The sequence below is a fragment of the Muscardinus avellanarius genome (assembly GCF_963383645.1).
Source record: "Muscardinus avellanarius genome assembly, chromosome: 9".
Classification (NCBI taxonomy): domain Eukaryota; kingdom Metazoa; phylum Chordata; class Mammalia; order Rodentia; family Gliridae; genus Muscardinus; species Muscardinus avellanarius.
In genome coordinates, this window is record NC_137795.1 from 34,691,057 (window position 1) to 34,835,235 (window position 144,179).

Consider the following 144,179-nt stretch of genomic DNA (forward strand, 5'->3'; position numbering starts at 1 on the left):
TGCACATAGGATTAAACATACTGATAAACACTGATATCAAATTTTAGAGACATTTGTCACCAAGTAGAAAGTTTTATCTAAAATCAAAAGTGCAATTAGACTGTATAAAATTAAACATTCCCACAGTGTCTGAAACTAACAGATTTATTTCTACAGGTATAATATGAGATTTAAGGGGAGAAGTAGGGAAAAAAGAAATTTAGAACAAGTAAACTTTTCCTAATTTAGGATACCACAATAATTTATAGGAACAAAAAGACAAGGAAACAAATTTAAAAATGAAAAATTACTGGGTGAATTCGCTCGAACCACCTCCTCATGTTACCCTTGGGTACATGAAGCTGTAACTGTCTTCTGTATTTCTATCTTTTAATAAACTCCTTTTAAATCTTCAAAAAAAAAAAGAAAAATTACTAAAACTAAAATTGTCTAATTTTTTATGACTTGGAGAAAACAGTGGTATGATAAATTAGAGGAAAAAGCAAAATTCTGAATGTATGTGATCTTGGCTATGCAAAATATACTAGCACTCAATGAATAGAGGGCCAAGGGGCATTTAATTCCTATTATCCATACATGTAAATATATAGATCACTTTTATAATTCAAAACTTGTATGTATTTAAGTGAAAAACTTTCACCTCTTTTCAAATTCAAGCCAATTCCAAGGAGTTGAAAGCAACAATATTATTTGTGCACAATGAGAAATTATGTTTAAATAGGATCTAAACAACATTCTCTACTAAAAGCTGGGTGCAGCTGGGCATGGTGGCGCACACTTGTAATCCCAGAGCTTGGGAGGCTAAGACAGGAGGATCGCACAGGTTCAAAGCCAGCCTCAGCTACTTAGTGAGACTCTCAGCAACTTAGTGAGACCCTGTTTCCAAATATAATACAAAATAGGTCCGGGAGTATAGCCTGGAGGTAAAAGCCTCTGGGTTCCATCCCTAGTACCACCAAAAAATAAATAAAAATAAAAGCTGGGTGCAGTGGCTCATGCCTATAATACCAACTATTTGTGAGGCTAAGGCAGGAGAGTCTCAAGTTAAAGTCCGACCTGGGTATCATGGTTTGGGTATAGAATGTCTCCTGAAGAGCTCACGTATTGATTTCAGAAGTGATACAAATAAATCATGAAGGTTCTAATCTTATCAGTGGAGGAAACCATTGTAATGGGTTTACTGGATGGTAACCTCAGCATGTGGGGAGTTAGGTCACTGGGGGTGTGCCCTTAGGGAAATGTGCATGCATCCACAAAGCCCTTTTACTAGATCGCTTTTGCTCCTAGCCTTGAGGTCTTTCTGCTCCTTGTGCCATGCTCTGAGCTCCAGATTTCACATGGCCTAACATGAACCACACCCCTGAAATCTCCAGAACTACGAGCAAATAAATCTCCTTCCTCTACGTTGTTGTCATCAGGTGTGTTGTATCACAGCAATGAGGATGCTGACTGAAACCCTGGGTAACTTAGCAAGACCCTATCTCAAAATAAAAAATAAAGACAAGAAGTGCTTAAGGATGTGGCTTAGTGGTATCATGCGATTGAATGCAGTCCTCATGCTGTTAAGAAAGGAAGAAAGGAAACAGAAATTTCTTGGATAAATGGCTGACTCCAAAGTTGGAGGAGCAAAGATTTACTTCATTTCTGGGACATCTTGTGTCAGAAAATATGAGGTTTTTTTTTTTTTTTTTTAAATCAAGGATATTAGAACAACATGGGAACCAACTCGAGGACAATTTTACTAGCCTATCTTGGGACAATTTGATCATCTCAATAAATAAAGGACAACAATGATGAACTAATCAATTAAATAAAATAAGAACTCACGGGTCCATACTTAACACCTTTATGTTCCTTTGAAAGAAATCAAGTTAGTGCACAAGAAAAAGTGACTGGGGAGAAGGGAAAGTTTTTCTTTCAGCAGAATGTCAATTAATAAATAGAAAAGGAAAAACAGGGGTTGGGATTTAGCTCAGTAGTACAGCACTCACTCAGCATGCTTGAAGCCGTGGGTTTGATCCCCAGCAACACACACCCACACACACACAACCAAACCAAGCCAAACCAAACAGGACAAAAAGTAAAAAGCTCACATCACAACAAAAGGAATCACAGAATGGAATGAGAAAATTTACCAATTTTCAATCATACCAAAAATGGATTCATGCAAGATTCACCATTTTATGTTAAATCTAGATGAATAGGATATTTACGTAGCCTCAAAGCAACTTTTCAAAAGCTATAAAAAGAAAAACAGTAACTAGACATTGGACAAGAAAGAGAATACCTTAACCAAGTGACAATGGACAATCACCTATCTTTAGAAGATTTATAATGAAAAGCACATGATATTGTTTGTGTGGTTTTCTAGACAAAAGTATATGACCTGAATCTAATGAAGAAATGCATATCTAGGAACAGTCTTCAAAACTGGATTGTATTCTTCAAAAATATCAACACCTCAAAAGAACAAAGATAGGAAAACTGTTGCAGATTAAAGGAGAACCAAAAAAGATAGCTAGTGTAAGCATAGGAGTATCTATGTTAAATTAACTGAATTTTATTATTGTCCTTTGGTTTTGTAAGAAAATTTACCTTATTCTCAGGAAGTACATACTGAAGTAAGAGATACAAATTGGATTGCATACACCCTACTCTTGAATTGTACACAAATAATAATTATGTCTACATAGAACCATCGTGCAAAGGCAAAGAACCAATTAAATTTTAGGGAATGAAGTTTGTCAAGCAGAAAGATTCTGGGTGCTGAAAAAGCCTAGGAAGTTGAGTCACATGAGAATTTAGTATCTTCTGTGACTTCTTAGAAATAAAGCTTGCCATAAAGAAAAGCAGCAGAACTTTCCCAATCCTTCAGTATTTGCTCAGCTGAAAAGTAGGGGACAATTCAACTGTGTTGACTGATTATACACTCCAGGAAAAAAAACAAATTAATTCTTGACATGAAGATGTTCATAATAAAGATATTATTTGGGTTATATTTTCTTGTATGTGTCCTTTGCAAAAGGAGAAATTTTAAAAAGCATGTTTTTTTTTTTTGTTTTGTTTTTTTTGGTACTGGGGATTGAACCCAGGGGCATTCTACATCTGAGCTATACCACAGCCATTATTTTTATTTTTTATTTTCAAACAGGGTCTTGACAAGTTGCTGAAGGTCTCATTAAGTTGACCAGGCTGGTGTTTATCTGAGATCCTCCTTTGTCAGGCTCCTAAGTACTAGTATTACAGCCATGTCAGCTAAAGGTAATATTTATTAAAAAGTCCCCTTGTTTCCTATGTGCATTCCTTCAGAAAAGTGTGACTTCTTTGGAAGATAAATAGCTGAGAGAACTTTTATATGAGATTTACTTTCCACCTACAGGTATGAAGCTTATCGAGAGCATGCATAATAAAGGCCTCCCTAACAGAGCTGAGAAAATCCAGATGTCAGAGAGAACAGGTCAGCGTACACAGGCCCAATAAACACAAAACCGATGGGGGTGTCTGTGACTACTCACTCAAATGGGAAGCCAGAGAGAAGTTCTTAGGGCAAGAGTACTGAAGTACATCTCTCTTCAGAGGGATTTTATCAAGGAGGAAAGGAAAATGGAGTCTGTTAGGGAAAAAAATTAATGTCTTAGATTGGTGAGCACTGGAAGAATTTTGCTTTGTAGTAACTGCTTAAAACACATGGCAGTGATGGACCTTCAGGAAGCCTAGAGGTGGTGGCAGGAGTCCAAACATAAGCACTTGTCCCATCACCCAGCAGGGGACCTGCCTAAGCCTGTCTAGCAAGGGAGGCCTTACCTGAAGAACTACATATGCACACACATACACGTATGTATGCTTACTGTACACATGCCGATTACACAATGCACACGAGAACTACTAGGGCACAGCATGCCAATGCTATGGGGTTGTGTTCCCTACTACAATTCTACAGGAGCAGGCTACCATGAATTCAAATGAAAAGGAGAAAAGAAAGGAAGAGATGAATGCAATAGTAAAAACTCTTTCACCAACATTTTAAACACAGTTCAAATACATACAGAATCATTTAGTTATTTATTTGCTTGTGAAATATACCAGGTCTGGTACTTGGTTGATGAGGAAACAGCAAAGGTCAGATCTGACAAGCTTCACATCATGCTCACTTTCAAGTAGGTAAGGCTTTTTTTTTTTTTTTTAACAGTGCTGGGGATGGAACTTAGGGACATTCTACCTCCATGCTATACGCCTAGCCCTATTTTTTATCCTTTATTTTGAAACAGAGTCTCACTGAGTTGCAAAGGGCCTCACTAAGTAGCTGCTGAGGCTGTCCGTGAACCACGATCCTCCTGTCTCATCCTCACAAATGCTGGGATTACAAGCGTGCGCCACCACACTTGGCTTAGGCAAGGCTTTTTGTATCAGGCAGTACCAAAATAATCTTGCTGCATGAGGTATGAGCATTAATGGTCACAGGGTACACCAAGCATCTGAGTTGTAGTTGTGTGTATGAATGTTTTAATAACTGTCTGCCTTTTACTTTTGTAACTTATAACTGACAGCCACAAGGAATGGTGCACTTTAAAAACTGAGGCTTTGGGCTTAAGGTTTGGAGGTGGCTAATCACCTGGATGAGGTCATACACTTTGCGTCAACACTAGCGATGAGCTAGATCAAAACAGAAAGACCCTGGACCTTTGAGAGTAGACAGATGAATGAGCTGGGGCCAGAACCTGGTCAAACCTCTCCTCTCAGTGTACTTTCCAAACAGCCAGTATTATCGCAGTATCTCACAAAGTTATTTATATGACTCCTGAAGGCAGCCTTTTCGTTACTTGCTTCATAGATTTTATAGTCTAGAATTAGACAGAGTAGAATATAAATATTAATTTAAAGTCTAGTTCAGCACTTGGATAAATCAAATTAGCATATGTTATCTCCAAATGCCAAACGCTTCTCCATAGAGCCCTATTAAGGAAAAAAAAAATCATTTATCTTTAGAGAGAGAATTTAACAAAAATACTGCCTCTTAGGGACATATAAATATTTGGAAATTTATGGCACCATGATTCCTGTAACACTATAGGATCTGCTCTTTAAATTGTTTCCTGCAGAGGATCAACTAAGGAAAAAAAGATAATAATACAACTTTCACACTCCCAAACACCAATACTACATACTTTTCCTTTAACCAACAGTTTTCTCTGCACCAGCAGTTGGGGTTCTCCTTCCGGTTTATAATAGCTTCATTTGATTACCTTGTGCACTGAGAAAAACATGGTCATTTTTTTCCTTAGAAATGACCATAAATCTAGGAAGCTGTCCAAATTAGTTCAAAAAACATTAAAGTAAGTCCTCTGTGTGAATAGACAAAAAGGATGTCAGTAGTATACCATAAAACTGCACACCCCATAGTAGTTTATGATCCATTCTTTGCAGTGCTAGATATATTATCTTTTTATTATTACTTCTGTCTCATGGCTTTACTGGAGATTTATTTGAAGTCCTCAAAACAAAACAAAACAAAAAAAAGTCTACATTTTTTTTTTTAAGTCCTTACCCAGCTAGGCATGGTGGCACAAGTTTGAAATCACAGTACTTGGGAGGCTGAGACACGAGGATCACAGGTTCATTGCCAGCCTCAACTATTTAATGAGGCCCTCTGCAACTTAGTGAGACTCCATTTCAAAATAAAGAATTAAAAATAGGGCTGGGAGGGGTAGCTCAGAGGTGGAGGCAGATGCCACTAGGTTCATTCATTCCTTAGTACCGCAAAAAAAAAAAAAAAGTCTTCACCCTGCATAAAAATAAGTTGAAATACAAAAAGAGAAACAATGATTTCCCATCTTGCAAAAATTTATTGTCTTCCTACTAAATATTGGTATTTCCAGAACTAAGATAATTAAAGATAAAAGACAACTATACTATTCTTTTATATATGAATGTGGGACATTATTCTTTCTTATTCAGAGCATCATTATACTTTTTAATTGTTTTTGACATAAATAACAGTTAAAAACAACAACAACAAAAATAAAAATCAAAGGGAACACCTACTGCAGAAAATCAAGAAAGAATAATACTAGCATTGTCTCTCTGGCATTAAACAAAGAATGGTTCATTCAGTGAGCTACCGAAGCCTTTATTTTCAAAGCAGATAGTTTACAAATATGACTATCTGAGCATTTTTGGCGCTCTTTACTCAACCCATGCCAAGTTGAGATCAGGCCAAATCTTTCTGCTTGGCACCTAACTGTCCAAAAGATACTTACTAAAGAGATTCATGGCCTCAATGCACTGACATTAGGATGAGTTAAGAATGAAAAGCATTCTTGCCTATGAAGTACTCACACTGGTACAATTTGTGGCAATTAAATGTTCTCTAAAAGCTCATCAAACAATGCTTGGGAAGACATGTTAAAATTATATTTAATATATCCAAAATATAAAGGTTGATTTTTTTTCCCGGTGCTACTGGGAATTGAATCCAGGGTCTCACACACGGTAGGCAAGTTCTCTACCACTGAGCTATACCCTCAGCTCCGAAAAGAAATTTAAACATTGGTTAACAAGCTATAAAATTACAAGAGCCAGAAAGTAGGTGTCTAAGCATTCAGTTAAGCAAACCCTGAGTGAGAAACTAGCAGGCACACCCTATCCTGTGTCTGGTCCTGATTTTCTTATACCAAAATTGTTACTCTAACAACTGATGTTGCTCACAACAGTTTTGTACTCTATTTTTGGGGAAATGTCTTCTGAGTTAGCTTATGAGGTATAGAAGAAAATCAGTATCTTTACTTCATTCACGTCCTGATTTTCTCAGCTTATTATGTTCAACTTTTCTTTAGACTTGTCTGCAAATTACTTTGTCAGTTTCCAAAAAGGATGAAGAGTACTGCCAGCGAGATACTTATAAACCCGTAAAACAAGTACCAAGGAATGCTACCTACCTTCTAGTTTTGTTGAGAGCTTAAAATGTGCTATGATGTGTTTGTGGAAAAGCACTGTTCACATGACAGTTTTGAAGATTTAAGTGTAACTGTGATAGCACTTAAATGAATAATTGCATAAGCTTAACTCCAAACACAGAGAAATGACATTTGTATTCATATTACTTCATGTTGTGTGTGTAGGGAAAAAATAACAAAACAGTAATTTCTTAGAGGCTGTAATACTTCTGGATTTCCTTTCTAAAACTCTTATTATGGAAAGTGTGAACTTATCTAAAAGCAGAGAAAACGGCAGGATAAAGCCATCATCTAGCTTCAACCACTAACTACAAAGTTACGGTCTCACAATCTCCACTAGGTCCGTCTTCCCCAAAGTCACAAAAATTGTATTAAAGTAAACCCCAGGTGTCATGTCAGTCCACTCAGATAATTCGGTATGTATCTATGAAAGATAAGGGATCTCTTGAAAATAGAACCATAATATTGCTTTGAATCTAAAAATATTAAAATTTCATAATATTACTCAAAATCTGGCCAGTCAAGACAGTATCTAGTGTAAATCCAAAGAAAGCAGCTGTTGTAAAAGAAAACACCATCCTGAAAGGCCAGGTACTAAAAAACTGAACTATAATCCCGTAAAAAAGAAAGGAGAAGAAAAAACAAAACAAAAACCAACGTTTTCTTTAAGCAGAGAGCTAGAGACCAGGAGCTTTAATGGGAGAATCCAGGAATGTTATGACAAATTTGTAATATGGTGTATATGAATATTTTCCCCCTCAATTGACAGCATTTTCTGGGATGCTGGAGACTCAAAACCCATACTCTCTGCCCCTGGTTATGGTTGTGTGTGCCTAGTACCACATCACCTCACATCGCCAGGAATGATTAGTCAAGTAGGGAAACAAATCCACCTAAAATAACTTAGAGATCAAATGAATTCGACTCAGTGTATGCTACCTCAGTACAAGACACTGGGGTAGATCTTGAGAAACAGTAAAATTGACTTAGTTAATTTATAGTTCAGGACATGAAGGGACCAAGAAAATTGATAAAAACTCTAATATAACACGGTGAGAAAAGTGCTAGCTTTCTAGATTTTTTTTTTTTTTTTTTTTTTTTTTTTTGGTGGTACTGGGGTTCCTAGAAACCCTTCTACATCCGGGCTACACTCCCAGACCTATTTTATATTTTTATTTAGAAACAGGGTCTCCTAAACCAGAGAGGATGGCTTCAAACATGCCTGATCCTCCTATCTCCGCCTTTTCTAGATTTTTATGGGGATCCAGAAGCAGTGGTGTTAATTCAGGGGAGGTGAAGGGCTCGGGGTAGCTGGGGTTCATAAGAAAGGAGAATTAAAGGGCATTAATAATGGTACTAGTAAGCCGGGCATGGTGGCGCATGCTTGTAATCCCCACGCTTGGGAGGCTGAGACAGGAGGATCTCGTGCAGGTTCAAAGCCAGCCTCAGCCTCTTAGTGAGGTTCTCAGCAACTTAGTGGGACCTGTTTCCAAATAAAATATAAAATAGGGCTGGGGGTATAGCCCGGAGGTAGAAAGCCTCTGAGTTCCACACCCAGTACAACAACAACAACAACAACAACAACAAACAATAATAATAACGGTACTAATAACTATGTTGCATGTCAAAACCATCCTGGGCAAAGATTTTTCTTATCCCACTTGCTGAGAGAGAAATAAATGTGTTTATCAGTGTCTATAATCCACTCTATTCCACTCATAAGATAGGGTGGGAGAGGTCAACGAGAAGCTGGACAAAAGCAGTTTAAGTTATGTCTTCAAAGTTAAGTAAGTATTTTGGCTGATTTGGGGAGGAGGGACTGGGTGAAGAGGGAAGGGAGGTCATTCCAGGAAGAGAAAAGCAGGAACAAAGAGGTGGAAATTACTGGCAGGTTATGGAAGAGGCAGGGTGGTGGCCCAAGGGCAGGGTGTGTGGGAAGGCCTGGCTGACTGGAAATGCCTGCTGGGACCACAGGTTGGAGACTCCCTTTGTGGCCAGTGTAGAGCCCATAACAGGAAGATGAGCACTCACTGTGTATTGAACTGAGGGTTCTTAGAATTACCTGGATGGGGAAAGGCAAGACAGAAGTGGGCTGTTTAGGAATCTACTACAAATGATTATTTTAAAAAGATGAAGAAACAGAAGAGCATCATATAAGCCCTATTAGACAATATTGTGTTAGTATGTCCCCATTTCTTTAACACAACACAAAAACAATAGTGGAAATATACATATATGCTACAAATGCATATAATACCTCAGGAAGAACTTAAACATTTATGAGATGCCGTTGGTTGTGGGTAATGGAGAAGGGACTGGGGAAAGAGGTGGGGGTGGGCTTTTGTACTTTGGTTATCTTGAACTGTGTGGATATATTATCTATAAGATTATATATATATAATTTATTTTTTCCCCTTACTGCCAGGCACATAAAGAATAGTGAAAAGAAAAAAGGTCTCGCCGGCAGATCAACTAATCCAGGTACCAGCTGTGGTTTTGACACATCTTACCTAAATGTGCTATCTGTGAGGCTATGGGTAAATCAACTTTCTTTAATGTCTCTTCTCTTATTTGCACAAACAGAGATAGTACTGGCTAATTCTCAAGTTGTTGCAACAATGATTAAATTAATCCTATGCAAAGCATCTGGAAGAATGTCTGGAGGAGACTAAATGCTCAATGTGAGTAGCTTTCTTTTTTAATCAATAAAACTTCTTTGCTGTGAATACATTCTAATATACTCATTAGCTAATCTTATTCCTACATTAAATATTTATGTTGTACAAAACTAATGGAACTCATCTGATTACACTATTAGGTATCTGTTTCTAAACTGTCCATGATTTATCTGCATTTCTAGGTGATTGCTCGTTTTCCTTTGTCTTTAAATGTCATTGGCTCTAAACTGACCCAAGTCGTGCATTCACAGAAAACTAAATACCAACCAGGTGTCATAAAGCACCAAGAAAACAGATAACAAGTTGCTATCCTCGAGGAACCCCCAGTGAGACAAACAGGTGTGACCTTCAAGTAACCATGGCCCAGATTTGGCACAAGAGATGGAAATACTGGCAGTGAAATACTCAATTCTGCATCTGCATCTGCTGGTAAGAAGCGAAGTCACAGGTTGAGGCTATTCCTCAAGCATTTTCTTAGGTCCAGTGGGTTCCTTTTGCCTGATACATTATATATAAACTGACAGTAACTGTGGCAATTACAGCATTACTGTAAGTATTACAAAATACTGGTCACTCTCAAAAGCTCTACTACTTGTGTGAACAGCCACATCATTATTAGAGCATCATCAAACAAAAGTTTCTTTGTTACACATGGAGATGAATAATTTCAAACCATTTTTATGTGAGATGTTCTGGCTTGGAGCTGTCGCCCTTCCCCCAAAGCTGAAGCCTTATTGTTGATAGGGGCAGCTGGAATTTAGGAAAGATATTTGTTTAAAGGCAAGAAATAACGATAAATATCTTCCCTGGATTTCAAGAGTTAGTAAATGTTTGGAGCACTATGAAGACTATGGCTACAGGAAATACATATCACTCCCTATAAGGCACTGTGGAAAGAAAGAGTGGTCTCAGGGATGTTTAACAAAAACCACCTACATACTTCCTCAAACATTTCTCTTTGACACAGATGAGTCTTGGCAAAAACAACTAATATGTGCAAACACTGATTTCTAAAGAATCTTTCTCTGATGCTGTAAACAGGTTATGAACGTGCATCCTGGAGGAATATTTTAGAAAGCAAGTCTAGTTTCTGAGCCACAGAAGGGTACACCCTTGTAAATACCCGCTTTCTACCTATGGTCGAGGCCGAGGCTACATATTACAGTTGAATGAAGGTTGGATTAAGAGGCTAATCTTAGGTTATATTTAGACAGCAACACCAATTTAATCCCCGCCTTCTCCACTCTCTCCTCCCTATTTCCATAAATCTCAAAATCGGAGTTACAAAGAGCCTGGGAACTCTCGCAGAGCCGAGAGGCCCTTCCTTCCCCCTGCTCCAAGCAGTCTCTCACAAACGAAGTATCAGTGCGAGTGTAAATCGCTTCCAAACCTCCTTAGCCGGCAGGGGAGGGCGGTCAGGTCCGGATTTCTTCTACACCTTCCACAGAGGCCAAGAGGAGATGTCAGGTCGTGGGGAGGGCGAGGCTGGCCTCAGGAAAGCTACCTTTCCCCAGTCTTCCCTGGCCAAGTGCCCACCATCGCGGTGGGGGTCGGAGCCCCTTCCTCGGGCCCGGAGCCCCCAGCGCCGGCCTCCCGGGGCGGCCGGCGGTGCCCCGCTGCCGACCATGTGCACCGCCTCTTCCCACCGCGTGGTCGGCGGCGCCCGCTCGAGGCCGGGGTCTCCGGGGGCGCCCAAGCTTGGGGGTCGGGGGTCGCGGTCCGGGGGCTCGGGGCCGCCGATGGGTGGAGCGGGGCTCGAGCGGGGAGGCAGGGAGCCGCGGGAGGCACACGCTCGCTCCGGCCGGCGCCGGCGGGGTGCAGCCCGGCGGGGCGGCGATCGCGGACCCGCGGTCCTCCCGGGCCCCCGCGCGGCGCGGCCGCCCTTACCTGTCCGAGGGGGAGCGGCGACGCGCGAGGCCGGGGGCTGCGGCGGGTCCGGCGGCGGCGGCGGCGGCGGCGGCGGCAGACAATGGAGGAGTGAAGGACAGACACATTGACACAGACTCAAGGAGCCAGCGCGGCTCCGCCCCCGGCCCGCCCCCGGCCCGCCCCGCGCGGACCGCGCCACTGCCGGGGTCCCCCGGGGCGCGCGCCCGAGCCGAGCCTCCGCGCCCAAGGGTGCTGCGCGGGCGGGCGCCCGGGCCGGCGGCCCGCAGCTCCGGGTCCCGACGCCCCGCGGGCGCAGCGGCGGGGGGGGGGGCGCCCCGGGCCGCGGGTCCCCCTCTCCGGGTTTCTGCTTTGGGTTCGCCCTCCCCGGCCGCTCCAATCGGCGTCCCCGGCCGCGGCCTCCGGCGGCTCCTCCTCCCGGGCCCGCCAATGGCGCGAGGGGCCCGGAGCCCGCCCGCCCGGCCCGGGGAGGGGGCAGAGGAGGGAAGGAGACCCGGAGAGCGCCCAGGGGAGAGGGCTCCGGCGGCCGCGCCCGCTGCCCCCGCCTCCTCGCTGCTGACCCGCCGAACGCAGGGAAGCCGAGGAGCCGAGCAGCCTGCAAGCTGGCGGGAGCGATGGTTCACCTCAGGAGAGGCGAGCTGGCCCCGGAGGAGAAGGAGCTGCTGGAAGTGATCGGCCGAGGTGCGGGGCGGGGCGGGGCGCCCGGGCTGAGCGGGGTGGAGCCCCCGCCCCGGGCGGGCCGGGGCCGCAGGTGACGTCGCCCACGGCCCTTCTGGGCGACAGTGGCCGGCGGTTTCAGGTTCTTGCGCGAGTGTCCAGCGGCGCCTCTGGGCTTCCGGAGGCCGGGAGTCCTGCAGGCTCGCGGGCCCCCGCCCCTGCTGGCGTGGGGAGGGCGCTCTCGGCGCCGGGCGCTGTATTAGGGCGCCGCGCTGGCTCTGGAGTTTGCCGCGCGGAGGTCCCGGCAGCCCGGGCCTCGGGCGCAGGCTTGGGACACCCGGCCCCCGCGGGAACCTGCAGAGGGGCGAGGCCGGGCGTCCAGCCCGCAGCCCTCCCCGCGCCGGCCCTCCCATCTCAGCCTCCGTCCCGCCTCCCTGTGTGGGAAGGAGCCGCGGGACCGGCCTTCAGACACGTTTTCCCTCCGGCCCCGAGTGGACGTCCCGGAGAGTTCCCTGCCCGGTCCCGTTACCTGGCAGGGGACAGCGGAGTGACCGCGCTTCCCCTGCACCGTCTGGGCCCTGGGAGGAGGGTGCGTGGGCCTGCCGGCATGACTAATGGAGTAATTTAAAATTCAACAATAAGAAAGTCACTTCTGGCCTCGAATGGCAGAGAGGCCAAACATCACAGCATGGGGCTCTCCAGTTTCCAGTCTTCTGTGTAGCCACGCTCAGATTTAGAACCGCTCAGGGTACTGCACATTTATTCTTCATAGCAAGGAGAGTCTAAATGAAAGGAGGAAAAAATTCGGGTTTGAACTCAACAGGTGATGAGGAGCTGAGCCCGCTGCCATCTGGCCCCACAGTTCGAAGTCAGTGATATGGGTGTTGTTTGCCGGGAATCCTGGAACTTCAGGTTGGGTTCTTATTGCTTGTACCGCACAGTTCTCCATGACCCATTTGGCACTGCAGTCTTTCTGTTCTGCTTGTCTTTGGGTAATTTCTCTCTGTCTTTAGTGGCTGTGGTATTCAATTCAGAGAACATGTGAGAGTCACAGCTGTGTGTCAGGAACTACCATGCTGGGCAGAGGAGAGGATTGAGAGAGAGGGAGAGAGGTAGAGGTATAGATAGATATCAGCTCAGAAATCACCAGGGAAATTCTGATTTTATCACAGAATTATTCCGATTTTATCTATTTTTATCACACATTCTCTTAAAAGTGAAAAACAGCTGCGCGTGGTGGCACATGCTTGAAATCCCGGCGCTTCGGAGGCTCGCACAGGTTCGAAGCCAGCATCAGCTACTTAATGAGGCTCTTAGCAACTTAGTGAGACTCTGTTTCCAAATAAAATATAAAATAGGTCTGGGAGTATAGCCCGGAGGTAGGAAAAAAAAAAGTGAAAAACAGTGAGGACCTTTATAAAATAGGTTTCTGAAAGAGAAGATGGTATTCTTAGATATATTCTGAGATGTCCACCAGTTTTTATTCTGAAGATTATATAAAATAACGTACATTTGCTCTTTTGGGGGGAATAAGATTGAAATCAAGGGGATTCTACCTCTAAATCATACCCCTGGTCCCATTTTATTTTGCTTATCAAATTTGAAGCAGGGTCTTGCTAACTAGCAGAGGCTGTCCTTGAACCTGCAGTCCTGTCTCAGCCTCACAAGTTGGGGGTCACAAGTATGCTCCTCCACACCCTGCTTGCATTTATTCTTATTAGTACTGTGATGTTTCTGGGCTCAATGTGGTGCATGAAGTTTCCTGAGTGCCCAGTGTTGGCTGCATCGCTTTAACTGGGCCAGGCCAGTGAGAAAAAATGGAGGTGGATTTAGTATCTGATGTTTTCTTTTTAAATGAACGTCTATGAGACATCATTACCTTCTCAAGTAATGTGAGATATAGGAAGATAACAACTATTGCTAGCATTAATTGAATGTTATTGTGAGCCAAGCACTTTGTGTGGACTAATATATTTAATCTTAATGAGCTATAACATTAGGAGAGATGGCATGGGGTAAAGGCTAACCAAGCAGGTCTGGTTTGGAATCTTACCTCCATCGTTTACTGGTGATGTGGCCTTACCTGAGCTTCAAATTCTCCTTGTGAAAAATGGGAATAATAATGGTACCCACCTCAAATTGTCCTGAGGATAAAATGATCTGTGCAAATAAAGCACCTAGAACACTTTGTTACCTGTTGCTATGATAAGTATGGTGATCTCCACTCGATAGACAAGAAAACGGAAGTAAGAGAACTTTTAGAAACTTTACACTAATGCGGGCGTAATGGCGCACGCTTGCAATCCCAGCATTTGGGAGGCTGAGACGGAAGGACTGAGGTTCAAGGACAGCCTCAGCTACTACTTAGTGAGGCCCTTTGCAACTCAGTGAGGCCTTGTTTCAAAATAAAGAATAAAAATAGGGGTGGGAATGTAGCTCAGAGGTAGAATTCCCCTGGGCTACATCCCCAGAACCGAAAAAATAGAAAGAAAGGAAGGAAGGAACGAACGAACAAACTTACTTCACACTAGGTTAGATACATGCCAAAAATCTAAGTTTCTACTTTTAAACTTTTAAAATATACTTAGAGGGTGGGCATGGTGGAGCACACTTGTAATCCCAGCATTCAGGAGGCGGATCATGATTCACAGACAGCCTTAGCTACTTAGTGAGGCCCTTCACAACAAAGTGAGACTCTGTTTCAAAAAGATAAAAAGACTAAAGAATAGGGGTGGGGGTGTAGCTCAAAGGTACAATGCCCCTGGGTCCTATTCCCAGTACCGCTAAATAAATAAATAAATATAAAAAAATATGTGTGTGTGTGTGTGTGTACTTAGAACTTGATATCTATGTCAAAATTTATATTATTTTTAAAAGTTAACGCATTTTCAAATACTTTTGCACAGTTTGTGTGTGTGTGTGTGTGTGTGTGTGTGTGTGTGTGTGTGTGCTACTGGGGTTCCTGGAAACCCTTCTACCGCCAGGCTACATTCCCAGACCTATTTGAATTTTTTTTTTTTTTTTTTAATTTGGAAACAGGGTCTCTTAAGCCAGCGAGTCTGGCTTCGAACCTGCGTGATCCTCCTGTCTCCGCCTCCCAAGCACGGGGGATTACAAGCGTACGCCACCACGCCCGGCTTGCATAGTTTTATTTATGCATAAACATAATAGCAACTAACAAGCCAAATTATTATTTTATTTTTTAAAACATCCAATTTTGGAGAATTCCACTAAATAATTATTCAAATCCATATATGCCTAAAAGTCAAGGGTGTCGCTCAGTGTTAAGAGTACTTGCAAGGTCCTGGGTTAGATCCCAACACTGCAAAGAACAAAATCAAATGCAAACATGCTTGAATGGATTTTTTAATGAACTGTTGGCAACTGAATGTCACAAGTTTGCTTCTCCCTCTTGGGGTTCATCTGCACATCTTCAGCAATGACCTGTGGCCTCAATCTAAATATTAGAAATGTAACCGTGAATTGCACTGTGTTGCCCTGAATCTGAAATAAGAATAGTATTTAATATGCACAGAAGGCCTACAGTGTGCTCACAATTACAGCAAACCCTTGGGCCTCCTCAGAGCCCTGTGGGATGGATACTGTGCTCCTTGATACATATTTGAGAAAACTGAGGATTTTGTAGGTTAGGATGGATTTCTCAGTAGTCCTGAAAGGGCAGGGAGACTATCACGCTGCACCATCTCTCCTCTGACATGCTGGCTTAGCCAGATAGACTGATCAGTCCCACCCCTACTGACTCAGGTTGTCTTATTTTCTTCTTTAGTTTGAGAAACCTGGAGAAATTCTTAAAAGGAAACCAAACCAGTAATATCACTTTCATTAGTTTAGATCTGTTATTATTATTTTTTTCTTTTTGGTGCTAGGGGTTGAACCCAGAGATATTTCACCTCTGAGCTACACTCTCAGCTCTATTTTACTTTTTATTTTGAAATAGAGTCTCACTGAGTTGCTGAGAGTTTGCTAAGATGCTGAGGCTGGCCTTGAACGTACAGTCTTCCTGTCTCAGTCTCCAAAGTGCTGGGATTACAGATGTGTGCCACCACACCCAGCCTTATTTATTTATTTACTTTTTGTGGTACTGGGAATTGAACCCTGGGGAATTCTACATCCAAGCTACATCCCCAGTGCTGTTTTATTTATACTTATTTATTTATTTTTTGAAACGGGATCTCTCTAGGTTGACGAGAGTCTCACTACTTTCTGAGGCTGGCCTCAAACCTGCCATCCTCCTGTCTCAACCTCCATACTCCGCTTTAGACCTGTTAATGTTTGTCTCTCGTGGAGGTAAATGTTGACCATTGCACATCTCTTCTTACAGTGTTAATCACTCTATCTGAAGAGTTTCTTCGATCAGATTTAACGTAGTTTTTTTCCCACAGAGTAAAACAAATTGTATTTTTAAACTTCACTGAAAAATATTTGAGAGTCTGCTATGGCCTGTAATAATAAAACGTAAAACTCTTCTGTCTGAGCCATGCGTTACAAATTCCTGTGCTCTTCTGGAACTTCTAGGGTTTCTTCCTAGTGTCATTAAATTAGGAACACCAAATTAGAAACCATCAAAAGTTTTTCCCTTTGGGGTATTGTGCTCACCTCTCTTTCAAAATCTGTTTCTATTCGGTAGAAGCCCAAACTGCTTCAGGTATTTTCACATCTTGATCCCTGGATTTCAAAGAGCTAACCAGTAATTTTCCTGTTGAGTAGCTGGTGTGTGTGTGTGTGTGTGTGTGTGTGTGTGTGTGTGTGTGTGTATTAAATAATAAATGTTTTCTCTCTTCCCCCTGTTCCTGATGCAGAGCTCCTAAAACCCTTTTAAGCTTAGTGTTGCCAGTTCCTAAAAACAAAGTTCCTAATTCCTTGGATTACTCTGGATGACAGGAAGGAGTGTCTTCTCTTTTAATCAATTGGCTCTTGATAGGCTCCTCGAAAGCTTCAGAATGGGGGCTGGTCAGACTAAGTCATAATTAAAAGCCTGGATCTTTGTTTCACTCTTCTCCCATCCTCTAGGAAGGGAAGAGGGGGTAGAGATTGAGTTAATAATCAGTTCTGCCTGTGTTGACACCTTCATCCATATCTTTTTGGTGTTATTGTTTTGTTTTTGTTACTAGGGATTGAACCCAGGGACATACACCAGGGGCATTTGACCTCTGAGCTACACCCCCTGCCCTAGTATTTATTCTTTATTTTGAAACAGGGCCTCACTAAGTAGCTGAGGCTGTCCGCGAACCATGATTCTCTGGTCTCAGCCTCCCGAATGCTGGGATTACAAGCGTGTGCCACCATGCCCGGCTCCTTTTTATTATTGAAACAAGATCTCACTGAGTTGCTGAAATTCTCACTAAATTCCTAAGGCCGGCCTCACTAAATTTTAGGCTGGATCTGCAATCCTCCTGTCTCTGCTTCCCATGGACTGGATTGCAGGTATGCGCCACCATAAACTCATACATATCTTTGAACTGTGAGGTTCTGAATTTCCAGGCTGCTGGAGGATGGAGTGCCCAAAGAGGGCTCTGTGCCCCCTCCCAGACCCCTTGCTCTCACATCCATCGCCCAGGACGTGCCAGGGTAGTGGGTAAATTGCTAAAAGGCCAAGGAAAGTGCCTGGAGACTGTCCAATAATGGGAGACATTATTGGGAAAACATAGAAGAGAGCAGTGACTGCTCTAAAAAGAGCTCAGTGGGTACCATCGAACAGATAGCACCTCAGTCCCTCGAGGTGCTTGGTCAAGCTGGGCTTCTCTCTCCTTTTGTCCAGTGCTGGTCAGGTGGATGAGTGACAGATATCCTTTCCACTGTGCCTTTGGTTCTGCTCCCATACTCCACACAGAGGGGTTTAATGTGAGGCTGCAGGTGCAGTGACATCAGCATCACTTTGGTTAGTTTGCTTGTATGACCAGCATCCCTCGGAGGAGGAACTGTCCTGTGTTATACTCAAAGTCCGGGACCCCAGGGGGAGAGAGACCACCACCAAACACAATAATGCAAGAAAAACAGAAAAGGGTTTATTGGGGAACTAGCTCGAGCTAGGGTCCAAGTCCCTCCAATGCAATGGAGTCTTGACCAGGACCCCGAGTCTTTGTTCCAAGGCAGTTTTATACATTTCAGTCACTCAGGCTGTGATTTACAAAGGAGTTATCTTTAGACCAAAAGGAATTTTTACTGCTGTTATCACAAGCAAGGACAGGATACTTGGTGCTCCCATTTGGTTCGTGCCTCCTGGGGTTGGTTGGGAGTTTTTCATCCTGACCCAGGTGCCAAAACTGGCACTTGACTGTTAGTTGTATTCCTGGGAAACTGAAACTTAGGCCTAGCATGTTTGCTATATGGATGGAGCCTGTCATGGCCCCACTTCAGTCCTACACCTGCTGCACATGCAGAAAAGTAGCTTTCTTCAAATAACATGACCTTGCCCTAGTTCCCCATGTGCATAAGTGAAGGCCCGGGTCTTTTAAGATCATATGTATCCTGGCCCAGGCTTGTTCTCATTTTCCCCTTAACTTGGCTAGGTTTTGGGGAGTAGAAAGGAGGCACTCAGGGATAGGGCATTCACTATCTCTTCTCTCTTTAAGGATGATACAGCTGCCGGTGTGTCTCTTCCATTTGGGCTGTTCATCTGTGCCCTTCATAATGTCCTTCACAATTATTAGATAAATGTAAGTCACATGTTTAACCTGAGCTCTGCGAGCTGTCCTAGAAAGTTGTGAAGCCTGAGGAAGACACCCTATCGGTGTCTGCTGGAGAATTGTTTGCTACATGAAGAAAAACTTCTATACATCTGGTGTCAGAAGTGTTTAGACTGTTGACTAAGAGTTTAGCAGGAGAAAACTGTTTCCTGAATTACAACATGCCATATCTTTTTTTTTTTTTTTTTTTTGTAATTATTCCCTGATGGGACAGAATCACATAGCTTCTTGGCCACTGGGCAAACATTTCATAAAATTAGCGACCTATTCTCTAATGAAAGCCAAATGCCTATGATTGTAACCCCCCTGCTTCCCCTTCCATGCAGCTGACTTCGGCATGCTCATGGTCCCTGGAGTGTTCTCCCTTTACTGCATAAACATCTCCTGGTCAGAAGGAAAATAACCTCAGTTAGTTCTCCATGGAGAGAGGGCTTTAGCTGAAGTGTCTTCCTCTAGTGAAAGTGGGATGGAGGGGTTTTCTGTTTTCATCATTCTCCCTCTGAAGCTGTTGAGAAAGTCTCTGATGAGCAGCCACAGGTATGGATAAGATTTAGTGTAGAACTGGCTTCCTACTTGAAAGCTTTCTTCTCTCTTTTTTAAGCCATTCAACTAATGATGCCAACTGCCTTCAAATGGAGCTCAGGGTCAGAAAAATGTACTATTTATAAAAATAGCTTCTGTCACGCACCAGGAACATGTGGCTCATGCTCATGGCATTTTCCCAACAAAGCTGTGAGTGTGTATCCTGAGGAGACGGTTCTGTTCCTCCTCTGTTGGGGAGCACTCTGTGGACTTCCCCATGAAGCAGGCGGGGAAGGAAGAAGCACCTCCTCTTCACTCTGGATGAGAGCAGAACTTAGCTCATGCTCAAATGGCAGTTCAAAAGAGAAGAAATAACCAGTTTGGGAGATGCTCCGATTGATTCTTTGATGTTCTTTTTGAAGAGAGGCTTATCTCATCCTTTTGCCCTGAGAACATTCAATTTCATTGTTCCCTTCTCAGTCAAACCAGAAAGACTTGGCAGAACATGTGGTTTTCTTGTCTTAATGATGATAATAGTAAGATTCTCTCTTGCAACCACTTATTTCTGCCTTTATGCCTCCCTGATGACTGGGAAAACCTGAGAGTCATGGCCCAATGGCAGTTTGTTTCCAAATTTAGAGAGGACCGACCTTCAAGTTACAATTTGATCACTGTTAGCATGGTAGGCTGAATACTGACCATAGAGGCTTTAGAGATATGCTTCACGTAAGCATGTCCAAACCAACCATTCTATTATAAGCACGCCGTCCATTCACAAGACCTACTGCTGACAAATTTTATAAATACTGCTTTTTTAATTCCAAGTATTTCATTGAATGGAATTTGAGCTCTAGATGGTGATTCGGATTAGATGCAATTCAAGATTTGTTCCAGTATTAATTCTTATACTTTGAGGTTATTGTATTACTGTCAAAAGAAAATGTAACCAATTTAAGTTTTGTTTTTTGTTTTTTTTTGGTTTTTTTACTTTTAAAGTAAAACCAAAATGAACTGCATAAATCTATTCCTCTGGACAGTTACTTTGTGAAACAAGTATGCTTTCTTTTCTTGCAACTCAAGCTAACTCATCTTAATATTGCAGATAACCCTTTAAAGTTCATTACCTTGATGTTAGATATTTTTTAATTCTAGTGATAAGTAATCTTAGTTTTCATCTTTTTTTAGGCACTGTCCAGGAAGCTGGAACATTGTTATCCAGTAAGAATGTTCGCGTCAATTGTTTGGATGAGGTAAAATAAAGAATGTTATTAAGGTGTTTACTTCCTATGAGAATAGATAATATAGAAAACCTGTCAATAAAAGTTGTTTTTCCAGTATTTGTGCTCAGATGTACTAATAATCTCTCAATCACTGTAAGCCGACAGGTCACAAAAGATAAGCATTTGAAAGCATTTTTAATCTTATTAGTAGTCAAACAAGTGAAAATTAAAATATATATAGCTTCTTTTCAAGTGTGAAAAACATGATCTTTTAGATGCTCACAAATTATATATATCATATTTTCTTATGAGGGAAATTTTAGCTGATATCAAACAAATTCTCCTAGTACAATCTGACAATTCAAAAATAAAATATAATCAGAATAATTAAGCACATACCTTAAAATATGTTTTGACTCTAATTCGTAGGTTAATGAAAAATAGAAACTAGATTGAAATAGAATTGTATTAGGAGAAATATTGTACATTTTTCATATACTTTAAATCTTTGTGGTATTCTAAGCTTTCAACTCATGAAATTACATAAAAGGAATAAAATATTACAAGAAAGTAGAAGAGAAGAGATTAGTTAGGAAAAATATAATTAGAACAAAAATTTAAAAAGCAGAAAGAATTAAAATAAAGAATGGATTAGAAATCCTAAAAATTAAATGTTTTTGTGTTTCTTCTTTTTTCTTTTTCTTTTCTTTTCTTTTCTTTTCTTTTTTTTTTTTTTTTTTGGTGCTGGGGATGGAACTCAGGGGCATTCTACCTCTAAGATACACCCATAGCCCCATTTTTTATTCTTTATTTGGAAACAAGGTCTCACTGATTTGTGAAGGGCCTCACTAAATAGTGGAGGCTGGCCATGAATTTGTGGTCCTTTAGTCTCAGATTCCCAAGTACTGGGATTACAAGCATGTGCCACCATGCCCACCTGTCTTTGTGTTTAGCACACCATTAAGCAAGTGAAAATACAACCCATAAACAGGAGAGCATTTTTATAAATCATATACAATGAGGTCCTTGTAACAAAACATACATTAAGAACTTGTATAACTCAATAATAAAAGACATATAACCTACTTAAAACAATGAGCCAAGGATTCAGTTAGACAGTGTTCCAAAGAAGATAGATATATGATCAATAGAAACATGAAAAAATGTCCAGTATCATTAGCCACCAGGAGAATGCAAATCAAAGCCACAATGAGAAACTACTTTATGTTGACTTGGGCTACTTATAATCAAAGAAGTACATTTTAATAAGTAGTGGTGAGGATCTGAAGAAATTAGAGCTGTTCTGCATTGCTTGTGGGAATGTCAGATAGTGTGATACTTTGGGAAATAATCTAGCAGTTCCTCAGATGACTAAGATCAGCAATCCTAAGCATATACTCTAGAGCAGCATATATGAAAATATATGTGCACACAAAAGCTTTCATATGTGTGTTCAACACAAAATTATACATAATAGCTAATGGTAGGAAACAACCCAAATGTCCATCAGCTGATGAATGAGTAAACAAGAATGTGGTATATTTAAATAGTAGGATATTCAGCTAGAAAAAGAAATGAAATACTGACACCTGCTACAATACGAGTGAACCTTCAAATCCATCAGGACAGGAAGTGAATTAGTGGGCCATGAGAGAGTGGGTGGAAGTAGAGAAATGACTATGAATGCGTATGGGGGCAATGAGAATGTTCTAAAATCAATTGTGGTGATGTTTGTGCAAATTTTAAATAAACTAAAAATTATTTACTTGCACATATGAAATGAATGAATTGAATGGGTACATAAATTATATCAATAAAAATTTTCCTCTTTTTAAAATATAATTTTATCGGTGTGTTATAATTATATGTAATAGCGATGTTCACTTTAATACAAATATACATACACACTGCACTTAGAAATCAAAGTTACCAATTTAAAATGAAGAAACAAGCCAAAGAAATAGTGACAACAGCACATTCTGGGAAATACAAGCTAATAATGTATGTAACCACAAAGAAAAGAAAAAGAAAAGAAAAGAAAACCGCAGTTATAATGGGAATTATCATAACATTTTTGTTCAAACCAGTACACTTGAAAATTCATGTGAACTTTATAGAAAAATAAAAATGAACATACTCCTCTTATATAGAAACAGAAAATGTAGAACAATTAAGAAAGATTTGGGTAAATGTTGTAAAATATCTACCACCTTCAAAAGTTGCAAACCTGAGTAGTCTTTCAGCACCAAACCTTTAGGACTAGTTCATTTTCATTTAATACAAATTATATCAGTAGCTGATGAAAATACAGGAAGATACTCATTTGATAAGGCTGGTGCAATTTTGATGCAATGTAGGAAGACGCCCTCCCAAAAACCACGGAGTCATTTCACTTTTTAAGTACAGATACAAACATACCTAATGTAGTGTTAGGAAGCTAATTTAGCAGTGTATCTAAAGCATTACAAAACATCATAACTGAGTAAGGTTTTTCTAAGATTATTAGAATGGTTCAGTTTTAGAAAATCTCTTAGCATATTTCAGAATAAAAGAGAAGCATTATCTCAACAGATGCTTTAATGTGTTCTCTAAAATTTAACAAGTATTGATAGTTTAAAAAAAAAAAAAGGCCCTTTCCAAGCATTTTGGCTCATGCTTGTAATCCCAGTACTTGGGAGGCTGAGACAGGGGGATCAAGGTTCATGGACAGCCTCAGCTACTCAGTTGCCTTCTGCAACTTAGTGAGACCTTATTTCAAAATAAAGAATTAAAAAAAAAAAATAGGGCTGAGAGTGGACCTTGGAGGTAGAATGTCCCTGGGTTCCACCCCCAGTAGCAAAAGGAAAGAAAAAAAAACTCTTTAAGAAACTAGGATAGAATGACTCTTCTATAACTCTAGAAAAGCTTAGAAAACTACCACAAACATGGACATCACATTTAGTGTTAACATTTAGGAGCTCTAGGCGTGGAGATGCAAATCTGTAATACTAGTACTTGGGGTTCTGAGACAGGAGGATCAGGTTGAAGGCCTGCCCCAGCAACTTATTGAGACTCTCAGCAACTTAATAAGAACCTGTCACAACAAAAAAAGTAAACCGGGCTGGAGGTGTAGCTCAGGGTTAGCATTTCCTTGAGTTCAATCCTTAGTGCCCAAACCAAACCAAACAAACGTTAGAAGCACCGCAATGAAGACAAGGGGATTCTCAAGTGTTCCATGAGCTGCTGTGAGTGTCTGCAGACAGACTTGGTTGTCTTGGTGGTCCATGAACATGTGAGAGCAGAGAAGCAAAAGAGAGGGGAAAGAGCTGCTGTCCCCTGTGACCTCACTCCCTTTGGCTAGGCCCCCGAAAGGTTCTACTACCGCCCAGTAGCATCATAGCTGAGGAAAAAGCCTTTGAGAGACATTTAAAATCCAAACTGTAGCACCTACTAAAATTTAAGAACCAGAGAGTTAGAATTTAGAAGCATAGAATTTATTTACTTTTGCTACCCACAATGAACAGATATGTCTGACATATACTCTGTAAATATTTGCTAAAGGAATATATGATGTAAAGCTGGATGTGGTGGCACATACTTTACAATCCCAGCATTTGGGAGGCTAAAACAGGAGGATCGCGTTTCGTGGACATCCTCAGCTACTTAAGCCATTTGCAACTCAGTGAGACCCTGTTTTAAAGTAAAGAATAAAAAATAGGGCTGGAATTGTAGCTCAGAGGTAGAATGCCACTGGGTTCCATCCCCAATACTGCAAAAAAAATTAAAAAAATATATATATATTATGTATTTGATGATACAGAATTGCAAAATAATAACCTAGTGCTAGTGAATTTTTTAAGAATTATGAGAGATAGCCAGGCATGTTGGCACATGCTTGTAATCCCAGCACTTGGGGGGAGGCTGAGATAGGACAATCGCACAGGTTCGAAGCCAGTCTCAGCTACTTAGGCTCTCAGCAACTAATGAGACCCTGTTTCCAAATAAAATATATAAAAAAAAGATAGGTCTGGGAGTAATAGCCCAGAGGTAGAAAAGCCCCTGGGTTCCACCCCCAGTACCACACACACACAAAAGAAAGAATTCTGAGAGATACTTGTTAATAATTAGCTAGGCCTGGTTGTGCATACCTGTAATCTCAGTACTTGGGAGGCTGAGACAGGAGGATTGCAGATTCTAATCCATCCTCTGCAATTTAGCAAAGACCTTAGGACCTTCATGAAATCCTATTTTCCAAAAAAATATAAAAGTAAAGAATAGGGCTGCGGTTGTATCTCGGAGGTAGAGTAACCTCAGGTCCAGCCCTATCGTGTGCGTGCACACATACACGCAAACAAACACACACACTGTTGTTTTTTTTTTTTTTTTTTTTTTTGCAGGTCTAGGAATGGAACTCAGGGAAATTCGCCCTCCAACCTACACCCACTGCCCTATTTTTTATTCTTTATTTTGAAACAGGGTCTCACTAAGTTACAGAGGGCCTCACTAAGTAGCTGAGGCTGTCTGTGAGCAATCCTCCTGTCTCAGCCTCCCAAATGCTGGGATTACAAGCGTGCACCACCACGCCTGGTTTCACACACACAATTGTTTTTAAGGTTGCCTTTATAGAATAGTTAAAGCTCATTTTTCACACAATTCAATTAAACAGACTTCTTTCAAGTTTATCTTTGAGAAATGACAAAGAGATAAGAATTTTTACTCCATCATTTCATTGGGTCTAAGATGCCATAGACTTAAAAGCTCATCTGGACTTCAGAAATATTAAAAATGGAGGGGGGTAGAAACATTGTGGTTTCTAAGATATAAACTGAGATGATATAAACTATGATGATATAAACTAAGATGATATAAACTAAGATGATATAAACTGAGATGTTACATATAAAATGAAGTCCTTTGTGGGGCATGGTGGCGCACGATTGTAATCCCCGCATTTGGGAGGCTGAGATAGGAGGATTGTGGTTCGAGGACAGCTTCAGCTACTTAGGCCTTTTGCAATTCAGTGAGACCCTGTTTCAAAATAAAGAATAATAAATAGGGCTGGGGGTGTAGCTTGGAGGTAGAATGCCCCTTGGTTCCATCCCCAGTACTGAAAAAAAAAAGTGCTTCTTAGAAAACATAAATTGCATATGATAACATTACATGAGCCTTCATCAGTTCTTTTCTAATTTAAACAGAGATGGTCGTTCATTATTTTAATTTTCTCTCTGATACTAAGTTTTTCTGGGACATGCCATTTTAAATTTATTTGCCAAATTTATTTTTAGATTAGCTGTTTAGCAGTTTATTCACTTCCTTTTCTTGATATTTACACTGAAATAGTATACAAACACTGGAAAGACTAGAAAATTTATAGTGTGGTGGCTTTATATCTCTATGGAACATCAGAACTTATTAATATCACTGTTTTTCATGGTCCATTGAAATATTTCCATACAAAATAGCACTAGAACCAAAATAACACATAGTGATCATTGCCCTCAAGATGTATAACTTCCTGCCAGACTCTGTGGTACACACCTGTAATCCAAAACTACTCTTTAAGTTCGAGGCAGGAAGATTGCAAGTTTGAGGTCACCCTGGGCAGTTTGGTGAGACAGTGTCTCAAAATAAAAAAATGGGAAGGTCTGGTGTGGTAGCTCAGTAGCTGGCTGCTCCTGGGTTCAATTTGCAGTACTATAAAAAGTTAACTATTTTAGCCGAGCGTGGTGCCGCACGCTTGTAATCCCAGCATTCAGGAGGCTGAGACTGGAGGATCGCGGTTTGGGAACAGCCTCAGCTATATAGTGAGGCCTTCCATAACTTAGTGAGACCCGGTTTCAAAATAAAGAATAAAAAACAGGGCAGGGGGTGTAGCCTGGAGGTCGAATTTGCCCCTGGGTTCCATCCCCAGAACCCCCACACACACACACACACAAAAAAAAGTTAAATATTGTATTTAAAAAGTTAAATATTTCTATAATATCCTTTGTGCAATTCTAAATTGGTATAATGCAAAATTGAACTAAGATAAAGTATATGTGATAAACAAGTCTATGAAAACCTACTTTAAACTCATGATTTAACAAAAGTTTGTTCTATTTATTTATTTTTTGTGTGGTACTGGGGATGGAACCCAGGGGCTTTCTACCTCAGGGCTGCACTCCTAGACTTATTTTCTATTTTATTTGGAAACAGGGTCTCACTGAGTTGCTGAGAGCCTCACTAAGTAGCCAAGGCTGGCTTCGAACCTGCACGATCCTCCTGTCTCAGCCTCCCCAGCGCGGGGATTACACGCGTGCGCCACCACGCCCGGCGAAAGTTTGTTTTCTAATATGCAGAATGCCCAGCACAGGATTGAATTTGCTAGGGGAAAATATGCACTGCACAGATACAACAAACAGATTCAGAGATTGTGTAAGCATTGAGGTAACTCTTTACCTTTTCGGAAAGAAGCTCTTTGATTGGTTACCTCTAAAATAAAATTTCTGCTAAGGTGATAGTTGATAAACGAGAAGGAACAAGAGAGAAAATTTAAAACTAGAGGAAAAGGAGTCATGTGAAAGAGAGGGAGGCAGACAGGTAACACAGGCAGAAGTGACCAACAGAGAGACAAAAAAATGGGCAAGATTTGCAATGTAAGATACAAAAGCTTTGCTCGTCTCCTTTGCTCTTAAGCAAATTATTACATTATATCAAGAGCTTTTCAACTTTATTTAAAAATGTTCACTGGTGTATTATAGTTGTATATGGTAGTAAGATTCATAATGATGTATTCATATGTGCACTTAACCCTTTTTTAAGTGACAGGACGGTTCTGTAGTCTCATAATGATTCATTCTTAAGAGCTGTGGGTGCAGGATGGGATGGCAGAATGATGGCTGCCCACCTGTGCTGGATGAACAGAAAATGCTGAATGCTCCCATTGAAGTCTGAATCCCAAAGACTTGTAGAAGAAATAGCTGAGTGCTTCTTTGTGGTGACCCTGATAGTACTATGCCCTCCCCTCACACAAACACTGTGCTTTTATGTGCAGGGTGCTTCATCCACTGAGGCTGCCCTTTGCCCTTAACCCATGGTTGCCTCATTCAAGGACTATGACCATGCAGGACATTTCTTCTCCTTAAAACACTCCATTGGCTGCCTGTGTACAATGAGATTCCAGGCACCTCCACCAGCGTCCCTTCCCCTCTCAATATTTCATTCCTGTGAAAACACCCTATTAAAGAAGTCTTGTTATAATCTCCTTATTTTTTCATTCTTCCTTTCAAGAAACATTGATTACTTCCACTGAGTTGCCCCTTGTACAACACCTGAGAAGTCCTGGCCTCCCTATAACTCTCCTGTCAGCTACTCGCTAAGAATGGTGTGTCACTGTGTTAACAGGATGAGGGGGTAAGAATAGCAGCCTGGAATCATCAAGGACAATTCAAACTATGGTAGCATTCTAAGATTCTTTTTTAAAGTAAGGGATTATGTTTCAGGAAGGTTTTCATCCTAAACAACACTAGCATTCTAGCCCTTAGAGAGGTTTATCTGGATTACTGAGAAAATTCACTTATAATAAACAGCCTATTCATTTATCCTGGTAGGGCCGAGTACATATAAGGTTGACTGTTTCATTGGATATGTATAGAACATATGGAAGCCAAACAGTGTAGCCTCATGCAAATATTACTAACCATTTCTCCATTTGATATAGTCATATATGATCAAATGATAATATGATTAAAATATTATGTGATTTTGGGGGCTCCTTGTTTTAAAAAAGAAACCATATAGTAAATGTTCCCTATATCTTTTTCTCATTGGCAATAATTCATGGAAGTTTTTTTCAATTCAGTTGGCATATGTGAACTAATATATTTAATAGCTTTATAGTATTCCCTTTTATGGATATATTGTCTTTTTTCTGCTTTCTCCTTGATAGGCATTCTGTTTGCATCAAGGATTTCTTTCAGTTATAAATTACATGTTTTATCTATTTGCTAATTTGTTTCTTTAGGAGCTAAATGCGTATGATAGAGACCAGAGCCTTCCTGGGAAAACCTGGGCTCTGATCCTGGCCCCTCCGAAGGACTTGTCATGTGAGGTTAAGCACTTCTCTCTGAATTTGTATGGTAATCTGTAAAAAAAAAAAAAACTAAAAAAAACACTAAGCTGATAAAATCCTTTTTTGGAAGTTTATGAACGATCCAAGTGGAGAAATGAAAATAAAACTCACAGTTTGAAAAGATGATTTTATTAATTCATGTTCATGAGTCAGGAAAAGGTAAATATTTGACTACTTTTTTTCTATTAAAGAATGGAATGACTCCTCTAATGCATGCAGCCTATAAAGGAAAACTTGATATGTGCAAATTACTCCTGCGACATGGAGCTGACGTCAACTGCCATCAGCATGAACATGGGTACACAGCCCTCATGTTTGCTGCACTTTCTGGTGAACTTCCACATTTACTCTCTTAATATAAGTTACTATAAAAACTGGTTTTAGGTAGATGGATATTTAAGTTCAATGCATTTTTATTTTAGTAATACTATGATTGAGTGTTGTGGAAAGGAATGATGGGAATTGATTTTGAAAAGCTATAATGTATAAAATAAATAGATAATTTGATCATGTATTTCTTTTTTTTGTGGTACTAGGGTTTGAACCCAGGGGCATTCTACATCCAAGCAACACCCCGAGGCCTATTTTATTATTTCTTTTGAAATAGGGTCTCACTAAGTTACAGAGGGCCTCACTAAGTAGCTGAGGCTGGCCTTGAACCTGTGATCCTGTCTCAACCACCAAAGTACTGGGACTGCAAGTGTGCACCACTGTGCTTAGCTTGATCATATATTTCTGAAGAGACTAAAATCAATAGGTTCTTTATGTTGACAATATATTTTGGTAGAATGAGGACATGGAGCCTATTCAGTTGGTGGTTCCTTTGATGTTCTGTGACTTTATTTTGAAGTGAACACTTCTTTGTTCTCTTGATCAAATAGTTGCTATGATAAAGCTGTCTGTTTGCCTCATTGAAATTTATGTACTTACTGTGATCATCCATTTAGAAAGTACTTATTCATATTTTTTACGATTTGCTGGATAAAGACATATGAGTAATGTCATCCAAAATTAAGTGACGTTATCTGTGATTGTCACAGATTTTTAAGAAAATTAAGATGTAATATAATGAATTTATTATTTGTTTGTTTGCTTGTTCATTTCTTTTGTGGTATTGGTAATTAAAGCCAGAGGCATTCTACCTCTAAGCTACAACCCACAGCCCTGTTTTTTACTTTTATTTTGAAATAGGGTCTCACTAGGTTGATGAGAGTCTCACTATTTGCTGAGGCTGTCCTGGAATCTGCAATCCTCTTATCTCAGCCTCCTAAGTACTGCTGGGATTACATGCTTGTGCCACCACACCTGGCTACAAACTTGTATTTTAAAGGCAGTCATCTGGATTTTTGTAATCCTGGAACATTAAAACATTTCTAAGCATTATATAAAATACAGAATTCAAAAAGGACAATGTCCACTAGTTTGACTATATAAAATTTAAACATTATCATACACAGATTCTAACATAAATAGAATTAGGATAAAAATGAAAACTGAAGAAAAATGTTTATTGCATATATATATATATATATATATATATATATATATATATATATTTTTTGGTGGTACTGGGGTTCCTGGAAGCCCTTCTACCTCCAGGCTACACTCCCAAACCTATTTTTACATTTTTATTTGGAAACAGGGTCTCCTAAGCCAGTGAGCGCGGCTGGCTTCGAACCTGCGTGATCTTCCTGTCTCCGCCTCCCAAGCGCGGGGATTACAAGCGTGCGCCACCATGCCCGGCCTTATTGCATATTTTAAAAGGCCATGTTGCTATATATAAGCAGCTCTTATAAATCAATTTTAAAAAGATAAATATTGCAATAGAAAGTTGGACAGAACAAAAGAAACACAACTGGCTAATAAACATAAAATATTTTCAGCAACAAACAAATTCAAATTAGAACAATAAATTATCATTTTATACTTACACTGGCAAAGATTCAAAAAGTGATAATGCCCAGGAAAGTTTTGTATTGTTTTGGGAGTGCATTTCAGTCTGGCCTTGGCAGAAGGCAGCGTGGCATTTACAGTATGTTTAACCTTCAGTCCATCTATATTTTCCAAGAACCATTCCTAAGGAAATCATGGTTCAAACTTGCATAAAAGAATTGAAAATGATGTTCACTAACTGTAGTTAGTTTATTTATTTCTATATCACTGGAGATGGAAGCCAGTGGCATTCTACCCCTGAGCTATACTCTCAGCCCTATTTTTATTCTAATTTTCACAATGTCCTCACTAAGTACCTGAGGCTGGCCACAAACTGAGATCCTCCCTAAGCCTCCCAAGTACTCGGATTACAAGCGTGTGCCACCATACCCAGCACTAACTAGTTTATAATACTAAAATACCTGTAATGATTCCCTTAGTGAAAGATTGTAACTTGAGTAGGTATAGCTGTTTAGATAGAAAAACCTATAGAAAAATAGGTCCCCAGTAGTTTAAGTTATTTCAGAGCCTACATGCATGAAGGATAAAATGAGTTTATTGGATATTAAAGAAGGATTTTTATTTATTTTTCTCTTCTATTTTGAGTTTATACTTAGTATTATCTTTAAGAAAATGTATTTTGCTTTATTTTAAAGTGTTATCAATTGCAGGCCATTTTTTTGTCTGACTTATTTTCCAGAAAATATAGTCAGTTTTAAGTAGGTTCTATATGTAGCATTTTACTTATCATAATTTTGATAACTATTTTGGAAGAAATGAATATAGTCACATGATGGAAAGATAAAAGTAAGTAGAGGGGAGACATGCAGATATAGTTGAAGAAAGTGTTTAAATCATTAATTTCTTAATGTTAACAAATGTATTTCCTTTGACTCCAGGTAATAAAGACATCACGTGGGCGATGCTGGAAGCTGGTGCAGAGACAGATGTTGTCAATTCTGTGGGAAGAACAGCAGCACAGATGGCAGCTTTTGTGGGTAAGTTTTTGTTATAGTTTTCTATTACTTATTTTCAAATTTTCCTTTTTGGAAAAAAAATATCAGTCAGGAGTGGTAAGTGCATGCCTGTAATCCCACTACTCAGGAGGCTGAGACAGGAGGATTATGACCGGACTCAGCAACTTGGTGAGGGTTTCTAAAACTTAGTGAAACCCTGTTTCAAAATAAAAATTAGAAAATAGGGCTGGGGTGTAGCTCCTCGAGGTAGAATGCATCTGGGTTCAATTAACAGTACCATGTGTACCACACACACAAATTTATGTATGTCACTTTGCTTCTCAGAGTGAAAATTCTGTTGTGTTATTTTTTAAAAATTAAAATGTTAAGCTGGGCGTGGTGGCGCACTCTTGTAATCACAGCATTTGGGAGTTTGAGACAGGAGGATCAAGGTTGTTGGACAGCCTCAACTACTTAGTGAGGCCCTTTGCAACTCAGTGAGACCCCGTTTCAAAATAAAGAATAAAAAATAGGGCTGAGGGTGTCACTTAGGGGTAGAAAGCCCCTGGGTTTCATCCGCAGTACTGCAAAATACATACATACATACATACATGCATGCATCCATATATACATACATAAAATGTTTACAGTTTCCTCTATGTCATGTAATGAAATGTCTTTTGACATTTTGGGGAAAATAAACAGCATATTGAATTAATATTTTGTGAGATACAAATAGGGCTGTTTAACCTGAAGTGCTTTGAACAAATATATATTTCTCTAATGAAAATAACTTAATCTAATGTTTAAGAAGATGTTCTATTAAGTCAGCAATCCTAATTTAAATACCGACTGGACCATTTAATAACAAGGTCTTTAATGATTTTGATTTTGTTTCTTCAATGTAAAATTTCTGTTTTTCATGATAATGAGGAATTGAACCCAGGAGCATTCTACCTCTGAGCTACATCCCAGTCCAATTTTTTTTTTTTTTTTTTTTTTTTTTGGTGGTACTGGAGGTGGAACTCAGGGGCTTTCTACCTCCAGGATATACTCCCAACCCTATTTTATATTTTATTTGGTAACAGGGTCTCACTAAGTTGCTGAGAGCCTCATTAAGTAGCTGAGGCTGGCTTCGAACCTGTGTGATCCTCCTGTCTCAGCCTCCCAAGTGCTGGGATTACAAGCGTGCGCCACCACACCTGGCTCCCCAGTCCATTTTTAAAATTTTATCAGAGTCTAAGTTACTCAGGCTGGCCTTAAACTCATGGTTCTCTTTGCCTCAGCCTCCTTGGTATCTAAATCACAGGTTTGCACCACCTCACCTGGCAATTATAGGGTCACTTTAAGGATTTAAAAAAGCGACAGATTTAAAGGACTTTACATGTAGCACTAAACAAATAGTATCAGTTACTGTAATAATAATGACAACAATAAAACAATTCTTTCTTAGGAAGAAGTAACAGACAGTAATATCCAGCTGATTCATTATCATCTTCATCAGCCGCAAATAAATACTTTGTGCCTGCAGTGATTCTTGGCATGGGAATCCTGCTACTGGATATAATATAGGAGTTCAGGAGAGACTAAGAACAAAAGCTTGATCATTGGAATTCTGGGCCTCATTGAACTGGCAGTTAAGATAGTACACTGATAGAAAAGCAAAGATAGAAACATTTGGTTTATTGGGTACACAGTAATTGGCCTTGTGACCTATAATTCATTAAACAAATCCTTAATGTTTACAACCCATTTACCGAGTATCAGTGTAGGTGACCTGGTTATAGCAGTCAATAAGGCAGAGACAGTACGTGCTTTCAGGGCAGGCAAAGACAAAATCAGTGATAAACAGTGAGAAACTGTACTTGCAAGGGAGAAGATAAGAGTTTCATAGGAATACATGGACACTCGAGACCATCTATCCCATTCCAAGGGTATTTCAGAGAAATTACATTCAAGCTGAGATACAGTGGGAATTAGCCAGGCATCGATAATGGTAACTATATATCGTGTTACATTCTATTATTTAACTTTCTTAAAACAAATAGTAGCTTCCTTTAAGAAGGCGCTCACCCAGTTACCTTGACAGCTTTGTAAGAACAAATATTCTTCTTTTATTTTAATTTAATTTCAGGAGGACTTGAGAAAGATATGGTCTCGCTGTACACGTTTCTGAGAAATATTTTCTCTCTCAATTGGGAATACCAGAGTTGTTTTGAACTCACTTCTGAGCAAATTATCAGGGTGTCAATGCAGTAGGAAAACAATATTAAACTAAGAATCTGGAGAGTTGTATTTTAGTGCATGCCTGTTGCTAATTAGGTTTATGGACAAATCTCAGCACTTCCATGGACCTCAGGTTTCTGATCTATCAGTGTGATGAAGCAGAGGAATTAGGTGATCTCCAAAGTATTTTTTTTTTAAATTCTACAAGTTTTTACTATGCCCACGGTGAGACATGGTAAAATAAATAGAGCTCAGACAGTGGTTAACTGCCCCAAGGTCATGGGATTAGAAATGAAGGAGCCTGTCCTTTCTGCCATTAAAACAATATGCATATCCCTTTTTTTTTTTTACTACAATATTAACAAAAATCTAAAGTAGAAGTTGTCCATAGTCCCTTTCTAAAACAATATTTTAATCTAGTTAGACTAGTTTCACAGACATAAAATTATATTGCACTCTTTCAGTTAAAATTATGTTTTCCAAATAATTAGACCTTAAAATGTCACTCTCCCCTTCTTATTTCCTTCAAGTGGATCAGTATGTACACACATAAAACATTCTTGACATTTTTTTTTAATAACTGTGATTAGTCATACCGGAAATATTCCTTGCAACTTGTTCTCTTCGTTTACCAGTGCAACATGGAAGTCTCTCTCGCCCCAGTAAGTATAAATGAATTCAGTATTTCAATAGCTACGTTATGTACTTTAGTAATGTATTTTTCCCCATAGCATTTATTGTAAACTTTAGTTACAAATATTTAACCATTTTGGGCCATCTTTTTCTCATCATTTGGAGAAGCTTTATGTATTTTATGCCTATTAACCCTTTCTCTATCAGTTGTGTCTCAGATATTTTATACCAGTTTTATTTTTCCTTTAATTATTTATAAGGACTTTTGCCTCTGAAAGTTTATGTTTAAGTAGTCATATGTATTTTTTATAGCTCCCATACTTCTTGTCTTGATAGACTTTTTTTTTTTTTGACTAAGGGCTTATACAAGTATTCTCTTATCTTTGAGATTTTTAATGATGCACTTTTAGAATTTATTGCTTTAAAGTCTGTTCCCACCCAACTTTGATAATAATAATAATAGCCAACTTTGATAACACCATTTATTCAAACACAGAACATTTTCCCACTGTATTGAAATACTAACTTTGTGTTAAGTTGACTTCTTTATTAAATGGTCATATAAGTATGTACAGACAATAAACATTAATTGATCTTAGTACTTCTCATCCAAATAAATAGTATATATACCTTTCCATGTTTTTTGTGGGGTTGTTTTATTTTTGGTCTTTTAACAGTAATAGATTCTTTAATATCAGTTATTTTTTAAAAAGTTGAAGTTACTTGTAGTTACCATTCAGGTTGTAAGGAAAAATCTTAACGACTACGCCACACTCTGCCACTTCTAGCTGGTTATGGGTAAAAAAGAGAAAAGCTTTTGATTTCTATATTCTTTCTTGTCATTTTTATTAGTCTCCTGGATTTTTTAGCTATTTAGTTTCATTTTATTTTCTATTTGAATTATTGTCTGATTTAAATTAAGAAATAATACTGATAATTTGCATGTCTTTTCTGTTTTTAGTGAAAATGCTTTTTATTTTTACTTTTTAAGATGGTATTAAGTTTTATCAATGGATAATATCATTGTCTTTTTGCATTCCTTAGTTCCACTTTTTTCAGGTATAGCCTTTCTTTTTGCTTTTTTTTTTTTGCATTTGTCAGTAACCTCTTTGCCTATCTTCTTATTTTCAATCTATATTATTTCGATTTAGGAGTGTCACTTAAAAATATATAGGTGAGTTCTGTTTTCATAATCTAAAATGATAGTCTCTTTCTTTTATCAAATATTTAGCTTCTATACATTTAATATACTTATAAACTTGGTTCATTCCTTGTCTTTTACTTCATTTGTACTCACCAGTTTCCTTGGTTATTGCTGTGTGTGTGTGTGTGTGTGTGTGTGTGTGTGTGTGTGTGTGTTACTGTGATTGGCCCAGTAGCCTGCCATTCATAAGGCACTGTATTTGCCCATTTAGCAATCCCCAGCAAGATAAAATCCTTGTAACATGTTTTTTTACTTTCTCTAATTTTGCCTTGTCAGGTTATAGACCTTTCTACCTCCTCCACTACATCATCCAAGTCTGTGCCTGTCATTCTCTTAGCTGTGAACTTTGCTGATAGAATTTAGTATTTTTAGTACCATCTGCTATTTATTAGAATGTCATTGACAGGATGTTGCTTTTCTCTCAATTATGTTGTCAAGAGTATGACATTCTGTTTGCACCCATTTAGGTTAATTGTCTGCCTAACTCTCCACTTGCTCCTTGCCTTTCTCTCTGTTCAACTTGAGATCTCTGGTCTAATTTAGGTTTTGGTTAGAGGACTTTCTTAAAGAAGTTATAGCAGTTGCATATCCTTTGAAACTCATCACAACTGATCTTTCTGAAATGTGAGTCATATTGTGGTTAGATTCACGATTCTATCAGTTTCTATCAGTCACATGTCAAAGTTATTGCACAGTCCCCTAAATTCTCATTCTGCAAATAAGAATTCAGTTAGTTTTTTTGTAATTTTTTTGTTGTTCATCTTTGAAATTAAACAGTTTTACCAGGATATGTCAGTGAACCTTTGCAGTCTGAAAGACTCAGGTGTAGTTTTTGTCATACTAGCACACAATGATGTACTTTTCCCCAATAGCATTTTCTGTAAAACTTTAGTTGCAAAAATCTAACCATTACCAAGTAAGAATTATATTTGTAAATAATATATCACTCTAACTATAACTATAACAGAGTAGTTAAAATATAAAAACAATCTGGAGACTACCTAGAATGAAAAAGATTGGTCTTGAAAAACAGAAAAATATTTTTTCAAAAATGTGTAATATAGCTGGGCTTGTAATCCCAGTACTTGGGAGGCTATAACAGGAGGACCTGGTTCATGGCCAGCTTTCTCAACTTAGTGAGACAACCCCGTTTCAAATAAAGAACAACAACAACAAAAAAAAATTGAGCTCGGGGTGTAGCTCAGATGTAGAATGCCCCTGGGTTCAATCCCCAGCACCACAAACAAAGCAGTATAATATTAAACTCTCTTCTAATAACTGTCATTAGTATATATCAGATATTTTTATGTATAGATATGTCCTTTTTTTTTTTTTACTGTACTAGTTAGGGGATTGATGAGATTTCCTCTGGCCCTATTATATTCACATCTTCCTATATCTAATTTGATATATTTGATGACTTTTTTGTGTGGTACTGGGGATTGAACCCAGGGGCATTCTACCTCTGAGCTACACCTCCAGCCCTATTTTTTTATTCTTTATTTTGAAACAAGGTTTCACTGAGTTGCAGAGGGCCTCACTAAGTAGCTGAGGCTGTCCTCAGCCTCCTAAGTACTGGGATTACAAGTGTGCACCACCACACCTGGTTTAATAACATACTTTGAAACAACTTTTTTTTTTTTTTTTATAGGAACATAAGGCCTTCATTGAATCTAGGTGTTGGTTGTGTTAAGGAAGAATGTGTACCTTCTGGAGTTTCTTCATGTACAGTTGTAAATTCACACAACTCAGTGAGACCTTGTTTCAAAATAAAGAATAAAAAATAGGGCTGGAGGTGTAGCTCAGAGATAGAACGCCCCTGGGTTCAATCTTCAGTACCACAAAAAAGAGTTGCCTTTATTGATTTTGTACTGTCATGCACATAACCCCACTAGCATTAGGAGATTTACATGGCGTAAGATCATTTTACTCTCTTCTTGAAGATCTTAGAAACAAACATGGTCATTTCCTTAACAGAGAACCTTGGCTTATTTAAAATTCTTGTTACAAACTTCTAGTGTTTGCTTTTTCCCCAAGATGTAGACAATGGAACTTTCTGATAGAGAGAGAGAGGAACTGGTGGTTTGGTACTTAATGGTAGTAAGAAATACCAAAAATCATATTGTGATCACTACAATTCTCTTTTCAAATGATGTACATTTCTTCTGTCATTTGCTTAATACTCTTTCAATTCTTTTTTCTCTTTGGGATTTCTATATTTTTTTTTGCTATTAGACTTACTGGCTCTCTCCAGCTCTTTTCTCTCTTCCATAATGATTTGTATCTTTTAATTGTGCTCTGTTTTGAGAAATTTATTTCATGCACTTGATCTATGTTACTAATTTAGTTCTCAGTAGTTAACAGAATTACCTCTTTCAGTTTGTTTAATAATTTTTATATTGGAATCTCTCTGTGATTCTTGGAAGTCTTTCTATACTGCAGTAGAATCTGCTCCGGGGCTGTTATTTTTTGAGCTGTGGTTGTGGTTGTAACTGTTGTGGTTGATGTCAGTACTTCCAGTCCAGGAACCCATCTATTGGAGTACTGTGGCATCCTGGAGTTGCTTTGGGCACTTGGCTCTGAGTTTCCTAAGCAGCCAGGTGAAGCCCCTAGTGTTGGTGAGCAGGAGAGGAAGTGGTATAGTCTCTATGCCTGTGGGCCCACGAGCAACCAAAAAGGGGGAATTGCCCTGCCCCCGCCACATGCTCCCAGGACACCCCGGGGCAAGCGAGCCTTCCGCTAGCCTCATGTGCCAGTCCAGCTGGCCACAGTGCAGTCCCCCTGTGGACTACCTGCCGTAGGTAGGTAGGATCAGGCAGATTCTCCCAAGGCCATCCCCTGGGAGGGCAGGAGCCATGCAGCTCTTGGCAGACCCACTCAGGAGCAGCAGCCAGGGCAACTCTCCCAGGACTCACCTCACTAGTCCCTCCTCAGACAGAGGGGGAAGAGGTGTCTCCTTGGAGGGAGCGTGCGCCCTTCAGTGTGCCCTGCAGCTTCTGCCTGTTTTCCCAGAGAGGAACACAGCTTCAGGCCAACAACTTCCAGGGAAGGATTTGCTTCTGCAGAACCAGTGCGGTGCTAGAGATGGTGCAGGGTAGTGGCTTGGAGATTTCTGAGAAGCTGTAATGTGTATTCTAAGATAATGGGAGCAAAACGCACACATACAAGAGAGGCTTTTTCACAAAGAGGCCAAGCTTTCTCAAATACAGAGGGGAGACTGAATTAGTTTGGTAAGATTAATGACTAATATAATACTAAGGAAAAATGTTGTTCTTTAGTTGCTTGTTGCATTTATGGCAAATGGTACCAAAAACAAAAGTGTGAACTTATTTTAAGTACAAAAACTTACATTTGTTTTTTCTTTAATGCCAACTAGAGTGTTAGGAACAGCTAGTCTTTGATCAGAACTTGCTGAAAAAATAAGATGTTAAAATGACACAATGTTTTACTGAAATACTTTACATAGAATATGTTTAAATTTTGTGCATATATAAGTGAGGCCCTTTACAACTCAATGAGACCCTATTTCAAAATTAAAAAGTAAAAAAAAATAGTGCTAGGGGTGTGGCTCAGAGGTAGAATGCCCCTCGGGTTCCATTCCCACATGCACTCACAAAAAGTAATGATTTCTATAAAATGCTTTAGATTCAATTTTAACTTGAATACTGCTTCTTTTGATCCACACAATCTTCATATATATTGAAGAGAGAGAGAGAAAGTGTGTGGTGTGTGTGTGTGTGTGTGTGTGTGTGTGTGTGTGTGTGTGTGTTTACACATACCCAGGGGCATTCTACCTCCATGCTACACCTCCAAGCCCTTTTTATTTTTATTTTTTTTGAAATAGGGTCTTGCTAGGTAGCTGAGAGTCTCTGTACTTGCTGATGCTGTCATCTACCTGTGATTCTCCTGTTTCAGCCTCCCAAGTACTGGGATTACAGTCATGTGCCATCATGTTTGGCTGGATTCTATATCTTTGAAAGATTATTTTTCTGCTTTCAAATGCTTCTCCTTCTCTCCTTTCTTTCTCCCCCCCCCCCCTCTCTCTGTCTCTTTCTCTTGATACTGAAGATTAAACTCAGGGGCATATCTCCAAGCTATACCCCAACCCTTCTTTTTTTTTTTTTTTTTTTTTTTTTTTGCGGGTCTGGAGGCATTCGACCTCCAAGCTACACCCCTGCCCTTTTTTTTTTTTTATTCTTTATTTTGAAACATGGTCTCACTGAGTTGCAGAGGGCCTCACTAAGTAGCTGAGGCTGTCCGTGAACCGCGATCCTCCAGTCTCAGCCTTCTGAATGCTGGGATTACAAGCGTGCGCCACCACACCCAGTTCTACCCTTCTTATTTTTTATATTATTTATTTATTTATTCATTTGGTGGTACTGGGGTTCCTGGAAATGCTTCTACCTTCGGGCTACACTCCCAGACCTATTTTGTAATTTTTAATTTGGAAACAGGGTCTCTTAAACCAGTGCAGCTGGCTTCCAACCTGCACGATCCTCCTGTCTTCACCTCCCAAGCGCGGGGATTACAATCGTGCACCACCACACCCGGCTTATTTTTTATTTTGAAACAGAATCTTGCTAGCTGCTGAGGCTGGTCTTGAAATTGCAATCTTCCTATCTCAGCCTACTAAGTGCTGGGATTACAAGTGTGTGCCATCGTCCTTAGCTTTAGAATAGTTCTAAAAATTCTCTGTTTTACCTCTCTTCCTCCTCTCCTTTCCTAAAAAATGAAGATATTTATGCATGTTACTTTATAAGGTAACAGTAACATAATGAAAAAAATTCCAATGCCTGTGTTTAATAATAAAATTAAAACTTTTCTACTTTTCTCTTAAAAGGTCAACATGACTGTGTGACTATAATCAACAATTTCTTTCCTCGAGAGAGACTGGATTATTACACCAAACCCCAGGGACTAGATAAAGAACCAAAACTGCCCCCGAAGTTGGCAGGCCCTCTGCACAAAATTATCACCACGACAAATCTTCATCCTGTCAAGGTAGTGCAGTGTTTATTACATTTGCTTTTCATTTCAGTATTGCTTCAGCATTTAAACTGCTGTGGGTATATAGAATCATCATAGTCTTGCCTTGAGCTTTATAGATGCACGGTTTGCAACAGACTCCCCATTCATTTGATTCATCAAAGGAGCACTGTCAGCTGAAACCTGGGTCACGGTGAGGCTGGAGCTCTGGGAAAGGCTGAAGAGGAGGATCAGCTGAACCTGCCCTCACCTCTTCTGGGCAGCTCTGCAGCAAGTGTGGTACCACAGTGGCCCAGGAGCTTTTGAATCCATCCATCTGTCCTTGGCCAGGGCCTTCCCCAGAGGGCAAGGATAGCCTGCCAGGTAGAGGAAGCGTGGTGGCTCCCTTTTGAATGAGGATAGCCCTCTGCAGATAAAGGCCGCCCTGAGCCTTTAGCAGCCAGCACTGAGAACAGCCTGGTAAAGAAGATCTGGTGGGGCTCCATCAGCACCTACAATAGTCATCCTTCTAGGAAACATTCTGAAATGAACACATCCGTCACACAAGGGGCTACTTGATGCCATTAAGTCATAGTCTTTCCAGCCGTTATTCAAATCAGGATGTCAAACTTTTAGACCAGCACCTACGTTCAAATAATTTAACTGGAAAACTTGAACAGCCATTTCACTGCTATTTTCTTTGGATCAATAGTATTGTCAACAGTACCTACAAAAAGCTACATTAAAACATCTGAAGCCAGGCATGGTGGTGCACGCTTGTAATCCCCGCACTTGGGAGGCAGAGACAGGAGGATGGCGCAGTTTCAAAGCCAGCCGCGCTGGCTTAAGAGACCCTGTTTCCAAATAAAGATATAAAACAGATCTGGGAGTATACCCCAGAGGTAGAAGGGCTTCCAGGAACCCCAGTACCACCAAATAAATAAATAAATACATGCATATATACATACATACATACATACATACATACATACATACATACATACATCTGAAGAAAAGAGACTTAGAAATTACTTTAAAAAATATTTAGCCTGCTGGGCACAGTGGCACATGCCTGTATTCCCAGAAGTTGGGAAGCTGAGACAGGAGGATTGTAGGTTTGGGGCCAGAGTGCAATAATTTAGCAAAAGCAAGATCTTATTTCAAAATACAAAGGGTTGGGGGTATAGCCCAGAGGTAAAATGCCTCTGAGTTCAATCTCCAGTAACACACACACACACACACACACACACGCACACACACACACATACACACACACGTGTGTGTGTCAATGGTTCTTTTCCTTCTAACATATGTGTGGAAGATAAAAGTCCCAGGAATAGCAGAACTTCTTATCTGTGGCACTTGGGCATGTGCTAGGTGAGCTGCAATGACAGATTTTTTTTTAGAGATTCAGTTCCCTCCCTCCCTCCCTATCTCTTTCTTTCTCTCTCTTTCTTTCTTTCTTTCTCTCTCTTTCTTTCTTTCTTTCTTTCTCTCTTTCTCTCTTTCTTTCTTTCTTCTTTCTTTTCTACTGGGTATGAAACCCAGGGACATTATACCTCTGAGCTACACCACCAGCCCTATTTTTTAGTCTTTATTTTGAAACATGGTCTCATTGAGTTTCAAAGGGCATCACTAAGTAGCTGAAGCTGTTCGAGAACCATGATCCTCCTGTCTCAGCCTCGGCTGAGAGCCAGTATTTTTTATTTATTTTTTTTTTTTGGTGGTACTGGGGTTCCTGGAAGCCCTTCTACCTCCGGGCTACACTCCCAGACCTATTTTATATTTTATTTGGAAAGAGGGTCTCTTAAGCCAGCAAGGCTGGCTCCGAACCAGCGCGATCCTCCTGTCTCCGCCTCCCAAGCTCAGGGATTACAAGCGTGTGCCACCACGCCCGGAAAGATCCAGTATTTTTTAATGTGGAGAATGTGTGTGGTTTTATAAGACCCTTGTTCCCCCTTGGCCCGAGTATTACAGGGTATTTGTCTGAAGAAGTTCCCTTGGATTTTCTGATTTATTTGCTTTGGTTTTTTTTTCTGTGCTGGGATAGAACCCAGGGCCTCACATATGCCAGGAAAGACCTCTATCACCGAGACACACTCCCAACACCTGAATCACTGACTTTTACATCTGTGTTTTATGCCTTCAGATTGCAGTAAGATTCTGGAATAATTTTGATATTTACATGGCATCCAGTCTCTCAGGGTTAAATGTTCTAAGAAGTATTCTACTTGCATTTATCTTTAAAGGCACATATTTTGAATAAATCAAGTTAAGGATTTATGTAGACAAGTAATAAATTGCAAAGTTATATACTCTGATAATCTACAAAATATTTGTAGTATAATATTTACAAATATTTATAAAATGCAATATAATATTTATAAAAAGAGACTGTTGTTTGACCATTGTACCTTCTTGCATACCAGACCTTGGTTTTTGAAGGTATAAACAATTTTACTCACTTGGAAACCTTTCTTTTATTCATACTTTGGATATAAAAAGCTCCTCAGTAGTTATTGTGGGGGCCTGTTTCCATTGCTTTACCCTTTTCAAGCTGCCATAGTTCTTCCTAGGGAGTATGATTTAAAAAAAAAAATAACAAACAGCCATTCTCTAAAGTCAAACACCTTTTAAAACAAGCACAGAAATTTTTCTCAACACAGAGCTCACCTTTCACTACCTTGCATCTAACACAGCTGAATTTATGTCTAGGTTGAATGGCTCCTATGGCAATAAGGATGTGTTTGTTTTCAAAAGGGACTTAGGGAGTTGTGCTGATGCCCAGAAAAGAAAGGTTATCTAGAAGGAAAACAAAATCACAGGGCAAGATGGCAACTGAGCCAAGCAGGCTCTCTTAGGGAAGGAGAGGTGTATAGGGAGCAATCATGTCTTTGTTTATTAAAATGATGTTCAAACCCAGAATTAAAAAAAAAATTTATTGGTGCATTGTAATCATACATATTAATGGGGTAGAAGATGTTAGAGACATATATGCCCAGTTACTATCCCATTCCCTCCCCCTCCTTCTCATGTTTAGCTAAGTGATTGATTGAGTTTGATATGCAAATTTTTTTTTTTTTTTTTTTGGTGGTACTGGGGTTCCTGGAAGCCCTTCTACCTCAGGGCTACACTCCCAGACCTATTTTATATTTTATGTGGAAACAGGGTCTCTTAAGCCAGCGCGGCTGGCTTCGAACCTGTGCGATCCTCCTGTCTCCGCCTCCCAAGCGCGGAGATTACAAGCGTGCGCCACCACGCCCGGCCCAATATGCAAATTTTTAAAAATAAAATTTGGATGTAGCTCAGTGATAGAACATTTGTGTATAGAACATTTTTGTACTCTGCATGAAGCCCTGAGATTGATCCCCAGCATTAAAAAAAAAAAATAGGGAGTTTAAAAAAAATTTAAATGCTACTGCATGAACATATTCTAAGGTAGCATTCTTTTGAGAGATATAATTTAAGTAGTTTTTATGTAGTATAGAATATATTTATGTCCATTTGGTAATCAATGATAAGGATTTACTTTATAATACATTACTTCAAAATGATACAGAGATGAAACTATCACAAATATTCCTTTGTGTGCAGCTATGTAAATGTTTCAGCTGCTTTTATTCCATTTTTTGTCAATATTTGCTTTATATTATAAAGTAAATAAGACCTACTGTCTCAAAACAAAGCAATAAAAGATACTAATCTGAGTTCTTTTTGAGATTTTTTTTTTTTTTTTTTTTGGTGGTACTGGGGTTCCTGGAAACCCTTCTACTTCCAGGCTACACTCCCAGACCTATTTTTTTTATATTTATTTGAAAACAGGGTCTCTTAAGCCAGCGCAGCTGGTTTCGAACCTGCGTGATCCTCCTCTCTGCCTCCCAAGCGCGGGGATTACAAGCGTGCACCACCACGCTCGGCCTTTTTGAGATTTTTAAAAAGGATTTCACTTACAAGAACTGATTATAAATGTCATATATAAAAATATTGATCAAATGGGGTGGGCAGGCGCTGGCGGGGCACCCTTAGGCGATCCCCTCTCGACCCGAAAGGTCCCTGTGGTCTGGGCCCCTGGCCCTGACCCCGGGCGGGTGGGCAGGCGCTGGTGGGGCACCCCTAGGTGACCCCCTTTCCACCTGGAAAGACCCTGTGGTCCAGGCCCCTGGCCCCGACCCTGGGCGGGTGGGCAGGCGCTGGCGGGGCACCCCTAGGCAACTCCTTTCCACCTGGAAGGACCCTGTAAAAAAAGGAAAAGAAAAAGAAAAAAGGAAAATATCGGAGAGGGGTCAAGGAGGCCGTGGCGGATGCCAGGGTACTGGAGATGCAGACGAAACTTATCCAAATGAACTGGAATTATTGGAAAAATTCCCTGCTAAGGAGGACTGCTTCTTCTCTACATTGTTAAGAATCTTGGACATCACCTGTAAGGAGAGAGACTTTAGCAGAGACCAAGGAGAAAGGTGGTGCTGAAAGCGTTCTCCGCGTTGGCGGTGGAGACTTGTATGCAGGAGAGCAGAAATCGGAGCCTACCAACCTTATTTTTTTTTTTGAGAAATTATACCAAAGGTCGAATGCTACCATCGCGCATGCTCAGGAACACTGGACAACATTCAGAGTGGAAAAAGAGCTTGGGAAAGATTTGAAATGGTGGAAGCAATGGCAATGGCAGTGGCCAGTACTCAGGGGAGGCAGAGATCTAATTACACCTGGAACCTTTGAAGTAATGACCCCAGAGGTAGAATGCTGCCACCACGCACCCTTGAGAACGTGGGACAAATAGTTGGGCGAAGAGAGTGCTCGGATTAGAGCCTGCTGAGGGGTGAGGCCGGCGACGGACACAGCAAAGCTGGGATTAGAGCCTGTCGTGAGGCAAGGCTGGTACTGGAGCCTCCAAGGTCGGGATTGGAGCCTGCCAAGTGGTTAGTCCGGTGTTGGGGCCAGTGAAGCCGGGATTGGATCATGCCGTGGGGCAAGGCCAGTGCTAGGGCCTCCGAGGCCGGGATCGGTGCCTGCTGAGGGGTTAGGTCGGTGCTGGGGCCAATGGCTGACATCGGGGCCTGCCATGAGGCAAGGCTGCTACTGGGGCCTCTGAGGCTGGGATCGGAGTCTCCAGTGAGGCAAGGCCGGTGGTGGGGCCTTAGAGGCCAGGATTGGAGCCTGCCGAGAGGTTAGGCCGGTGCCGGGGACAGCAAGGCCGGGATTGGAGCCTGCCGTGAGGCAAGGCCAGTGCTGGGGCCCCAAGGCCAGGGCCGGAACCTGCCGAGGGGTTAGGACGGTGCTGGGGCCAGTGAGGCCGGAATTGGAGCCTGCTGTGAGGCAAGGCTGGTGCTGGGGCCTCCGAGGCCGGGATCGGAGCCTGCCAAGGTGTTAGGCCGGTGACGGGGCCTGCGAGGCCAGCATCGGAGCCTGCCGTGAGGCCAGGCCGGTGCTGGGGCCTCCGAGGCCGGGATTGGAGCCTGTCGAGGGGTTAGGCCGGTGCCGGGGCCAGTGGCCAGCATCGGAGCCAGCTGTGAGGCAAGGAGCTACTCGGGCCTCCGAGGCCAGGATCAGAGCCTGCCGAGAGGTTAGGCCGGTGCCAGGACCAACGACCGGCATCGGAGCCAGCCGTGTGGCAAGGCTGGTGCTGGGGCCTCCGAGGCTGGGATCGGAGCCTGCCGAAGGGTTAGGCCGGTGCTGGGGCCAGCGAGGCCGGCATCGGAGCCTGCCATGAGGCAAGGCCGGTGCTGGGGCCTCTGAGGCCGGGATCAGAGCCTGCCTAGGGCTTAGGCCGGTGCTGGGGCCAGCGAGGCCAGGGTTGGAGCCTGCTGTGAGGCAAGGTTGGTGCTGGGGCTTCCGAGGCCGGGATCGGAGCCTGCCGAGGGGTGAGGCCAGTGCCAGGGCCAGCGTGGCCGGGACTGGAGCCTGCTGTGAGACAAGGCTGGTGCTGGGGCCTCCGAGGCCGGGATCAGAGCCTGATAAGGGGTTAGACCGGTGCCAGGGCCAGCGGCCAGCATCGGAGCCTTCCGTGAGGCAAGGCCACTATTGAGGCCTCCGAGGCTGGGATTGGAGCCTGCTGAGGGGTTAGGCTGGTGCTGGGGCCAGCGAGGCCAGGATGAGAGCCTACCATGAGGCAGGTCGGTGCTGGGGCCTTCGAGGCCGGGATCAGAGCCTGCCAAGGGGTCAGGCCGGTGCCAGGGCCAGCGTGGCCAGGATCAGAGCCTGCCATGAGGCAAGGCTGGTGCTGGGGCCTCCGAGGCCGGGATCAGAGCCTGCTGAGGGGTTAGGCCGGTGCCGGGCCAGCGGACGGCATCGGAGCCTTCTGTGAGGCAAGGCTGCTATTGAGGCCTCCGAGGCTGGGATCTGAGCCTGCCGAGGGGTTAGGCCGGTGCTGGAGCTAGTGAGGCTGGCATCAGAGCCTGCTGTGAGACAAGGCCGGTGCTGGGGCCTCCGAGGCTGGGATCGGAGCCAGCTGAGGGGTTAGGCCAGTGTCGGGGCCAGCGAGACCAGAATCGGGGCCTCCCATGAGACAAGGCCGCTGCTTGAGCCATCGAGGTCTGGATCAGTCCACCGGGTAGCCAGGCCACTACTGGGGCTGTCAATTGTGGGATCAGTATTTGCAATGCGGCATGCACAGAGAAATATCGCAGAAAATTAAAACTAGATGCTTCCCCTAATCAGCAATAACTAGGAGGAAAGGGGCAACAGGAAGTGGTCAAGCTATAGAAAGGGCCCTATAGTGAAGCAATTAAGGTGACCAATCAGAGGGTATGGAAAAGGGGAGGATGGAGCCTCTTTAAGAAGCAGGAGGTACATAAACATATGTATCAAAGTTAATTACCAAATAAGCATGGGATCGAGGGAGGGGGAGGGAAAGGGAAGGGGACTGGATGAGGGCTAATTGGATGATGTGTGCTTGTATATCCTCTCAAGTCTTGTATTCCAATGTGATGTATGATTACAATGCACCAATAAAAATAAATTTAAAAAAAGTTTTCAACATTGAAAAAAAATATTGATCAAACAACTTTGATTTCAGTAGCAGAAATATAAAGAATGTCTTTTTATCACAAATTATTATTATCATTATTATTGTTATTGTTATTATACTGGCAATTGAATCTAGTGGCATTCTACTTCTGAGTTATACCCCATCCCTATTTTATATTTATTTTCAAACAGGGTCTTGGTAAATTTATTTTGAAACATGGTGTCACTGAGGGCCTTGATAAATTGTTGAGGCTGGCTGTGAACCTGTGATCCTTCTGTCTCAGCCTCCCTAGTACTGAGATTATAAGCTTGCACCACCACACCCAGCTACAAATTAATTTTTTATATAGTTTAGTAGGGGAAGTAATCAACAGAATCACCAATAAAAATTCTGATTATACTTACTTCACTAAGTATGATCATTTATTGTTATTAAGTGCTGGATTTAAAATAAACACTAGGTTATATATAAATCTAATTTTATCAAAAATAAGTGAAAACTCTTGGTTTCTTATGAACATTCAATCTGTGTTAAATTTCCAAGAAAGGGGATAGTCATGATTTTTACTTTAGCTAACAAATGATCTTTCTTCATCCCTAAAGAGTGGAATTAATGCAATCTCCTTGCTGTTTTTCTTGGACATTTATAATTTCCAGGATAGGTATTTAGCTATAACATGTGCATTAGCGATTACTGTAACTGCTCTTTGCATACACTCAGAGCCCACATTATACATGTTTATATTACTGGTATGTTGCCAAGGAAACAGTCCCCTACAGAAAAACTTAATCTATCCTATAACAAAGCCAATAAAAAAATACTCATTACACTTAATTCAATCATTATCCATACATATACCTGAGAAATGTAGGGGTCATAATGTATAAGATTTGGTAACTCTACTATTTCCCCCTTTAAAGCTATCTGTGGTTTCCTCTTTGTCCTGGTGTCATTATAATAGATAATTAGAAGCATCTGCAGGAAAATCCCACAGAGACATTTAGGTAATTGGAAAGTAAAACATTTCATTTCTAGCCTGATTTCTTTAAAAATCATATTTCCCCATAATTAACAAAAAATAATGAGAACTTAAGTTCTCCTAGCTATGAAATTATAGAGCTTAGTAATATTAACTGAATGGAGTGGTTGCTCAATTATTTGATTCTATATAAATGTTGTACAAATATACCATGATTATCTTTAGTAAAAATAGTTTTAGCTAGGTGTGCTGGCTCACCCCTGTAATCTTGTAATCTCAGTACTTGGCAGACAGAAGGATTGCAGGGTTTAGATCAGACTCAGCAACTTAAGGAGACTCTCAACAACCTAGTGAGATCCTGTTTTCAAAAACAAATAAAAAGCAGGCATAGCTTGGAGGTAGAATGACCCTGGGTTCTTGGGATCAATCCCCAGTAACCAAAAAGAAAGTAAAAAAAGGTTTATAACTTTGATCAGTGACAATTTTTATTCTGATTCAGATTAGCACAGCAACTATGTGATCCCCCAAAAAACTTAGATTTCATTTAGTAATAATGTCAACTAAACTGACTTCCTAATGTATGTAAATAGAAAACATCTCATGGAATTTCTAAGTTCACTGGGATTTCTTTCAGATTGTGATGCTTATAAATGAGAACCCTCTTCTGGCCGAAGAAGCAGCCCTGAATAAATGCTACAAAGTGATGGATCTGATTTGTGAGAAATGTATGAAACAGAGAGACATGAATGAAGTATTGGCTATGAAAATGCATTATATCAGCTGTATCTTTCAGAAATGTATCAGCTTCTTAAAAGATGGGGAGAATAAACTGGATAGCCTGATCAAAAGGTACTGTATTTACCATGCCGTGTATAAAATACATTCAAGTGGATGAGGTTTGGTTATATGAAGCCTAGCTATGGATTTAAACAGTAAGCATCTTAGCATCCATTGCTACAGTAGGGATCACTGTTGGTCTGCAAGAAACAAGTGACAATATTATACTTAGATTGAGTGATTGATCAGTTTTGTACTCTGCAGTGATTTTTACTGTTGTTGTTACCTATGATCCACACATAAGGAATCTGAGGCTTGCAAGATCGCTAGAAAACCGGCCCATCCAAGACAGAGTGTACTGTGCTGGAGGTCATCTCTCTGGACTCACCCTGGGCTCAGTGTATTTGTTGCTATATCTGGGAGAGCCGGCTGTTATCCTTGTTCTCTACCACCAGAGACTAAATTCTCTTGCTGCTTTACTGACAAAAGGGAACTAAGTCAGAAGAGTGTGACTCAGTGAGAGATTTCATTCTTCCTATAAATAACTGGGCAATAAGTAACTAGCTAATCTGATAGCAGGCTTTAGCTTTTTATGGTGGGGGTCACATTTGTCTGTGTTTCTCAGGGCTTGGAAACCTGATAAGGTGTAGGTCAGTATGAAAAGCAATTTGAATCCATCATCATGCTTTAAACAGACAAGTAAAATCTTGAGACAAACAATAAACTACTAAAAGTTATTGGGTTCAGTTATTGAGTTCCTAGGAAGGAATGCTAGTGATTCAACTTCAATTTCTTGTTAAAAAATATATTTCAGCCTGTTAAAAGGCCGAGCTTCTGATGGCTTCCCAGTATATCAGGAGAAGATCATTAGAGAAAGCATCCGGAAATTTCCGTACTGTGAAGCGACACTCCTGCAGCAGCTGGTGCGAAGCATTGCTCCTGTTGAAATTGTAAGCCCCCTCCTTGCCTAAGTTAACTATCACTAAGACCTAATAACTGTGAACTGTATTTCTAAAGTTCTCTTCAGTATTTATTTTTATTATTTCAGAAAATGTTTGAGAAGAAATGTAGAGAGAGGTTTGCCTGCTAAACCTGTTTTTGTATATCCATTTCATGCTCTTCTTTTTATAGCTCTCAATTAAATAAGCAGTTACTTCCCTATGACATTAGGTAGATGTTGAGAATAGAAACTTAAATTTTAAGTACTTTTGTGAAACCTGGATAGGTGTGTATACATCCCCTGTGTAATATGAATACACACAGGCACATTCATATCTAAGAATTATCAGTACAAAGTCTTGCACTAGCTGCATGTACAAAATATTTAGGGTGTAGTATCCAGGCAGGAAGGGTGCAGCTGGAGAAACCACGGCAAAGTTGGTTGTGGCTCCTTATAACAGTCTGGAAGTATGTCCCAGATTCTTACATTCCACCTTAATGCCTCTGATTAGAAATTTTACATACTTACAAAACTGTATACTTCCCAGACATAGGAGGTGAATTTTGTTGGTTTAGTGTGTTTTTTGATTACTTATTGTCCTTTTGTCATATGTTTAAGTTGTATTGAAAAAAATTCCTTTCTCTAGGCTGTTATCTCATTTTCAGTACAGAAAATCAAAGCAAAAATGAGTTCCAGGTGCTTTTACCCAATACGACTTCATTGACTCTGAATTAAATAAAGGCCTGAGCACACAGATGATTTTATAAAATTTATGCATTAAGTTTTTCATGACACAGAGATTCTTTATTTTTACTTTTTAATATAGTTTGCTATCTGGTATTTTAACTTTTGAAAGATGAAAATTAACAAATTTTGAGGTTTATCAATTATGAGTGTGTTTTGGCTATCTCTCTCTTTCTCTCTCTCTCTATGTGTTTATATGTGTGTGTGTGTGTGTGTGTGTGTGTGTATTAATATTAATAGATCTCAAACTCCAACAAAAGAATTAAATAGATTAGGCTTTATATATTCATGTAGACTGCCCAAAGATAGGCAAACTAAGTCTGGCACAATGGCTCAAAAATGATTGTGAGTCCACATACTTTCCCATCTTTCCTTTAATATCTTTTAGCCATGTAGCTTCTCATAGTCATGCTTATATCCATATGTTTGCAAGGCCTTGGACACTTCCCACAGGCTCATGTTGTGGTCTCAGGCATGCAGGAACAACAAAGTGTCTATCTCTGGAAAATATAAGCTCTCACAGACACCATCTGTCTTGTGTCACAGGATGAGGCTTTGCTGCTCAGGACTCAGGAGAAATGAGTGTTTGGGGGCTTATTTGCACACTGCTGCTCTGAAAAAAATTACACGTAGTGAGAAAGTTGGTGGAGTTGATATCAGAAAATGAACTTAGCAGAGCCTGCTGTGGGGGATTTCTAGCACCAACAAGTAGTAGCTGAAATTCTTTCCACCTTCATGAGAAAAAACAGAAAAACTAAAAATAGCTTCCCAGAGTACCTAAGAAACAGTCAGAGCAGGACAGTGTAGAGAGAACAGTGCATCTTAGGTCCACATGATAGAAAAATGTAATTAAAGTTTATAGAGTATAGTGGTTAATGTTTATCTTAGTAATCTAAGTCATCAAGAAAAGGTTTGTAAAAAACTAAGGTAATACTTAATACATTTAGGAAGATTTTACTTTTTAAATTTTTTGTCCTTTAAGAGTTATATAATCTACTCTGGAGAACTTTCAAAAATTAATTAATTAGTTAATTAATTTACTTTATGGTACTGGGGGTGGAACCCAGGGGCTTTTCTACCTCCAGGCTATCTATATTCCCAGACCTATTTTATTTTTTATTCGGAAATAGGGTCTCACAAAGTTGCTGGAAGTCTCACTAAGTAACTGAGAATGGCTCTCCCAGACCTATTTTATTTTTTATTCAGAAACAGGGTCTCACAAAGTTGCTGGAAGCCTCACTAAGTAACTGAGGATGGCTTCGAACCCTTGTGACCCTCCTGTCTCAGCCTCCCAAGAGCGGGGATTACAAGCGTGCGCCACCACGCCTGGCTTAAAGAACTTTATTTTGAATGCCTATAGTTGAGTGTCCCTGGTAGTCTATTTACTGTCTAATTGTTTTTGTTATACACATTCTTTAGACTCTGAAGTGGTACCAAACTCTTCCCTTGATGAGGTTTTCAGGTGGACTGTCTGCCCCTCTTCCCTCTCTCCTTTCTTTTCTTTCTTCCCCTTCTCTCTTTTCTTGCTTCCTTTTGAGTATGTGTGGTACTGGGGATTGAGCCCAGCCACATTCTACCTCTGAGGTGCACCCCAGGTTCTATTTTATTTTTATTTGAAACAGGGTCTCAATAAGTTCCTGAGGCTTACTGTGAATACACAATCCTCCTACCTCAGCCTCCCAAGTACTGGGATGCAAGTGTGCGCCACTGTGCCCTACTGCCGTTTGCTTCCTGGCAGTGCTCATGCCTTGGCCCACCCACCAGGTTTTGTTATCCTCCACCTCGAGTGGGCCTCTGGCTTCTGCCTGTCACAGAACTCCACAGGAAGTATGACCCGTGGCTAAGTTTAAGAACTACTGCTCCAGTGTTGCAGCAGATTATACTGTTAAAGATATTTTGCTTGGTCCATTGAAAAAGCGTGTTTAACTTCTGGAAAACTAGCGTGTGTCTCTGCTCTCAAAGCATGAATTGCATGAAGCATCCTTTTGTTTCTGGGATGAGTATCTTTCCATGAGAGAAGCTCTGGCACCTAAACACTAAACAGATTCTTATTTATCAAAACACATAGCAAGATTCTGTAAAACAAAAAAGTTCTTGTCACACAATAGTGACAAGGAGGATTCACTATGGGAATTCATCTGATCTGTCAGTAATTTTCCTTTTCTGAAGGAGTAGTTCATATAATCAGCCATACTCCTGGCAAAATATCTTTTAGTTTTACCTTTAGTTAATTTGTGAAAATGTTATTGTGTCAAGGGATTCACACAAATGTCTCATTTGACTCTCACATATGTGAGTCAAAATTTCTTAAAGGAGATTTTAATATGTCTCAGGATGTTCTGTGAAAAAATATTTGAATATGAAAATGTAATTGTGATATCTGTTGAATATATAGACTGTTGATTTGTGGACCAAACTACTGCCTGATCTAGTATTCTACCAAAATCAGAATTATAATTAAATCTTTATAAGTAGCTTTATAAGCATCTGGTATTATATTAAGTACCAGTAATTCTAAAACTTAAATTTTAGAATTACCTGAGTATATTAGTAATACAGGTACCTGCACCACACTCTTCAAAATTATCATTTAGAAGGTATGGGCTAAGGGAATGCACCTGAATTTTTAATTTTTTTGTGATATTGGGGATTGAACACAGGGGCATTCTACCTCTGAGCTATACCCCAGCCCTTCTCAATTTTTTTTTATTTTGAAATGGAGTCTCACTAGGTTGCCATCTCACTAAGTTTCTGAGGCTGATCTCAAACCTGTGATCCTCCAGTCTTAGCCTCCCAAGTACTGGGATTACAGTTATGCATCGTTGAGCCTGGCCTGAATCTGAATTTTTTAGCAAGTTCTCTGATGAACATCATCATTTGAACACAATTTCTATAGAGTATCACCATTTGACCATGATTGCCTTCATTCCTGATAAATTAAGTATCTGATATATGAGCATTCATTTTGCCAAAATTTTCTCACCAGGCAAAATAAGAGAATTTTTAGCATCTTAACACAGAAAAGTAGCATCATTGTCATTATTATTTATATTCAGAAAAATAGCAATTTATAAAAGAATTTTACTTTTAGAAAACTTCTTGAAGCCAGACATGGTAGCACACACCGGTAAGACCAATACTTGGGAGGCAAAGACAGGAGAATCACAGGATCAAAGCCAGCCTCAGCAACTTAGTGAGAACCTGTGTCAAAATAAAAATAAAGTAGGACTGGAAGTGTAGCTCAGAAGTAGAATGTCCTTGGGTTAATCCTAAGTACAAAAAATAAAATAATAAATAAATACTTCTTGAATCTTTTGAATATTTTCTTTTACTCTCTGGAGTATGTAGAACAGTATAGAACATTGTTCCCTGGTGATATCTTCTAAGATCTATTATGTACACTTGATAAAATAGTATAAAAACAAATATTCTTAAGAAGAAGCAAGGACTCAAAAATGAAAATTATGAACAATGACAAAATTTTGGTTAGCAATAGACGTGTATATTTGAAAAACTCAGAACAAAGAATTGTTAGAAGCAGGTAAGAAACATAGATATTCTGCATTTATTTTTGCTTACTACAGATGGGTTTTAATAGCATCACTTCAGGCAACTAAATATTTCCCCCATATAATTTTTTCATTAAAATGTAAAAAAGTTCTTCTTTAACAATCCATTATAATTTTAGTAGCCCTGTAATAGGAATTTTTCACACTGTTGATTTTTCTTGATGCCTAATTTAAATGCTTAAATTGTACCAAAATTTTAAGAAATTATGAGGTAAACATTTGTGTTGTGCTCTGTATGTATCCTACAATTATATGAATTTTGTCTTAATGTCAGCTCTCAAAGCTCCTACTCTAAGTTCATTGTTCTATTTCTGGACTTAACTGAGTAATGCTAATTGGTAAATGCCCATGTTCAAGAATGGGGCCAATTTTTTCTCTTTAGTTATTGGGATCTGTGACTTTCTTCCTATATTCTTTGTAAAGCATTTTAAAAAGGTATACTCAAAAGGAAATTTGTCCTAAGGTCCTTGTATTGCAAACCTCGATGATTTCTTTCCTTGTGTGTCTGTTGCTGCAATCTTCTAAGGTGATTTCAGAGGTTTTTGTTTTGCTTTTTTCCTCTCTTAATATGCATTCTAGGGTTCCGACCCCACTGCATTCTCTGTGCTTACCCAAGCCATCACCGGTCAGGTGGGCTTTGTGGATGTTGAATTTTGTACCACCTGTGGAGAAAAGGGAGCAAGCAAACGGTGTTCAGTATGCAAAATGGTGAGAATGGAAGTCTTCTAAATGTATTGACATACAGTTAAGATCACATCCAAGCTGACAACTGAGTTTTCATATTTTGTAAACCTAACAGTGGATGATAGTTTACTAATAATAAGTTCTAATACATGAAAGTATTACATCTAATAATTAAAGAGGAATGTAGAAAGAAAACTAAGATCTGAGTATAGAGGTGCACGCTTGTAATCCTAGTACTTGGGAGGCTGAGACAGGAGGATCACAGGGAGGCTGAGAGGGGGTAGCAGGTTCTCTGCCAACCTCAGCAACTTAATGAGGCCTTTCCAACTTAGTGAGACCCTGTTTCAAAATAAAACAATAACATAGGACTGGGGGTGTAGCTCAGAGATATAATGTTCCATTCCCACGAGAGAGAGAGAGAGAGAGAGAGAGAGAGAGAGAGAGAGAGAGAGAGAGAGAGAGGAGAACTGAGAGAGAACTTTAAGATCTGTATAGTTCTGTGCCTTATCTTCTGCCAAACTACCAGTCTGCCTCAGTTTCTATGCTGCCTACCCCAGGCAAAGAAAGGATGTGAATGGATGAATATGAGAAATGAGAAAGGTTAGAAAGTAAGGGGCGGGGCTGGTGTAGCTGTGAATACTCACATCAGGACATTCATAAACATACAATATTAATGCTGTTGACATTTACTTTTACTACAGTCTTTTCATCAATGGTCTTTTATCACCAAACTTTAACCCATATAGACTAAATAAACTATACTGTTTTTATTCCTCCTCCTCCTCCTCCTCCTCCTCCTCCTCCTCCTCCTCCTCCTCCTCCTCCTCCTCCTCCTCCTCCTCCTCCTTTCTCCTCCTCATTCTGTGGTATTGGAGATTGAACCCAGGGACATTCTACTTCTGAGCTATAACCCCAGCCCTTTTGTTTTGTTTGTTTTGTTTTGAAACAGGGTTTCGCTATGCCACTGAGAGTCTCACTAAATTGTTTATGCTGTCCTTGAATCTGCGATCTTCCTGTCTCAGCCTCCTAGGAACTGGCATTACAGGTGTATGCCACCATGCATGACCAGAACTATTTTGTAAAGGGCATTGCCAATTGTGTTCATTTTCTCATACCCATGTTATGCACGCAAGCATGTGTCTGACCATTCACTTCTTTTTCTGTTGGACATTGGCTGGCCTCAGTTGGGACAGTCAGGTGGCTGAGCAAGTTCTTATGGAAATGGCAGAAAGTATGAATGGGCAACAAGAAACATACAATGCGGCCTGGCCTTGAAACTGACATGCCATCTTATTCTTTTGGCCCAAAGAAGTCAGGTAGCCAAACCTTTAAAGTCAAATCTCTTTCTCTGCCATGTACAAAACTTGGAAATCACATGTGAAAATGTATAAATGTAATAACGAGTCAAGAACTGGGTCCAGTAAAATAACCTAAAACACCACGTATATCAAAGGGCTTAAAATAGTGCTTTGCATATAATAAGTGTTGAGCTAGTCATGCCCAACTTTTTACCATCTCCCCTTGTAGTAATATAAGCTCATTTATAAAAACTTCTTGCTGTCCTTGTACACATTCCTTGTATGTATACATCCTTGTATGTGGTTTCCTTCTCTATACCCGTATTCTTGTTCAGGATGTTTCCTCCACCTGGAATGCTTCTCTCCCTTGCTCTGCCCACCCTGGCTCCCAGGTAGAGTGAGTCACTGCTTCCTCTTGCACCGTCGCTTCTGCATCGCGTGCCGCGTCACAAGCTCGCTATCAGGTGTCGGTCTCTCTTCATTCTACGCTGCCCAAGTCTTTCTCAGCCTTACCTTCATCTGGGATGACAAATTTATCTTTGTCCTCCTAGAGTTTCAGTTCTGTACCTAACATGCTCTTAATGCCATTTGTCTTAGCCTTTTGGAGACCATTTGTTAATATATCATTACCGTTTTAAAGTCAAAGTTAAAAATTACAAATCTAAGTCAGCACACAACTATACAATATATAACCACATATAGTTGTATGGACAGCCTAACATGTTTATAGAATAGCTCGTTGTTGACTGTCATAGTTGGGAAATCATGTAATCCTCACTCTTAAAATGAAAGTGAACTTAAAATTGCTTTCAGGTAATATACTGTGATCAAGCTTGCCAAAAGACACACTGGTTTGCGCATAAGAAAATCTGTAAGAATCTGAAGGACGCTTATGAGAAACAGCAGTTGGAGGCTGCCAAAGGAAAGAGCCACGAGGAGCGTGGTAGGTACATGACCACTGTGCTCATTCTAACTCTTCATAGGGAAATAAAACCCAGCAGTCTATGGAATCCAAGGATGCCCAAGAGTGGCCAACAGAAGGGTCACACTTAAATGTGTCTCTTTTTTATTCTGTGGGATAATGCACCAGGCAGAGTCAGCCGAAATATCACTGGAAAACAAATAGACAAAAGATTTGGAGGAAAGTGGTTTATTCCACAATTTGCATTTTAACTCAGGAGACTGCCCTTCAGTGATGGAATTATTAATGGGTAATCACTTAAATTCTGCTCATGAGAGATTTTAAAGTTTTTGGAATAAAGAAATAATTAAATCCCCTCTAATGGTTACCAGACAATTTTAAGGTCCAAAACCTTTAATTTTCCTAAATATGATGGTTACAGGTAAAATTACAGATTATAAATTATAGATCGAATGCAGATCTAATATACAGTTTAATTTCAAGTGTCAGAACAATGAGTCCTACTTTATTTCTTTCCTTCCCTTGTAAGATGAGACAACTCTTTTTCTTCAAAAACTGAGTTGCATCAGCAGTGATTTCTGGGTGTGGTGGCACACACTCGTAATCCCAGCTCTTGGGAGGCTGAGACAGGAGGGTCACACAGGTTCAAAGCCAGCCTCAGCTACGAGTGAGGCTCTCAGAAATTTAGTGAGACTGTTTGCAAATAAAGTATAAAATAGGTCTGGGAGTATAACCTGGAGGTAGAAAAGCCCCTGGGTTCCACCCTCACTACCACAAAAAAAAAAAAAAAAGGCAGTGATTTTCATATGGAAGAATAGAACTGCCCCACTCCAGAGAATATATCCTGTGTTCTTGGGGAGTGTATGTAGTTTGAAAAAATTGCTTGGGTGATCCCAGCTATTTCTTTCTCCACCTGTGAGGAGACAATATCCCCTTTATCACTTGGTTGAAAAAAACACTCTTGGTGTGATTGAGTTGTACAAAATTAAATCATCTACCATTTGGAGACTAGTCAGGCCTCCTAATTGCCTTGCCTTCTCTGGATTGAACTTTTTAATCCAATGCTGAGGAGTGAGAATAAGAGCTGTTTATGGAGCCGGGCGTGGTGGCTCATGCTTGTAATCCCAGCATTTGGGAGGCTGAGACAAGAGGATCGAGGTTCGCGGACAGCCTCAGCTACTCAGTGAGGTTCTCTGGAACTTAATGAGACCCTGTTTCAAAATAAAGAATAAAAAATAGGGCAGGGGGTGTAGTTCGGAGGTCAAATTCCCCTGGGTTCCATCCCCAGACCTGCCCCCCCCCAAAAAAAAAGAATTGTTTATGTACAAACTACCAGTCAGTAGGATGGGAACTCCCAGTTACTAAGCATCAGTCATGTGCCACATACTACTTTAAATGTTACAGAAATATATTTTTCTTCACAGATATAGGGTAGGCTTTATTACTAATTCCATTTTATTGATAAGGAAACTGAATACAGGCAATTATCTCCCCATAGGCATCAAGCTAATTGAAAGTTACATTTAAATGAAGATTTTGTCAATCCAAGAAAACAGTGGTGACTTAGAGGACTGGCTTTGGGGGTGAAAGCCTGAGTTCAATGTTGATTCTGCTGGATTTTGTTTGTTTTTATTTTTGTACTGGGGATTGAACCCAGGGCGATTCTGCCCTCAAGTTTCACCCCCAGCCCTATTTTTTTTTTTATTCTTTATCTTGAAACAGGGTCTCACTGAGTTGCAGAGGGCCTCACTAAGTAGCTGAGGCTGGCTGCGAACCCAGATATTCCTGTCTCAGCCCCCCAAATGCTGGGATTACAAGCCTGCACCACCATGCCCGGCTGATTCTGCTGTTTTACAAAGTGTGAAACTTGGTGCAAGTAACCAAACTTCTCGTCAGTTTCTTCAGTTTTACACAACTGATGTATTACAGTAGAGATAATAATCTATCTCTTTTAATTATGAGGACTAAAAAAGTTAATACGTGCAAGGCATTATGAAGAGTAGTTGAAACATGATGAGAACCAAATACCTGTTTTTTTTTTCTTTTTATTAGATAGAAAACTTGATGTCAATTCTAATTGTGTTACTGAAGAGCAACCAGCGGCTGAAACTAGTATTTCCCAAGAGGATTCCAATCCTAAAGATTCCATGGACGGGGAGAAAGAATCTCATGGAAGTGAGGCTGGGTTGGAAGGCGTACAGGATGCTCCTGCCGGCCCACAGGCATCTGAGGAGTAAAAGCCATGGCAGGTGCCAGCGTGGATGGTTCTCACCTTGGCAGGCAGCTGGAAAACTCATGTGAATGTATCCTCATTGCCTCTGACGCCTGCATGGCGCTGTGGCCGGGTCACACATTTCATATAACAGAGGCTCCCAAGCAAAGTTCTGTCTACCATGCTCAAATTTCCTATTGGCTTCTGTTCCAAAATTGAACTGGTATTCCTATGGAATTTTATTGTTGTTATTGTTTCAAAATACAGGAAAAACATTTTTGTTCCCTTTTTGAGGTTGGCTCTCCAGCCATTGTTTCCAAAAAATAATAAAGCCCCTTAAAGAATAAATAGAGGTTCTAGGGAACAAAGACAAACAGAACTGGTGTGTGAAAGAAGAGATTTTTTGGGGGAAAAATTATATTGTCGTAGAGATGAGTCATTAAAAGAATCATAACTTATATGTGAATAAAGTGCATATAAATAGCATTTGCAACAGTGAAATTCTACTTATTAAAATGTTATAAACTGAAGAGGAGCTCAGTGTTAAAAGATATTTACCATACTTCAGCTAAGTATAGTTTACTATAGAAATTGCCATGAATAGCCTTGAATTTCACGCAGTTACTGCAGCAATGTTCTCTCTACACTATTTGTACCTTTAGAGATGTCAGGTCCTACAGAAGAAACTAAGGCATGGCCAGGGCTATCTCTGCATGTGCATTAATAAGACATTTCCTGAAATGGTTTCACTAAATTCTGACAAAACAAACCATATACACAATTCTTGTAAAACTAACTCATGTGCCATACTCCACCTGAAGGGCTGACTTTTCTCTTCCTGCAGGCTTTTTGTGGGGCTCTTTCTCTACAGGAACTATGATTTATAACTGATTTAGAGAAGGTTCTGGCCTTTATTTTTAGTATATGTGATGTTTAAAATGGAGCTTGAGTATAATGCCTGTGTTACAAAGATGCTCACGTTGATTTTTAAATAAATCGTGCCTGCGAATATAAACAAGTCATCTGGTTTCATACTTTATTGTTGTCAGGAGGCAGTAAATACTAGAGAGCGTAACAAATCATAGGAAACTTAGCAAATCCTGGAGGACAAAGTGAAAATAAACTTAATATTTGTGATTTCAGATCGAATTACTACAGTTCTCACCTCGCTTTGCAGATCGGTGTCTTCCATCCCCGTCGATTCCCATCTTCTTTGCCCCCACTCTCTTTTACTCCAGCCCCAGCACATAGGTTTTTCGCGCACAGTTTACACTGCATTGCTCCGGGATGACTTTATATGAGTAGATTCAATGTTAAGGGTTAGTGAGTAGAAATTAAATGGGTTTTGGTCTGAACTTGTTCATCATAAGCCTCCCTTGTTTAAATAGAGTCATCCATCAAAGCACCTTGTCTATAAAGTGGTAAGCACTTACTTTAGGTAGTGAAAGTCCCTTTGTAGACCTCCCTCTCCCAAAATATTTTTTTTTAGTGTCTTCACCATTCTCTTCCTTTTTCTCTCCCCCTTCTCTGCCATGCACAATGCCAGGCCCTGACAGACTGGGCAGGGACCTGCAACCTGGGTGGTGACACTCAGTGAGCTCTCTGTGTATTATTTTTGCCACATGTATACCAGATTTGGACCTGAAGAAGCCTGCAACATTGAAATTTGAACAACTACAGACAAAATGTAAAATGTGCCAGTTGAAAGCCAGTCTGCTAGGCTGCCCTGTGGATTTCAAACTCAAGGTGGCAACGTCAGGTCATACTTGGATTGCCAGTCTACCTTATAAACTCTGAATTTGCCAGCACTTACAATGGCTGATTGCTCAAAATAAATCTTTACACACATGTGGGAACTATTTTTCCAGAGAGCCCTAATACATCAAGTGTCTTGGTCAGTTTGGGTTGCTATTACAAGCTATCATACAGTCTACTTTTTATGAGCTCTAATGGAGCTTCGTGATTGGCTAACCACTAATGAGTTTGAGTTACCTTAAGTTTCTGGTTTTGTCACTTGGCACCAGGCAGTTGCTGAAAGAGTGTCTGGGTTCTTTTCCCCTTAGCAGCAGGCTTCTGGCTAGGCCGAGCCCAGATCATTGGCCCACACCCCAGTCTAGCAAATGTCTCCAGAGATGAGAATAAAAACAGTACACCGGGTAAGTAAGTTGTGGTATAGTCATATGATGGAATACTATGCATCAGTGAGAATGAGCGTAATTGCTACTAGCTATAACAAGAATGAAACCTTACAATGTCGAGTGAAAGAAGCTGGACCAAAATGTTTCTCTTCTGTGATTCCATTTCACCATCAGACATGATTAATTTAGTCTCTAGAAATCAGGGCAGTGATTGCTTTGGAAGAGTAAGCAGCGACTAGTAACAGGATTGAGGGGCTTTTATTTTTATCTTTATTATTTTGTGGTACTGGGGATGGAACTCAGGGGCATTCTACCTCCGAGCTACACCCCCAGCCCTATTGTTTATTCTTCACTTTGAAACAGGGTCTCGGTGAGTTACAAAGGGCCTCATGTCCTCGAATCTTGATGCTCCTTTCTCTGCCTCCCACAGGCTAGGATTATAAGCGTGCGCCATCATGCCCAGCTTAAGGAGCTTGTAGACTGCTGGTAATGTTCTGTTCCTTGATCAAAGATACCAGCTACATGACCCTGTTCATTTTTTGAAAATTTATTGAGTTGAACACTTAGAATTTGTTTACATTTCTATATACAAGTTTCACTTCAGCAAAATTTATATTTAAAAACCTACAATGTGGAACTCTTTCTCATTGTTGGTGTTTCTGTTCACACCTAAAAGTTTAAAGTTATATCATGCAAAATATATAATGTGCTAAGTCCAGGGAAGTTTAATATTCAACCAACCACCACTAGGATTTCTGAAAACACCAGGGCTTATCTTAGCATGACCGTGAGCATTTGAGTAGATTCTGTGCCTTTTTCTTCCATATATTTTTCCTCTCGTGTTGGAACGGTGTCCCAGTTCATAGATGTAATAGTCATCACAGACCTCTTCATGGATCTTACAAAAACAGCATCTTCTGGGTCATCGAACACAGTTCTGTCATTGAAAACAATGATGTCAGAAAAAAATAAGTGAACAAACTAAAATTTTTACTTAAGTGAATAAATGCCATATTTTTCTGTTGTTTGTAGTTTAATGTCACTAACATAATTTGTGAACCCTGACAAGTGATTTCAGATTTCGCTTATTTTTATTGTATATATAGTTTATTTCAAAAATTGAATACCTGAATATATTTGGGGATCTAATAGAGTTCAGGTATCACATACTCAATTGAAAATGGTGTTAACTGAGATGATGAAAATAACTTTAGATATCTAGTGCATATTAATATCAAGTACATTTTATGATAAAAATTAGTTTTTCTATACTACTATATTTTATAAATGTGCATGAGGATATTTTTAAACACTGAATTCCAAAAAAGTTCACAAGAGTGAAAATAAAAAAGAATACTTTCAAATTCACTAATTTTGGTGAATTTGAAATAAATATCTTTCATAGAATTCATTAAATATTTGCTTTGAAAATATAATAGCTGGGTGTGGTGGCACATACTTGTAATTTCAGTATTTATGAGGCTGAAACAGGAGGATTGCAGGAGCAAAGCCAGACTCAGCAACTTAGTGAGGTCCTCAGCAACTTGATGAGACCCCATTTCCAAATAATAAAATAAAAAGGACTGAGGTGTAGCTCAGAGGTAGAATGCCTCTGAGTTCAATCCTCAATACCACCAAAAAAAAAATAAAAGAAAATGTAATTTTTGTGTGTGTGTGATACTGGGGGTGGAACCTAGGGGCTTTTCTATCTCCAGGCTATATTCCCAGACCTATTTTATATTTGGAAATGGTCTCACTAAGTTGCTGAGAACCTCACTACTAAGTAGCTGAAGCTGGCTTTGAATCTGTGCAATCCTCCTGTCTCAGCCTCCCAAGCACTGGGATTACAAGCTTGCGCCACCACGCCCGGTGAAAATGTAAATTTTAATAAATATAAAATATTAACCTATATGGCAGTTGCTCTTACTGAACATTTAAAAAAATAAACAAGTAAAATTTCTCATTTGGAATAGCTGATAATTCTTAGGTTTTATTTTTGATGCATCAAATTACCTTTTCTTTATTTAAGATTATAACAACCATACTAAAGACCTAAATATGCTTAATATGAAAATAGCTAGAACTCATCTATCTCAAAAACAAACCATAGCCATTTTTTCATCTGTTGAAAAGGTAATCATTTTTTAAAATTCATTAAAAGCTATTTTAGGAAACAGGGATAATTTAAGAAAACAATTATGCAATCTGGCCATAAGATTATAAAAATTTAAAAAACATCCACTTACTTGTCTACATTATCTGCAAAGGCAAAATCTAAAAAAAAAATTTTAAAACTTAATTAGTATTTCTCAAGTGTTTATTCAGAGTTTAAAAAAAATAAAACAGTGCTATAAACAGTGTTAGCTTCCTGTTTTCAAGAAATGTATCAAAAATACCTGAATGCCTAACCTAAAAGAAATTTTCTCTTAGATACGTAGAGTGGGTTTTGCCTTAGGTTTGGGGACAAATCCATTAATAAATTCAAATCTCAAAACCCTGACAACAAGATGTTTAATCAGTTTAATTACCAATGGGATCCAAGAGAGGCACTTTTATTAAGATATTGAGGCTCATGTGCAGAAATGGATCCTTTTTCTTCTGAGCGGTGCATGCATGGGGAAGAATAGTCCAAATTAGGAATATTTAAGGCCATTCCATCTATTTGGGTTCTTGGCATTAACTTCAAAGAAAGAGAGTAAGTCCCAGATCACAAGAATCTTTATCTTCCCCAGCTTTAAGGCTCAAGGACTAGACCTCAAGCCTGGAGTTCTTAGGGTATCTTCCAGATGATCCTTGCTCTGTTTACTCCACTCTAGGAGGCCCAGTGCCAGGCTAGAGATGGAACTTAATAGCACCTGTTGAGCCACAGAAGCCCACAGTATGAACTCTGCCAGCCCACCAGCCTCAGAGCACACAGCCGCTACCTCGGGAGAGTTCATGGCATGGTTCTCTTCACAAGTGGTTGATCCAAATCTCTCATGCCTGTCTAACCCCCTAGTCTCTTTCCCCCATAGTGTTATTGAGATATAATCTAGTAGTACAATTATACATATTTAAGGTATACAGCTAGATCTTTTAAAATACATATACATTGCAAAATAATTGCCATAATCAACTTAATTAACATATCCATTACTTCACAAAGTTACCATTTCTTTTTTAGGGGTGTGGCAATGAGAACATTTAGATTTATCTTCTTAGCATATTTCAAGTATATAATGTTAACTATAGTTACATTATATTTGCTCTCCAGAACATAGTCATCTTCTGTAACTGAAACTTTTCCCACTTTGACCAGTATCTCCCTATTTCATTTCTCTTTTTCCCTAAACCCTTGGGCAACCACCATTCTATTCTGTTTTTGTGAGTTTAATCATTTTAGAGTCCATTTATATGCTATACCATGCTGTATATTTTCTGTGTCTGGTTGATTTCACTTAACATTATATGTCTGCCCGGTTCATCTATATTTTCATAAATGGCAGACTTTTTTATTTTCTTCAACATTTTAAATTACAAAAAGCACACATATATCTTACAATGAATATAAACAATAAGGAAAACAGTGGGTTAAAAGTGGAATATTTTCACCTTTCTATTTCCTCTTATCAGTAGTATTACTATTAAGCATGGGATGGTGTATCTTAGGGGTAAAGCTCATACTTTGCATGTGTGAGGCCCTGGGGTCAATATCTGCACCACCACCAATAAAAAAGAAGCACCACTATGAGAGTTATATGTGTGTGTGTTTTTAGCCTATTGTGTACATCCATATATATTCACACACTTACATCGACATAGACTTTTTTAATGACAAAATTTAAATTTTGTTATTACTCCATGTTATATTAGTCTATAAAGCATTTAGAAACATTCCATGTATATCATGAAATAACTTTATAATGAAATAGTATATATTATACAAATGTGCCATAACTTAATATTCCCCAGTGAATGATTACTTATACATTTTCTCTTATAAAAATGTTATACATTAATACTTATACATATGTATTTTTTGTCCACTTGTGCAGGCACTTCAATAGGAGAGATTTCATATTGAATTGCTGTGTCAAATGGTTTTCACATTATATATGTTGATAGATACTGCCATAGTCTTTTAAGAAGGTGAAACCAGTTTATATTTCTTCTCAAAAACATGAATTGTGCTCTTTGTCCTTTCATTTTAAAAAACCTTTTAGAATTTTTCACTACCTGTTGTATTTGCAAGTATTTGATCATTAGTGAGGATGATCATTATTTATTTATTTTTCTATAAATGTCTTGTCCATGTCTTTGGCCACTTTCCAAAATTTTTCTAATCAGCTCATTAAAGTCCTTTAAAAATTACACATGTTAACTTCTCCCTGTTATATGTTGCAAGTATTTTATTCCAATTTTTTTTTTTTTTTTTGGTAGTACTGGGGGTGGAACCCAGGAGCCTTCTACCTCCAGGCTACACTCCCAGACCTATTTTATATTTTATTTGGAAATAGGGTCTCTTAAGGCAGCTGAGGCTGACTTCGAACCTGTGCAACCCTCCTGTCTCAGCCTCCCAAGCATGGGGATTACAAGCATGCACCACCACGCCTGGCTTCCAATCTTGTATTTTAATTTTGTTTCTATGCTGTATCAAAGCTTTTGTTTTTATGTAGTTAAATCTGTCAACGTTTCTCTTTTGTGGCTTTGGGCGCTTTGATTGGCTTCTTCAACTTGGATTGTAAAAGTGTTTTCTTCCAATACTTTTTAGTTTAATTTACGTTTTAGACAGTTAAGCTCTCTAGACCCTATTTTTCCATATACGATGTCTTCCTGGTTTATCTCTTTGGCCCAGGGCTGCCCCAGTCATCTCTTTCTATGTTAAGGCTGCCCATCAGAGTTGTGCAACATGGTTACCCTGTTGAGGACTGGTTTTTGCCTCCACAGATTCTTCCGGCTACATAGCTCTTGTAATTGCTCAGTCCAGTGCCACACAATCTCCAGGCCTCGCTTGACCTCTAGTACCTAACTTTAGAAAGAAATAGCACTTGCCATTCACTGGGTGAACCTGGTGTCATCACTACTCAAGGGTCAGAGGTTTCTTGAAGACTTCCTGAATTTCTCACCTCCCAGCCCATGATCTAATTCTCTTTTCTCTGGATGCTACCATGTCTTACATCTGTATCGACCTACCCCGTGGTGAATTGCCATCTGTTAAATAGCTGTTTTTTCTTTTTGGTTTTTACCCCTCTCTTTGCTGAGTAATAGCTGCCTTAGCTTCCAGGCCTAGTCTCTGTGACCTCTGGACCTGGAGCTCTGTATTGTTTGGAGAGAAGAGCAGAGGTCATGGAAATCCAGGAGTGACACTTTGGGGCCACTAGTAGGCTAAAGGTTGATTGATATTTTATCATAAATATCTCTTCTTAAGTTTTCCATGGTTTGGTAGTTGAAGGGAAATCTACAGATGTTTCCATAACAGCCCCAAATGTCCAGTATGGTGGCACACACCTAATAATCATAGTACTTGGGAGGCTGAGGAGAAGTGCAGGTTTGAAGCATGTCTCAGCAACTTAATGGGACCTTGTTTCAGGATTAATAGAAATAATAATAAAATGGGGCTGGAGATGTAGCTTAAAGGCAGAATACTTGAGTTCAATCTCCAATACCAAAAAATAAAATAACAGAAAAGAAAAAAAATCCCAAAGTGTGATGATTCTGAGAATATTGCTTATTCCACAATAAGACACATAAACATTAATGGAGGCCTTTTTAACCATACTCGTTAGGTAAGGATTGGTAGCTGAGATTTGAAGAAAACAAAACTGACCTTGCTTCTCATGCTATTTGGAATATAATTTTTTTCTTTCTCAACTTAAGATTTTGTATAATCAAATCAAACTGTGGTGTTATAATTACCTCATAAACATTTCCAAACAAGATCGGGCATGTTCAGGGTGGTATGGCCGTAGACCGTAAACATATTCAAACATGATTTCTTTGCGAGAAAAAATTCAGAGTCCTAAATGTGCATTTCACGATAAGATTTATAGATTTACATAAAAACAAATATAGAAGCTACAAAACTATCAAGCATAAGTTTTAAAAACTTACATAGTGCTTTATTATAAATGTCTAATTAAGATACATTAAAGTATGCTCTGGGGTAAAGATCCTTTATAATTACGATGATATAGTGTCGCTTTCTGGCCACTAGATTGATAAAGAGTCATGCTGCCAATTTTTAAGTGCCTGTAATCAACACATGCATACACTAAGAATATGAATTTGAAAGAAAAAGTTTAAATGCAATAAAATACTCCTGTTTTCCTTCTGATTTTGATTTGAAAATTAATAGGAAATGAATCAAAAGGATAATAATTCTCTCAGCAATCTAGTTAAGTAAACGAAATATAAAGCACCACAGGTAGAGATCATTTTTCCCCTCGCATTTGTGCTAGTTATGTCCTGAAAGACAGACTGGAGGTTTTCTGGTTGCTGTGATTGTGTGCATTTTTAAGAGGATGTCCTGAGATTCTTTTTCCACCCCAGTATAACTTCCTCTCACTAATCGGATTAAATTCATGTTGGGCTATCACTTCCCATGTAAAGCTAAAGAAAACCAAAGAAGTGGCTGACCAATAGAAATAGTTCATTATACACTGAGTATGTGCCATATACAGTGTTAACATGTTTTACAAATTAGGCATCACAGCAGCCAAAGGAAGACATAATACCCATTTTAAAAATCAGAAAGCTGAAGAATATTAATGTCCAAAATAAAATGCATGAGTATTCAGCAGGGCTGGTATTCAAACCCAGGGAAGTCTGCTCCCCAGGCTTGGCCTCTTGCCTTCTCTCTAGTTGCTCTCTAACTTAAGTGGGCAGCAGATTCACCCCCAAAGCTTGTTTAAACACAGCATGGAGTGGACACTTGAGTTTCTAGTTTAGTAAATTAGAGCAGAGTCCACGTTTACAAGTTCCTAAGTCACACAGATGCTGCTAACTTGGGGATCACACCCTGAGACCCACCTCTGCTTTACATGATACTGTTCTATACCTCCAGTATAGTAAAAGTAATATCCTGTGGATATTACTTTCATTCTATGGGAGAGATGAGAGATAAAGGAATAAGTTAAAGGGTACCTTGAGGAAGCCGTCATAAAAATCAAGACATTCTGCAATAATTTCAGAGTCATAAAGGGAAAATGGAGGAATCTAGTCTAAATTAAAAGAGAATAAAAAAGCCAGGTATGGTGGTGCATGTCCCTTAAGTACTGGGACAGGAAGAATCACAGGTTCAAGGACAGCCTCAGAAATGAATAAAACTCTCTGCAACCTAGCAAGTGAGATCCTGTTTCAAAACTAAAAATAAAAAGGGCTCGGAGGTAGGATGCCCAGGGTTCAATTCCCAGTTCCACACACAAATACAATACAGTACAATGCAATACAATACAATAGGAGAAGAGAGAATAAAGAGCCATAACATTCAAATGTTACTGTGAATCTTGACTGGATTCTGGCTTGAAAATGCAGCTACAGAAGCCTTCTTGGAATAATTGGGGAAAATGTGAATGTAGATTATATATTAAATAATACAAATTAACTGGGATTTTTTCTTATGCATGATAGGGGCATTATAATGATACAGGAGAATGTCCTTATTTTAAACTTGTAGGCTAAATTATTTAAGAGTGTAGAGCTATTACTTCTGCTGCTGAAATAGTCAAAGATGCTATAGCGCACTCATGTTATCCAATTTGCTCTGTAGTTGGGAATGACAGACTGTTAGTAGAAGATTCCTTTGGCTTAATGAGGCAAAGTCTCATATAGGGAAGCTATTGAATCTGGCAGAATACCAACATTTTTTATTTTAATTTATTATTATTATTATTATTATTATTATTATTATTATTTTATTTTTTGGTGGTACTGGGTATGAAACCCTTCTCCCTCCGGGCTACACTCCCAGACCTATATTATATATTTTATATTTTTATTTGGAAACAGGGTCTCTTAAGCCAGCGAGGCTGCCTGCGAACCTGCGCGATCCTCCTGTTTCCACCTCCCAAGCGCGGGGATTACAAGCTTGTGCCACCATGCTCGGCAGGCATTTTTAAAATCAGGATAGGCATTTAATATTCTTGCACCTTTTTCTGTTTGGAAATTTTATAATAAAAGGTTTTGCCCTTATTTTCCCTCCCTCCTTCCCTTCCTTTCTTCTTCCTTTTTTTCTTTCCTCACTCCCTTTCTCAAGTATTAAATTTAGTTGGTTATTTAATTCTTGGTTGACCATCACTTTCTCTTGGCATTTTAGCGGCATTAGAGATCTTAGATCACTGTCTTCTGACTTTCATAATTGCACTGGGGAGTTTGTTGTGTGAATCAGTTATTCTTCTCTAAGTAATCTGCATTTGAAATGACTTTGTCTTTGAATTCCTGTGTGTGTATGTGTGTGTGTGTGTGTGTGTGTGTGTGTTCAGTGTCTTTTGTCTTTAGATTTACTTTGTATTGAAAATCTAAGGATTCCTAAAATTTATCAATTTTGAAAATTTTCCAGCTATTATCTTCTGTTCAATTTCTGTAATTTTTCTTTAAAGAATTATCACTGAATTTATACTGAATCTTAAGTATCTTCTTGTCTCAACATCTAATTAATATTTTCTATTTCTTTATATTATATTATGGGTAATTTCTTCAAAATTATTTTCTGTTTCAATATTTTCCCCTTTACTTCTAGAAAATCCATTTTATTTTTTCTAAATACATGTTGTTCGCTGGGCGTGGTGGTGCACGCTTGTAATCCCTGCGCTTGGGAAGCGGAGACAGGAGGATCTCGCAGGTTCGAAGCCAGCATCGCTGGTTTAAGAGACCCTGTTTCCAAACACAAATATAAAAAATAAGTCTGAGAGTGTATCCTGGAGGTAGAAGGGCTTCCAGGAACCCCAGTACCACATAAATAAATAAATAAATAAATAAATAAATAAATAAATAAATAAATAAATAAATACATGTTGTTCATTTGACGAAACATGATGAGGGAAGGATTTTACTTTTGCACCATTTTTATCCCCCCTTTCTTTCTTCCTGCAGTGGAGATGTGATGGTTGGTGGTAGCAACCATCTTATAACCTTAAAGTACACTAAAAATAAGCATAACAAAAGATAGGTACATTCTTGAACATTGATGAAATCACAAATTGTTACAGTAATTCTGTATATCCTATCTATGTACTCTTTGCTATATGAGAAAAATAAACCCCTACTTGCTTGGATTTCTGTTACTTAAAAGAAATTAAAATTAAATTTGAACTAATGAAACATTAATAAAATATTTTTGTTTGTTTTTGTTTTGTTTTTTGGTGTTTTTTTTTTTTTTTTTTTTTTTTTTTTGGTGGTACTGGGGTTCCTGGAAGCCCTTCTACCTCTGGGCTACACTCCCAGACCTATTTTATACTTTTTTTTTTTTTTGAAAACAGGGTCTCTTAAGCCAGTGCGGCTGACTTCGAACCTGCGCGATCCTCCTGTCTCCGTCAATAAAATATTTGTAATACTTGTGTATAATGATCTGGTATGTGAGTATAACCAAAATATTAATGCTAAATATTGTAAATGACCTTTATTTCTTTTTAATATTTTTATATATCACCAAAGACTTACAGTTTTAAATGATTAACTTGTCTTGGGTTAGTGGTAATAATAATAACTATAGCCTATTTACTGATTCCTTTATTATGCTATATATTGGGGAAGAAGCTTCAATGTGTTATATAATTATTATCACATTGCTTATTTTATTTAATATTATGAATAAAGATGAAAATTATATTTTCAATTATATAATTATATAATTTTAAAATTATATAAATTTAAAATTATATAATTTAAAACCATAACATTTGGAAATAATTAAAATGATTTCACTATATAGTTACATAATTTATTTTAAATTAGTTATTATTATAATCAAGTTTTCCAAAATTTAAATTTCTTTTTCTTTATTTTTTCCTTCAAAATATCCAAAGATAGCCAGGTGTGGTGGCACACACTTGTATCCCAGTACTTGGGAGGCTGAGACAGAATTGCAGGTTCAAGGACAGCTTCAACAAATAGTGAGACCCTCATCAACCTAGGAGACCTGTTTCAAAATAAGAATAAAAATAGGGTTTAGGGTACAGCTTAAAGGTAGATTGCACCTGGGTTCAATCCCAAGTAACACACACACACACACACACACACACACACACACACACACACACAGTACCTGAAGGTAGTCTCTGGACTGGCTTCTGCTTTAATGGTAATTTAGGATTCCATGAAGCATCTACTTTTCCTCCAAATGCTATTGATTGAATGGTATGAGCCTTTTTATGGTTAAAAATGGTAATCATTGATCTTCTTTCTTTTTCTGTAACTTCTGATAAGTACAGAAAGTAATGTTAATGTTAGCAGCATACATAGATATGCAGAGTGATTCAGAACAGAATTGAACACTTTAAAAAATGTCTTTAACTGAACAATGTTATTTGTGAACATCTTGTCAAAACAAAATTCATAAAAAGGCTATCACAGTTATTTTTATAATTGTACAAGCACTCAATATGTATGCCTCCTAAGTCACAAGGCAGAGCTCAGTCCTGCCATCCATTACATCCCATACTCTAACAAATCACCATGAATGACTGACATCACAGCATGATGCATCCCTTTAATTCCCCAAGGCTATCAGAAAGAAGAGATGCAAACGGGAGGTTTTGATATATCCTCATAAGGTTAGTTACTCAGTAATAACTTATTAAGAATGTTTGGAAACAGGGTCTCTTAAGCCAGCACGGCTGGCTTCGAACCTGCGCAATCCTCCTGTCTCCGCCTCCCAAGCGCGGGGATTACAAGCGTGTCACTACACCCGGCTAAATCTTTCATTTTTTAGTTAAAAATCTAAGATGACAAGGGCTGAATGATTTGGCATCCAACAGGTTAAGTGAAAAGCAGAACCAGAAGGACACCTTTCCATATGTTTAGGTAGGTGGCCTTTCCAATTAAGTGGTAAAGAGAGATGAATTCCTAAACAAGGAAAAATCTCAGAAAGCAAAATTTCAAAAATAATTTTAAAACTTCCATTTACAAAGACCATTATCCAATGGCATAAAAATTCAAATGTACTCTGCATTTTAATTGTTTGCTGGTGCATTATAATCATATATCATAATGAAGTTCACAGTGACACAGATACATAATGCACACACTTGGTGAGCTTCCTCCCTCCCCTTCCCAATACAAAATACTGAGATTGGCATTGTAAATTTTGTATACCTACATAGTGTCAAGTCAATTGAAGTGTTTATCAGTTCTCCCTCCAATTTCCTCTCTCTCCTAGACCTCCATCACCACTCCAACTGAGGTTTTCCTCGTTGGTCTGGAGTTCAAAATTTTCCCTAGCTTCCCCATATAAGGTAAAATGTACAACCATTTACTTAGTTATTGTGTGTGTGTGTGTGTGTGTGTGTGTGTGTGTGTGTGTGTGACTAGCTGATCTTGCTAACATAATTTTATCTAATTCCATCCATTTTCTTGCAAATTACATAATTTTCTTCTTCTTTATGGATGAGTAGAATTCTGTTGTGTATATGCCCCATAATTTTGTAATCCATTTATTTGTTGACAGGCACCTAGGCTGGGTCCATAATTTGGCTATTATGATTTGTGCTGCTATAAACATGGGTACCCATGTATCATTATAATCTTCTGCTTAAATCCCTTTGGGAAGATTCCAAGGAGTAGTATAGGTGGTCATATGATGGTTTCATTCCCAGTCTGCTGAGGAACCTCTACACTGATCTAATAGCTGCACTAATTTGCAATCCCACTAACAGTGTGTAAAAGTTACTGTTTCCCCACATCCTCACCAACATGTATTATTGTTTGTATTTTTGATGATTGCCATTCTAATTGGATTCGTATCTTTCTGATTCCTAATGGTGTTGAACATTTTTTCTATGTTTATTGTTTATTTATTTGTAGTTCTTTTGTGAAGCAACTGTTTAGTTCACTTCCCCACTTTTTTATTGGTTAATTTGATTTTTTTAGTGTTAAATTTTTTAAACCACTGAGTTACAAGACTGCTTTTCAAATATTTCTCTACAAGAAAGAGTTGTCCTTACGGTTTCTGTCAAGCAGCTCGACTCCAGGGAGATGGTAGATTATATATAAACGATATAGTTTATACTGGCACAAAGGGTTTTGGTATAGACCTGTAATGAGAGAATTCAAAATAAGATATCAGATTTAAAAATTAGTTTATCAGTTAATAAAATAGAAGAAATTGAAGGTCTCATGTACAACATAAGTATATGTAAAACTGCTTCATATCAAGCCAGTGGTCTCATTAAATCCTTTCTTATTCAGAGCAACACTTAATTATTCTAGCTGTTAAATTCACTTATTTGCTGAGCACAGTGACACATGCTTGTAATTCCAGGACTTGGGAGACTAAGACAAGAGAATCACAGATTCAAGACTGGCCTTTATAACTTAGTGAGACCCTTTTCTTTTTTATCTTTTCTTCTTTTTTCTTTTCTTTTTCTTTCTACAGTACTGTGGATGGAACCCAGGGGCATTATACCTCTGAGCTACACCCCCAGCCCTATTTTTTAGTCTTTTTATTTTGAAACAGAGTCTCACTGAGTTGCAAAGGGCCTCGCTGAGTAGCTGAGGCTGTCCATGAACCGCTATCCTCAGTCTTAGCCTCCCAAATGCTGGGATTACAAGCATGTGCCACCACACCCATCTTGAGACCCTTTTTCAAAAAATTAAAATAAAAAAGGCTAGAGGCATAGCTTGGTGATATAATGCCTCCGGGTTCAAACTCCTGTACCAAAAAGATTTGTTTATTCAACTAATATTTACTGGGTTCTGCTATCTACTAGGGATGTAGTAGGTGCTGGGCATATTTCATTGACCCAAATCTGTCACAGATGGGGGGGGGGAATTTAAATGTTTGTAATTAAAATGAAAAGGAATAACTTGCTATCAGCTCTACAAAATTCTTGAGGTTGACAAAAGTATCTCCAGGGAGTCTTCTTCTAGTCTCAATGGTCACCAGGGAGATGGGTAGCAATGCAGCACACTGTGCTGATATCATTTCTCCTTTCACTTGGAGTTGCTTAGAATAGGTAAGTGCCTTGGCAGCTTCAGATCTCACTAGGAGCAGAGCTGAGCAGACGCGGGTGTTGAGTCTTGTCTGCCTTTGGCCAGACACACTGTAGCTCAGAGATCCGGGTGTGTTGGTGTGAAGATATGTAATGATCCTGCAGAGGAGCTCCTGGCACTTCGGCCATCACATTCCTTCAGGAATCAGTATGCAGGTACATTTTAAAATAATCTTTAGCTACAAGTTGTGAGGGTTTTATTTTCAAGTAAAATATTTTGCCTACTCATCCTTAGATAATCTCAAAGAGAATCACGTCAATACATTGTGAAATAAAGCTTTTATGATCTCCAGTTGGGTATCTTTAGCTATTTGGATTCAGTTTCAATGCAAATTTTAGAAACTACTCCTGAAAAAATACACATAGCAAGGAGTACCACTAGATGGCAGTAGCAGAAAGTGCTCCAGCTATTGCAGAAAACACCCATCAACAAAATGCAGCTCTCTTATTACGCATGTTAAATTTAAGAATATTGCTATAGACTAATCATAAAATACAGAGAAATTTAGTAAATGCATGATAATATTAGGCATTAGATACCCAGACAAAACTTAATACTTATGTTTGCAACATAAAGATTGGAAGGGGCATGCTTAAAAGACAAACTAGTTAGCAAACTAGTTAAAAACTAAAAAAAAAAAAAAAAAAAAAATCAATAATCTAGATGTTTCCTCTGTAGGCAATAAAACATTCTTTTATTTGTTGAATAAGCACACGTTTTTTTTTTTTTCCTGGCTAATATAATCCTTATATATGGCTATTCCCAGTGGAAAACATGAACTTTAAAGGGACATAAAGCAAAGCAGGCAATGGAATACACCTGGTGTATAACAAAGACTGAGGAAAAGCATAAAAGAAAACATGGGACCAGGAGCAACAAAGAAATATAAAAGGAAGGAAAGACATATGTATTAGGGGACATGAAAGAAAAAATGAAATGAAAATTTCAAGATTTCTTAAGAGACAAAAAAGGGTTTGAATTTTTTTCTTGAAAGAGAAGGAATTTAAAGTTGGAACAAATAATTATAACTACAGGATAGGGAATAGAACGGATGTATATTACACCAGCAATAAGGACAGATTTTTTAAAAATCCACAGGGATCATGTATTGTAGTCTGAGCCAGAGAAAGTAAAGGATACCCTTCAAGGATATAAAAACAAAACACAATTGTTTTTAATGAGAATTTAGGAGGAAGAAAAAGTCACAAATGTCTTAGTGCAGAAGTCTGCTTTGTGGTTACTGTCTTGGGGAATCACATCTGACACCTCATTACCCTGCATTACATTAGAGCAGCTGGAAGTCAGTTGGCCCTTGCATGTGATGTTAATGGAAAATGTACCAACAGCTCCCAATGACGTTTACTCTTTGTGTACCCTTCATATTGTCTTTTAAAAATATTTTTATTGGCGCATTGTAATTATACATCCTAATGAGGTTCAAAGTCACACAGACAGACTTGCATACAGGTCTTGGTATGATTCCTTGTAGGTCCCACCTTGCCACCCACCCTCCCCTGTATATAGCATATAGATTGGTAGTGATACCTTTATATTGTTTTTTTCCTAGGAAAACAAGACTGCTTAACTTTTTTTTCTTGGCTTTTTTCTCCTGATCCCTCATTAAGTAACTTCTCTGTGTAAACTTAAAGCTCTAGCTCCAGTTAAAAAAAGCACTAACTTTAGATTTACATGTTATTATTTATTGACAAGGTGTCTGGGTACTAAAACCATGTGTGTTTGGTGTGGTTCACTCTTCAGTCTCATCTGAGTGTAAAATCTGAGTGACAGAAAGTCAGAGAACTGAACTGGTAGCTCAGCCCTTGCTTACATTAACTTTAAAAAAAAGTAAAGTGAACTAAATAATTTGAAAGACATCTCATCTTTATCACTTTTCACTTCTTGCTAGCTCTTAAATTTTAGAAGGAAGCAATCCTATGTTCAACTTTCTCTTTCCCCCTTCCATACTATTAAACATTTAACATTTTGGATTTATGAGTTTTAGATAGATGCTACCAAAATTACCATAAATTAAGTTTCTAAGATATGAAATCAGTTTCCTGTGTCTGAATGTTCTGAAAGCCTTCTGTGATGTATGAGCACATTCCTTTAGAAACTATGAAGCAAAATTGCTTACACTTTCACTTTCAATAGGTTAATACTATTTAATCCACCTTTCCTCCAGGCTACTTATTGAGTACACCTCAGTGGCGCCAGCACTGTCTTGCTTATCTTAATTTGGGATTCAGAGTCTAAGCAATTTACATTTTCCCAATAATATATCAAAATGTCTCTCCAGCAGCTTACTGCACAAGCTGGAGTTACATGAGTCATATTTGTGGAGATACTTCTTAATGAATCAGAAGAGAGAGAAAGAAAAAGAAGATAGAGTCATTGAAATAATTGGCTTCAGTAAATTTTTTTAAACTTTGAAAGCAGAATTTAAAAAAATTATCACTCAACTGGATCCAAATGTTTTAAAAGCACCTTTGAAAAAAGTTTATGTAATTAATAAGAGATCAGTATACCTTTTAATTGGTGGGAGAAATGATACAGAGAAATTAAAAGCTTATGCATAATAGCTTGTGGAAGGAGGTTCAGCTGTCAATGATTAGACACCTAGATTATGAAGTTCTGTGTCAAGTTTACTTAGACGGGTCGGTGTCTCCATGTTATCATGATCTCATTTTAACTCTAGTCTGTGGGCCACCCACAACACATGCTTTTACTAAATATGGAAATCAGCCTTGATTTCAAAAGGCAAACAGAATAAAGCAGGAGATGAAGAGAATAGAGGGATCAGAGCATTCTCTTCTAGATAAACAGCAGTGGAAGAAGCTGTTGGTTCTTTTATTTGGTGAATTGTCTTGTATGGAAGAGTTGGTTCCCCCTTAGGCATTACAGGTCCAGAGGCTCCAAAGAAGAGTCCCCTGAGATCACAGCCGAACCCTACCTCCAAGCATCCATCTTCACCCTTGGCTCTTTGTCATCAACAGTGGTACCATCCACTGCTGATGACAAGAGTAGAGAATGAGCCAGGTGTGGTGGTGCACGCTTGTAATCCCCACGCTTGGGAGGCAGAGACAGGAGGATCGCACAGGTTCGAAGCCAGCCTTGCTGGTTTAAGAGACCCTGTTTCCAAATTAAAAAAAAAAAATACATATATGTGTGTGTGTGTGTGTGTGTGTGTGTGTGTGTGTGTGTGTGTGGTGTCTGGGAGTGTAATGCGGAGGTAGAAGTGTTTCCAGGAACCCCAGTACCACCAAACAAACAAACAAACAAAAAAAGTAGAGAATGTGTAAGAACAGCATCTGAGGAAACATGGAGACTCTCTTAAAAGAGCGAACTCCTGGCCCCAACACCAATTGTCACTTCTGGAAGCTCCACTAGGAAGCAGGTCCTAACAATTAGGAAATAGAAGACTCTGAAGATACTTTCCAACAGCACAGCTTAATGAAACATGGAGAAAATTTGAGCCAAGTGAGGAGAATGAAAGCTTAAGAGCAGAAGAAAGGGGTTAAACATTTTGTTGCTGGTGATATTTTTCCCCTTAGTACTCAAAAAGAGACAGTAAAGACAAGATCGGGCCCATTCAAGGTGGTGTTCCCAGAGTGAAAGAGGTTTGGGGAGGGAAATGGGAACGGGACAACGGAGGTCTGATGAGAAAAACAGTTCAAATAATATCAAGTTTATATATGAAGGCGTCACTACCAGTCTCACTCACATATACAGGGACGGGGCAGTGGGTTAAGATCTGGAGGGAACATCAAGTGCTATGTGCATGTATGTTCGTATCACTTTGAACTTCACTGTGATGTATAATTAGGATGCATGAATAAAAGTATAAAAAAAGAAGAAAAAGAAAATTTTTGTTTTAAGGGTGGGGGTAAGAAGACTAAAGTCTTGAAGTAGGTCCTTTTTTAATGTCAAATGTATATTTCTATGCTATAGTTGCCTTAGCACAATTTGTAAAAGAAAGGAATCAAAAAAATTTTTTTTTTGGTCAGGATGTTTTCTCTGCAACTGAAAAAAAGAAAATAAGCACCCTGGTACCAGAATTATACTATTTCTTTCACATCATTCTTAAAAGTTGCATCTAAATATTTTCCTTAGATACCCTTCTTTTTTTTTTTTTAAGGAAGGGAAAATATCCTTTGGAAAAACTGGATTAATCAAAGAACAGATGTAAGATAGCTTTTGTCAGAGAATATATCTAGAACATCTTTATTTTTAGTACACTCTTACTAATTGCCATATTATTATTTAATATAACAGCCATACTTTATTACATAAAACAAAGTACACTAAAAATAAACAACAATATTAGAAACAAACTGGAATTTGGTGCATCTTAAATCTTTGGGTGATTAGCTATTAGCTAAGGTGTAGGGGAATACAAATTTCATCTCAATACAAATGCAACTCTCTCATGAAGTGGGTCTTAGACATGTGGATTCTGATGTTGAAAGATTTTGGAGAGAAGAAACAAGGAAAATAGAGCTGGGAAAAGAGGGTGTGGAAAGATAGACCTCCTGGAGAGAAGAGGTGGGGCCCCTGACAGGAATTCCAGTTACCAGGACCTCACACTCTGCTGCTGGGTTCAGGCCTCCCTGAAGCTCACTCTTTGCCATGCGGCTCCTGGGCAATCGCTTGGCACTCCCCCCCACAAATGCCAGTGGAGGGTGCGATGCTGAACTGGATTAGAGGTTTGCCCTCCAGGCTATTTTCTCACCCTCTGAAGAACTTGTCATTGAAGTGGAATACTAATAATGTTTTAGAATTTTATATGCTTTTATCACTTGAAAACACAAAAATTACAACAGTATTTGAAAACACATGGTTTTCTCATTTTACCTAATGAGCTGAATCTAATGCGATTGCAAATGAGGCTCATAGAAACATAATCTGAGGATGTTACTGCACAAACAATGTTATATTAGTAATCTAGTAAGTACAAACATTTTTTTCCATGTAATATATTTAACCAAAACGAAGCATGGGATCAACGTGTGAATATTTGCTATCAAGAATTTTCAGGTTTTTTTTTTTTTTATAATTGGGCATACCATTTTCTCCATTCTAAAAAAAAGTAAGCCTGTGGCAAGATTTCAAGTTAGAACAATTATAGGTATAACTTGAATTTCATCACTTTGATTTAACTGTCATGACAGGTAATAATAAGGCTGGTATATTACAAGGCTGGCCTTCAAAGAATGACAAGGTCATTCTACCCTCCCACAGGCCTGACACAATTATGTACACACATGTACCCATTCTTTTTTTTTTTTTTTTTTTTGGTAATGGGAATTGAATCCAGCGGCATTCTACCTCTGAGCTATTACCCCCCAACCCCAGTACTTTTTTTCAAAAAAACAGGGTCTTCATAAGGGCTGAGAGTCTTGCTATGTTTCTGAGGCTGACTTCAAACCTGTGATCCTCTTACACTAACCTCCCAAGTGCTGAGATTACAGGCCTGCAACACTCTTCCTGACTTCATGTGCACCCTTGAAAAGTAGGGCATAGAAAGAATTTCAGAGTCCACTCAACTCTGCACCAAGCACCTCAGGGCATATTCCTATTTTATTAGGCCAACCTTGTTTACTACTCTCTTAATGTTGTTTTATAACATAAGTTTGCTTAAATTACTGAATGTTTATGTGTAGCAAATTGATCAAATAGTTTGTTCAGTTTAAGAGTCTATTACCTAGTAGAGTGTCATAAAGTGAATGTGTGATAAATATTTATTGACTGAATGAATAAATTGTAAATATGTAATGAATAAGTAAACAAGTAATAAAAACAAAGCATAAATTTAAGTTTCAACATTTTTTGGTAGCTTGGATAAATCTCTGAGCCTTGTATTTTTATCACTGAAGAGAAAATACTTTAATTACATTACAAGGTTGCTGTAAAGATCTCTGTATAGCTTATATGTAAATATAAGATAAAGATGAGAATATAAGAAAGCATTTTCTCAAAAGGAAAGACTCAAACATGTTACTATAATGATTATTATTTAAATATTAATATTTTATTGTTTCTGTTTACTACTTAGCAGAATTTCTAGACTATATGCAATTTCTTAATTTATTATCTTATTTAAATAATATGCAATAAACAACTTTTATTTTTGTTGCTGCTTTCAAAATAGCATTTAATGGTAAAAAATATTTTTTAAGAAGTGTTTTACAGCATTCTCTCAGTTTTTAAAGTAATTCTCAGAGGTAGCTATTAGCCTCTTTTATAGAAAAACACAGATGATAGTTCCAGATCTAGCATAACTAGTCTTTTAATCATAGAAGTATTTGTTCAGCATAGAAGAGCACGATAAATATTTGGGCCAATTTTAAGTCTCTCATGGAATATCAGAAAGCTTTGAAAAACTTACAGTAGGTAGCCTTATTATGCCCACAAAATAATAATAAAATTAGCATGAACTTGGTGTGATTTTGAGATTTTAATATTTAGATTTAAAGAATCAACCTAAAAACACAGGAATCATTTCTCCTCAGTAGAGTAGATGTTAGTGATAATGAAAATACATAGAAGCATTAGTAACTATATATGGTCTATTTAAAAGGAACAAAAGAGGCCGGGCGTGGTGGCCCACGCTTGTAATCCCCACGCTTGGGAGGCAGAGACAGGAGGATCGCGCAGGTTCGAAGCCAGCCGCGCACGCTGGCTTAGGAGACCCTGTTTCCAAATAAAAATGTAAAAATAGGTCTGGGACTGTAGAAGGGCTTCCAGGAACCGCAGTACCACCAAAAAAAAAAAAAAAAGAGTAATAATAATAATAATAATAATAAGAAGAAGAAGAAGAAGAAGAAGAACAAAAGAACTAAGTTGATCTGATCAGAATCTTCACCATCAGCACTAGTTTACATGTATTCAAAATACTGATCCAGGCATTTCTGAAAAATGAATAGAAAATAAACAGGGGAAAAATGTTTATTTCATAACATATAGAAGTCTCCAAACTCTGAAGTCTGCAGTATACTCATTGGCCTGAAGGTCTCTTACCTGATGCACCTTGAATCATTTGTCTTGTGTTTTGTGCTGCAGTTGTGTACACATTTATTAACCCTCAGGGCCATAAACATGTTCAGAGTAGGAACTGCTGTTATTTTTTTAACCCCTTCCCAGACAGACTTATTTAGTACTGAAGGCAGTTCATTTTTGGGTATGATTCAGTACATATGAGTGAAATGTGTCGCTTACTGTAGTGAAAGTTTCACATGATATACATTAACAAACATATCAGTGTCAATCACTAAGCAAAACAAGAGAAGGAGGGAAGGGGAGAGAATAGGGCAGGAACTGGTAAAGCCTAATTGGGTGATGTGTGCATGTGTGCCTCCGCCATCTTGTACTCCATTAAGATGTATGACAATGCACCAATAAAAAAATTAAAAAATAAAAAGCTTACTCTTTTTTAAAATTGTTTAACTTACTTTATTAATGTGCTTCACATATCACACAATCTATTTAAAATATCCAGCTCATGCATTTTTAGTATATTCATCAAGATGTGAAACATATCACTTTAGTCTACTTAGAATATTAAATCATCCCCAAAAGAAACCCTACACCTCTCATTCTTCAGTTATCATCTTCCAATTCTCTCATCTTTCTAGCTCTAAGCAAACACTCATCTATTTAAGTATAGTCTTTTTTTTTTTTTTTGCTGGTCTGGGGATGGAACCCAGGGGAATTTGACCTCTGAGCTACACTCCCTGCCCTAGTTTTATTCTTTATTTTGAAACAGGGTCTCACTAAGTTGCAGAGTGCCTCACTAGGTAGCTGAGGCTGTCTGTGAACCGGGATCCTCAGGTCTCCGCCTCCCAGATGCTGGGATTACAAGTGTGCGTGCCACCATGCCCGGCAAGTATAGTCATCTTTAAGTGTTGCCGTATCTATGGATGTGCCATAGATACGGCATAGATGTTTGGGGTATTTCATATAAATGAAATCATATAGTATGTGTTAAAGCATACTGTGGAGTAAAACAAAAATCAAATTTAAATATGTGCATCCTCTTTTGTTAGTTTTGTCATTTTCTTTTGCATGCCATATCATTGCACAAATAATTCTACCAGTTCTTTTAAAAACATGCCTTAAAAAGCAATAAAAGCTAGTTATGTTTCAGGAACATCTAGGTATTTTAGCAATAAACATTGCTTTTTAATGAACCTTAAACTTCAAAAGTGGAAAAATATTTTGTGTTATTACTATTTTAATTTATGACCGTATAAAAGTACAAATTATTACTTAGGGTCTTCAGATTTAGCAGTCCCTTTAATTCCTTCACTGTTGCGTCAATGCTTGTCAACTCATTGTGGTGTAGCAGGAGTATATGCAATGAAGGCAAATAGTGCAGGCCTAAAAAAAATTAAAAATTTACAAGATTTTATATATTTTTTCAGCTTATTTACTTTTTAAATTAACAAGTGAAAATAAACATTTTAATGCTAATTAGACATGCTCACTGAACAAAACAAAAGAATATATTATAGCTAGTAAAAAGAGAAATGCCCATTAATGGTATTGTGAATTATTGTTAAGCATACAACAAAAGCATATGAATTCAAATAATTGATTGCAATGTGGAATATTGGGTCAATGTTTTCCCATTATTATTTTACTTGTTTTTTAGTAACAATGATTTTGCTTGTTTGAGTTAGAGGGCTTCTTTTTTTTTTTTTTTTTTTGGTTCTGTGGGGTGTGTGTGTGTGTGTGTTTGCAAATGTTATTTCGATTTTTAATGCCAATCAAGGGAGTAATTACTCATCCAATGCAATGCTTTTTAAATTGCTCAGCTAAATATTTTCTTTCTACAATATGGAACCATATATTAATATTATTTTGTTATTTCTAAACTGCACATTTTTCTATATTTTTAAACAAATCAAAGTGAGATGAATCTGAAAGTCACATTATAGTTTAATTGATAAGATTTTCTTTCTTTGTTGTATTTCTTTTCTTAATGACATGTGAAATTATGGTGGGTATTGAAGTTTATGGTGATTTGATTCCATGATGTTTAATATTTATTAATGCTCTCAAGTATTGCTAAATTGTTTTCCACAATATTTAGTTTGTGTTTAACTGCTTTGGAGAAAGACAAAATTTCTACATTAAGAACACATTTTTGAGGCCGGGTGTGCTGGCACACGCTTGTAATCCCAGCATTTGTGAGGCTGAGACAGGAGAATCTCGGTTCGTGGCGAGCCTCAGATACTTAGTGAGGCCCCTTACAACTCAGTGAGAACCTGTTTCAAAATAAAGAATACAAAATAGGGCTGGAGGTGTAGCTCCTAGGTAAAATGCCCCTGGGCTCCATTCCAAATACTGAAAAAAAAAAACAAAAACAAAAAACACTTTTTTTCCATCTTGTATCAGCCTCCCAAATGCTGGGATTACAAGCGTGAGCGACCACACCTGACTCACAATTTTTTAAATTTGAATAAGACACATGATAACATTAAGACACACGATAATATTAAATACGGAAAACAATCTAACAGTACATTTCTTGAAATGAAATGTACATAGAAACATCTAAAAATAAATTTGTCACATATCTTCAACAGAAATGTTAAAAACAGATTTTTGTATGTCATTAACAATTACCATAGTTGAAAGCTATTACTTACTTGAAAATCTATTCAATCAACAAAGGAAATTTAAGACATACCTTCTATCTCAAATATTGCATTGTTGTTTAAATATAGCTCTGTCAGGCAATAGTTTCTAGTCAAAAATGCTATCCCATGGAGCTGAAAATGGAAGAGAACATGTTTTCTACAATGATTATAGATGTGTATTTACAATTATAATAATTATAATTTGAGCTTTTCAGCAATTAATTTTGCACTGGGCTGTGAGTTGTTATCTGGATTGTCTTTGAGGGTTGCATGATGAAAAGAATGTTTTTAGCCAACTTTAAACAAACTTCTCTTACTACGTTTTGACTACATTCCCTTGTCTGGCTTTCAAAGCCTTGGTAATCTGTCCTGGTCCTTTTTCTCCAACAACATTTCTCCTAGTTTTGATGCAGATAGTCTCAGATTTGGCTTCAGATATTCATTCATCCACCATGTATTATTAGTCTGAGGTGAGGGTTCTCTCCTCAGATAATACTGTGGCCATTTCTGCATCTGTGTGAGGCCTGCTTTCTCTTTGCCTGTATGTTTTTTGCTCTTCTTCTGGGTTTATTTCTGTTTACTTTCCAGCATTAGCTCCAGGCCATCAAGACACCCTCAACCATGCATGAGTGGATTGCCACAGTTACATGCCCACAATTCCAGAGATTTGCTGAGATCTTTCTTCGGTCTCCTTTGTCTTATGACTGCCTTGCTCTTTTGACCCACTTACATGTTTCTTTAAATGTCTACTTGCTTTTAGCACTTTGAGTCATCTCCTGGATCATGGTCTGATTCTGACTCTCTATTTTTCCTTAGTCTAAAACCCATCCTTTCTTTGTTTCATCATCCTTCTGGGACACCGCTCTCCTCAGTTTAGCCAAGGACTGTGTAGTCTGAAGAGACAAAAGAGGTAACTCTGCCCATCAGGGCTGGTGCTAATAGTGTAACCAGCCTCTAGCCACAACAGGAGGACGAGGCACGTGTAATCCTGTTACCTCTGTTACTTTGCAGTTTATCATTTTTCACAAAGTCTTACCTGACAACCTCTGTGTTCATGAACCTCTGTTTTCTTGACCACTTTTACGCAATCTGACACAAAATTAATCTCTAGATCACTATCTTTTTATGTCTTCTTTAAGGAAAAGAACCACATATGTACAGTAGCATATCCTTTTCATCTTCCTGCTCACCTAACAATATGGTGAAGTTGCATCTTACTTTTAAGATTTAATTAAAATCTAATGTATGAGTTAGAAATAGTCAAAAGCACTCTCTTGAAAATTCCTCAAATTAACCACAAAGGGTATTCAATGCTTGAACTCCACTTAAAAATACTGACTCTATAACCTTGATAAAATTTCACATATTTGTACAAATTATAACAAGATGTAGTAAAACCACAGAAGAAGATTAGGAATGTTCTGAGAATAACGGATTAGTTAAATAAAAAGGTGATATCTTTGTTATTTTAAAATAATCTATCAGGGAGAAGATTCTCATGAAAGTTATTGATCAAGTATATCTAAGAACTTTATATATACAGAAATATATGCTCATGACTCTAAATTTGTTTTTTAAAGTTTATGATAGAAATTAGTATTATAGCCAGGCCTGGTGGCACATGTATATAATCCCAGTACCTACATACATAAGTATGTAAGGGGGCTGAGACAGCAGGATTGCAGGTTTAAAACCACCCTCAGCAATTTAGTAAGGCTCTCAGCAACTTAGTTAGACCTTGTTTCCAAATAAAAATAAAATAGGTCTGGGAGTATAGCCTGGAGGTAGAAGGCCCTTGTGTTCCATCCTTAGTTTCACACACATACACACAAAAAGAAACTAGTATTATTAAGTAGAACTGTCTTCTCACTTGAGGAGTAGATTCAGTTAAACAAATGCCAACCCATTTGTCAGTAAGAATTTATTGGAAATTTTACATATATCCTTCTCACATCTCAACACAACCATTTTATTTATTTATTCTTATTTTTTCATGGTACTGGGAATTGAACTGGGGGGCATTCTATTTCTAAACTACACCCACAAGCCCTATTTTTTATTTTTTATTTTGAAACAGGGTCTCACTGAGTAGCTAAGAATGTCTGCAAACCACGATCCTCCTATCTCAGCCTCTCAAAAGCTGGAATTACAAGTGTGTGCCACCACGCCCGGCTTAACCATTTTAGATTGTACCCAAAGTTTGAAAACTGAATTCTTTGATTTTCTTTCATTTCTCCTTACTGTGTTAACATTCACATACCAGTCCTGAAAATCAAAACTTTCTAAGCTGGGCATAGTAGCCCATATTTATACTCCTAGTACTTGTGAGTTTGAGGAAGGAAGATCGCAGCCAGCCTCAGCAACTTAGGGAGTCCCTTAGCAACCTAGCAAGATCCTGTATCAAAATAAAAAATAAATAGGGCTGAGGGTGTAGTTCAGAGATAGAATGCCCCTGGGAATCCCCAGTAGCACAAAAAAACAAAACAAAACAAAAAACAAACAAAACCCACAACTGTTTTTAGACAATGTCAAACAGTCCTGGAGTGGTCTGAGGAAAATAAAAAAGTTGTTCCCAGTTGAAAACAGCTGATTTGGGAGGAGAGGCAAGAAAACAGAGGATATTTATTATTTATTATGAGATAGGCATTAAGTTAGAGGTTTCCACAGACATTATCCAGTATGATCCTTAGGAAATTAGCATATTTTTAATTTTTATATTATTTACTCTCTCCAGTTTACCTAAGAGAAAAGAGAAGCTCAGAGAAGTTAAACAACCTTCTTTATGTCCATAGATCATAAGTAGCAGGAGTACACATCCCGATCCAAGCCTGTGTGACTCTCAAACCCAAAATTTAGCATATATTATGTCATAATTGGCCCCCTTAATTTGGGGTGGGGCATCTTCTATATAAGCCAGCTGTAAGTTAATCATTTGAAAATTAGATTCAATAACAGAAAACATTCAATAAATACTTATTTCTTTTTGCTGGTCTAGGGATGGGACCCAGGGGCATTTGACCTCTGAGCTACACCCCCTGCACTATTTTTTATTCTTTATTTTTAAAACAGGGTCTCACTAAGTTACAGAGGGCCTCACTAAGTAGCTGAGGCTGTTCATGAACCACAATCCTCTGGTTTCAGCCTCCCGAATGCTGGGATTACAAGCGTGCGCCACCACGCCCAGCTCATAAATGAATTTAATCCTAATATTTCAGCAATAACCTTAAAACATGTTTAAAAATACATCCAAAATATTTTATCTGAAATGCAATGGAAGAGAGACAAAATAATTTCTCATATGTACGTATCAATATATTTAATCTTCACTATAAACTCGTGAGGTAGGATCATTGTTATTTTTTTTATTTTAAGATGTTAAAAGTAAGACATAGAGAGGCTAAATAACTTGACCAAGATTGCACATTTAGTACTGGAACTGAGTTTCACCCAGGCTCCAGGGTCTCTATTGGAAATCACTGCATTTGACTAACCTCTGGGGTAGGAAGCTGAGTTCTTCTGCCCAGCTCATTCTAGATTCAGTTTGAGCCACTGGATTCATTGTCTCTGTCCACTTGATCTACATCATCTCAAATTATTTGAGTTCTTCTTAACAGTAGCTCTACCCTGGTTACTCAACCTCAGGCTAGCTTTGGGACCTAGACATTGTTCTATTCTTTCCCCACCTTATAGATGTTCTCATGTTTTTTTATAAGACCTTTCCACAGACACTAGATGCATTATGATTACCAATCAATCTGAACTAAAAGAACTGCCCGACATTAGTGCTGAGCGTCGTCATATACATGTAAGTGCTCTTGCTCTGGGCTTTCTCAGCTCTTCCTTTCAGCATTCTTTTTTTTTTTCTCCTCCTAACATCTTTGCCCTGACTGTTGCTATTCCTTTTTTCTTCCCACAAATTCACTTTCAATATGTTTTAAAGTCACATTTCTGAATGTTCCAGAGGTAAACTTATATTATTCATAAACATTAAGATATAGGGTATTCTCAGGCTTATTTCTTTCCAATTAGAGGAGCATGGCCAATGACTCTGTAATTATTTGCTTTCAGGTCAGTTTAAATAGCTATGGATAATCTCAGAAAACTTTGCAATAACCCTCCAATTATGCTCCATAACAATTTCCCAAGTTACCAGCTTGTAAAATCAGCTTTGAAGACTATGTTGATGAAACTCAAATAGTGTCACTAACATAAAGAATGGCTTCAAAAAGCTCGTGTCCTTCTGAAACAAGACCACAGAACTTCAGACTTGCAAAGCAAACTCAAATTTATACACATGATAAAAACTCTTAATAGAATAGGCATGAAAGGAATGTACCTCAACACAATGAAGAAATGACAAGCCTGTAGCTAACATCATTCTCGATGGTGAAAAGTTGAAAGCGGTTCCTCTAAGATCAGGGACAAGGCAAATAGGCCCACTCTCACCACATTTTTCCCTGGAAGTCCTGGTCAGTGTAATTATGCAAAAATATCAAAATAAAGAAAAGGCATTCTAATAGGAAAGGAAAAAGGAAATTTTCTCCTCTATGCTAATAATATGATCTCATATAGAGAAAACTCCAAATACGACAGGCATACACACACACACACACACACACACACACACACACACTCACACACACACACACATAAAACCAAAACCATAAAACTGACAAATTTAATAAAGTTACAGGATACAAAATTAGTATACAAAAATAGTTTCATTTCTATATGCTAGTAAAAGAATCCCATTTAAAATAGCAATAACTAAAAAAGTAGGTATTAATTTAACCAAGGAAGTAAAAGACCTGTACATGGAAAACAATACAACAATAATAAAACTGATTGAAGAAAACACAAATAAATGGAACGATGTCCCATGTTCACAATGTAGGAAAATTAGTGTTGTGAAAATGTCCATATCAGTTGGGCGTGGTGGCGCACACTTATAATCCCAGTACTTGGGAGGATAAGACAGGAGGATCCAGATTCTCTGCCAGCCTCAGCTACTTAGTGAGGCCCTCCGCAACTTAGTGAGACCATGTTTCAAAATAAAGAATAAAAAATAGGTCTGCAGGTATAGCTCAGAGATAGAATGCCCCTGAGTTCAATCTTCAGCACCACACACACACACACAAATGTACATATTACCTAAAGAAGCCCACAGATTCAGTGCAATTTCTATCAAAATTCCAATGTAATTTTTTGGTACAAATAGAAAAAAAAAAAATCCTTAAATCTACACGGAACCACAAAAGGCCCTGAGTAGCCAAAACAATCTTGAGCAAAAGGAAAAAAGCTGTAAGCATCACACCCCCCAGTTTCAAAACATATTACGTAAAGCAACTGTAATGAACACAACATGTTACTGGCATAAAAATAGACATATCCAACAATGGAGCAAGATAGAAAGCCCAGAAATAAACCCGCAGATTTATGGTCAGTTGATTTTTGACAAAGGTGCCAAGAACACACACAGGGAAAGGACAGTCTCCAATAAATTTTAGGAAAACTAGCTATGTACAAGTGAAAGAATGGAATACAACATATACAAAAATCAATTCAAAATGGATTTAGGAAATAAATATAAAACCTGAAGCTGAAACTATAGAGAAAAAGCTGTGCAACACTGGTCTAGGCAACAATTTCTTGGTTTGACCCTGAAGGCACAGTCAATAAAAGTAAAAGTGGACACATCAGATGGACGTCCTTCTGTACAGCAGAATACTTAATAATATGAAGAGCCACCCCACAGAATGAGAGAAAGCATCTGCAAACCACATATACATATATGGTTTATATGTATCCAAAATATGCAGACTCAAAAAAAACTCCATAGAAAAAAACTTGATAAAAAATGGGTGGAAGACTGGGATAGGTATCTCTCAAAAGAACATACAAATGGCCAACGGTACATTTAAAAATGCTCACCTAGCTGGGCGTGGTGGTGCAGGCTTGTAATCCCAGTATTTGGGAGGCTGAAACAGGGAGATCATGGTTCACAGACAGCCTCAGCTACTTAGGGCCTTTGCAATTCAGTGAGACCCTGTTTCAAAATAAGGAATAAAAAATAGGGCTGAGGATGTTGCTTGGAGGTAGACTGCCCCTGAGTTCCATCACCAATACCACCAAAAAAAAAAAAAAAAGCTCACCCATCAGTAATCATTAAGAAAATGCCAATTAAAATCATAATGGTATATCACTGTACACATATACAAATGGATTTTATTTAAAAAGATAAGTATTGGTGAGGATGTGGACAAACAGAAAAGGGGATTCTTGTACATTTTTGTTTGGAAAGTAAATTAGTACAGCCATTATAAAAATTGCATGGCTTAATAAACTAAAAATATGTGCTCTATCAACTTCACTTCTAAATATATATCCAAAGGAATTGAAATGAATACATCAAAGGGATATATATATTACCCTGTTCATTACAGCATTATTCACAATAGCTGCTATATGGAATCAACCTGAGTGTTCATAAATGGATGAATGGACAAAGAAAATGTGGTAGGTTTACACAGTGGAATACCAATCAGTCTTAAGAAGGAAATCATGGCATTTTCAACAACCTGGAGAAGACTGGAGGATAGTGAAATAAGATAGACACAGAAGGACAAATATCACATAGTCTCACTTATATGTGGAATCTAAAAAAGTTGCACTCATAGAAGTAGAGAGTAGAAAGATGGTTACCAGATGTGGCAAAGATGGGGAAGGGGAGGTGGGAGCTGTTGATCAAAGGGTACAAAGTGTCAGTAGACAAGAGGAATAACTTTTGAGACCTATTGCACAGCAGGGTGATTACTGTCAATAATATGCATTATATATTTCAGAATAACAGAAAGAGTAAATTTTAAATGTCTCATCATAAAATAGGCGAACAAGATGATGGATATGTTTATCAGCTTGATTTAAGAATTCAATATTACATACATATGTCAAAATATCATGTATATTATATACTCCATAAATGCATAAATTGTGCTTTGCAATTAAATAATATTAATAAAAACGACACACATGAAGTTGTGTGGGTAAGTAAAATGACTTAGTGTTAAAAACATAAATTTACACACACATCTGATTTTATTTCATTCATTCAATTCAGTAAGAGCATTATTTTAAAAGACACTCTAATGAGGAAAGAGAGAAAAGAAAATAAGGCAGCAACAATATAACTTTGGAAGCTGGGAATCAAGTGTCTAGTAGTAATAAAATTAACAGAAATAAAAATGTCAAATCCTCAATCATAAAACAACCTGAAAGCCAGGCATGGTGGCGCACACTTGTAATCCCCGTGCTTGGGAGGCAGGGACAGGAGGATCGCGCAGGTTCGAAGCCAGCCACGCGCGCTGGCTTAGGAGACCCTGTTTCCAAATAAAAATGTAAAAATAGGTCTGGGAGTGTAGCCCGGAGGTAGAAGGGCTTCCAGGAACCCCAGTACCACCAATAAATAAATTAATTAATAAATAAATTAATTAATTAATAAAAAATAAAACATCCTGAAATATACCAAAATGTTCTGAAAAAACTCAATATCTAAGAGTAAAAATAAAGGGGACCTTCATCTTAAATGCAACCAGTTAGTCAAGAACACTTGAGGCAAAATCCTAACATAAAAATAGAGATGAAGAGAAATAAATGGGAATAAAATTAATTTAGAGAAAATAGATACAATGTAAGCAACAGTAGCAACATCACCATCATTATTATGCTTGAATAGATTATAAAGGGTCTTTTATACTTGAATTAAGGAAAAATGATATAAAATACACATTTTAATCACCTCATACCCATTAGGATAGATGTTTATCAGAAAAGATAAATGTTAACAAGTAAGAAATTGGAACACTTGCACACCATTGGTAGGATATGAAGTGGTGCAGGCATTATGGTAGTTCCTCAGAAAATTAAAAATGGATCTACTATATGACCTGACAACCTCACTCTGGATACATATTCAAAGGAATGGAAGTTAGGATCTCAGAGTTATCTGCACTTCCACATTCAAAACAGCCAAGAGTTCGTGGAAACAACCTAAATATCCATCAAAAGATAAAGAAGACAAAGAAAAATTCCATATTAACATAAATGAGTATTATTCAGCCTCAAAAAGAGAAAATCCACCCAGATGCAGTGGTGCATTCCTGTAACCCCAGTACTTGGGAGACTAAAACAGGAGGGTCACAGGTTTGAGGCGACCGTGCAATAAATTAGTGAGAACCTGTTTCAAAATAAAAAATTAAAAGGTATAGGGATACTCAGAGGAAACTCAGAAGTAGAATGCCCCTGGATTCAATTCCTATTACCGAGGTGGAAGGAGGAAGAGAGAGATGAGATATGTCAACGTGGCTGAAGCTGGAGGGCATTATGCTAAGTGAAATAATGGTTCTACTTATAAGTATCTAAAATATTCATACTCAGAGTCATAGAAGCAGGAAGTATAATAGTGGTTGCCAGGGGTTTCAGGGAAGGGAGAAGTAGGAGTTGATCAATTGGGTATATTTAACAACATGATAGTGTGTGTTTATGAACCTGTTAAGAAGGTAAATCACATGTTGTTTTCCTACCGCAAAAACACAAAGGTTTTGATTGTGGTGATGCTTTCATGGGTATGCATAAATGTCCAAACTCATCAAGTTGCATACATTACACATGTGCAGCTTTTTGTGGATCAGTTTATGTTTCAATGAAATTATTAAATATATTCTTTAATAAAAATGACATAATTATGTAGGGGTAAAAGATGTATAATATCAACAAATATATACTTTTACTATACTAAAAGCAAAAGGGTAATAAGATGTAAGCATTTAAAAGAAAAAAAAGTCTTGAAAAATAAAAACTCAAAAGCCAACATTAGACATGTAGGAGGGTTGGAAGAGAAAGTTGAGGAACTCTCCAAGAAAGTAGAGAAAAATGAGAAAATACAAGAAAATTTCATAATGAGTTCAGTAATTGAAAATATAGACAGAATTCCAGAAAGAGAAACAGTAAACATAGGAGAAGAAATCAAAATACCTCAGGAAAATTTCTCAAAATTGAAAGATACGAATTTCTGGATGGAAGTTTTCCCATAGTCAACACAACAGATGAAAATAGACTAATATCAAGGCACATCATTGTGAAATGTCAAAGACTGAGGGCAAAGAAAAGAGCATATGGGCTTCTAGACACACATACACACACACACACACACACACACACACACACACACACACACACACACACCTCATTTTGAAGATCAGGTCCGAGAATGGCTTCATACTCCTCAATAGCTACACAGAAAGTAAGAAGACAATAGAGAGATGCCTTATCCTCAACTAAGAATATTGTCCAGCCAGGCATGGTGGCACACACTTGAGACAGGAGGATCCAGGTTTGTGGCCAGCCTCAGCTACTTAGTGAGGCCCTTTGCAACTCAGTGAGACCCTGTTTTAAAATAAAGAATAAAAAAATAGGGCCGGAGGTGTAGCTTGGAGGTAGAATGCCCCTGCGTTCCATCCCCAGTACTGCAAAAAAGAAAAAAAGAAAAAAGAAAAATAATCTTATCAGTTAAGCATGCCAAAATATGCCAAAATATTGATTTAAATATGAGAACTGATGAAGCACAAGTATAGGCATGCACAATCTTAAAAAAAAAGTTACTGCCTGCAACACTTTCTCAGGAAGATACTGGAGAATGTACTCTAGAAAAAAAAGAAAGGCATTCAGTACAAGAAACAAGAGAGGGACAAGGATATTCCCAGGGCGATGGCCAAAGGCGATTGTAGTTCTGCACAGACACACAGGATCAGCAGTTCTGAACAAGTCAGAAGCGCCTGGTCGGACTTCCTCAAGAAAATGAAAGTAACTGAATGCATTAAGTAGATCTGGTGAACTGACAGAGTTCAGATTGAGTAAGTGATACCGATGGTTTGGAAGTATATTTGTTTGATAGGGCTGCCATAACATATCGTAGAAAGGTTGGCTTAAACAGCAGAAACTGTACAGTCCTGGAGGCTCAAAGCCCCAGATCAAGGTGTTGGTGATACTTGGTTTCATTCAGAGGCCTTGCTGCTTGGCTGTACATCACCACATTCTTCTCAGGTCCTTTTGGGATCATCTCTGTATTCTGCACAGGACTAGTATCTTTCTTTCTATGCCCCAATATCTACTTTTTGTAAAGACTCCAGTCATATTAAATTGGAGGCCATCCTAATTACCCCCATTTCATTATTCCTCTCAATGCCCTATCTCCAAATACAGTCACATTTTGAGATACCAGGAATCAGGACTTCAGTGTTTGAATTTGGGGGAGGGGCCATGATTCAGACAGAACAAAAATCAAATAAAAAAATCAAACAAATAAAAACTTAAGAGAATTAGAGGAAACACAATAAAGGAAAAACAGAGTATAATACATGGCTTAGTTCTGAAAAGCATACTTAGTCACAACAATATAACCCTTGAATATTGATTTAACCCAAATTACAACAGGACCACATCAAGAGTCTAGGGAATGGAAAGTATGCATGTGTGTGGTAGAGTGGGGGCAAGAGAGAGAAAGAACTAAGTTCTCATCTTCCGTAGTGGGAACAAAAGAGCTATTGTCTGAAAGAGAAAAATCAAGAAGTAGTAACAATACCAGCATGTAATTTAGAGAAATGCTGATAAATAAGAAAATGTCACTTAAAAGAACTGAATGTTGTCGCATCAGAGGAATGACAGACGGGGGCAAGGTCCTGAGAACTGTCGCTACCTTGTAGAACTAATTTTTAAACTGTCAGTACATGCATATATATACAGTTCTATTACAAAATTTTAGGGAATTTTCGGAGGGAAATAGGGTGGGGAAGGGTGAGACTTGATGAAAAGACAGTTCAATCCTATATACATTTGTGAACTATCAATACCACTTTCAATATTATGAACAGAGAAAGATGATACTTTGGCTACTGTGTGCGCATTTCTTGGATTAGCACGTCGCATATACCACCTCATTTCCTTTTTCAAGACAACTTTTGAAGCTGTCATGGAGTATAAATCCTCTGTATTCTATAAGAAAACATAGCTCTGTAGACATAATGTGATTTGCCAAATGTCGTCAGCTGGTTAGTGATAAAACTATAGCTATGCCGGAATCTTCAGTTTAACATCCATTCATTACGTAGCTCCGACAGAAATCATTAATGTGCTTTTCAACTTTTTTTTTCTCCCCCTCTGTGGTACTGGGGATGGAGCCTAGGGGGCTGCTACCTCCGAGCTACACTCCCAGCCCTATTTTTTATTTTTTTTATTTTGAAACAAGGTCTCATTAAGTTGCAGAAAACCTCACTAAGTAGCTGCGGCTGGCTGCAAACTGCAATCTTCCAGTCTCAGCCTCCCAAATGCTGGGATTACAAGCACGCCTGGCTGCTTTTCAACTTTCTTCTTCTTTTATTTATTTATTTATTTTTTGGTGGTATTGGGGTTCCTGGAAGCCCTTCTACCTCCGGGCTACACTCCCAGACCTATTTTTACATTTTTATTTGGAAACAGGGTCTCCTAAGCCAGCACACGCGGCTGGCTTCAAACCTGCGTGATCCTCCTGTCTCTGCCTCCCAAGCGCGGGTATTACAAGCTTGCGCCACCACGCCCGGCTGCTTTTCAACTTTCTAAACACTATCTAATAAAAATCGGGAGACACAAATAGGCATGGTTGGTGGCACATGCCTATAATCCCAGTACAGGCATGAAACTAAGACAGGAGAATCACAGGTTTGAAGCCGGTTTCAGCAACTTAGCAAGACCCTGTTTTAAAATGAAAATAAAAAGGGCTGGGGGTGTAACTTGGAGGTACAATGCCAATTTTGGTACTTGGTAGAGTACCAAAACAAACAACAAACAAACAAAACAATGGGAGACACTTGTCATAATTTTTTGGATTCCCAGAATCTAAAACTCCTCCCAATAATTGAAGGAATCTCCCCATCTGAGCATTGGTTGGTGGAAATCAGAACCTATTCCTCACTGGACAAAGGACTTGTTTTGCTCTGACTTCCGGCAGGACAGGACCTAGACTAAGACAATCTGATGTATATGCTTTGAATCTGGAATCAAGAAATAGTAAGGCAAGAGGTTGAGAGAGTTGCAAGTTAATTCTGGTGGCAGGAAAGATGGAGATAACACGATTTGTTTTCCATGGTAGTGAAAGTGATGGCAGTGGTAACAGTGGGTGTGTCCAGGCTGGGGCTGGTGACACCAACAATGCAAGCTGGAGCTTTGGCTGTGGACTGACACGTCAACAGTGCTTGTGGGAGCTGGTTCTGTAGCATGGTTTTGACCATAGTTCCCTTGGATCCTTAGTGATTTCTGAACTTGAATCTCAAAGTCCCTAATATCTACCCAGTATCTTTTCAATTAATACTTTTTCTTCTTAAATCATCAGAAGCATGCCCTCTCAACTAGTGTTGAACTAGTGCTCATGCAAAGAAAAGTTTCTAGCTATAATGTCAAACAGAAACAAATGTTTTCGAATGAACAAAATGCTAAGCAATAGGTTACCAACTTCTCCTCCTCTAATCTATACTTGATGGCCAGTTACATGCCATTTGTGATTTGCTGACAAAATGAAATTATTGCGTTCATGAGAAAATATAAGAGTTTTTGTTTATCCGTTCTTCTATTCAACAAACATTGTGGGGCAACTTCTGTGTGCCAGACTCTGCTAGCTTCTGTGGATATAATGGGGAACAAAAGAGATGAAAATTTCTGCTTTTGTTGTTGTAGGGAGAGATTAATCAGCATACACAATAAGTGAATTGTGTATTATGGTATAAATCACCAAGTTCTGTAAGAAGAAATAAAGGCCGGAGGTCAAGAATGCCAGAGGGAGGTCAGATTGCATTTTAGTGAGGTTGGTTGGAGTCCGAGAAGATATTAGAAAATATTCCAAAGGGGAAGGAGTGGAGCCTGTGGGATGTCTGTAATAGCAGACAAACCAGGGACTAGTCCCAGAGACAGTAAGGTGCCTGGAGTGGCTGGATCAGAGTGAGCTAGGGACAGATGACTCTGAGAAGAACAGAAAGCCAGGGCCGATCTGTGTAGGACCTTGCAGATTACTGTAAGAATTCAGCTGAAAGTAACAAGGAGCCCTCTGGAGTTTTGAATGGAGGTATGATCTTTTTCACGTAGGTTTCCACAGATCACATTTTTTCATCATATTGAGTGATTCTACTCTACTCTAAGCCGACACTTCAAGGGGACACTCCAAAACTGCCTGCTCTTCAAAACTGGCCTTGATTCTGTGAAAATTGGGTCTTACAACCCTTATTTGAAAGGTGCAGCCGGGCGTGGTAAAGCACGCCTTGTAATCCCCGCTCTTGGGCTGAGACAGGAGGATCACACAGGTTCGAAGCCAGCCTCAGCTACTTAGTGAGACTCAGCAATTTAGTGAGACCCTGTTTCCAAATAAAATATAAAACAGGTCTAGGAGTATAGCCTGGAGGTAGAAGAGCCCCTGGGTTCCACCCCCAGTACCACCAAAAAAAAAAAAAAAGAAAGAAAAGAAAGGTGCAGTGGTGCAGGCTCATCATTCCAGAGACTTGAGGCTGTGACAGGAGGATCATAACTTCTATGCCAGCCTGGGAAACTTAGTAAGACCTTGTTTCAAAATAGAAATAAAAATAAGAGAGGGCTGAGGGTGTGGCTCAAAGGTAGGCTGCCCCTGGATTCAATCCCCAATACCACACACACAAAAAGAAAAAGAAAAAGAAAAAGAGAGAAAGAAAGAGAGAAAGAAGACAGAAGAAAGAAGAAAGGAGAAAGAAAGAAGAGAGAAGGAAGGAAGGAAGGAAGGAAGGAAGGAAGGAAGGAAGGAAGGAAGGAAGGAAGGAAGGAAGGAAGAGCTCAGGATATAGGTCAGTGGTATAGTGCCCTCTGGGTCTCTAGTATGGCAAAACAAAGCTAAGACAAGAACAAATATAAATTTTATCTAACCACTGACTGCAGTGACTTCATATTTGTAGCAGCTCTTTCTTTGCTTTGGCATCTCCTGTTGAAACCCTGTGCAAACCTTAACCCTTTCTTAGCCTTTCTAGGACCTCTGCATATCATCTTGTGAAATATAACAAGTGTTATAGATATTAGTAATTAAGGTTAGAATAAAAGAACTTGTGATTGCCTTGGTCATGACCCCAAATAAACTGTGAGTATTTTGGTGAACTAAAGCCAATGAATGTGATGTAGCTTATGAATTTATTGCTATTCAATAAATTCTGACATGTGGAAAGACACAAATCTGTTCAGTCTGTTAATGCATAGCTTGCTCACCACAATCAGCAATAAAACAACATGGTGAAATTCTGGAAGGTCTATATTTGTGTGTTAACTAAAAGAGTATATTATTGTATGTTTGGATATTGAAATTTCAGTATTTCCTAACTTTACATAAAACTTTAAGTATGGGTTGGAGATAATTTTTTTCCTTTTTGCAGTACTGCAGATGGAACCCAGGGGCATTCTACCTCGGAGCTATACCCCCAGCTCTATTTTTTATTCTTTATTTTGAAACAGGTTTTCACCGAGTTGCAAAGGCCTCGCTAGGTAGCTGAGGAAGTCTGAGAACCGTGATTCTCCTATCTCAGCCTCCCAAATGCTGGGATTACAAGCATGTGCCACCTCCCCCAGCAAGAATTTTTAATAATATACACTAAGAAATAAAAAGGAAAATTTTAACAAACTTTCAGCATTCCTGAGTTCATTTTAATGCTATTTCTATCCAATAAATTAAAACAGTGTATTTATTTCTTAGTTTAAAATATGTATAGTAGTCTGGGCACTGTGGCACACATCTGTAATCTCAGGTGGGAGGCAGAGATAGGAGGATCACAGGCTCAAGGCCAGCCTCAGCAACTTCAAGACCCTATTTCAAAAGCAAAAGGGCTGGGTGTGTATAGCTCAGAGGTAGAATGATCCCTGGGTTCAATCCCCAGTATCAAAACAAAAATTAAGAAGCTGGGCACAGTAGCACATGGTTGTAATCCCAGCACTTGGGAGGCTGAGACAGGAGGATCGTGGTTTGAGGACAGCCTCAGCTACTTTGAGGCCCTTTGCAACTCAGGGAAACCCTGTTTTAAAATAAAGAATAAAAAATAGGGCTGGGGCTGTAGCTCAAAAGTAGAATGCCCCTGGGTTCCAACCCCAGTACCACAAGAGAGAGAGAGAGAGAAGAGAAAAGAGAGAAAGAGAGAGAGAGAGAGAGAGAGAGAGAGAGAGAGAGAGAGAGAATTTAAAAGTATATTGTACTTAATAAAGTCTGCATTTAAAAAACATTCAGAAATAACTATTTTTATCTAGTACAGACTTTTATTCTTATATTTTTCTTCTTTCTAAGTTACTAAATTTTTGGAAATGTCCTTTTCAAAAGTAGGCTATATTTCTTGGTGAAATGATGCCTAGATATATTTCATACATATCCACAAATTTCACAACCATATATTAAAGCCTTATTTTGGTTATGGATATTATTGATTTCCTTTTAAGGAGGTTTTAAATATATTTTAAAAATATAATTCTTTCATCCAAGTTGACACAGCAATGTGATTAATGTTGCCCTGAGGTGACAGAAATACGTAAGAGTTCAAATTATATGGAATGCATGCTAATTAATTTTGTTCTTTAACTGTGCTTAAGTGGAACCATAGGGTTTGTGTGCTTCAATCATTTTGGGGGGAAAAGGTAAGATATGTACAAGTGAATTCATAAATACATAGGTGAAATCTCTGTGTGTGTGTGTGTGAGAGAGAGAGATATTGGGGATTAAACAAGGGAACATTCTACATTCAAAATAGACACCTAACACTATATTTTATTTTTATTTTGAAATAGGATCTCTTTAGGTTAATAAGAGTCTCACTACTTGCCGAAGCTGACCTCAAACCTGCAATCCTATTTCAGCCTCCCAAGAACTGGAATACAGGTGTGCACCATCATGCTCTGCTCATATGTGCAAACATAGTACAATAATACACGAATATATCTGATTGAGAGTGCCAAAATAATCAAGGACACAAAACATGTTGTAAAGTTACCTGTTGAAGCCGGGTGTAATTTTGCACATTTGTAATCCCAGTACTTGAGAGGCTGAGATAGGTTTTGCAGCCAGCCTCAGTAACATAATGAGACTCTCTGCAACTTGGTAAGATCTTGTTTCAAATAAACAAAAAAATAGGGCTAGAGGTGTAGCTCAGAGGTAGAATACCCTGGGTTCAGTCCTCAATACCACACACACACACACACACACACACACACACACACCACCACCACCACCACCACCACCACCACCACCACCATCACCACCACCAGAAACAACAACAAAACTAGCTTTGGAAAAGTACAGCAGCCCTTTGCCCTTTGCCCTTTGCCCTTTGCCCTTGCCCTCTCACCCCCACTGGCAATGGATGGCTTCACTTTTCTTAGTTTTATTTACCCAGTCAAACAGAGTCTGGAAATATTATATGGAAAATTCCAGAAACAATCAGTTTAAAACGGCACACTCTGTGTGGTTCAATGAAATCTCACGCTGTCCTGCTGCATCCTGCCAGGGATGGGAAGCATCCCTTCTCCGAGTGGATCCATTCCATATCTGCCATGTACCTGCTAGTCAGTTGGTGTCTTGATATCAGATCAACTGTCACAGTATCATAGTGTTTATGCTCAAGTAATCCTTATTTTACTTACTAGTAGCCCCTAAGAACAAGAGAAATGATGCTAGCAATTTGGGTATGTTGCAGAGAAGCCATAAAGTGTTTCCTTTTAAGGAAAATGTGAAAATATAATAAGATACTTAAGAGTAAAAGGGAGACCACAGTCATATAAATATTGTAACAGTACATGGTCATCTTTGTTTTATTATATTAGTTTTGTAAATCTCCACCTGTACCTATTAATAGACTAAACGTCATCATAGGTATGTATAGAAAAAATACTATAGAGTTTGTGACTATCTATAAATTCAGGCATCTACAGTATGGGGGATATCTTGGAACATATCTCCCACTGATAAGGGAGGACTAAACTATACTACTATTCAAAGACTTCTTTGTCAAATATTTATGAGACTGATGAGCTGCCTACTATGCTAAAAGGGCAACTTCTTTGTCAAATGTTTAAAACAACAAATTTAAAATAATTATTTCCATTTTCAAATAGTGACTTGCTAATTTTATACATCAATATTCTTTCCTAGAATATAAAATTATTTGTACTATTCATCAAATTCTCAGTATGTGATGAATATTGGGGATAGGAAGTAATAACAAATCTTTACAGAATAGAGGAATAAGCCTAGGATTAAGATCTCTCTTAAAGCAATTTTTTTGGTTTTGGGGGGCTTTTTTTTTTAGATAACATCTCACTATTGTGTCCAGCCAGGGTAGCCTCAAACTTTTTGGGCTCAAGCAATCTTCCTGTCTTCTCTTAGCCTCTTAATTACCTAGGACTACAATGTATACTACTGCTCCCAGCTAGCAATCTTTTTCTAATTTGACCACTCTCTGGTCAGTTAGTATGAGCAATGTTATTATAAATATTTCAGTTATTCTTTAGATAGTGAAGAGGAATTCTTTTTACTTAAATTGATTTGGTAAAATTTGTTGAATGTTAGATTTGTGATCCACAATAGAAACTTAGTTTCCATTTTGGATAGGTGATGAGGCTTTATCAAGCTTTTCATCAAATGCTTATCCAAATCTGAGACAAAATGAAATATAACAAATACTACTGTACTTTCAGAAATAGAAAGATACTAACATGTGACACCACATTTATGTATAGAGAGCTCATTATTTGAAATCCATAAGAGGAAAATTTTAAAGTAAGAGCCCAAGTAGGAAAAGATAACATGCATGTTTTATACTAAATTATAGTGTAAAATATGAATCACTTATATAACCTGTCTGAACCAGACCCACCTTCTCATGAAAGGTTGAAAAGGATGAGGAATTGGATGCCCAACTGGCCAGACTTGGCTGGAGAATGGGACAAGAAAGGGAGCCTTCTGAAGGCCTCACTTAATATTTACCTAAGAGCAGGTGCCTCCCTAATGATATCAAGGGACATTAGGAAAATATAATTCCAAAAGGGAACAGGTATAGTACTAATAAGTATTTGTGAAGTAATGGGAGGAAATGAACCCAAAAAGGGACCTAGAGTTGCCAGAGGAAACCGAGAGAGGCTGGGCCATTACAGGTCTTTAGAAACAAACTTGGGTCTATTTCATCATTAGGTTCAGACTAGGTCACATTCTAATATCCAGTAGAGACAGTCTGTGGGAAGTATGCGGCCCTCTAGTGTGCTAGGCTCCCAACTCACCAAACTACATTCATTGCCTCCAGCGCTTACTGCATCCTCTCACTGCAGGCAGCTTGCAAATGTAATGTTCTCATTCAGAGCACAGTCACTCCCTTATGCCTCTCCTAATTTTGTCACCGGAGCAGTAACCATCACATTTATCCTGTCAGTACCTAATGCATGTACAGAATAAGCACTGTCAATTAGAAGGCATGGGTCCCAAGTAACTTCTAAGCTCCACTCAAACCAGCATGAAAGATAACACTTACTATCTCACCTATCGAGAAATCCAGATGTCATGAGAACCTCAGTCTTCCAAGCTTCATAATTCTCTGTGATTTTTCTCCAAATGTTGAACTGATTCATTGGTAGGATAGTTTCTGCCTTCACATGCAGGCAAAAAAGCATCCAAAGAGAACAGGGGATTCTCTTTTGTATTCCCTTTTAGGTTAAAAGAAATATTTTCCAGAAGCCTCCCAGCAGATGTGCCCTCTGTCTCCATCATAATAGGATAATAGGCTCATTCATTGACTAGCCCAGACACTCTCGAGGGTGAGATTATTCTGATATGCTATGCGGTTTGAGATCTACGTCTGGAACTGGATGGGGCTACCTACTTGAGTGAAATGAGGAAGAGTATGTTCCAAAACCCAAACCAGATTTTGCTGGATAAGAAAAAGGAGAGACCAAGACCGGATAGTGAGTGGACAACTACTAATGTCTTCATAGACCTCAATAAATACTGTGGATTGAGTAAGTAGAAAATAAATAAATAAATAAATAAATAAATAAATAAATAAATAAATATGGGTTCACTTTATTTGACTGTGCCTTATTTTTCCTAAATAGATGGTAATTTAAGAGATTCACCAATGCAAAAATGATGCTGATCACAAGTTCACAACATTCTCTACTAAATGTTACAATTCCAAATATTTATTTTCATGTCATTGTTCATGTTGCTCACCACAATTCTCCAGACCACTCCACATTGGCATAATATGTTCTTGGTGGTCAACCTAGAATAGTCTTGGTTTCAAGAAAACTCATAATAAAAATTTTTTTTTTTTTTTGCGGGTCTGAAGATGGAATCCAGGGGCATTCTACCTCTGAGCTACGCCACCTGCCCTATTTTTTATTCTTTGTTTTGAAACTGGGTCTCACTGAGTTGCAGAGGGCCTCACTAAGTAGCTGAGTCTGTCCGCGAACCGCGATCCTCCAGGTCTCAGCCTCCCAAATGCTGGGATTACAAGTGTGCGTCACCACGCCCGGCTTCATAATCATAATTTTACATGTGAACTTCAATGCAGTAGTATAATATCTAATATGCCTGTTAGAGTTTGGCAGTATAAACTCTGAGGCAATTCAGCACACAGTCAGTTATAGATAAATAAGAAAACCCACACTAGCCTATTTACTTATTGTTATAGTTAGATATAGAATGACCCTTTATATACTTTCAATGTTATGTGGACTACACAAATCTATTTACTTTTCTTTCCTCCTTTCTTTCTTTTCTCCTTCCTTCCTTCCTTCCTTCCTTCCTTCCTTCCTTCCTTCTTTCTTTCTTTCTTTCTTTCTTTCTTTCTTTCTTTCTTTCTTTCTTTCTTTCTTTTTGTGGTACTAGGGGTAGAACCCAGAGGCTTTCTACCTCCAGTCTATACTCCCAGACCTATTTTATATTTTATTTGGAAACAGGGTCTCACTAAGTTGCTGAGAGCCTCACTAAGTAGCTGAGGCTGGCTTCGAACTTGCGCGATCCTCCTGTCTCAGCCTCCCAAGTGCGGGGATTACAAGCGTGTGCCACCACGCCCGGCTCTTTCTTTCTTTCTTTCTTTCTTTCTTTCTTTCTTTCTTTCTTTCTTTCTTTCTTTCTTTCTTCTTCTTCCTTCCTTCCTTCCTTCCTTCCTTCCTTCCTTCTTTCCTTTCTTCTCTTTCTTCCTTTCTTCCTTTCTTCTCTTTCTTTTTTTCACTTTTTGCAGACCTGAGTATGGAACCCAGGGGCATTCTACCTCTGAACTATACCTCCAGCTCTATTTTTTTATCCTTTATTTTGAAACAGGGTCTCACTGAGTTGCAAGGGCTTCACTAAATAGCTGAGGCTATCTGCCACCGCGATCCTCCTGTCTCAGCCTCCCGAATGCTGGGATTACAAGCGTGCGCCACCACGCCTGGCACAGATCTGTTTGTTAAAGAGCAATGTAAGTGATGGCAATTTGAAAGATAATATAGTTTGTTGCATATAAATCAAACTCTAAAAATAATTCAGTCTTTTTTTATATCCTTTCCCCATTGCAACCCCCACTACATAAACAAAGGAATAAAATTGATAAAGCATGCAATTCCTTCCCATGTGCACAATGAATCTACAGGTCAACGGTGTGAAAATCCAGTAAGTGGCTGGAGGTTGGACAATTTCTCCACTCTCAGAAAGTAAAAATATAAAATATAAAAAATTTTAATTATACATCTCCCTTAGACATAATTCTAAGGTTTCTACATGTTCTCTCTTTGAAAATTGCAAATCACTGAACACCATAAGGAGCACACCCTAAAAACAGAGATAAATCATTTTTGCCATGCCTGATGATGTGCAGCTTGTTCTAATCAGAGGTCACATGCTAAGACCCAGGATAATTTTGGGCGGAGTGTTTAGAGTGCTGCATGCGCTTTCCATTTCAGTCGTTAGCTGCCTGGGCCTTGAAGGTATTTGTGTTTGTTCTCCTGGAAATTACTTCAAGCTTATGAGGCTTATGCTTATAGTTAACACTAGAAGCACTTTTATTTTCCATTTTCCACTCAATGGGTTTGAAAAAAACACCCAAAATGAAATATTGAAATATTTTCATAATATGGCTGTTTAAAGATTCAGTGCTGTGAATTTTGAGTTCTACAGGAAAGAAGATTACTGCTGGGAACAATTTTTTTTTAAAATCACCTGGTGTTTGGAAGCTTAGATTCAAAATGCTAAGATTGATTTATCAATATATAGTGAACAAATAACAAACTGTTAGAAAACCACATTTTTGAAAGTTGAAAACAACCTTGTGGCTAGCTGACAGTAATAATTGTCTGGGTTTGAATCTTAGTTGAATTTTGCTCTTTTGCTTGGAAAGAGTTTAGAGCCCCACACTTAGGCCTCTATTATCAGGGAGAGTGAGATGGCACTTCCTCCTAAACCCTAGCATAGCCAGGAGTGGTGTTGCATACTTGTAATCCCAGTACTGCGAGGCTGAGATAGGATGATCGCAGGCTCGAAGCCAGCCTCAGCAACTTAGTGAGGCTCTCAGCAACTTAGTGAGATCCCGTTTACCAATAAAAAATAAAATAGGGCTGGGAGTGTAGCCTGGAGGTAGAATGCCTCTAGTTTCCATTCCCAGTGTCACCAAAACAAACAAACAAACAAACAAACAAAAAATCCTAGTATATAAGACAAGCTTCAAAGCTCACATTCTGGGACTTTGAGACCTGTTAATTGCAGTTGGGAACATGGTGGCCTGGTGCTGGATGATTCTTGAAGAAGCTAAATTGGCTTGGTTAGTAACTGGACACACTGACCACCTTGGCTTCTGACTGCCGAACAAAGGGGTGCGAGTTTTGGGAACTGAAAGCAGGACTGCTGTAGCAGTGCTGATCTGGGAGACTTTACAAGAGATTCTTCCCAGGATAGTTTTCCAAGGTCCAAAGGCACTCGGTGACCTGAAGCACAGGATAGAGGTGAGGTGAGGTCAGGAGTGGCCAGTGAGGAGGAGGAGTCAGAGCCGGAGAAGCCTAGCAGTAAAGCTTCTGAGTGATCCATAAAAAGAAGAGTCAACTTGGAGCATCTGCTAGTACAAAGCAAAACACTCTCCCTTGCTTTTCCTTTTCCTCTTCCCCACCCCATTTCATATGAAACCTGGGGAGGACTAGGGTAGAAGCGAGGGAGAAGAAAAATAGAGTTAATAATGGAGGCAGGTAGCCATCTACAGTCAGTCCTAGCCGTGTGTGTGTGTGTGTGTGTGTGTTTGTGTGTGTGTGTATGCGTGTGTGTGCGCGTGTGTGCGCGTGTGTGCGCGTGTGTGTGTTTTGTGAAAAAAGGGTGACTGTTGATTAATGTATTCCCATTTATGAACAAGGATTATGACTATGACCAAATGTACTATATGATTTTTTGTTACCTAGGAGAGGACAAATGAGACTATCCAAGTATCCTTCCAGGATCCAGGGAAGAAATAGTCTCCACTGAGCAGTTTCAACAGGACATAAAAGACAGAAATAAAATTGCAGCCTAATAGAATCTCAGAGATTGTCATTTTAAAATATGCTATATATATCTGATATGTAGATTACAGGTATGTATAAGTTTCTTACATATATTAAGTATAATTTTTATACTTTTATTGGTACATTATAGTCTCACATCATCATGTAGCTCATAGTGATGGTGGCATACACGCACACGGCACTTGGTGGACTTTCCCCGGCTCCCTCCCTCTCCCTCCTTTCCCACATAAAATATTGAGATTGACATCAATATTCTCACATATGTACATAATGTCAATGGAAGTGGTCCCTTCACTGATCCTCCCTGCCCTCATCTTCCCCTTGACCATCTCCTTCGTTTCTCCTCTATTATCTGAAGTCCCTCTGGTATCCTGATTACCCCCCAGCTTCCACAAATGAGAGAAAGCATATGACCCTTCACTTTCTGTGACTGTCTAATCTCACTTACTATAGTGTTCTCCAGGTCCATCCACTTTTCTGAAAATTACATAACTTTGTTTTCTTTATTGCTAAGTAGAATTCCATTGTGTTTATCTCATAATTTTGTGATCTATTCATTTGTTGATGGACACTTCGGCTGGTTCCCGAATTTGGCTACTGTGAATTAATTGGGTTGCTATAAAATTTTAAGTAATAACTCTTTTAAAACCATGAAAAAGCCAGGTTTGGTGGTGCACACTTGTAATTCCAGTACTTGGAAGGCTGAGATAGGAGGATCCGGGTTCATGGCCAGCCTCAGCTACTTAGTGAGGCCTCCAAAACTTAGACCCTTTATCAAAATAAAAAGTAAAATTGGGCTGGGGATATAGCTCAAAGGTAATATGCCCCTGGGTTCAATCTTCAGTACCGCAAAAAAAAAAAACCATGAAATTAATATAACTTTAATTTTGGTAATTTAAAGGTAAAATATGATACTACCTTGTTATGATGAAGCCATAAGTATTTTAGTCTTTTAAACCTAGAAAGATCAATGACCTCTGTCAGTTCCCTGGAAAGAAAAAAAAAATGTGAACATTAGCAATGATTAACTCACTGAGAGGGAAGTCTGCTCATAAAGTTAGCACTGCTGAGAAATAACCTAAGCAGTAACCTGTTCTTTCACAATTGTTGGCACACTTATCTGCTAATTTCTGAAATTCCATAATTATAATCTAATTCTTCTGGATTAAGTTTTTGTCAGCTAAAGATAATACATTCTCAGAGAAAGCATTTTATCACATTAGCAGAAATTTACATCTCATTATGACTGAATTTATTGCAACCTCATTTCAAAACAGATTTTACTGCAGAGAAGGCAGATGGAAAGAAAATGAAAATGAAGATGGTACTGGATTTTCAAGTAAATGTGGAAAACACAGTTGGCTGCTGCTTCAAGACTGTCAACAGCTTTCTCACTTTGAGGTTGGTCCTGGCCTTGTCAGATCACAGATTGGACTGAGATGAAAATTGCAGGACACCAATAGTCAGAGACTGAGTACAGTGCTTTTTTTAAATTATTAATTGTAGGGTCAATATATTCCCCACCCTTCTTGAACTGTGGGGACTCTAGCTACCCAAATGACCCCAGTCTTTGTTAGGATGCAGCTCACTCAGCCAAGGGACAGGTGGAGAGTGGGCAGAGGGAGCTGTTAGCAAAAGGGCAAGCTCAGACAAGGAGAGTTGGCCATTTAATGGATGTGGCCTAGAGTTTTCAGATTGCTTTTATTTCTCAGAGCAAAAATTGTGGGACTCAAGTATGTATGCGTTTATGTCTCTTTCTTTATCAAACATTCTAGAGCACATATTACGTGCCAGGCAATTATGTAAGTACTTTAAAATATTAATGCAAATTATTACCCCATATATTAATTTCTTTATGATAATAGTGTGTGTGTGTGTGTGTGTGTGTGTGTGTGTGTGTGTGTGTGTGCATGTTACAGGGAATTGAACCCAGGGGCTTTCTACCTCCCAGCTATATCTCCAACCCTATTTAAAATTTTTATTTTGAAACAGTTTCTCGCTAGGTTGATATGAGTCTCACTACCTGCAGAGGCTGTCCTCGAACCTGCAATCCTTCTGCCTCAGCCTCCCAAGTATTGGGATTACAGGCATGTGCCATCATGCCCGTGTTCTTTCAAAATTGTTGACGCACTTCGTCGCTAATTTGATAACTTCCTTTTACAATTTTATTTTTTTAATTTGGTGCTGGGGATTGAACCTTTCACATACTAACCAAGCACTTTACCATTGAGCTATACCCCTAGCTTAACTCTCACAATAATTATTTGTGTGTGTGTGTGTGTGTGTGTGTGTGTGTGTGTGTTGTATGTTACTAGGGATTGAACCCAGTGGCATTCTACCTCTGAACTATACCCTCAGCCCTATTTTATATTTTATTTTAAAATAGGGTCTTGCTAAGTTGCTAAGGCTGGCCTCGAATCTGTGATCCTCCTATTTCAGTTTCCCAAGTACTGAAATTACAGGCATGCACCACCATGCTGTTTTTTCATAATTATTTTCAAACTTAGGACTCTGAGAGACTAAAATTTTCTTAATTTTATGAAAAAATATATATGCATATTCAAACAATATTCTAAACCAAATAAACCTTTCTTGCCAACTTTTTATATTGGAAAATTTCAACCCTAAGAAAAGTTTTAGAAGTGGTATACTAAAACATTGTAAGCTGGGCATGGTGGCGCACCCTTGTAATCCCCGCACTTGGGAGGCTGAGACAGGAGGATCACAAAGGTTCAAAGCCAGCCTCAGATACTTAGTGAGGAGGCTCTCAGCAACTCAGTAAGACCCTGTTTCAAAATAAAATATAAAAGAGGTCTGGGAATATAGACTGGAGGTAGGAAGCCTCTGGGTTCCACCCCCAGTACAAAAAAAAAAAACCCAAAAACAAAAAACAAAAAAACTGTAGAACCTTCATATATTGCCATAATTTTCCTCACTCTTTCACACACACACACACACACACACACACACACACACACACACACACGGTTTGGCTTGGTGAAAAAAATTTATTTTGCAGTATTGAGAATGGAACCCAAGCTACACCCCCAGCCCTATTTTTTAAATTATTTTGAAACAGGGTCTCATTGAGTTGCAAAGGGCCTCACCAAGTAGCTAAGGCTGTCTGAGAACCACCATTCTCCTGTCTTAGCCTCCCAAGTACTGGGACTACGAGCATGAGCATGCACCATCATGCCCAGCTGCTTGGTGAAATATTTGAAAATTAAGTTTCAAGCTTATTATTGTAGGCCTCTTACTCCTAAATAATTCAGTATGTATATCCTCCAAATTAAAATTCTTTTGAAAAATCACAATATCACTAACATACCTAAAAGATTGTTTAATTCAGTAATTTTATCTTCTATATTATCATATTTATTTTCCCCATTGACCCTACATTTCTCTTATAGTTCATTTAAATCCTGAATTTTATCAACATTCAGGAATTGCATTCAGTTGATATAATCAAACCCTTTAGTCTTTTAAAAAATTGTTAGCAATCACCCTCCTTTCTTTTTTCCCATTATTATTGACTTGAAAAGTCCTTGACACTTGTCTGATAGGATGTTCCAGAGTCTTGATTTATCGCATCATTTCCTAGTGACCAAATTAAAGCTAGATCACTTCTCTTTTGCATCAGTGGTAATTACTACACCAGATCAAGAGGCAAATAATGTCACTTTATCTTACTTCTGGTAAAGCTAAATTCAGTAATTTGGTTAAATGGGATCTCCTGGGCCTATTATAAACGAATGAACTTTGTCATTGAAAAACTATATGCGGAAGCCGGAGCTGGGAGTGGTGGCGCAATGCTTGTAATCCCAGCATTTGGGAGGCTGAGACCAAAGGATCGTGGTTCATGGACAGCCTCAGCTACTTAGTGAGGCCCTTTGCAACCCTGTTTCAAAATAAAGACTAAAAAAATAGGGTTGGGAGTGTAGCTCGGAGGTAGAATGCTTCTGGGTTCCATCCCCAGTACTGCAAAAAAACAAAAAATAATATGTGGAGGCCAAACTCTGACCCACGGTGTATCTTGTTTTCCAATAACTACTTAGTGATTTTGGCTTCTACTGATTATCAGAGTCAATAGATTTGTGATTATAAAATGACAGTTTTTCTTGTGTTCTCATCCTTTTTACACATATTTACTGCTTTTCTTTTGAAAAGAGCATTTGTGTTTTCCTCTCTTTTCTCTCATTTATTCTTTTCCCCATGCTCTGGGTTTACGGCTTTTAAAAACAATTCTTAGACCAGAGACCTTGAGGCTCCTTGAAGAGGGCATAGGTCCAACACTGAAACACATACGCACAGATAAAAAAAACTTTCTCAGCCAGGCGTGGTGGCGCACACTTGTAATCCCCGTGCTTGGGAGGCGGAGACAGGAGGATCACAGAGGTTCGAAGCCAGCCTTGCTGGATTAAGAGAACCTGTTTCCAAATAAAAAAAGTATAAAATAGATCTGGGAGTGTAGTCCGGAGGTAGAAGGGTTTCTAGGAACCCCAGTACCACAAAAAACTTTCTCAACAAGACCCCAAAGGCATAACAAACTAAAAGGTGAATCAATACGTGGGATTGCATGAAACTGAAGAGCTTCTGTACAGCAAAGAAAACTGTAAAGAACCTCAACTGAGAGCCAACAGAATGGGAGAAGATTTTTGCCAGCTACCTCTGATACAGGACTAAAATCTAGAATATACAGAGAATTCAAGAAACTCAGCACTCAGAAAACAAATAACCCAATCAAAAAATGGGAAAATGAATTAAATAGACACTTCATGAAAGAAGAAATTCAAATGGCCAATAAATGCATGAAAAAATGTTCAACATCATTGGCAATCAGAGAGATGCAAATCATAACTACCCTGAGATTTCACCTAACAACAACAGATGCTGGCGAGGATGTGGAGAAGTGGGAACTCTAAAACATTGTTGGTGGGACTGCAAATTAGTGCAACCACTTTGGAAAACAGTATGGAGAATCCTCAGAAGAATGGGAACAAATCTACCATTTGATCCAGCAATACCACTGTTGGGTATCTACCCAAAATATAGGAAAACAACCTACCAAACTAATGCATGTGTATCTATGTTCATAGCTGCACAATTCACCATTGCCAAACCATGGAACCAGCCAAGCTCTCCATAAGCAGATGAATGGATTACAAAACTGTGGGATATGTACACAATGGGATTTTACTCAGCCATAAAGAAAAACACAATTACATCATTTTCAGGGAAATGGATGGAACTGGAGGACATTATGCTAAGTGAGATTAGTCAGTCACAAAAAAGAAGAAATTGGATGCTTTCCCTAATATGTGAAAGCTTAGGAGAAATGGGAAACAGGAGGAACTCTAGATGAAGAAGGAGACCCTATACCTACCTGAGGGGATGGGAGGGGGGAAGAGGGAAACTCTCTAAAGAGCATGATGTACTTAAACAAACATATCACAGTCAATCACTAAGCCAAGCATGGAAAGGAGGGATGGGGAGGGAATGGGGTGGGGATTGGGCAAGGGCTAATTCGGTGATGTGTGCATGTATGTCTCCACAAGCCTTTTATCCCATTAAAATGTACTACAATGCACCAATAAAAAATAAAAATAATTTAAGTTACCTAAACCAAAGGCTTTTCAGACAAACTTCTGTGACTTTTGAGCAGTTCCCTGGTATGGCAAGAGTCCAGACTCCTCCAAAGCAACCTTCAATAGGAAATTTTCATACTTAATATGTTCTCTCTCACTTTTTTTTTTTTTTTTTTTTTTACTTTTTTGGTGGTACTGGGGTTCCTGGAAATCCTTCTACCTCCGGGCTACACTCCCAGACCTATTTTTATATTTTTATTTGGAAACAGGGTCTCTTAAGCCAGCGAGGCTGGCTTTGAACCTGCATGATCCTCCTGTCTCCGCCTCCCAAGCGCGGGGATTACAAGCGTGAGCCACCACGCCCGGTCTCTCTCACTTTAGATCTATAATTTACTTTTGTGAAGGAGCACTTGGACCTTGGAGCATCTTAACTCTTGTACTGTACAATAAATACAGCATGTTAACTGTAGGTTAACACTCAGGCTCAGAGTGTTTCAGAATTTTCTACATTTTTGCTCTTCTCTACAACGTGTGTGCTTTTAAATTTTCAAATTGGTCATTTCTTCATGCCCTTACTACCAAAAGATTCAGGATCACTTCAAAGATAGTTTTTTATGTACTAATTGATTAAACTAACTATAACAAAAATATATTTATTAGTAAAGGATTTCTTCAAGTCACAAGAGGTGATAAGGTCCATTGATAGCCTAGGATGTTTCTTTACTAAGAAACTGAGTTCCAAAGGTTACATATAAATAAAAATATTTCAAACTTGTTTAAAAATACATAATATTCATAGGCATTAAAGAGGATGAAGAATGAATATGATGAGTAGGAATATGGTATGTCCAAGTCCATTTATACCATCAAAGAATACCTGAGAATGGGCAATTTATAAAGAACGGAGGTTTATTATTTACAATTCTGGAGGCTGGAAATTCCCAAGTCAAGATGTCTACATCTGGCAAGAGACTTCTTGCCATATCATAACTTGGTGGGAGAAATTACACATGGTGGTACAATGGAAAACTCATTCTTACATCAGCAACTCATTCCTGACATAACAACCTCGCTTTGGCAGTGATGGCATTAATCCCTGTATGAAAGCAGGACCCCCATGACATAATCAAGTCTTAAGGGTCTTGCTTTTCAACACTGTTGCACTGCAGATTAAGTTTTCATCATATGAACTTCAGGGAACGCAATCTAACCACAGCAGTGTCATTACTATTAAATGAAAACCATGACTGTACAGGGTGTCAACTACTGGCCATTGAAAATGGTGGTATCACAGTCCAATCTTATCCATAACTTCCTCTTCCACCTAAGTTCTATCTCAGACACTGGGCTGCCCTACAGAAAATCCACTATTTTATCTGCCTCTTTGGGGAGGTTGTTTCCTAGACACTAGCAAAATTAATATAGGGATTGTTAGGGATTACAGTATACAATAGGGATTATTAGAATATAGGAGCACAATAGGTTATTATTTCTAATGATAATAATATTTGTACTAATGGTAACTGAGTGCCGACTGTATATGTGGTCTTCTTCTAACTTTTACTAAGTCACTTACTCTCCCACAACCCTCTAAGGTAGTATTATTATACTCAAGGAATAAGATTGCTACTGTGTGGTATTTACTTATAGTAAAACATTATTTCTCTAAAATTAAATTTAACGGGATGATTTATATTTCTATTTGCTTAATCTGACAATCTGAAAAGGGAGGTTGTATAATACCCCAAGATCACCAACTGGCAGAGATAGAGCTGTGATTCAAACTCAGCCTGGCTCAATAACCTTTGTTGTATTAATTTTAAAATCTTGTCTCTTCAGTGGAAAAAGTGGGCCCCAAACAGTGATAAATTAATTAGATTACAATTGCCTACAGAGCCTTGTGGTGGGAAAAACGGAAAGTAACATTTGAATCTATGAAAGATTATAAGATGATACTCTTTTATTTTACTTATGTTAAGTCTACTTACTTTTGAGAAAGGAACAGCTCAAAGACATCCGCATCCCTCTTGTGGCCACATATCTTTAGCTGATCTTCAACTGCCTGATAACATATAATTAATCTGTCAAAGCACATTCCAATGGGCAAAACTACTAAGACATTTGCAGTCAATAACAATATGTCTACAAAAAGATCAAAAGAAAGGTGAATATGGAGGTAACCATGCTAAACTGATAAATTCCAACACTACAATTATGTATTATTTATTTATCTTTGTGGTTGAGTTTTATTATTCTTAATTCTGGGCACAGATGTGCAAATAATTTTTAATCAGTGAGAGGAAAAATGTGTATGCTTACATATACACCAAAACAAGTATTGATTCTGTATGGGGCATAATTTGGTCTTTAAAGGATTATTCTTAAATGTGAATAGCCTTTAAATATGAAGAATTAGTATTTGATAGGTCTTTTATATTTATAGAAGACCCATGGTATTGTGTTAGAGATGAAGGCAGCAGGATTTAATGAATATTCCTCTTGTTTGCCAAGCATCAGCATCTTCATTTTTTCATGAGTTACTAATATACTTACTTTTTTGGTTCGGTGAAGAAGCAACTTTTACTCCCAAAGATTTTATTTTGAAAACACAAAACCAGCAATAGCTATGAAGGGCTTGGCTGCTGCTGCTTATGTTTCTTTGCTAAATTAGAAAATAACATTTGTAGGTTGCATGGGCTAAAATGATATGGAAAAATTAGAGCTCATCTATAATTTGCCATAAAAGAGTAGCATTTAAGAAGACACAAGAAAAGTGAAAGATAATTGTTGCAATTCTGGAATATAACACTGTAATTATCAGAATCAAAACCACCACCAAATTTCAGCAGGAATTTGTTGTGGGTGGTAAGGTTGCAATGTCAGCAAGTGATTTATGAAATTTTGAGAATGTTTTTGCTATTTAGTATAGAACTTTAAGAAGAGTTAATTCAGTGGGCTGAATAAACACTTAAAGTGAGCGAAGGTAGATATCTTAATGATGGAGGGCAGCTGCAAAGTTACAGTTTCAAACTTCCTTTGATTCCTTGTTTTGTGGTTATAAACATTGCCAATAATTGGAATACGGATTAAGATGTAACCTCACAATGGCATACTGTGCAGTAGTTAAAAAATATAGAGATAGTGCGATGGTTAAGTTTATGTGTGAACTTGATTGGACTAAGAGATGCTAAGATAGGAGGCAAAACATTTCTGGGCTTGTCTGTGTATTTCTAGAAGAGGTTGGCGTCTGAAATGGTAGGCTGAGAAAAATGCTTGACCCTCACTAACATGAGTGGACATTGTCCAAACCATTGAAATAGAATAAAAAGGCAGAGGTAGGACAAATGCATCTTCTCTTCTGGAGCTGGGACATTTATCTTCTTCCTTCAGACATTAGTACTCCCAGTTTTCAAGCCTTTGGGCTGATAATACAGCTACACCACTGGCTCTCCTGAGCCTGTAAGGTGTAGATAGAAGGTTGTGGGACTTCTCAGCTTTCACAATCAAGTAAGTCAATCACTCATAATAAGTCTTTTTCTATATACTTATGTATCTTATTGGCTCTGTTTCTCTGGAGAACCATATATAAGTGCATAGCTAGAAATACAAAGATGTAATATATTTTAATCACACACACACACACATATTTTTAACGGGTCTGAGGATGGAACCCAGGGGCATTTGACATCCGAGCTACACCCCCTGCCCTATTTTTTACTCTTTATTTTGAAACCGGGTTTCACTGAGTTGCAGAGGCCTCACTAAGTAGCTGAGGCTGTTCGCAAACCGCGATCCTCTGGTCTCAGCCTCCCGAATGCTGGGATTACAAGCGTGCGCCACCACGCCCGGCTTCACATATATATTTTTAAGTAGAGAAGTAATTGGCAGTATATCTTTTTGTGTGTGGTACTGGGAAATGAACCCCAAAGGCATTCTACCTCCAAGCTACACTCTCAGCCCTATTTAATTTTTATTTTGAAACAGGGTCTTGCGTTAATGAGTCTCACTACTTGTCAAGGCTGTTCTTGAGTCTGTGGTCCTTCTGTCTCAGACTTCCAAGTACTAGGATTACATATGTGTGCCACCATGCCTGGCTCTTTTTTTTTTTCTTAATAAATTTTTATATGTTGCTCAGGCTGGCCTGGAACTCTTGGGCTCAAATGATTTCCACTAGTAGCTGGGACTATAGGTACATGCCACCATGTCTGGTTCAAGGCAATATATTGTTACATTTTAAAATATTTTATTATAATCAGATATTAATTTGTTAATCAGAAAGTAATACATATTTTTAAAATTTAGCTAATTAATAAATATTTAAGAATTGAACTCAAGTTTAGAAAAATAACATAAAAGGGGAAATTGAAAGTATCAGTATTATGTATACTGGCATAATTAATTACTTATACAACTTTTTATTTTAGCACATAAAGCATTCTTTTTATTTTTTATTTTATTTATTTATTTATTTATTTATTTATGGGTGGATTGTATTTATACATTATACATAAAGCATTCTTTAAGAGGAACATTATTGAACCATAAACTACTGAGCACTTACGTCAGGCTGTGCTTAGTTTAGTCTGGGACTAGATGGTAAATGCAGCAATGAATTAGGTAAGATGCCTGTTCTCTCTGAGCAAATCTTTTAGAAGGAGAAGTAAGTGATATACAATGCTATAAAAGAATATTGTACATGTGAAAGGCTATAAGAAAAGATAAACGTGCTCTGACAAATTCAGAGAAAGAAGAAATTCTTGTCAGTCTGGGAAATGTGAGTTTTGAGGGCAGGACCAAAAGGCAGAACCTTAAAGGGTGAGGGACAAAAACCAACATAACAAGAAACAAGATATTGTTGGAAGAAGGAAAAATGTACACTAAAGAGAAGTCGTGTGGGGTATGTGGGGATGTACAGCCTTTGGCTACAATGAAAGGCATGTAGAGGGCAATTGTGAGAAATAAATTAAGAAAGGTGGGTTGTGATCCTCTTACGAGGGATTTGAAACTTAGGCTTGGAAGTGTGTGCCTAATCAGTGCTCAAATAAAACTTTTACAGGCTTGGAGAGCTCCAACTGGAAGATCACATTTTATGTAAACTATAATTTTAAATTAACTTAGTTTTATATGATCTACATGCACACACAAATTAAATCCATGATAAAATACGTATTAAAAATACAATAAAGTTCTTTTTCCCATGACAACTAAGTTAATACTTTTTTAAACTAATATTCTTGATGAAGTTATTTCAGAAGCCTTTTCCCTTCTCTTTTTGTGCCCTTGCTTTGTTGGTACCCTAAAAGAGCGGGTTTACTTAACTATTGGCTAATTCAACATTCAACTCATTTCTGAGACAATAGGGGTATATTACAGTATCTTTGAACAGGAGAAAAGGTGCGACAAGTCTAGGCTTCCGGAAGCATCAAGGTATATGATAACCTGAGGTACAGAGAGAGCTGCAAACAGGAAGCAAGTCCACCTCTGGAAATCAAAGACCCAAAAGAGAGCTGATGAGTCTGCCAGGGTGATGGCAAGTGGGAATGAGAGTGGCTAGATATGACATGGTGTGTGTAGACAGCGTTGCTGGAACTAGCAAGTAACTGGAGGCAAAGAATAAGAGCAAGGGAGCCACGGGTGATGATGATGTGGGCTTGATGATGAGGGAGTGGGGAGGGAAGATGAAGTCCCCTAAGAGATGCTGAGGTTGAGGCCCCCGCAGGATGTAGGGCAAGTTCTTCACTAGAAATCTGTAGGTGTAGATGCAGATCTATCAGAAATGGAAGGTTGGATATGCAGAACTGGTGGTGAGTCATGCCAGCCAAAAGGAGAGAGTGAGACCCGAGGAATATGGTGAAATTCCATGTGTAGGGAGAGGAAGAGGAAAACAAGCTGGGTAAAGAGATAGAGCAGCAAGATTATAAAAACCAGGGGAGACCGCAAGAGGGTGGGAGATAAGAGAAAAGATCTCCAGAAGACAGCATCAAAGTCTGCAGTATTGTACTAGGTGGGAGAGGGTGTTATTCAGAAAAGGCATTGAATTTGGAGGGCAACTTTAGAAGTGTCAGGAGGGAGAAATTCAGATTTCAAATGAATGGGTTAACCTAACAAGAAAATAAACAGTCCAACACAGTATTGGGAAATGCCCAATTTTAGCAAAAGAGAGAACAGAAGTTTCCTCCACTGCTTGATGCCCAGATACAACAGAAAAAGATTTACAAATTGTGGGTGATTCAATCTTAGAAGAAAAAAGTCTGCATTAAATTCCATAGAAGAAAATATCCTCTCTGAAGACCATTTCCTCCGCCTACATGCAGCATACTCGCCGAGATTTCAGTTTATTACAGAATTATAAGCTGTGTTTAATCACAGAAGCCCCTCCCTCTCCAAAGTCTGAGAGCTCTAGGAAACCTTGCTAGCTCCAGGGCTGCACGATTCCGAGATTTATTTTCCCCACACAGAAATTCTTTATCCCATTAATTGCTCCCTATTTTGCTTGTATTGTTCATCAAAGAACTTTCCTCCTCGGTGTGTATATTTGCACTTCAGGAGAACAATATCCTAACATATGTACACATTATCAAGGATGAATATGTGTGTGTGTATGTGTGTGTGTGTGTGTGTGTGTGTGTGTGCGTGCCTGTGTTCCTGTGCATTGTAGATTGAAGAGTCCAAAAGTGATGGCTTGTTAATCACCAAACCAACCTAGTTATATATGAGCAGATGTTGAGTGGTAAAAGGTAATATAGTCAATATAAGACTATTAGTGTGGCTCTCCATAGGGGTTACCCACCTTGAGCCCAGGCAGAGAGACTGAATGGTATTCACCATCACTCAAACCCCCCCTACCAGACCCTCGGTGGACAGCCCCGACTCCCCAATCCGCAGGGCGGGTCGAGGTCTAGGAAGGGAGTGCTGCTTACCCTGCTGCTGATCTGGAGGGCACTTTCGCTTGCCCGAGGGTTGTGGGCGTGCTGGAAGGTGCGGGGCATGGGGTGCGGGGCATGGGGTTTCGGTCTCAGGTCATCGGGAAAACATCAAGGGTGGCTGGAGGCACCTGGTCATTCAGGTGACTTGGCCTGAGGCTCATTGTTCTGTCAGCAGGAGTTTATCGCATCCCCATCTACTAAAAGCCAATCCCAAGGAGGGAAGAGTTGGAGCCAAACCCTGACTTCTGTGACGTTTGCGTGTGCAGTATTGCGGCACGTTGGCGCTTTCCCGGTGCAGGGGTGATGCGCCGGGCGATAAGCGAGGTGGGCGCCAGCTAGAGGGGTCTCAGCTATGCCAGAGAGCAGGAGTGGGTCGCACGGCTTCTACGGAGTCCCCAGTAATCATTCCATTGGTTCCAGATGTGGATATTAAAAAAAATTAGATTACTGTAAAGTATATGTGTCTGCCGACGACTGGTCACGTGTAGACAGTGGGAGTGTAGCGGTTCCATGCGGCGTCATAGCAGAGCTTGATGCAAAAAAGAAGGGAAAAACACTATCATTAATTCTATATTTAAAATTTGCCATTTTGTTCATCATGGATGTTTTTGCATAATTTTTTAAAATTGCATGGGACATTTATTTTTAAATGCTGAGTTTTTGGTGCCCATTAGACTTTGCTCCATAGACCCAAACCTGGGATGGAAATAAGAGTGGCACGTGTTAAGGTGCCCCATGATTCCAAGAACACAGAAAAATAGAACTGTGATGATTTATTGGCTAAGAGCAAGTGCATATTGATCCAGTTGCTGAAAAAAAAAATCCTTCCTCTGCCAGTAAACAGATGAATTGAACCATTTGGCCAGTTTTTTCAAAGTTGAAAAAAGTTTTGCTTTTTTTTTTTTAGTTGATCTCTCTCCTAGTGATATTGGGGCCTTTACCACACACTATTTTATACTCTTATTTATATTAGAATAGTTCCCTTATCACTTGGATAACTTTGGAGACAGGATATTATTTGTGACATCTGTACATTTAGTCAGTGTTGATTGCTGATTGAGTTGGTTTCTTCAAATTTAAACCTGAAAATTTGGGCTTTAATGTAGTTTTTATGAAATGGGCTGGGCTATTTGCCTTAAAGAATGGTGTTGGGATAGAACATTGAGAACTATCTTAGTGGAGAAAGAAGGATGTACTATTTCAGTAATTCTAAAAATAACTTGGGGCTTGGGTGGAGGTAAAAAATCCTTCAAATTATCATGGAGGCTGTAATCATCTGAGAACTATTTTTAAGTAGTTTTATCACAGAAATAAAAATCAGATGAGAGGAATGGTCCTCTGAGAAAGTATATAAAATAGTTTATTGGTCTCTGGTCTTCCATTTTTGCGATCAATACATTATAGCATTTTAGATATTATTCATGAATATGCTGCATGGGAAAATGGAAATGCATACTCCTTCAATTTTGTGTGTTGCATAAATGTGCTTTTTAAAGCCATATGCAAATAGGCTGATGCACATAGAAGTAAACTACTAGTCAGTTAATTTCTACTAAAATCACATCTAAAAGTTTATCCTTTATTTATTTTTAAACATTTTATATTTAAACATTTTAATTATTCATATTTAAAACAGTTACATACTTTAAACATCTTATAGTAAGACAAAAAATATTTAAAAACAAAAAAATCTTTTCTTAGGAAAACAACTCGGAAACCTAATTGCTATAGGCTCATGATGTGTTCCCTCTTCAAGGAAAATATACAATTTAATGATCATGAAGGCCAAAATAATGAACATTTAACTATGGGAGTCCAACAGTGGAGGTTAATGAAGGTACTTTGGGATAAAAACTCCTTTCCAGACATCCTCATACTAAGTGTGTGTGTGTGTGTGTGTGTGTGTGTGTGTGTGTGTGTGTGTGTGTTTAAACCAAAGAAGTATCCGTAGCAGAGTGAGCAAAGAACTTTTACCTCCATGTGGATTATACCTGTGGAGTCCAGCCTGAAGTTTCAAAAAGTCTTCAAAAAGTCATGTAAAATATGTGTTCTCCTTTACAACCTTGTTTTAGTATAAAAACAAAATGGTTCCCCTAACTCTACTCAAATCTTTGAGCAATATTTACATTGAAGCAAGACACCCTGTGTTTATCCTGTGGCTTTACCTCCCTGGCACACTGCCATTGCCTGCAGGGGAATGCATACCCCAGTTTGAAAGCTCTATCATATCATATATGTGGGTTTGGATAAGAAGAAAGAGCCTTGTCCTCCAAGTCAGGGCATGTGGGGTTTAGACTCAGCTCTGACGTTAACTAGTTGTTGGCCAGTTTCAAAGCACTTAACGTCTCTGAGCCTCAGTTTCTTCAACAGTAAAATGAGAAAGTTGGAAGTTCAGTTTAAAAAGTTTATTATTTAGTTTCACTCTCCGACACAGGATGTATGTACTATTTTTAGAGTAAAATATTCTTGTGGAGATGTTGACATGTGATCATTTTAAAGAAAAAAAATTGTAGTAAAAATGTGCAAGAGAAAAAACATATGAATGTGATGGCTGTTATTAAACCTATATAGCTTAAAAATTCTCTAATTTTGTGTTACATAATTTCAATGACCAGTCTGGATACATATTTCTAAGTAAATAAAATATATTTATCAGACAAGATAATCATTAGCATCCATTTTCTGCTCTGCAGAATGGGAGTAGAATAAACATCAACCACAATCAATACATATTCTTATTTCTTATGTATAAAAATATGTGCCTGCTTATGATACTTGATGATTGGGGTATCAGCATTCTAATTATTATAAGTTTATAAAAAATAACATCATTTTAGTTGATAGCCATAATTTTTCCTGGGTTGCACAAAATGAAAATGATAATGGAATATTAGGAGACAATTTTCCACAAATCTCTCATGTTATGACACATAAAGGCACCGAATGCTTTTGTCAAGGGCTGGATTTTCAAGGATGTTTGCATAGTGCACAGTCTTGAAAGATATAGTGTCCACCATCTGAGTAAAAGCTAGGTGTTTTACTTTGTTTGTGTTTTTAACTGGACAGTATAATAAAAAATAATGTCTTGATTTCTTATAATAAAGGTAAGGTCAGCCAGGCATAGCAGCACATGCTTATTGTCCCACTATTTGGGAGGCTGAGACAAAAGGATCACAGATGAGAAGCCAGAGTATAATAACTTAGCGAGACCCTGTTTCAAAATAAAAAAAATTTAAAAAAGGTTGAGGGAATGGCTCAGTTGTAGAACACCCTGGGTTCAATCCCTAGTACACAATAGAAAGAGAGAGGGAAATGGAGGGGGGGAAGAGAGGGGGGAGGGAAAAGAGAGAGAAAGAGGAAAAAAGAAAGGAGGAAGAGGAGAGGAGAGGGGAGGGGAGGGGAGGAGAGGAGAGGAGAGGAGAGGAGAGGAGAGAGGAAGGAAAGAAGGAAGGAAGGAAGGAAGGAAGGAAGGAAGGAAGGAAGGAAGGAAGGAGTGAGTCAAGCAGCCTTACTGCCAAGTATTAAAGAGTCGGATTCTTAAAGCTCCAGATTCCTCTTCTGTAACAGGACTCACTGTTGCATTTTGTATTCTTTCCAGAAATTCCAATTTGCATTTTCTGTGAATTATATTTTCATATTCATTGCTTCACTTTTAACACCTAAATGCCAACTGCTGAAGCATCAAAGCTAGATCTGAAAAGGATTTACTAGTTATTTCTTGAGGTCACCAATAGATTTCTTCAAATCATCTTGCGGCATCCTAGAAAGTTATCTTCTCTTGCTCTCCTCTTCCTGATTAATGCCTGCTGCCCTTTAGACTGTTACCTATTCCCAAGGTATCCTTTTCTCATCCCCAAGGTCCATGCCCAGGATGTTATCACCTGATGGTCTAAGTGCCAACATTTTTGAGATATCAGAGTGGCACTAGCCTTTCCAACTCCATTCCACACTTTTTTTGCTGTGTGTATAGGACTGGAGATTGAACCTAAGAGTGTCTCCTATACCCTAGGAGCTATATCTTCAGTCCTTGGAAAAAAAATTGAAACAAGAGAAGTTACCATGTGTGGGCCTTGAACCTGTAATCCTCTGTCTTAGCATCTCAAGTAACTGGGGTTACAGGTGTGAGTCACCATGCCCAGCTCGCATGCCATACTTTACCATCAGTGTTCTGAAGGAACACTTCCCAAATGTAGTTTTTATTAAGCCCTTTCAGTAAAGCAACAATCTCCTATTCTCTCTTTCATACTATGCTTGTCAGTATTTTCACACAATTACCCCCATACCTACCTGCATAGGAACAGAGAGCAGCTCAAGTTCGTAAACATATATTCTGTCTGAAAGAGCCAGAAACTTCTAGGCAGAACCACAGCTCAACCAAATAAAAATAGCTTTCAGTTGAAAACTTGTGCTGAACTCAGTGTGACTCCACATTTTCTCCCAAGGATAGCAGGTTCCCACATCTAAGCTCTCGCCATACTCCTAAACAGCCAGTCTTTGCCTACACTTTGTGTCTAGGGGAGCACCTGTCATTACTTATTTCTAGGTAGTGAAAAACTCCAGTTTGGTACACCTATTTGTGCCATGTGAAGAGAGGGTGAGTGCCATGGTGAAGGTGAAAGCAGGTTTTCTAAATAATGGCACCAAGGCTAAATAATTTCAAGCTCCTTGCCTGGCAATCTATTAGAGATAGTTTAGGACAGAAAATCCTGCAATTTATAAAATTAAATTTCCATTATGGGATTTCAGTATGTGAAGTCAATGAAATTATTAATCTTTTCTTCACTTTGGTAAATTTAAACTTGGTGAAAATTGTCAGAGAACTTTTTTTCAAAAATTCTCAGAGAAGTCTTATTAATGCTGGCAGGAATGTTGCATCTTAGTTCAAATACAACAATAAGGAATTTGAAGCGTAAATTTTCTGTATGAATATGCTATTTTATTTATTTATTATTTTTGCAGTATGAGGGATGGAACCCAGGGGCATTCTACCTCTGAGCTACACCCCCAGCCCTATTTTTTTAATTCTTACTTGAAACAGGGTCTCACTGAGTTGCAAAGGGCCTCGCTATGTACCTGAGGCTATCCATGAACCACAATCCTCCTGTTTCAGCCTCCCAAATGCTGGGATTACAAGCGTGCGCCACCACACCTGGCTCTTTATAAATATGTATATGCCTATATATGTGTGCACATAGGCACATGTGTGAATATGTATACATGCACACACACACATAGATGCACAGAGTAGGTGGTAACGTTTTGAAGTGTTCATGTGTTAGAGGTTTGATCCTTAGGGTAGCAGTGTGGTGGTGTTGAGGAGGTGGGACCTTTAAGTGGTGGGGCTAAATGGGAGATAGTTAGATCATAGATAGTTAGCTGCCATCAGAAGGGCTTAAGGTGGTTCTCCTGGGACTCTGGTAGTTCCCTAGAGAGTAAGTTGTCATGAAAGAACAAGCCCAACATCTGCATTGTTGTTGGGCTTCCTGTCTCATCATATAATCCCTCTTGACATGTTCCTGTCATGATCCACTATGAAGCCCTCAACAGAATGTGTGTGTTTGAGGTGTGTGTGTGTGTGGGGGGGGGTGTAGAAATGCAGCTATCTAATCTTGGACTTTCAGTCTCCAAAACCATGAGTTACAAAGACCTCAGCTGAACAATACCCACATTTCTGACACTCAGGAATGAAGACAATGTTACTTAAAGTTGCCAAATTTTTAGGTAATTTCAACAGACAACAATAGGCACCAGATTAATATTTAAATCTAGAATGTCAGAGCCAGGCGTGGTGGTGCACACTTGTAATACCAGCGCTTGGAAGGCGGAGACAGGAGGATCGCACAGGTTCGAAGCCAGCCACCGTGCTGGCTTAAGAGACCCTGTTTCAAAAAAAAATAGTATAAAATAGGTCTGGGAGTATAGCGCAGAGGTAGAAGGGCTTCCAGGAACCCCAGTACCACCAAAAAAAAATATATATATATATATGTATATATATATATATATATATATATATATATATATATATATATATAGAGAGAGAGAGAGAGAGAGAGAGAGAGAGAGAGAGAGAGAAAGGAGAGAGAGAATGACTATTGGAATGTTATGTACATATAATTGTATGCTTAAATGCAAAAATAAATTTAGCTATTTTACCATAAAAGACAATAATTTGAAAATAATTTAGGATTTCTATTAAATTATAACTCAACCCACTAAGTCTCGAGTTTTTAATTCTGCCTACTTTATAAATATTCAGGTATTATTTAAAAGTTACTATAAGTGGCATATTTGTCACTCAACTTAAGTTTTAATACATGTATAAAACAGGAAAACAATAAAATGAATTAATCTAAGTGTTTTTAAAATATTTTATGGTTTATTAATTCTCTCATGAAAAATTTTCACAATCACTGCAGATAAAGTCACTGCAGAATCTTAACTTCCTCCTCCTCCTCCTCCTCTCCCTCCTCCTCCTCCTCCTCCTCCTCCTCCTCCTCCTCCTCCTCCTCCTCTTCTCCTTCTCCTTCTCCTTCTTCTTCTTCGCCAGCACCAACACTGGCCTTTGTAGGTCCCCTGATTTTCCTCATCTGATCTTGAGTTCCTTTCACTGTTTTATCCAGGTCTTTGTCTTCTCATACAATGTTTTGCCAGTCTCTGTTTGGGTTCATTTTCCTTTGTATATTCCAGGAATCATAACTGATGCAAAAGCTAGTTGTCTTGCCACCATCAAAATGGTTCTGGATCCAAATACATATATGACATCTGGCATTGTCTTCTACATTTTGGCTAGTTTCCCTCAAATTTCTTGGTAGTGTTGCCTTCCTAGGTGAAGAATATCAATGGCCATTTGTTTCCTCTGAAACAGTCCACTGTCATGAACTCTGGGTTCGCAGAGTTTCTCTTGGCTACAGATCCTCAGGCAGCCAGGGAGGAAAAGAGGACCTGCTTCCACCAGCCAATCATATTGTTGCTTAAGGACTGAAGTGGGTGGGACCAGCACGAGGGCTCTGACCTGGCCATGAAGGCTACTGCACCAACGATACCTGGTTGAAATTCCTAAATTGATTATTAGCAAACTAATTATTTGCCAGAATGTATATTATTACCAAGTCAATAAATATTTTTCTCATGTCTTTATGAAACGTTTTTCAAACATGCTATGCACTTAACAACAAAGAGACATTGTAAAGCATGATCATTATGTCAAATTTGGGACACTATCAGCAAATGTTTTGGGGCTATCAACATAAGGGCATCATGATCTACCAGCATAAGTAAATGTATTTTTTTTGTTTGTTTGTTTTTGGTTGTGGTACTGGGGTTCCTGGAAACCCTTCTACCTCCAGGCTACACTCCCAGACCTATTTTGTATTTTTATTTGGAAACAGGGTCTCTTAAGTCAGAGAGGCTGGCTTCGAACCTGTGCAATCCTCCTGTCTCCGCCTCCCAAGCGCGGTGATTACAAGCATGCGCCACCACGCCCAGCCTAAATGTATCTTTAATATTTGTTTTAACTGAAACATTTCCAGATACTAGGAATTTCTTCTGTACATTTTCATCATTTCAAGATAAGTTCTAGAAAGAAGATTCAGCCCAGAAATCATTTTCCTTATTGGCATGGAGTTGTTTTACAGGTGATCTCTGTTAACAGTGGCATCTAGGAATCTCAGCAACAGATTATTTGTCACTCTCCTCTATGTTGTATGGTGGCGGGAGGAGACTCCAAACTTTGGGAAGCCTGCGCCACCTTGGGAGGCCAGACAGGCCATCAAACTACTTACAGTGCTTTTTGCGCTGCATGAAGAAGCTAATTTAATTAACCGGGCACCCTTCATTTATTCATTCAGTCAGTCAGGCAGGCAGTGAAATTAACTGAGTCCCTACCATAAACCACACACTCTTACCAGGGGCCAGGGATAGAAGTTAAGACTCTAAAGAATGGAAGCTAGAAAGCAAGTAGTCTAAGTGCTCAGCGCTTTAAATGGATTTTAATTGGATTTGTTCTGCTTAGAATTGACTGGCAATCAAATGGATCATTAAAGATGTTACTATTATTTGCTTAGTGCCTGCAGCGTTTCAATCGCCTTCACACATAATTCCAAACTGTCTTGGTGACCACATTAACTGTGCGCAATTTGTGGCCTTTATTCAGCTGCAAGGTCCTTGTTAATATGCTTTCATTACCACCTCTTCACAGGAAGCAAATATCAGAGCAAAGTTCAATAATCATTTTAATTAAAGGCACTATATATTGGAAAGTAGTTCAAAAGAAATCTTTTTTATAAAATTTACAAGGGCATTTAGAAGTTTGCGCATTGCAAACATAAGGCTTTTAAAGCTTTAGAAAAGAGTTTTTTTGTTTCATGAATTCATTTCTGGTTATAACAGAGAAAGATAATTTGTTTTCACAATAAGGATGTGCCTGCCAGGATGCTTGGCAATTTTCCATAAACTTGCATAGGAAAGAGTCTAACAGCTAATTTAGGCTCTGTCCAATGATTTACCTAGTAAAATGGATAATTCGGTAAAAAGTAGAAATCAAGCTGAAGACCACCAAAACCCTACCACTTACATAAATAATGTTTGTGTGTAGCTTTTTGCAGACACCAACTATTACAAACAAATGTGAAGATAAAAGAAACAGAGTGATTAAAAGAGAGCAAAATGAATAGTAAGAGAAGGGAGAGAAAGAGACAAGGGGAAAAAGAAAAAAATAAAAGTGTTGAGAAGATGAAGGGTGAAGAGCAGAAAAGATAAAAGGAAGTAAAGAGAAACATGGAAAAATAGGTGAGGGGGAAAAAAAGGAGAGAGACGAAGGGAAGAATTCCTGTTGAGAGTAGGAATTATTTTACCTTTTGATTAGCTTCCTCTTCAGAGATGTCCATTGGAGGCACTACATCATCTCCAAACTTGTGTCGCATTATGGTTGCTGTTGTAACTTTACAGACTTAAAAAGATTAAGGTAGGGGGTGTGATCTGAGCCAGCCTAAACACAACAATTCTCCTAGAACTTCATAAAGGAACTAGGAGAAAGAAGCAGTCTTTTCCTTGGAGCAAAACTGCGTGGTGTAATATCTAAAATTCTATGTCCTGCCTTGACCTCTGAAACTGAGAGGGCCTCTAATGGCCTGACTCTTAAGTTCCCTTCCCCATTCTACTCCCATGGATAAGATCCCAAAGCCAATCAACCATCTTTAACAAACAGAGCAAATGCAGCTTGTTTATCCCCAAATAGCAGGCTTCATTCCCTGGCCTGACTTTTTCAAACAATCCAATCCTATTCTACTGTAGAAACCAGGGGCCAGCTTACTCACTGGATACTGCCTAGCTGCCTCCACAGTCCCCGGTCGCTGCCTTTGCACAGCCCCCAGCTGGTCACTCTGCTCCAGGCTGCATCCCCTGGCCCCCTGTGGCACGCACTGTCCTCTCCTCTGAGCTGTGAGTACACGTAAGTGCCTAATAAACTACTGTTGTCACATCCATCTGCTCAGTGTCAGGTATCATACATTTGGCCAACCCTATAACCCTAGGGTGGGATCCCTGGGTGGGATCCCTCCCATAGCAGAATTCCTCCCTTACTAATGGAGTGGTGAGGAGACAATTAAAACAAACTGGGATACAAATGAGGTGTTGCTCGGCCATGTTTTTAGCCTGTAAAAAAGCTGGTACAAAGCCAACACAGAAGAGAGGCAGAATTGGGATTTAGAGAGAGAGAGAGACTTGAAGACTTAGAATTCTTGGCTCCAATCACCCCTGAGCACCTACTTTTCCTATAATTTTCTCTCAAATCCCCCTTCTTACTTGTTTGGGTTGATTAGGGCTTCTCTCAAGGCATAAAGAGCTGATGCAGGTGGCAAGGGAAGGGAGCAGGGAGAAGAAAAAAAATCAAAGGAAAGTTATGCATGGTGAGATGGTATAAGAACCACTAATGGTTTCCTCAGTATAACTCAGGGAAACTAGTTCTAAGAAACCATTCGCCAGTATTTGAGTTGAAATTTTTAGTCTTTCCTTTAATAAGAACAAAACTATGTGAAAACTTTGTGATTTACACATTCCTTCTAGAATGAGAGACTACATAAACAGATAAAGAAGACAAATGATATTCCGGTATGAATAGGGAAAAGAATCTCAAGATGCATGTCATATTCTGTAGTGGGCTAATGACGATAGCACTTTCAAACTACAAGTCACCCTTATGTACAAAATAGAATATTAACAAATTAGAATGTTACCTAGCAACTATACTTAAAGGAACTAACTAAACCTCTTTTGAGGGCCTAAAGTTTTTCTGTCTGGAAAACCAGAGGGTCTTAAAGTCTTTATGCTTTTTTAAAAATTATTTTTTATGGCCAAGCATAATGGAGCACATCTGCAATCCTAGCACTTAGGAAACAGAGACAGGGGGTTGCAGGTTTGTGGACAATGTAGTGAGACTCTCAGCAACCTAGTGAAATAAAAAAAATAAAAAGGGCTGGGAGTTTACCTTGGAGGCAGGATGCCCCTGGGTTCAATCCCTGGTATATAAAATCACCATTTTAAGTATATAGTTCACTTTCATTTGGTCCACTGACAATGCATCTATGACCTCTACCTAGTTTCAAAACATTTTGATCATTTCTAAAGGGGATCCCATACACACTGAGCAGTTGCTCCTCAAGGCCCAACCGCAGGAACCATTAATCTCGTTTCTGTCTCTACAAATTTACCTATTCTGGTACAGTATGTGACCCTTGTTGCCTATCTCCTTGAACTTAACAAACATTTTTTGAGGTTTATATATCTTGTGACATATACTTAATTTATTTTTACAGATGGATATTTCATGGTGATTTGCAAATAATATTCTTTCATTCTATGGGCTATCTTTATAATGTAATGATTTTGTACAGACTGTTCCTATACTTTTCTCTAATGCTAATTAGAATTTCTACTATGTATATTATTATTGAATATTCATTTTTCAACCTTATCTATCTTATGAGAGGCTTGTTAAAGAGTCAATGAGTAAAAATAAGATCTACATGTTCCACCTCCCTGGTCACAGTCTTTGGTTTAAAAGTGGGAACCTAAACTTAACTGAACATCACAACCCTACCCACAGATATTAATCAATCACACAAGCCAATGAGATCAATCAGAATCTTTCCCTAGTACCTTTTCATTTTGTGAAAATAAAAGCTGTTAGTGTATAAGCCAAAAGCTGCCATCAGCTATAGATTGTAGTACAAATACAAGTCTAGTGGTATTTGGGTTCTGAGTTCTAGCTAGCTCCATACCTATTTTAACTGTAGTTTAGTTTTGTAAATGATATACTACCCTTTTGGCTTAAGTTGGAGTGTTTTAGATTTTCATCTTTGCATAAAAGTCTGTTCAAGTCAGGTGATGAAGTAATATTGTCTTGTAGGAATATCTTATGCCATCATGACATTACCATATTTATGTATCACTTCTTGAATTCACATCTTTTGGCCTTACATCTATTGACTTCTTTCACCAAATTAAGAATTAATTGGAAACTTGAAATTATTTCTGGTAGAATTACTTAACTACTGCTTCTTTTTTTAAAAAAATTTACATTAAAAATATTGGCCAACTACCAAAAGCTTAAAATACAAATGCATTTTGTGAATTCACTAAATATCATAACTCTGTTTACAGTTTCTATCAGTAACTGGAGTAAATGCTATTAAAAAGAGCATTTAATAAAAGGAATGTGTTGTGTAGTTTATGTATGGTAGACGTAGGTGGTCTAAAAACTATTTTACTGCATTCCAACTTTAACTCCGAAACTTTTAAAATACTGTCACTAACGTGTGAATACCATTCAACCAAAGGAAGTCAACTAAGCCCTTTATATGATATTATTTTAAATAATCCTTTCAGTATTTTCTAAGTCAGATTGTATAATTAGCTAATCCATCTACCTATTGTGGTATTAGGTGGTGAAAAATGTCATGCATCCTGTCTTTGGTATAATTGCATACATTCCTTTTCAATTTCCTTTTGTTGACTTTAGTTATATTTTGTATCATAGCTTTAATAACTAGGATGTCTTTTGAGTGAAGATATTCTTCATTTCCGATCTTTGTCATTTACAAATTAATGTCTCAAAGTATTACACATGCACTCCCATAATTGTTTGTCTTGGTGTGGCCCATGATAAAAATGATTTCCACTACCAACAGTATTCAGTTCTCTGAAATGAGCAGTTGGTATTTTTTTATTTTTTATAAAAGCTCAGGAATTATCTGTTGGAAGTCTTTTGCCAAGAAAATTTAATAAGATCGTTACTGAGTTGATAAACTTGACAGTTTCTTTGCTACAAACGTCTAGCTTCCATAGTTCAAATTTTTCTCACTCTACAACTCTTCTTCTCTTGCCTCATTTTTTCTGTACTATCCTTATTTCAAGAAACGATTTTTGTTACTTTATTTTGTTACTTATGTAACTAAATTGTATAACTATGATAATATAAGAAGTATATGCTTTGTACCAATTCCAAACATAAGAAGCTTTATTAAACTGGTATAATGATCCTAAGCACTTGCCTAGAGTTCCTGATAAGAGAAGCCCACTAGGAAATGTTAACACTGCTTATGGCTTTCTCTCAGTTAAGGGCAGCTTTTAAGCTCTGGATCACCCATTGTTTACTCATTAATTATCCTTGTTATTCCTTCCAATAACTCAGCATATAAGTCTCTACTTCATCAAGCACAGACTACTAGCAGACTTACCAGCTCTGACAAGTTCTAACTTTGGAGTAAAGGTATTACCGGTTACTAGGATGCTTTTCATTACAATACCAAGACACTAAGATCCACTGGTTTAAACAAAAAAGAAATGTCCTGCCTCCAGTAACAAGAAATCCAAAAGGGAGAGCAGTTTTAGATTCCACACAAGCAGGTTGGAGCTTTAAACCTCTGCTATTTTTTAAATCCTCAACTCTTTTCAGCTGACTTTCTTTAAAGGTCACTTTCCTCATCACAAGAGAGCTGCAGTGGTCCCAGATTTTACATCCTGACATGCCACTTTATTGAGAGAAAAAGGAAGGCCTACACTGCATTGACACCTTATGAGAAAGGAAACGTTTTCTGAAACATTTCCCTGGATGCTTCCATATCTTTAGCTGGAACTGAGTCATGTGCCCACCCCAAATCAATCTTTGGCAAGGGGAGTAGTATTTCTATGATTAGTAACAATTAGTATTTATTTCCTGGAGCTAGGGATGGCTCCACAGATGGGGAGACAGTTGAATGAAGAGTTGATGTTTCAGATTTGGAGGAGAAATGATTGGAACGGATGCTGGCAGGAAAAGACGTTTCTTTTTCCCTCAGCCATTTCTTATCCTCAATCTCTTTTTTATCTGAAAAGATGATAACCTTTTTGTTTCAATGCATTGTATCTGTTCCATAGCAGTGAAAAATGCTGATTTTTTGGTTCTTCCTATCTCTACTGAATCCCTGACATTCAGTCTTCACCAATCACTAAGTGACTCAATAGAAGAGAATCTCTTTTCCTGATGTACTTCTTAAGAGAATCAAGAACAGAACCAAGGAGCTCTGTCTAATCACTGGGTGATTTTCTGCAATGATTCAAGAGTACCATCTTAGTCAACTTGAGCTGTTATAACAATGACGCAAACTGAGTGTCTGATAAATAATTGTATTTCCCACAGTTCAGAAGCCTGGATGTTAGAGATCAGTGTGGCAGCATGGTCAGATCCTGGTGAGGACTTTCTGGGTTTCTACAGCCACCTTTTTTGTTGTATCCTCACATGGCGGAGTGTCGCGTCCCTCGACCAGCGATTAAGACACGACACGAAGCTCTTCTTGCAAGCCGTTTATTCAGGATACTCGTAATGGCGGAATGGCGAAGATCTGCCTCGCGCAGGGCATTATAAACATTAACTCACCCAATCACTTCTTGCCACATCTCACTCACTCACTGGCTCACGCTTGTCAGGTCACCACCACGTCATGTGTTACGCAACCCTAGCCTCCAAATATGGAGTTGCTTCCTGCACAGCCATGTGCCTAATCAAGCTCAGAGGCAGGAAGCCGGCGCCATCTTTCAGTGGCGGCTCACCACAATTCCCCCTTTTTGTTTTTATAGGCAACAGGTAAGAGCAGAGGTTTGACCCCTATTAATCACTGGCACCTTTTTCTAGGGACGGGTACTTGGGTGCCTAACCCGTGTGCAGTCAAGCGTACTCTTCCTGAGGACCAAACTTGTGCCCTCAGCTGCAGTGCTTTGCCTTGCAACCTGAGCCATTATGCCTTAGCTGCCGCGAGCCAGGCTTGGGGTGATTGTCCTGCCTCGATAGCCACACAGGCCTGTATAAACATGGCTGTATTATGATCAAAACTTTGGCGAAGACGAGCAATGCACCAGACACAAAACAACACAGCCACAACCAATAATCCCATCAAGGCCCCCAATTCAGCCCATTCCTTTAGATGATTCATGGCACGAGTTATCCAAGATGACAGTCCTTCAGCCAAACTGATGTCCACACGAGTCGAGTTGACGGTGACCACGGCAGTGCGTAATCTCTCTAGTTGGGTTTCAAATTCTCCCGTCCAGTTGCCTAAAAGATAAATTGACAACTACCGAGATAGGTTAGCGGCTTTTGTAAAGTTTTCATATTGAACGCTGGTAACACAGAGACCAGGATATCTCCATTCACATCCAAGCTGAGCAAGCTGCCATAATACCTCAACTTGTTCTTAATTTTGGTTAGATTACCAGCAGATTCCCCTGAGCTCCTAAGGGACTTCCATGCTCTAATAGCACAAAAATTTATTTGATTATAAACTTCCAAAGGAAGTCGGGTTTGGTTTTGGGCATGTAGCCCTTGTCCTAAAATCATATCTCGATCCCATTGAGGATTTCCAGCAAGAGCATTAGCAGCAGCCTGATCAGAGGCATATTCTATGTTAAAGGCCTTCCATTCCAAAAATTGTCCAGGGGTGAGGCACGCTCGTGTTAATCCATTCCAGTCCCCTGGCGTCATGCAGTTTCTAGCCAGAGCTTCCACTTGGGCTAATGTAAAGGAAGCTGTGACCCCATACATGCGAACTGATTCTGCTAATGCCTTAATGACCTTAAAATCAAGGGGTTCATAAAAACAAGCACCCTGTGTATCTTGAAAAATAGGAAAGGCCAACGGGAGCTCAGTTCTAACACGTGACCAAACTTAAGGGCAAAAGGAATTATGAGATCCCTGAGTGGAGGATGGTAAGGATGGCGGTGGCCCAGGAGGAGGATCTTGTAAACCTGAGGGCATAGGAAAGTCCGGATCTAATTTAGGCAAACGAGATTTTTTCGAGGCTGAATGAATTGACACACAGGCCATTTGTTTCTTTAACGAACCCTTTTCTTCATCAGAAGAATCAGAAGAGGAGTCTGGCCCTTTAAATTCAGACAAATTCGGATAGAGTGAGGAACGGACAGGTTCCTTTGCTTCACTAACTGCCCGTTCTGACTTATGCTTTTCAGATTTCTGTTCTTTGAGTAACTCGAGGGCGGTTTGCCCTTCCTTAATAGCATCATCATATTTTTGATCTTCTAAACAACCTTTGACCAATTTCCAAATAGGTAGAACACAGGGATTAAGGCTTCCCTGTTGCTTGGCATATTCAAGATCTCGACCAAGCTTTTCCCAACTAGGAACTGTCAGGTTACCTGAGACAGCAAACCATGGAGCAGCTCTGTCACAATTATTTAAAAATTTCTCTAAAGTAGACTCTCTAAATTCTAAACTTCTAGAATAAAGTAGCTCCTGGAGAGCCAAAAAAATTGGATGAGACTGCGAAGCCCCCATCCCAAAACTAAGCTCAAAATGAAATTCAAAAATGGTCCGCCTTAATCGCGGCTTTACCTTCGCGTTCCCGCGACTGCTTTAACCGCAATTCCACTTTCACTTTTTCGCGTCTGCTTGACCGCAACTCCACTTTCACTTTCCCGCGACTGCTTTAACCGCAATTCCACTTTCACTTTTTCGCGTCTGCTTGACCGCAACTCCACTTTTCACTTTCCCGCGTCTGCTTTAACCGCAACTCCACTTTTCACTTTCCCGCGTCTGCTTTAACCGCAACTCCACTTTTCACTTTCCCGCGTCTGCTTTAACCGCAACTCCACTTTCACTTTCCCGCGTCTGCTTGACCGCGGCTCTACTTCCACTTTCCCGCGTCTGCTTTGATCGCAGCTCTACTGTCACTTTCCCGTCTGCTTTGATCGCAGCTCTACTGGATTTGCTCTCCCCTTATCCACAGGTGAGAGCGGTTACCCGCATTTTTCGCGGACCCCCCAACTTACCAGGGGACTTACCGGTGCACCTTCCCTGACGACAGCAAGTTCTGAGCTTCACGCACGGGAGCTGATTTTTTCCCCGTACGGGCCACCAGTTGTCGCGTCCCTCGACCAGCGATTAAGACACGACACGAAGCTCTTCTTGCAAGCCGTTTATTCAGGATACTCGTAATGGCGGAATGGCAAAGATCTGCCTCGCACAGGGCATTATAAACATTAACTCACCCAATCACTTCTTGCCACATCTCACTCACTCACTGGCTCACGCTCGTCAGGTCACCACCACGTCATGTGTTACGCAACCCTAGCCTCCAAATATGGAGTTGCTTCCTGCACAGCCATGTGCCTAATCAAGCTCAGAGGCAGGAAGCCGGCGCCATCTTTCAATGGCGGCTCACCACAGCGGAGAACAGAGACAGCTCTTGTCTCTTAAAAGAACACTACTCCCATTTATGAAGACTCCTCCCTCCCGGCCTAATTATCCTCCCAGTTCCCACCTCCTGTTGCTATTGCATTGAGGGTAGGATTTCAGTATATGAATTTGGGAGACATATACATTCAGTCCATAACAACTACCTAGAGCATGGGGGGGAGGGGGATGTGGTCACAGAAGTTAGCTATCCCTTATTCTACACCTAACTTGGAACCTGCTTAACATCATCTCTGCCACCTTCATTTATGTTCACCCTACTCTAAGGGGTATGTGGAGGCATATGGCAAAACTGTACTTTATCTTGTACATTATGATGAGGATATATTTGAGATTCTTTTTTGGAGGTAGAAATTCTACCTTTGGAAATTGTAGGTTGTTTATCCTTCCACAGAGGATACTTGGACCAGCATCTGATGGAGTGTTATGTGGCATTTTGTGTGTTCTTTTAAGAGTAGATATGGGTGAGGGATGTTCTCTGTGTTTTGATTTTTACCTGCCACTGGGAGAAAAGAAGAGTCAAGAACAGGAAACAAAATTGGTGTAGAGTGACCAGAATTCAACAACTGGGTAACTATAAATGGGGTTAAGACAGAAGAACTATGTTTTAGGACTGTGATGTTAGAATTTGGTGAGATTGTCTTTATTACTTTCTAATTCTTATCCTATGGGGGCTCCACATCACCCACTGGACTGCTCTCCTTCTACATGGACATTCTACTCATCTGGTTTAAACTATGACACTGCATCTAAATTGTTTTCCTACCTCTTGGCTATAGGGTTGATCTCTCAATGTGATAGGGTCCTGAATCCCCAACATGGGCTTTCTATATACATGAAGTTCCCTTTACCCAGCTTGGACTCTAATACCCATGTCCTCCGTCATATTAATGCATGTTAATGACTACTAATGCCGCCATGGACAGTGCAATCAGGAGAGAAAACTTTGCTCAAATTCAATTATAGCAATTTGTTTTTGTTATTATTATTGTTGTTGTTGTATAATGAGATTGAACCTAGAGGCCTTGTACCTCTGAGGTATACCCATAGCCTTTTCCTTAATTTTTATTTTGAAACAGGTCTCATTAAGTTGCTGAGGCTGGCCTTGAACCTATAATCTTTCTGTCTCAGCCTCCTACATATGGGATTACAAGCTGTGCTACCATGCCTGGCTTAGCAATCTATTTAAAGAAACAAGTGGATATGGCAAATAGCTATACATTTAAAAAATGAGATTTTTCCATTCACAGGAAAAATATGGGATTTTCAAAAAAAAATAACTGGCAGTATAATGGAGATTGTAGCTATAGTAATAAGTGTGGTTTTTATAAATTATAAAAGGGTATACAATTATTCCCCCATTCCATCAATAGTATTTCAAATAATAGTTAAGAGAATAGCAATTTGAAATAATATCTTCTTAGGACTACATAGTGATCATTATCAATTAGACATATAAAATGTAAGAACTGGACCCTCTTTTGCCAGAAATGAGCTTTAAACAGTTTCTTTTGGCAAGTTAATATCATGATAGGTCTGATCAATCCCTATAATTGTATTGCTCTTCCAGCAGAAGGCAACTTAGAATGGCAATTTCTTTTTTTTTTTTTTTTTTGTGTGTGTGTGTGTGTGTGTGTGTGGTACTGGGGAAGGAACTCATTGGCATTGTACCTCTGAGCTACACTCCAGCCCTATTTGTTAGTATTTTTAATTTTTTAAATTTATTTTGTGGGTCTGGGGGGAACCCAGGGGCATTTGACTTCCGAGCTACACCGCCTGCCCTATTTTTTATTTTTTATTTTGAAACAAGGTCTCCCTAAGTTGAGTAGTGCCTCATTAAGTAGCTGAGGCTGTGAACCAGGATCCTAGGGTATCAACTGCCCAAATGCTGGGATTACAAGCATGTGCCACCATGCCTGGCTAGTACTTTTTATTTTTATTTATTTTTATTTTTTTATTTTTTTATGGTACTGGGGTTGGACTCAGGGGCATTCTACCTCCGAGCTACACTGCCAGCCCTATTTTTTTATTCTTTGTTTTTTGAAACAGAGTCTCACTGAGTTGCAAAGGGCCTCACTAAGTTGTAGCTGAGGCTGTCCTAGAACCACGATCCTCCTGTCTCAGCCTCCCAAATACTGGGATTACAAGAGTGCGCCACCATGCACGGCAGCAACTCTTTTATAATGCTGTATTATCTGTAAGATATCCAGAGCAGGCTTGTATTAGGCTGTTTCGCATTAGTAATAACAAAATACTTGTAGCAGGGTAACTTTATGAGGAAAAGAGGTTAATTTTGGTTCACAGTGCTGGAGTTCCTAGGTCAGGGCATTGCTGTAGTGATGGCCTTCTTGATGGCATATTCCTGAGGTGGCACAGAACGTCATATGGCTAGAGACAGTCTGCGTATGTCTTCTGGTCTCTATATAAAGCCACCGGTATTTTTTCATGGGGGCTACATCCTAATGAATTTATGCAATCCTTATCATCTCCCAAAGTCTATGCCGCTCATCACCATAGTCAGATTAAGTGTCTGCCCCTTTAATGCTTCACAATGGGGATTAAATTTCAATACATGAACCCTTGGTGGACACACTCAAACCATTTTCAAACTATAACATGGCTCACCTTATAGATGAGTAAACTGAGGCATACAGTATTGAGTAATTGTTTCAGTCATAAAGCTCATAAGGGAGACAGGCAGGATCCATTCTTTTGGCTTGTCTCCCTCTCTCTCTCCTCTCTCTCTCTCTCTCTCTTTCTCTCTCTTTCTCTCTCTCTACTGAGGGTGGAACCCAGGGGCATTCTACCTCTGTGCTACACCCTCAGCCCTATTTTTTATTCTTAATTTTGTCACAGGGTTTTGCTGAGTTTCAAAGGGCTTCACTAAGTAGCTAAGGCTGCCCGCAAACCATGATCCTCCTGTCTCAGCCTCCCAAATGCTGGGATTACAAGTATGTGCCACCATGCCCAGCTTTCTCCCCTTCTCTTAACCTCCATACAATATACTACTTCTGGGTAAAATAAAACACATTATTGCAGCATAGTTTTTAACATGATAAGATGAGAAAATAATAAGAGAATAAAAAGAAAGTATTAAGTATTAATCATCCATTCTGTACAAATTAACAAGCACCCTGTGTCTGCCAGTTCACCCCCCACCCCAGTAAATGTTGGACAGAGCTCAGGTCCATGGAGAATCCATCACTAGAGGAAAAAAGCTTAAAATTCTAATTAACATTCAGAATATCACTTCTTTGTGGGATTGACAAGTCTTGATCTATGAATAGTCTATCCAGGTCATCGAACCTGGTATTTCAGTCATCATTTTCATCCCTGTAATCTAAAACAACCTACCACAATTTGTAGAAAGAAAGATTTATTTGCTCACAGTTCTGGAAATTTCAATTTCATCCATATCAGACTAGGTTTGAACTAGGTTTGAGGAGCCCAGGGCATGGTGACAGGAAGTACAGAGGAGAGAGCAAGAACTCTGCCCCCACATCACAGAAGAGAGAGAGAGAGAGAGAGAGAGAGAGAGAGAGAGAGAGAGAGAGAGAGAGAGAGAATGAATGAGGAATCTTTCTTGGCTATCAAGTCCCACTTCCAACATGTTTGCCTTGTTTCTGTGAGGGCTAAGGGGATATTGTAAATCCCAACCTTTATACCTGGTGTCTGTTTAACTACCTTCGGGCAAGGTTCAAGTCCATCAATTCCAGGAAGGCGGCTGATGCTGAGATAATACATGAGGATGAGACTCAGTTATTCACATAAGGAGGTGAGCATCAAGGTTTAATCAGCCAGTCTGCTGCTTTCAAACCTTGTGTAGCTCTATTGAAGACATCGCATTTTCTTTCTGACCATGAGGAAGGAACAACACCCAGAATCAGACTCGACTAGGTAAGGCCAAGAAATTTAACCCTCTCTGTCATGATGGCATCATCCTTTCTTTAAATACTAATCATAATATGGTGTTACTTGTCATTATATGAACAAAACTGGTTTTACTTATTGGATTCAAACTACGTAATGGCCAGATCCTGCCTCCAAGGAGCCAGACTCTGCGTCTAGAATCAGAGGGAAGACTCAGCAAGGTCCCTCAAGAATAGCTCTCTAACCAGCCATAAGGTCCAGGAGGCAGGCTGGAGGTTCTGGTGGAATGGGAAGGTCTCTCTGTCTGGAGTTCCCATAACTACACTCAGGGTGGCCCCAGAATGGGAAAGGACAATGGGGACCAAGCACTGTCTCATGGTGGCATGATAGTTATCTAGATACAGTTTTATTTCTGAGCAAATTTATCACTGGGTTTCAGTGGTCTTCAACTTTGGCCTTTTCCTAAGCCAATCTGGCTATTTATCAAATATCAAAGACATTTTGGATAAATTTTGGTGATCTACTGAAGTAATATGTTTAAAATTAAATTGGTAACAATCTTATGGAAAGAAAAAATAGAACTAAACTGGGTGAGGTGGCACACACTCGTTAACCCAGCATTTAGGAGGTAGAGACCAGAGGATCATGGTTCATGGGTAGTCTCAGCTACCTCGCAAGGCCCTTTGCAACTCAGTGAGACCCTGTTTTAAAAATAAAAAGACTAAAAAAATAGGGCCAGGGTGTAGCTTGGAGATATAAATGCCCCTGGGTTCCATTCCTGGTACTGTAAAACAAACAAACAAACAAAAAAAAAAGAACTAAAATTTTGACTACAGTTGCATTAAGTTACAGATTAATTTAGAGAAAACTCAGATTGATATAAATTTTTAAGACTTCCTATCCAGACATAGGAGCATGAAATATTATGTTTATTGAGATCAAGATATGTTCTCATTGCTGTGATCCAAAATATCTGTTGACCACAACTTAGTTAAAGGAAGATTTATTTACTCATGGTTCTGTAGATCTCAGATGTTTTAGTTCATTTTTCAGATGGCTTCCAAACAGGAGCCAGGGCTACAGTTTCTCAGAACATTATAGCAGAGAGCAGAGAGAGAAGGTAAGAACTTGTGTCAGCTCATGATGGCAGGAGAGAAAGAGAAGGAGGAAGCTGCACCAGACAGCCAGGAAAAACAGTCTCTGGCCAAGCTCCCAGGAACCTTTCCCCAGCAGCCAAGTTTCTCCTCCTAACATGTCTGACTTGTCTAACACATGAGGTCTGGGAGAAATTTTAGATCCTAACCGTAAAAGATCTAAGAGGGCAATTTCAAATTCTTTGCTCATCCTCATCCTTTTTTTCCTGTTTGAAATTTTAAGGTTGATGTGGCTATTTGTGGTTAAAAGTATGAAGGGAATCTTACTTGATTTTAATCTTAATTGGGGTAAGGCTCCTGGAGCAATTTGAAGATGTGGTGACAGCATCATTTCAATGAAGTTGATAAATAATCTGCTTGTGGAAGTTCTTACCTGGTGGTTTAAAAAATAATAAATAGTAAGTTAGCAATAATTATTCTTTTTTTGGCAGTACTAGGGATGGAATCCAGGTGCATTCTACCTCTGAACTATACCCCCAGAGCTATTTTTTTATTCTTTATTTTGAAACAGGGTCTCATTGAGTTGCAGAGGTCCTCACTAAATAGCTGAGGCTGTCCACAAACCACAATCCTCCTGTCTCAACCTCTCAAATGCTCGGATTACAAGTGTGTGCCGCCATGCCCAGTTTAGCAATAAATAGTCTGATAAATGCTAACATTACTCTCAGCTGTCTTTTCCTCTGTATGCTTACTTCTTATATTTAATAACTCCAAAATATTTGTTTAAGGTCTCCTGTTTTACAGGCACGGTTTTAAGCTCTGGAGGCAAAACAGTTAAAAGATATTTCTTACCCTCATGAAGATTACATCTTAGTGGTTACAAGCAAGTTATACAAGTTGACACATCTTTTATCCATAGATATTTTCATTAAAACAAGAAAAACAAAAAGTTGACTTTTTAATCATTGAAATGTGGCACCATGAGAGCTGCTTCTTATATTCCCAGTCCTCCCCAATTTCTGGCATATAATTAGATTATAATTCTTTGATGTCTTTTTTTCTGTGGTACTGGGGATGGAATACAGGGGCATTCTACCTCCAAGCTATACCCCCAGCCCTATTTTTATTTTGAAACAGGATCTCGCTGAGTTGCAAAGTGCCTCACTAAGTCGTTGAGGCTGTCCTCCAACAGTGATCCTCCTATCTTAGGCTCCCAAATGTTGGGATTATAAGCATGCACCACCATGCGGCTCTTTGATTTCTTGTTTGAATAGAGCCAGCTAACTAGTTGCTACTAAAGGGATGTGGAAGAGAAGTAACAGAGTAGCTTCTAACCTTGAATTTAGGATAAACATGGGTAATGTTTGAGGCTGCTTTGTCCATCTGAGTTTCTAAATAACTACTATAAGAAAAGAGGCCTGTTCTAACTTACTTCCTATGGACGTGGAATGTGACCAAGACATTTTATGGTTTTACTTTTTTTGAGATTTTATGGAAGAGGCATTATTTGTTACTGCAGCTTATCTTAGTCTGTTGTGACTGATATAACATGTTTGAAGCAAAGCCAAACAAATCATTTTATATTAAGACCTGTGCACAGTCAGATGCCATATTATGCTTGTATAGCACAATGGGAAAGAAGACACTAATCAGGCTTTGTGCAATCAATAGTCCTTCTACTAGAATTAACCAAATCCATTTAGTACTTGTCTCTTGTTGCCATTTCTATTTTTCCATTCCTGAACACTGGCCCCATTGCTCATCTGCAGCTCTGATTCTTTTTCTGTTCAATTATTGGAAGCTTCTCCTTTAACACTCTAAGCTTAACTCTCTTGAATTTGGATCTAACATTGACCTACGGTTATGAAAGTCACATATTTCTAGTTTCAGTACTCCTTTACCTTAAACTAAGTACAATGTGGACATCTTCCTTGCAAGCAAAATAAATTTCTTGGTCCAGATGTCATGTTAATTTATTTGACTAGACTAAGGTCATCCTACATTGTTCCAATGTATACTAACAGACTAGTTCTATAGTTTTTAGCAGAAATACTTTGTCAATGACATATATCATGTCTCCTCTCTTCTCAATTAAAATTATTTATAATTGGTCAATTTTAAGTACCACTTAGGTCACTAGACTACTGAGATAGATTTTTAAGGCATTATTTTGTAATCTTGGTTATTTAGTAAAATTACATCAGCAATTTTTAGAGATCCCAAAGGCCAGATATCACCCAGACCAATTGCCATAAAATAATTGAAGCCAAGTCTTTGACATTGGTATTTATTAAAAGCCCCCAGGACTCTGAAATTGAGAATCACTCGCTTAAACATTAATCATGGTTCAGATAAATTCAGGTAACCAAAGTAACTAGAAGCAGGAAAAGAGAGAGAATAATGAGGCCTCAGCAAGGACAACCTGCTATAAATTTTATTATTGACATGTATCATAGTTGGATTTAGACTCTCTTGTAGAGCACTAAGACTCTATAAGTTCTATCAGCTTCTCCTTTTCTCATTTGCTCTCACTAGAGCAGTTAAACTACTCCTAGGGCTGGGCGTTGTGGTGCACGCCTGTAATCCTCGTGTTTGGGAGGCAGAGACAGGAGGATCACACAGGTTCAAAGCCAACCTCTCTGGCTTAAGAGACCCTGTTTCTAAATTAGGTTTGGGAGTGTAGCCCAGAGGTAGAAG

At 38.9% G+C, this 144,179-nt stretch overlaps 2 protein-coding genes across 3 annotated transcripts; one reads left to right on the forward strand and one right to left on the reverse strand.

Moving 5' to 3' along the window:
* Positions 1-12,132: 12,132 nt before the first annotated feature.
* Positions 12,133-59,743, forward strand: ANKMY2 (ankyrin repeat and MYND domain containing 2; the record flags this gene model as incomplete). 2 transcript variants are annotated; one of them, XM_080701768.1, is made up of 10 exons in its annotated part: positions 12,133-12,199; positions 20,590-20,654; positions 28,905-29,043; positions 31,545-31,643; positions 40,505-40,665; positions 49,207-49,421; positions 50,164-50,299; positions 55,182-55,310; positions 57,398-57,531; positions 59,563-59,743. In XM_080701768.1, 10 exons carry the CDS (start codon positions 12,133-12,135, stop codon positions 59,741-59,743), a joined length of 1,326 nt encoding a protein of 441 aa, XP_080557894.1. The 2 variants fall into 2 exon arrangements, with proteins under 2 accessions (XP_080557894.1, XP_080557895.1); XM_080701769.1 differs by having other exon boundaries at positions 57,398-57,527; positions 59,559-59,743.
* A 2,884-nt stretch (positions 59,744-62,627) lies between these two features.
* LRRC72 (leucine rich repeat containing 72) lies at positions 62,628-119,840 on the reverse strand (the record flags this gene model as incomplete). The annotated part of the gene is made up of 9 exons (XM_080701178.1): positions 62,628-62,793; positions 64,103-64,130; positions 72,097-72,249; positions 73,994-74,083; positions 83,307-83,417; positions 84,733-84,814; positions 108,185-108,254; positions 114,840-114,913; positions 119,772-119,840. The coding sequence occupies 9 exons, from the start codon at positions 119,838-119,840 to the stop codon at positions 62,628-62,630; spliced, it is 843 nt and encodes a 280-aa protein (XP_080557304.1).
* Positions 119,841-144,179: the final 24,339 nt, after the last annotated feature.